Below are 143,771 nucleotides of genomic sequence, written 5' to 3' on the forward strand. Positions count from 1 at the left end.
CATGGCGGGTTTGATAAAATCTTGCTTTAGTTTTTAAACTGAGAATCTTAACTTACCACATGGAAGAGAGGAGCAAACCCCACACCTTTAGGTCATCTCCCATCTTCAAGGTCTTGCCCCATGAAAGAGGTCCACTGAAATCCTGAGATCTTCAAAACTCCTAGAACTAAGCTTTAAAACACCTGCAGACAGAAAGCTCAGAACCATAAAGGGCAATGCACAATACTTCTATATTGGTAACACAGCCAAACAAGATGTCCAAAATAACCCCAATATTTAGCACTTAGGAGATGCTAAGGGTTGCCTGTGGTCCAAGTGGTGACTGCAGGTTAATTGCAAAGCTTTAAACACAGCATGGGCAAGGTACTGGTATTTCATGGTGAGAAAGTTCCACCTCTAATTCTGGTTTATTTGTCCTGGCAATTTGCAGGATATAAAGAGCTACACTACTGCACATCATAGCCTTCTAGCAAAATAAAATAAAAAAAAAAAATCAAGTGAAGATTCCCTGTTTTCTTCTGTTTTCAGAAGCATGACAGAGGAAGATTAAATGTGTTGTGATATTGTGAGTGCTCAGGGTTACCTGTGGAGATGCATCAAGCTCCTTGGCTGCTCCCAACAATCTATTAAAGCTCAATCCATGATCCACAGAAATTTTAAGTGTATCACAATGTCCATGTAACACCAAAAAAAAAAAAAATTACAGAGATAAGATGAAGTAAACTACCTCCCATTTTTAATACTCAGTCTTCATATATATAATTAAACAACAGAACATCTGATCAATGTGTGGACAAGAATTCTGGTTTTGTGACTTTAATGTGTTCAAAGATGTAGTTGAGACATTAAAAAATATACTCAAGTTGACCACATGGATATCTCAACTTCCTGAAGAACATGGTAGCAAAGGTTTCACTTCTCAGCAGCTCTCCCCCCCAACACACACACCACCTTCCCCCACAAAATACTGCACAGATTGTTCCAGTTCTGCACATGTAACACAGCAGTAAAAAATGGGGACAAAAATCAGCCTCTCAAAAAAAAAAAAAAAAAAAAAACTAACCCAAAAAATCTTGTGTTACTTTCTGGAGTGCTCCAGAAATCACAGCCTGGTCTGAAGGCTTAGAATTCAGCTACTGTTTGGCAGTAGCTGCAAAAATCACACCCTGCACCTCATCCCCACCACCCTCAGCCACACCAGAATGCAGCCACCTGGCTCTCATTAAACCACTTAAAATGAATTAAATTTAACCCCCTCATTAACAGAACACTAATTGGACAAGCATGATGGCTTCATACACAGCCATAAAGATGAGCTACAAATCCCAGGTGTGGTCCTGCTGTCAGGAAGTACAACAGCCACCAAAAATTCCAGTTCAGGGTGAGGGTGACACATTGTGTTTGTTGCTGCATTTACATAAACAAAACCAAAAAGGTGAGAGGGCTTCGAGTGTTCTGGCACTGCCTCTAGTGATCAGTCCTGAAGACTTGGGGAAAAAAAGCAAAAGGAGAATTTAAGTCCTGAGATCTGTTTGAGCTACTCTTACTCTATAGTCCCAAAGATTTGGTTGTAGTAAGTCAAAACCAGTGATCACCAGTTTCTGAACCCTCCAGTGCAGCAAGAAAAGTCAAGTTTCTGGCACACTCAAGCACAGTGCTGAACTTTCTGAAGGTTTTCAAAATACGTCAGTGTTTTCAAAACTCAGATTATTCTTGCTTGGACTCTAACTCTAGCAGAGAGCACAATGGAAATGAGAAAAAAGACATTAACTACAGATGCAAACAGCACATGTAAATACACAGCAGACTGATGTATGAACATTGGAGGAAAAGAAATTGCACTTCAAAGCACTTTAAAGATGTACATTCTTGTATTTATGATGTGTAAGCAATGGAGAGAGGTCACAAACAGATTTGCTTTTGTACTGTTCTATGTGGGAAACTGCTTCTCTGGCTCAGAGTGAGCACAGCAAGAGCACTGTAGTCCAGAAGGCTGACAGATTGCTCAGCTTAGGCACAGCTTCAGGAAAATAATAGTCCTTTTTAAAAAGCCCTTGTTTTCAGACAGCTCTTGCAGCTTATTTCCCTTCAGTCGGTAAGAAAAGCTGACATTGTAGCTGTACCTAAAGCTCCCTCTCACTCCTCCTGCCCAGCCTCTCAGGACACAACCTTTGTGAGCAGCTGGGAGGATGTTTAGCCAGCTCTGCTTTGCCACAGCTAAGAGGGAACAAACCTGGCTCCAGATCACCCTGGTGAAAAACAAACTGAACAGCTTCTCCTGCAGGTTGGCAAATGATTTCTATCTACAGGAGGCACCCAGACACAGCACAATTCCAGTTCTAAGGGTATTTACACAGCACTACAGAGGCTGCAGAAAGGACAAAAGTGCAGATTCTAAGCACTGCTTTATAGAAGGGACATCAGCAAACAAGATGCTGACAGTTACCAGCATACAGCTCACCTAAATATTCCTACACATAATGATTTTCAGTCATTGAAAGTGATGGCACTGAAACCACAGCCAGAAATCCTCTGCATTCACAAGCTGCTCAACTTACTCACAAAACCTAAACCAGAGAGCTAGTCACAGTCCTGCAACCACATCTTACCCTGGGCTGACACCAAGCAGTGAATGTTTCAGTTGACATTTTGGATTATACAAAACCTATTTAAGAAAATGAGTTGTTCTTCCTTCTGCAAAGCCCTGTCTGCATGTGCCCACACATAGCTGCAGTTTTCCCACGTGCCTCTGCACATTCACCCACAAATTCTATGTTAGGCTCTCACAAAAAACCCTTCCCTTTCTTCCTGTTTCCAGACTAAATTAATACACCACAATCCTCGACAAGGCATTAATGTTTTTCTTGATAACTAAAACTCAAGACTACTGGTTTTTCAGAGAATTTATTCTCTTAGAAAATGACTTATTCCTCTATGAGGCTCAGCTTGGGAGTAATGCTGCCTACAGATGAGGAACTCCCAGCCTCCTCTTCCTCTCCAAATGGATGTCACCTTCTATTGCTTCCAGTTATAAATGAAGCCACACTGCAGCAGGATAAATAAGGACCTGATCTAGCACGATGAAATCCAGGAGGACACTTGCCTCCTTTTATTCCAGCCCTTCCTCTGAGCAGCAAAAGCTCAGCCTGAATGAGAACACAAATCACTGGAATCACTGATTTAATTCTTTTATAATCTCTCCAAACAAAGACTATCCTCTTAAAAAAAAAAAATTATTGTAGTCACAAAAAATTACTTCTGCATTGGTAAAGATTCTGCTTTGAGAACGAAAATTTCACTTCAATGCAACCAGCACTGATTCATTATGAAGCTTCAACAACCAGCTTATGTCTAACTTCTGGAGGCAACTGGCATAAGCTAACGTAAGTAAGGCATAAGCAAGCTAACACTGAAGAGCCCAACAGAAGAAATTCCCTTAGTGCTTCCAAAAATACTCTAACTGAATCCACAGATCAAAGAAAACCCTACCAGCCAGATTCAAGAGACTGAAGATGGATGAAATAAATCCTTAAAGAGACTATTAAGTTAGTTTCCAGTTCTCTGCAAGCCTTTTGGTCAAACCCTTGCACACTGCAATGAGGGTCAGGAGAGAAGCTCATGACATTATTGCAGTTGCAGGTGAAGCTTTGTAAGAGCACAACAAAACAGAATAGCACATCTTTAAAGCCTATTAGTTCTTTGAGGGGATGAAGTGTCACAACATCAAAAGCACACATAAAATAAAAAGGACATCAATTAATGATTTTTATTAAATTTCAGTGTTTCATAAAATAAATATGGTATATAATATCAAACAGTGAGAAATAAAGCACAAGCATGAAAAGCATGGTAACAAAAGTTACACTCATGACAGTGTTTAATACTTAGCGCTTTAGAAACCATAAAGCCTTTTAATTATTTACAAGCAGCAAAACTATCTAACATCATTTACAGAGTTGCAGCAGCCTAGTCAGGGAGTACTGGAAGGGGAAAGAAATAAAAATGAAATAGAAATGGAGAGACTGCAATGGAAGACCTTCACTCTGCTCTACCTAGTCAGCACTTTATCACGTACCCTATTTGCCCTTATGTACAGAACTCCTCACAACTTCCATTATTCTTAACATTTAATAATTACACTGCACTGGATTTTAGAGCTCAGGTCATCACTAGGATAGCGTAGTGCCTCTTGCACTTCAGATCCATATTCAAGTAACACTTCAAAATAAAAAGTAAACATTTACAAACCAAAGGTAGAAACCTAGAAGGTAGTAGTGTCACACCAGATGTAGCAGGTGTGGGTTAGCAGATGAAATTACAGCTACAGAAACCTCCTGGGAAGTTTAACCAGGGCTCAAAAACGGGGAATGGGAGTGTCAAAAAAAATGCACCCTGTTACCACAGCCAAAAATTTAATCTGCTGAAACATGACAACTTTTAAGGTTATAACTCAAGATTTAATATTTCAACATGAAAAGAGATCCAAGCCATTTGACTTTTGGGGGCTTCTGAAACAAATACAAATGTCTCTGTTTAAAAATTGCTTTTAAATGAGAAAAAAACAAAAGAAAACAAAACCTGAAACAACAAATTAATATATATTAATATATCACCCCAAAATAATAATAAAAAAACCCCATAACACACTCTTTGTTTTAGAGCATGCTGCTCATTCAGAATAAAGACAGGACAAAGAAAGGAGAACTACATTTCATGATGTAATAAAAACATTAAAATTTGTGATCAATTAAGTGCACCATTGTACAGGAGTAGCGTGCTCAGAGTGTAAATGTTCTACACCTACCAGAATCCACCTTTATTAAAGCAAACAAATCTTTAGGACACTACCTGAAACTGAAATCAGCATTAACTGTGCTCCAGTCAGCTTGCCTTAAAGTGTCAAGTCAGGCATATTGCAGCCAGTAGCACCTGGATGCCTCTTCATGATTGTATTCCAGATAGCTTTACATCTGTGAATGGTTTTTGTTTAAAAGGACTTGGCTTTTGCAATCCTCACAATGCTTATCCTAAACAGACTGCAAGTAAACTGGTCTGAGCAGCACAAGTTGGGGCTTTTGTCAGAAATCTGAGAGCTGGACTTACGTTGGCAGTAGATACAGTACAACAAGTCGATGTAATAAAGAGTTCCACAAAAAAGTCTGAAAGGAAGATTTCCCTAAAGACTGTTTAAAAAAAACAAAACAAAACCAAACCAAAACCAACCAAACCAAACCCACGACACTTCACCCCAGATCTGGTCAATCCTTCCACTGAAGTTTGGAGCTTGCCAACTGTTAAGAATGACAGGAAAAAGGAAGGGATGAGGTGGAGAGGAAACAGAACTAAATTATTCCCAATTTGTACCGATGAAAAGCTTCAAGTAAAAGGAAATCCACTTGTTAAAGATCTTGCTACATGCACAGTCCCTCATCAGTTGAAAGCCACAGTAGTCAGCATTGGGTGTAACAGCAGATTATCATTCATTAAAAAAAAAAACAAAAAAACAACACTGGCAATGTTCCTTCATTCTTAGTAGCTTGCATCCACGGTTTCTGTTTAGAAGCTTCTTAAAAAATGTTTATGGTTCTGCACATTTCAATCCAAACTGGAGGAAAATGGTAAACATGTCGTCTTCTGGTGCAATCCCATTCAGTAATCTTCTCCCTAAGAGCTCAGTGTCATTTACGAGTCTGAGTCTTCTTTGGCACTGCAGGTCGCTTGGCTTGCCACAAGTGGTTATGGATGGTGAGAGCATCCACACTGACAGACATGGTTTTGGCTGGAATCACATTAAACTGTTTTCTGTCCGAACTGTACTTATAAAGTTTGTCAATCATTTTCTTGGTGATGCTCTTTGGCCCTGTTCCAGTCAGCTTGTAGATTTCTTCAGTGTCGGGGTAGTAGCAATAAAGTGCTCTGAACTGGCAGCCAGCATCGCGGAACAAAATGATGTAGTGGTTGGCATCACATTTTTCTAGTTCCTGCATTGAAAAGAAACAAACACACACAGAGGATCATAGAACGGTTTGGTTGGGAGGGACCTTCAAGATCACCTAGTTCCAACACCCTGCCATGGGCAGGGACACCCCCCACGACATCAGGCTGCTCAAAGCCTCATCCAATCCATCCTTGGACACTTCCAGGGATGGGACATCTATAACCTCCCTGGGCAACCTGTTCCAGTGTCTCACCACCCTCACTGTAAAGGATTTCTTCTTCTTCTGATCTCCAGCCTAAATCAATCCTCTTCCACTAAAAAACAGATTGTTCATAATGGAAATTCCCAAGCTTTAAATTTTCACATACAGCTCAGTCAGCACTTAAAGTTTTCTGAAACACTGGATCAGCAACTAGGATTTTCAGTCCTATCAGTTGACCTCTTAGGATCATGGAGATTTGTTTCCCTACCTGGGGAAAAAAAAAAAAAAGGGGTGGGGGGGGTATGGGGGGTGTGTGGAAAATCAACCTTCATGAAGAGCTGGGAAAAAGAACTGAAACCTCCTAAGCATGGACATATGGTTGAATCCTGGTTGAATCCTCATCCCTAGAGGTGTTTAAAAGATGCAGAGATGTGATGCTGAGGGACATGATTTAGCACCAGACTTGGCAGAGCTAGAAAATGGTTGGACTTGATGATCTGAAAGGTATTTTCCAACCAAAACAATTCTATGATTCTATGTTTCCTGTAAGTCCACAGAGTCACAGGAAGTAAAAAGTTTTTGGTACTGGTACATGTTAGGAAATGGCATTTACTACAGAGCATCAGGGGGATTATGAAACAAGCATCATCTTATTGTGAGAGCATTAATAATTGTGTATTTCAGTGTTTACCTCTAATATCGAATTCTTATGTGGCTCATTCACTTTTCCAGCAAGACAGCAATGAGATATTGCATTGTGAATAATAGGTTTGTTTGATTTGCTGATGGGTTCCTTAAATAATTTTGGACCTAAGGAAGATAAAGTAGTAGAAATTATTTGCCCTGCATTCATGATTAAAAGCCCTCAAGTATTTTTCTACAGTAACTTATTTTTAGAGGTATTTAAGCAGAACAAAATACAACGTCACATCAGATACACCACAGCTTTTTATGACCTGCTATTCATACCAAATGCTCAACCAAGACAGTCACCTGTGTATTCTGCCACTGAAGCGATTGAAGATGCTGTTGAAGCATTCTCCCAGTCTCTTTCTGTGTTTCTGCTAGGATTTCTGCTCAGTATAGGTAAGGACTCCATTGATTCAACTCTGAAGAAGATGGATAATTAAAAAAAAAAATTATATGCCAAGATTTTGGGTTTTTTCCCTGCAGTCTTAAATAAATCCACCAGTTGCTGTCCCTGAACAAAACAGGCTATTGTGTCTTTTCCTCCCCCAAAGCAGTCAGATTCTCCCCACTAGATGATCAAAGCAAAATTCTATTATTCTTCTGGGAGAAAACAAAACAAAATTGCAAGTTTGTACAGAACATCCGAGTTGGCAGCCAGATAAAATAGAAGATGAATTCAGCAATTACTGTTGTGCCTTCATGCCAGTGAAGTAAAACAAACTCCACAGATTCCCAGCACCGTTTCATAACACAGTAAAAAGTCCAAATATCAACATTAATCCTCTCTCTACCTCTGAGACGGCGTGCCACCAGAGTGAACACTTTCAGGTTCAGTTGTTGCTGCTGAGGCCAAAGACAGACTGGAACCAGACTGAGCACTGCTCAAATTATCAGCTACAAAATAAAAGAGAGCATGTGAACACATTTTGTTAGAGCAGATTTGCAGACTCAGTGAAAGCAAACAAATCAAAACCCTTACGTGTGGAAGAGCACTTTGTCCCTGTATCACTGTAAGATTCTTCACGATGGACTGACTTTGGCCTAGGTTTTTTGGGCTTTGATTTGGGCTTTCCAAGCCCCTGCTCCTCCAAAATCTGCTGCTGTTTTTTCCTTAGGTATTCTTGCTTGATCAGTTCTCTTCGAGCCTTCTCTTCTTCTTTCCGTATCCGGTCCTCCTCAGCTTTGCGGCTGAAAAGCAGACACATTATATTTAACACATAATAAATGTCCTCACCTTAAAGATTAAAAAGGGATATTTTTTTCCATGTGTTATTACCGAGCTTCATCTCTTTTTTGCTCAACTTCAGCCTCCAACTGCTGCTTCCGAAGCCGAGCCTCCTCAGCTTTGCGCTGCTGTTTCAAGAGGAACGCTGCACGTTTTTTTGCGAGCTCATCTTCTGCTTTCTGTTCATCCTGCAGAATTCATGGGGACAGAGAGTTTTAAAAAAAAGTGAAAAAAAATTCATCTGAACATCACAAGATTGCTGAGGATTCTGGGAAGATTTTAGGAAACTAAACAATTCCTTTTGGAAATGTTTACATTTTGAGAATGGAGTTAAATCAGAGCTGCATTAAACTTTTTGTTGCTTAATAAAAATTTAAGTGACAGTTTTAGTGTTTCTTTAAGTCTGAGGAAAAAAAAGAAGTCTCATTTTTTTCTGATTTGGTTTTGAGTGTGCTTAATCATCACCAAACCACCTAGAACCACAAAGTCCAATGTCACTACCAGGATGGAAAGCACAAATAACCCCAGCACAACAATAACCTTTGAGTCAATCAATATTAATCATATTAAATAAAGCCAGAAGTCAAATTCAAAGAGATTGAGACTTTCTTGAAAGAAATTAAAGAAGTATTGTCATGACAACACACTCTAGGTATTTACAATAAATCACTGCTAAACACATTGCTAAGATACTCAATGTTCCCAGAGCAGTGCTGAACTTCACTAGAAGGAGTAAACATTATTTAAACCTATCCAACCCAACAATGTGAGAAACAGCAGGGTACTACAAACTTAACAGCTTAATAACCAGCCTTTCCCCAAGCCAGTCAGGTGCAAAATGAAAAAAAAATACATCAGTTTAGTACCTTTTCATCATACCTTCATAGGACAAAACCAAAAGCTGCAAGAAATCCACTCGTTTATTCCACTGAATCACCTGTCACCTGCATCTACAGCCATACAGATGAATTCTCCATTACAGTCCTTGACTTTTAAGCTGCTCAAGATCAGAAAAATTTGGGTGCAAAGGACACTAAGCTCCCTGACATGTTTTCAAATTTGCTCAGCGTGTTTTACGAGATACCTGTGCTCTGTCAGAAATATTTTTTTGTTCATTTGATACAGGTTCACAGAATGCTGCGATTCCAAAAATGCTAATTTCTTCCCTTGCATCCTGTGGCAATTTTACAACATGCTTCTATGTCTGCCCATTTCTCAGGGAAGGAAAAAATGAGGAAAGAGAAGAAAAGCAAAGTTAAGCCTGGTTACCAGTGAGGTTAGCAAGAACCAGGATTTCATACATTAAGTCAAAAAACTTACTTCTCCACAAGCAATTATTTTCCACCGCACCTTTAAAAAATCCTAATACTGCACCCAAAGTGTATCATGTTCCAGCTGAATACTGAAGACAAAAGCAATTCTAACTCTAGGTAAATGTTTAACAATAACCAAATACAGAAAAGCAATTTGTTTACCTTGAAGAAAAACCCCACACCAGATTTCTGATCGCTTTCACTAATTACATCTGTAGAGCTATCCTGGTTTTCAAGTTCTCCTTCATCAGGAGCTTTTAGTTCAGACAAGTCTACCTCAATGAGATTAGCCTTGCTTCTCAGTGGCTCATCCACTGGGACATTTTCTTTTCCTGAGCCATCAGAAGAATTCAACCCTGTTTCCTTGAAGCTGTCATTCACCTCATTGCTCATTTCAGAAATAATATTTGCATCTTTGGAGGTGGAAAGAGCGAGAGCCCGTTGATTGCTCTCATCATGAAGTCTATAGGTATCAAAGAAACACTTTTCTTGAGCAGCACTTCCATGATCAGGGCTATTTTCCAAACTGATGTCTGTTGGTGTCTTGGCCAAGCTGTTGGATGGAAATGGTCTTAAATGTGGTAAGGTTTCTAGAGTCTGTGTTGGGGTTTTAACACGTGCTGAGTTCTGTTGTCTGTCTTTAGTGACTTTCAGATCAGTTGGTCGTCCTGATCGAGAACTCCTTCCTTGACCAAATCGAGGTGGCTTCCGAAGACTGTTCATTCCAGTTGGAGACAGGGGCTCAACAAAATGAATCGATGGTTTTACCTTTTGGTCCTGAGAGTTACTTCTGGTTCCTGGTGTTGGCACTGTTGGAGATTTCATAAGCAGTTCTTGTTGCTGAGAAATCTTTAGTATAGCCTGCTGGAGTGTACTGATTGTTTCATTTAGTTTTTCAATGGAGAGATCACATTCGTTTATATCCACCTCAGACACATTGTCTTCTAGAAGGGCAACAGAAATAATTTTACTTTTTTCCAAGTCATGCATAGCAGCAGAGTCTTTTGGTTTATGCGGCTCAGCAAAAGCCAGGCTTTCTTGCATTTTCACTTTTGTTACTTCTTGCGAATCATTAAGCATTTCTTCTCTCTCCTCCTCTTTCACAAGAAACTCCTCAGATTTGGAACCTACAGAAACTTCATCTAAGTCTTCACCGTTGTGCCGAGAAAACTCTTTTGTGAAATGTTCTGGTTTAAGAGGCTGTGGAACATCAGGAGATTTCCCTTTTTTAACCACATGCAAGAAAGCTGCCTTGCCCAATTTTAGTCGCTGCCTCGCTGATAAGGCTTCCATCTTTTTCTTCTGAGCTTCTATTGCCCTTCGTTTCTCTTCCAACTGCATATGAAGCTGCACCAATTCTGAGGCTAGAAGATTAACGTTATCTTTGTTTTGCCTGTTGGGGCTTTGTTCTCGCTTTTGTTTCCACGTGGTCAGTGGTGCTGGGCAGCTCTCCGAGCCGTCTGGCGTGGTCTTTTGTGAACTACTTGTGCTGGACTTTGTTTCATAGCTATTAAGCCTCTGAAGCTTCCGTTCTGCAAAGTTGGTCATTCGAACGCTGCCACTCGTCACTGACACTCCGCTGATTTGAGAAGTTGTGCTCAAACAGGGGCTGGAGCGGCCGCTAGCGTCGTCCTTATCTTCATGCTCTTTTACCTTCATATCTTCTTGCAATTTTGCAGATTCCTCCTCACCAATGTATTTAGCAACTATAGGGTGGTCATCTATGACTACCAAGTCTTGATCAGCCTCATCTATGTCCAAGAGGTCTGAGTCAGAGTCCTGTCTCACCATAGTCCATGTAGTATCCGCAAGGTGTGAATTGAGACCTTTCACGTAACTGACATTGACTTTGCTTGCTATGTCATCATCTGATTTAGCAGCATGAAGAAAAAATCCTCCAGTGGGTAGCTCCTGAGTGGAAGGATCTAAACTGCTACTAGCCAAAGGTCTGGAAGCCTCTAAGCTTGCCTCCAGCAGTGCCACTGAATCTGCAGGACTAGGATCTGCAACAGGAGCGAAATCAGTACTGGAGATTGGGGTAAAAGTCCTATTGAGGTCATGATCACCATGACTGCTATTTGCTTTCTTACGGATCAAAGGCAAGTGTCCTTCATTTAATCTCTTTACTATAAAACTCCTTTGTTTCCCCTCCCCACATTCATCCTCTTTATTGATTATCTGTTTTTCCTTTGCTGGTTTTAGAACTGCAGGCATTAAAGGCTCCAAGTAAAAACTCTCTGGCTTGCTTTCTGAAGTCTCGCTATGTGTTTTTGGAGACCACGCAGTTGTAACAATGCTGGGCACCCTGGCTGAGGCATTCTGTGACTCAAGATCACCACGGTTTGGCCTGTCTTCAGATCTGATTATTGCAATAAGCTCCTCATCTTCATCCTCAATTTCGACATTGTTCAGCAAGCTCTTCCCGTTGGTTTTTGCTGAGGGAGGATGGGGTTGATTTTTTGGAGTTACATTAACAATGTTTGAAGCAAGACTGTCTTTGCTGATGGATCTGGCCAGACTAATGCTATCACCAGACCCAGGGTCCACATCAGTACTGGCAGAATGATGAAGAGCAAATGGTGTTGGCTGAGACAGAGGCCTAGAAAAGGTAAGAACAGTTTAGTGATGCTTCAGCACCAAAAAAAAAAAAAAAAAAAAAAATCACAATTTGTTGAACTAAGAAACATGATAAAGGCAGCTAGATTTTTTTTGTTCCATTGGAAAATGTATCTGGTATCAGAAGTGACCAGCAATACTAGGTAGCAACCTCACATATTTCAATTTCCAACAGTGCCTACTGAAAATAATTGAAATAATTGATTTTAGCATTGCAAATACTTTTCAATGATCTCTGAAAATGCACATTAGAAAACAAAACTAAGTGACTACCAGAGAGGTGTTAAATGCCCCTTCCCTGGCAACATTCTGGGTCAGGCTGGACAGCGATCTGACCAACCTCCCTTAACACAGAGGGGTTGGACTAGATGACCTTTAAAGGTCATTCTATGACTCTCATTCCATTCTAAGGAAGTGGTACTACATTGTCACAATGAAACTGTCACAGTATGCTTTCATGAAACAGTACTGCAGTACTGAAAAGCATTTCTGTTACCTGGGTTTCCTCTCTGGCCATGCAAGAACCGCACCTCGTGGCTGCCCATCAACACGGGTCAGAGAGTTAGAACGATGCCTATGACCTGAAAGATTTTAAATTGGCAACAGTTTAGGAATGGTCTTTAAGTAGTATTTTTGCTTTATTTAATAGCAAACATAATAAACTCTTTCACCAAGAGATGGCAGCAGCAAACAGATTTTCTGAAATACTAACCCAAGTCTGAAAAACAAATACAATCACATAAACACATCTGTGATTTTTTGATTTCCGAACATGAAACTCTTCAATTTGCCTTCCCCATCAGCCCCACAATCTTAAAAAAGAAAAAAAAAATGAAAGGAGAAAACAGTCCTCATTGCATGTTGTTAGAGCCTAAAAAGCTGGAATGTTGAAGCTCAGCTGATGAAAGAAAAGAAATGCTGAGCATCTTTGTGTAAGTACAAAACCTAGGTTACCAGTAATTAAAAATAAAAATGTTTAGGCACAATATGTCATGTACTAGAGTGCGTTTGTCATGCTTGGATGCCAATCTTACTTCCCAAGATTCCTAAGATTCGTAAGACATCTAACCTGTGGCTTTTTCCTTTCTTTTCACAGAATTGACTTAGTCTCAGTTTCTTTACTTGGGATTCTGAGAAAAAGCTCATTTGTGAGGGAAAAAATATTTTAAAAAATCCAGTAATTTTCTTTAAAGATCTTTAACATTTATTAATGCAAACAAAACTCAAGCTAAACATGCTTACTACTTGGCTGACTGCAGTTTAATTCCATTTTAGATCACTCACATACACAAACTTAGGGTTTTTTTTCATTACTGCATTGACATTGATGGCCATTGTCTGTGGAATGCAAATTCAAAGTTGACTTACCAGGGCTGTCTTCTCCCTGTAGAGATTTTTGTTGCTTTTGCCTCAAGGGGAGTAGTGGATGGGAAGGGCTGAAGGCAGGGCTTCCTCCTTTGCCACTAATTCAGAAAAGAAAAAATTCATTACTACAAGAGATTATACAGTGCCAGTTGTCCCTGTTCTCTTTAAAACACTAATGTATCATGGAAGAAGTTGCTTAAAGTGAAGAAAAAGTTTTCATATCTAACAAAACCAAAGTAAACCTGAAACCAAGATGCTTAAGTGTCCAAACACAGCAGATTTAAAGCGTACTTTATGTAAACAGTACATCAGAGAAAGTAAAGGCTGAAATAACCTATTGGTTGCCATCAAACTTAGGTCAGCTGAAAAACCTTGTAATTAACCTTCTAGTATCTTAGATTCTATTTAAGTTTGTTTTCTTATCATGTCTTACAGGATATGGCTTAGTCAAGATGAGCTACCGGAACATCACATTTCACATTTTTCCAAACTAGAAGCCAGACTAATGACTTCTGTCATGCAATGGTGACATTTACTGGAGGCATTTATTGGCATTTGCCAAACACATCAAACATAACAGAGCACTTCAGAACACAGTAAAGACTGACTGCACGCAACTCAAATTGACTCCATTTGCAGCAAAATCTGAGCATTTAGCAGCAGAAATCCCTAGGTTATCCAGTGAAGATTGAAGGCTATCAAACAGACTCACAGGTAGTCGGGCTCCTCAGGGTGCAGGTAGTATCTGCTGCACTCAGGGCCTGCCTGAGCTGAGGGCTGCACGTCTGCTGGAGCTGTACTAGCAGGGCTGGCCATGAAGCTTCGCTTGGTTGCGTTGGAAATAGGAACAGGGGGGCGACTGCTCTTCTGCTGCAGCACTGTTTTTACATTAACTGATTCATAACATTAACACAATTTGTATTAGCCATTGAAATAAACAGAACAGGAACTTTTCAGACTGCAGAATATCAAAATGAAAAATTTACAACACAACACCAAAATGAAACCCAAAGTAACTGTATTTAAAATATAGATTCATAGAATGTTTTGGGTTAGAACGGACCTGGGCATGGGCAGGGACACCTTCCACTAGACCAGGTAGTTCAAGGATTCAATTAACCTGGCCTTGAACAACTCCAGGGAAGGGGCATCCATGATGCCCCTGGGCAACCTGTCCCAGTGTCTCACCACCTTCACTGTAAAGAATTTCTTTCTAATATCCAGTCTAAATCTACTCTCCTCCGATATCTTACAGTCACCTCACAGAAAAGGAAGTTCTAATTAGTGAGTCTAGGGAAAAAAATTATCTATCTCATTCCAAATGTCAGAACTCAAGTATATCTAGGACAAACTTCCTTCCTTTTTTACAGCTTTCAAAGATCTCAGCAAGCAGAAAGTTTGACAAGAAATTCCAAAGGACACCATGTAACAGTTTCAATGCAATGCGTTTTAAAGGACATGCTAACATTTATCAAGAGTTAAAAACTTACCATCTTTTATTTCCTGAATATCTCTTGGCTGTACAAAGTCTGGTTTGACATTCTCAAACCACCAGAAGAGTTCCGCAATGAATACCATGACGTTAGGCTACAAGAGGGAGAAAGAAAAAAAAGCCCATCTCACAGTCACAAAACACTTAGGATTCAGCCCTCTTTTATTATCCTTCATTATGTTTCTTACCTTTAAAACCAAAGGAGCATATAACATGTCTTCCAACGTGAGGTAAAAGCATTTATTTAGGTATTCGTTTGAGAATTCTCTCAGCAGCTGAATGTTATAGAGGCTGTCTGCAATTGAAGTGACTTCCTTCAAACAAATATCTAGGAAAGTGAGAAAGGTGGCTAAGTTACAACACTATTGCAATGAATTAACTTCTCATCCACAACTAACAGAAAGACTTCAGGCAGGAGCTTCACAGACTGCTTATACACCATCATTTAATTCTTATCAGCTACTAATGGCATTTCTCTACCTGTTAAGTACCAGAGAGAAAGGAAAAGGAGAGGAACCCCCCCCACAAATAAAATGAGTATCAATTCTGCACTCATTGTAGAATCCAGACAGGATCCTGTGTATCACAGCAACAGAGGTAAGTAGGTTACAAATAATACACACAATGACAAAATACAAAAACAATTAAATCCAAACATCTTGATTTGCAAATACTAAAAGGTTACTCCTAAGATTCACACTGCTGGCTGCTTCAGAAACCATTCAGGAGCTCTGCAAGGTACAACAAATCTGAGAATTTAAAAAACAATACAAAATGTTGACCTGTAGAACTAAAATTCAACAAGGATATTGAATTATTAAAAAAAGACCAAATAAACCACAAAACATTTCCTGGAAAAGAGAACTCATGTTTGATATGCTGAAGAGTGACAACTGCTGAAGACTGGCAGAAGCTATTTTAAGATCTAGATTATAAAATGTCCAATTCTCTACTCCTACAGAACATAAGAACTGGCAGTGAACAGCAGTTAGACATGTCCTCCTTTGTTATGGTCTATTGAAACCAAGCTCAGTCACTTGAGCCACAAAAAGTCCTATCATCTAGACTTATAAAGGAAATTATTTTGTAGCTCTTAATATACAGAACAAAGCCTTCTAAAAATAAAGTCAAAGAGAAGTTACTTTTGAAATACACTGAGGCAGGTTCCATATTTGACCTGGCTAACTTGCTGTAGTTCACTACCTACTAGATGTGTCACACTTTCATTTGATAATCTCTTTCTAGTTCAGCTTCCAAAGATTGAAGAAGTTGCCTTTTTTTTTTTTTTAATTTTAATAGTAATCTTTATTACATACCATCTAGTTTCATGTGCTCTGGACAGTAATAGTGTATTACAGCCAGAAGAGCAGCACCATCACTACCATCCTTCATCAAATCTTCAAGCAAAGGAAAGTAAGGCAATTGCCTGCTTGAAAGATGGTCTCTTCGGTAACGCACCTGGCAAAAGAACACAAAGGTTCATGAGATGCTAACAGAAAGAGAAGAGAAGAGAAAAAAAAAGTCATTTTGTTAAGCAGTGAAAACTCTTTACGGTGGATCCTTTACAGCATTCTGCTCTAAGTCAAACCCAATTTACAAAGTCACGTTTTTCTCCCAATGGAAGCCAATTCTGAAGAACATAGTGCTCCTCTTTTAATCATTCTCCTCATATCTGGAAGCAACCCATGCTGCTAAATTCCTCGCTTTGTCCACCCATTTTAACTTGTTTCAAGCAATTTAAGTCAAAATCCTTCCACACAGATGCATGAATGCAGCAGATCCAAAGAAAGAGACATGGATAACTACATGAAAACACGTAAAGCTTGGGAGAAACAAACCAAACCAAAAGAACAGCCAAAAATAATCAGATGAGCTGGTGCTTTCTCATACGTTACCTACATCCACAGACTTGCCATCATGTCCACAGACAGCAAAGTTCCCTCAGAGAGATTCAGAACATTCTATATCTGCCAAGCCAGAACCCAACACTAATGGCGTGCAAAACAAAAAGACTTGGCCTTTTGCAAAAGTGGTCAGCAAGAGGAGCAACAGGCCTGGCACAGCAGCAGCAAGGCTCTCTTTGGCTGCACTACAGAGCAGTACCAAACTCTTCTGCAAACCCCTCCCCAGCCCTCATGTCATTTGGAGCATGGCTGAAGAGCAGCTAAAGCCAGACAACTATGGAACAAATCTTGGCATTTCTTTTTGCAGTCTTTGCAAGAGAATTTTAGTATTGATAGTTACTAGACACCCACACTGCCAGCTAGACTAGAAGGCTCTACCTATAGGTTGGAGCAGCAAAGCACAGGCAAGCAAGAGGGCAGTAAGGCACAGAGCCTAGCAGGAATACCTCTCAGTGCTGGAAAAAGGTTCCTTTTACCCTTTAGCAATTAATATCACCTAGCATTTAACAAAGTAACTCAATCAATGTGCTGGCCTAACATGCAGTTATACAGAGAATGTATTTAATCATCACCACTTGCCAGGAAACACACACTCACACACACTCTCATGGGTGTCAATTTAGGATGGCACAGGCTGAGGAAAAAAAATCTCTTCAAAGGAACAACGACCACTTTTAATCAGAGTAGTAAGAACCAGTTTCATTTATTTGTTTCATGCAAATATAAACACATTAAGTTTTCCTGGCAAAGGCAAGTAACTCTAAAAGCTACCTCTACAAGCTACCACTATTTCCCCCCCATCCTTTCACCAGGTGTACATTAATTTTATTTTTTTCCCCCCAGCCTGGAGCACTCCACAAATACGTAATGGAATGGGAATCATACTGTACCACACGAGCATATTCCACTGGTTCCAGCATGCAGTGCGATACAGCATGCATCAGATCAGGCTTACACAGAAAGAAACAGTGAGATATAGGATGGTGATTAAACAGGAAAATCAAAATCAAATGCGTTAGCAACATCCATTATGCACTGGGAATGTGGTCATTAAGTCTGATAAAGTAAGGATGCACACTGAGGTGAACTGGTTAGTTTAAAAGGTTCATCATTATCCACTTAGCTGAAGTAAGCATCTTAAAGACAAACTTCAGAAATTTCTTTTTAAAACTTTAATCCTTCCTGCATGAAAAGTTGCTACAAATATTTCCTTTCCAATAGGTCTAAGTGGAATTTAAACCAACTACACTCAATACTGAGAACTAAAATCTACAAGAATTCCTTGTTTATTTTAGCTTTGGTGAAGAAACACAGATTTATCGATGAAGTTCTAATGAATTTCACTCCTTATTTTTTGCTCAGCTGTTATTCTCTTAACCATTCAGTCTTTTATACTGAGAATTCTGAATTCATTCTTATATTCTAAGCTGAATTTTGTGGTTTCTTCACCCCCACCACATCCATGCATACAACTAATGACATTTGTATGCATTAAAGTGCAGAAATGGGTGCTACTGAAAGAGGTAACTCTTTATTAAAGAAAAAACAAAATCAGAAAGAAATACAGAAGTGACACAAGGTGACAACTACTATGGAAGCTAGCGAATCTGTCAGTAAACCAGTACAATCTAAATGTTATTTCCTGGTACCTAGTTTAAACCTCTCCTCTTTTAGCTTAAAACCATCACCCCTTGTGCTATCACAACAGGCCCTGCTAAAAAGACTCTTCACATCTTTCTTACAGGACCCTTTAAGTACTGAAAGGCTACAGTAAGGTCCTCCCACAGCTCAATGACATCCTGCAAGTCAATTCCATTCCTGTAGTTTCTTCTGCTCTCACCCAGTTATCTCTAAACAAAAGAGAAACTTACTCAACTTCCTGGAAAGGCTATCAAATGATTGCCTTAAACACAGATGTGATCTTGAAGCACACTAGAAGGTAAGTGCTAAGCACTAGGTCAGTACTTCATCACATACTGCTGCAGGTCACTAACTGAGGCTGGAAGACAAGGGCTCTGTTACAGAGCTCATTAGCCTGTAGGTCTCCACTTGAATTTTCTTTATTTCAGATATTTAAAGTTTTTGCTGCAGCTCATACGCTTGCTTCAAATGCATAAAAGATCATGAGGCAGAGGAATGGGACTGAGCTGTCTGTGAAAGGGCAGAAAGATTGAAGGTGACTGTCCCACCATGCTGCCTGTTCCAAGTGCACTGCTCTTTGGAATCTGCAGCTGGGACAACAGCTCTCATCTTCCCAGAGAGAAAATGAAAAAAGCCAAATCCAGCAAATGCAGGAGAAAGGGCATCAAGGCTAAGGAAATCAGAGGAACAAACTAAAAATCTCTACAAGTTGAAATAAAGCAGGAAACTCAGCTAAAAGAAAGCAGTCTTGAATACTAGAAATACAATTGTGGTGGGTTTTTTTATATATAGTGGAATTGATTTTCCATTTCACATCACCATAAAGAAATACTCTGTTCTGATGTGTAAGCTGTTATTACTCTCACTATGCCAGCTTCAGTCTCATGAATTCAGCATGCAGTTCCAGCCACCATCACAGCAGCTCCAGACTGGTTTGTTCAATCTTCTAACCTCATCTCAATGAATAACAGTGTTCTGGTTTTGACAGATTTACAAACCTGAAGCAGAGCAGGTGCAAGAGCATTATATAATGAACAACTGCAAACATCTGACTATCTTAACTATGGACTCAAAGATTAAGCAACCATTTAAACCAACCAGCTTTGATCTCACCTTAGTGCTGTGATCAGTTGCCTGCTTACAACAAAACCAGTAAACACAACCATTTCAGCTGTTAATTCTTTAGGGGTTCTTTTGCTGCTACTCCAGCTCCCTCCCTCCTGCACTGGGAAAACAATTTTGAAATGCTGTAAAGTGATTATGCTATATGCTGTACAGTATGCAAAAAATCACGTTATGAAAACTAAGCCTGATGACCCAAAAGGTTACACTGTGGTGGTTGGTTTGTTGTTTTTTTTGTTTTTTTTTTTCCCCTCAAGGACCATCTAAGAAGCATGGTAATGGAAGCAAACTCTGAAGAAACTGAAAAAGCCATGGGTTTGTGGATGACAACTGGTGTTAAGAGTAGTTCACTTACAGGTACTAATTTCCAATACCACTTGGAAGGAGACTGCTCAGGAAGCAAGGAAAGGAACGTAGGAATAGGAAAGGAACATCAGCAATGCAAGTTAAAAGCAGTAATACTTAAATGCACTTCAGCAATACACACTTTCATATTTTAGAGGGCTTGTAGCTAAGAAATTCAGCTTTATAAATATCAAAAGGAGACTCAAAAGTCAACACAGTCAAATAGTTAAAGTGATCCTTCAGACCACCCATTAACTTATAAATTAAACAGCTCTTTAGCCCCTTAGTGAAGGATATTATTTTGCATAAAGAGCACAGAAAAATAAATCTGTCACCAATATGGAAGTTAAACAATTGTGCTGTGTTCATATATCACACTTTTATCCCCTTTGCACCACAACGCCAATTGGAGGCAGGAATTTAAAGCTTCTTCACATCATAAATTAGGAGCTCAGAGAGCTGACAGACATTTTGTCTGAGAAAAATATGTTTTACATGCTCCAGAAATGAAAGTGTATTTATATTTTGCAGTGTTAGTGCATTGTGATATAAATTCAAGGGAAGAAGGTGGAAAAAACTACACACACACACATTTAACATCTGAATGCCAAGAGTATGCTTACTAGACAGAACCTGGATAAGCCTCTGAATATACATTAGACAATTAACCCATGCAAAATGAATATGCCCCAAGAGCTTTCAAAATATATAATATTTCAAAATATATAATATATATTTTGTGCTATGAAAGCAGAATCATATCTACCCACACACAATTGATACAAGTAATTTTAAGTTGAAACAAGTTACTCTAGTCCAACTGACACTCAAGGGAAAGTCAGAAGATACCAGTGGGCTTGAAAGATAAGGAAGGGCACTGATGGCAGACACAGAACAGACTGCATGCACAAAATCCTGGGAATTTTGATCACTGGCTGCCTTAAATGTCTCTGACAAAAAAAAACCACTGAGATGTTTGTATTTAAATCCATTAATCCATCAATACACAAAATTACAGCTGAAGATAAATTTGTTTTACCTTTTGGTGCCCTGGACTTTCCATTAGTTGCTGTTTTAATTTAATCTCTTTCTCTGTTATCTCTCTCATTTTAAGGTTCACCTAAAAGGGCATAGCATAGAAAAGGTATTAAAATACATCTGAATATATGTTTCCACAAATCAATTTTTCTTCTTTCTCCTCTCAACTTAGTGGTCAATCCATAAAACACAGAAATACCTAGAATAATGTGTTAAAACAGTTTTCCAGGCCAATTCTCTTACTAGCAGTAAATGTAATCACCACATGGAATCCTGGATTATCAAACTACACATTCTCTTTGGAACATGCCTGTTGTCAATCCAAAGGCTTTCGGTAACTTAACCTCTACCCTTTGAAAAACTTCAGTATTTCTGTTAAATTGTATGCAAGCTAATCAGAATTAAGTCTGTCCTGTTATTTAACATGAAAAAATGCTTCATCAAAAAAAAAAAAAAAACAATCTTCATAGCATCTTCTCTGAAAACATATAACTCAATTTCTACTGGATTCCTAATTTAGTGCTTAATTATCTTAACTTAAAAATTTCCCTTGAAAAGTGTACCAGCTTTATTACAGCGTCTCCAAGAAAGAAAAATTGCACTTCCCTCTTAGTTGGATTCTCTTTCCCAATGCACAGAGAAACCTCAAGAAGCCAAGCAAGAAGATGAAATTAGAATATGTTGCAATAACAAGGGAATCAAATACTATTAATAATAATCTGTGGTAGGATATTATATTCAACTACCACCGGATGTAAGGTAGCAAGTAACAAGCAGTTCTCTTCATCTTCATTTCATAGGGACAATCCTTTTGGCAGAGCCTGTTGTGACAGGACAAGGGGTGAATGACCATTTCAGACTAAAAGAGGGAGATTTATACTGAATAGAAGGAAGAATTTCATGCTAAGGGTGGTGAGACCCTGACCCTGTTGCCCCAGATAGGTGTTAGATGCCCCATCCCTGGAACCATTCCAGGTCAGGCTGGGGTTCTGAGCAACCTGCTCTAGTTGAAGATATCCCTGCTGACTACAGGGTGGGGTGTACTAAATGACCTTTAATGGTCTCTTCCAACCCAAACCACTCATCTGGAGCAGAAACAGAAATATACAGGTAAGGAGGATCAATGACACTCATCAAAACCTTTTTTTAAAAATCTGAAAAGACAGTAAGAAACAAGAATGGGTTTATCAAAAGAAATGTTACCTTGTTAATCCAGAAAACCATTGCATCCTCCAAATCATAGGGCAGTTCTTTCGAGGCACTGAACGTAGAGAAACGCTTGACACTAGCAACCACCTTCTCGATGCTGATCATTTCGACAGTGTAGGCCATCATAAGAGCATCAATCATTGCCATATGGGAACTCTAAAAGGGAAACAATGAGCACTGACAAATAAAATCCTGCAAGAAAATGAGTATCATCTATCCTAACTGTATTTAAAACGAAAAAATTCCTGAGGTTAGTGACCCAGAAATTAAAAGCCCTTCATTCCATTTAAATAGTGCTATTTTAAATAGTGTTAAATAAAAAGAAGATCATTAGGTGGATTTAATTAAGCTAACCATTTTGATTGGTGCAGATCCCAGATCAGATTCAGACACAGGTGTATCATCACTCTCCATGACGTAAATCCCTTTTCGAGACAGAGCCTGGATCACTGACTGGTGTCCCTGCAGAGCAGCCACCTGATCCCCCTTCAGAATGAGGCTACAGACACGGCAGTACAGCTCGCTGGACAGCAGCAGCTTGATCACGGGTGGTTTAATATGTTCTTGCTCATATTGATCTATGTAAAATGGGTCCTTCAGCTCCTCTGGGACATTATCTGAAACAACGAAGAACAGTTTCAACAAGCCACACCAGGAAGTGGCATCACTTCTAAACAAAATAAACATTTTGAGTGTAATTCAGAGCTGGTATATGAAAAAAAAAAAAAAAAACAAACAACAAAAATATCAGGCAGAAAAAATACTGAATGCAGTTCAATCTGCACCTTCACATGGAAAATGGATTTCAATAGGTCTTTGTGCTTTTATTTGAATTAAGTAAAGCATGTAGAATTGGGTCCCAATCTATACATCAGTAAAAACCTTATATATTACAGTAACCTTTCTCAAGATACTGGAATCCCTTTCAAGAAAGCACTTCAACATGGACAAGGCCCCACTATCCTCCACACATCTCTAGCTGTCCTTGAATAAGACCCAGTTTAATCAGAACAATACACTACCACATGTACCAGTTAGTGATTATTATTTTCATTTTACTTGGAATTAAAAATATTTTATGTAGACTACAGGCTAAACTGCTGTATCAGATGGACAAAGTTTACACACCTTCAAAATAAAACTTACAGCTACTTCAAGCAATGCCCCAAAACATCTGCACACAGTAACTAAATAACACAACACTCAGACACTAAGAGGGGCCAGCCAAACATTCTCAAACTGAAAAAGAAAACTAAGACACCCATTTCTTGGTTCTGAACTGCCAAAGCTCATGGAAAGATTGAAATAACCTGACAAAAATCTTGAGCATTTTACAAGCAGTTTGCAAACAATTGAGTCTCCAGTGAGCTGATGTCCACACTTTTGAAGACAAGAGCACTGAAGTATGTCAGCTTCTCAGCTTTTAAAGAAAAACTGAAACCTATGAAGCAAAACCACACCACTTGGACTTGGATTCAATGTGAAATTTAAACCAAGTCTAAAATTAACTTTCTTAGGAATGGTACCATTTCCACAAGCTGCATTATAATTTTACCAAAACAAACACAGAACATGAGTGTGGCAAGCAACATGCAAGTTAAAATTAACAACACAGAAGGCTTCAGCCCTGCACATACCTTTTTCCCCCACCAGTTCCCAGCCCTCAAGGGCTTCCACTTTTGCTATGAATCAGCTCAGCTTCCTAGCTAGCAGGAAAAAAAATACACCACCAACAGCTAATACTCTGATCACTCTGAACACAGATCTAAGACATTTTGAATCTATACATTGCTGAAGCACTGCCAGCATTATAGGTTCTAACACTACAACACAAAGCAAACATCAACAGATAACAAGAGTTGAAAGTGGAAGGAAATGCTGTTGCAAGCAATAGCTTCTTCTTATTATTGAAAAGTCATAAACCAAGTTAAAAACAGATAGATCCCCATACAAATACTTCTAACTCATATTCAGTAATCAGACTGGAAGCTATTGATCTTTCTAAGAGGGTGACAGTAATCAGGAAATCCTCAAGTGTATTGTCTTAATAGAAGCCTGACATTTCATGATTTTCAAACATAACATTCTGACTATCCAGTCACTCCAGAGATCTACCCCTGGAGCAACTTCAACAGTTCATTTTAAATACTTACATCTACAGTTAAAGGAATTGCTAATTTGGCAGCATATTTACTTTTCATTCAGCTAATTTCCAGAATAATTACATTTCCCCATTCAAAAAACCTCCTACCCATAGCCTGTCCTTGAGCTGCAAAATAAGGCACATGGTATTTGTACACTGCAGAGCACTTAATGTTCATGAAGAAGAGAAACTGAGATAAAATGTTATCAATTACATGAGGCAGAAATACAGAAGTGATAGCATTTCAATAAAAACACACAGTAAACCAGTGTTGTTAGCTACTCAGCCACACAGTACTGCCCCTGTTTCTCAAAATCCAACGATTTCTGGAGTTGTTAAAAATTAAGATCACTATTTTTCCTTTATACAACACTGAATGCTGTGATACGTGGACCACAGCCTGAAAATCAGAATCCCAACATGATGTGGTTCAGAAGGAACCTCTAGAGATCATCTAGTCCAACCCCCCTGCTAAAGCAGGGTCACCCAGAGCAGACTGCCCACGATCACTATGTTCAGGTAGGTTTGGAATCTCTCCAAAGGAGACTTCACAAGACTCTCACAGCAAAGAACTTTTTCCTCCTGTTCAGACGGAACCTCTTGGATTCCAGTTTATGCCCACTGCCCTTTGTCCTGTTGCTGGGCACCACTGAAAAGAGTCTGGCCCCATCCTCTTGCCCCCTGCCTCTAGATAGTGATAAGCATCGAGAAGATCTCCTCTCAGTCCCTTCCAACATGGATGGAAGAGACAAAACCTCCACTGGCATTACATAAATAGCATTTGTTAATGTGGGTGTCCTTTTATAGGGAAATAAAGAAATTCAAGTATTTCTAATCTTCTTAACATTAAGTCAACCTGATCTAAAAGTAAAGGCTATTGAAAGCTAATTCCATTTACTGGTCATTGCCATTTCCAGAAAGAGAACTAGAGTTTCCAGTTCTAAAGACTGGGGAACGATCCAAAAATCAAAATGTAAAGCAGCTCATAGAATTCAGCGTTTTTACCTTCATTATGAACTGCTACACCTTTGATATCAAAGACACTTTGCTTTTTACTAAAATTATTTGTTAAAGGAAATAATAGAACAGCAGCTCACACAAGATCCATGAAGTGGTACGTTTCTGGTAAGAGCATTAGCACCGCTCCAAATTTTAAAGGCCTTCTCCAAACAAAACAAAAAAGCAAATTCACCATGTCTGAAAGTACCAAGATGAGGGCTTTAGACTGAACATCTGCCCTCCTTCAGCTCCACAGACCCCTGCTGAGCTGGGTAACCGAGGTGACTGTCTGAAACCATGCTGTGAGCGAAGGCTGCACAAAGAGGCCTGAACTTCCTCCAGCTTATCAGCTGCCCAGATCACCCAGGACTGCTTCAGGTCCCTTCACCACACTGCAATTATTTTATAGACTGTTCCTACAGAGAAATCCAAAAGCATCCTCTTCAACTCTAACGCGCCACAGGGGACACAGCCTATTGAACTGGGATCTTTACACAAATCATAAAAAGAGACTATTGGAACATGATGCTCAGCTGCCTGTGTGACAGGGGCAGTAGGACCTCCCACATTAATTTTCACATAAACCGACAACATTTAAATGTTTTCAAAAGCCTCTTCCAGCAATAAATGGATCTAGTCCTTACTGCTGAGTTTCCATCTTACAGAAATCCATAAACTAAAATAAACTGATAAAGAAAGATTGTGTTCTGGCTACTGTTCTTTAGTTCGAACACCCAGTCAAAAGATCTGAAATCTTTTTCCTCCATACTGAAGCACCCTGTAACTTCATATTTCTGATCACCGGATAATTGCTTAGGGACTGAATGAATGAACTAGATATGGGGAGGATGGGAATTACTTCCAGTACCAGAGTTGTTAATTTTGTAAAATCATACGTTATTTTGGTTGGAAAATACCTCTAAGATCATACAGTCCAACCTTCAAGCCGACACCACCATGACCACTAAACCATGTCCCCAGGTGCCATGTCCATGCATTTCTTGAATGGCTCCAGGAATGGTGACTCTACCTCCCTGGGCAGCCTGACCACTCTTGCAGGAAAGAAATTTTCCTAATATCCAACCTAAACCTCCCCTGGCACAATTTCAGGCCATTTCCACTTGTTCAGTCACCTGATACTTGGGAGAAGAGACTGACCCCCACCTCACTCCAACTTCCTTTTAGGTAGTTGTAGGGAGCAATGAGGTCTCCCCTCATCCTCCTCTTCTCCATTTGAATACTACCACAAGAAGTTACTCATAAACAGTAATCCTCCAATGACTGCAACTTATTTCACTGTAATTTGCCCAGTTTTATTTTCTGCATCATTGTATACAACACTTAAGACAGCTAAATTCACCTGCCTGTGACAGAAAGGAACAGTTTTGTCATTAATTCGATGCTCTAACTAAAGGTCCACACAAATTTTAGGATATAAAAAGCACATCAAAGCTCAAGAGTGGTTAATATTAACTGCACTATTTAGTTCAAACCCATTTCATACTGAACACAATCTTACTGTTCATGTAGTGGGTACAAATAAATGAAAAACTGTAACACAAAGAGGATGAAACTGAAGTTGAGAAAGTTACAAATATCATAGTTGTAGATGTTCTGTACATAATGGAATTGTATCTCAAACAGAGGAACACAGCCTCCCTAGACAGTCATGGCCAAAAATGTGTTCTAATTGTGAGATATCTTCAATATTTAAAATTCATACCTGAAAGAGCAATGCAGAAAACCTCTCTTACCTTTTGTATTTCTGCTAATTATTCCCATCTGCAGTACAACACAACATGAAACACTTGCAGCACCCAGGTTTGCTTATCCTCCAAAGCCTCCTTAAGAATGCCCAAATTGCCACGTTGTCAAAAATCTCAGAAACAAGTTGCCAGTTTTAGAACAAGTAAACACCAGAGACAAACTAATACTAACGGGCTGACCACTGTGGATACACAAGCAGCCACTAGGATTATGGACAGCTTTTCTTCCCAGTTTCTATGGATGGGGCAAACTCCAAAGCCATCACACACTCTTTGCTTGCCTCACTATGGAATATGACAATGCTCTTTATAAATGTCTCCATTTTTCCAAGTTCCAGTTTCTATAGGCATCTTTTCTGACACTTTCCTTTCATGACCTATAACTGAACTTGAATATTAGAAAAATTCTGATCATTAAAACCTGGGTTTTTACACATTTATACTCTGGAATTCAGAAAAAAATGACATGAAAAATTAATTTCTAAGCAATGAGCTTCTAACCTATAGTTACAAAAATTTCTGCTCAAGCAATTTAACAAATCATACCAAAGCAAACCAAGAACAATGAAACCATATAATTTTTTTCTTTCACTCTCTCATAAAAAGGTCACATTGCATCCCAGGAATGGTGAGGGTTGGAAGGGACCTCTGGAGATCATCTAATCCAATGCCCCTGCTAAAGCAGGGTCACCCACAGAAGCTTGTCCAGGATCATGTCCAAGCAGGTTTGGAATGTCTCCAAAGAAGGAGACTCCACAATTTCTCTGAGCAGCATGGTCCAGTGCTCTGGCATCCTCACAGCAAAGAAGCTTTTCCTCATGTTCAGGTGGAACTTTCTACATTCAGATTGGGCTTGCTGTCCCTTGCCCTATAGCTGGGCATCATTGAAAAGGGACTGACTTCATCCTCTTGGCCCCCATTAATAAAGTCTCCAATAGCACCTAAATTCCAAAAGAAAGTCACTTTTATGTTACTATTGCACATTACTGTAAAGCTTGCAAGCACCTTCTGGTTTTCCTAATGTGCTTTCTGAGTTGTTACCCCAGGAAAATGCAGGCATCAACTTCAACACAAGCTGTACAGCTGCCAGATTTAGTCAAACTGAGGTGTTCAAAAGGCATAAAGCCTGAAATTTGCCAGTGTTCTTACAGTAACTTAAAAACAATGACACATACCCTGATAATTAGATGAGTTAAGGCATACATGACTAATTCAATCTGTCCTATCAAGACCTGTCGAAGAATTTGCCACAGTACACTCAGAGTTGACTGCATCTGCTTCACACATGGATTTATGTGAATTTCATACCACATTAGTTGTACACAGTTTATTATAGAGCAAAAATACTCACTTTTACTGTTTCCACAATTATAAAAAAAAAAGTAGCATTTTTTTTCCCCAAGTTTCAGCAGCAAAAACTCTTTAATTGCTTTCCACACTGGAGAGATACTTCCTCTACCAGCTATTTTAATGAGAGATGGACTCAAAGAAACTATCCTAATTTCTTAGGAACCCATTCTTTTGCTCTATTCCATCATATCAGTGAGTTCTGATCTCTCAAAACCATCCAGTGCCATGTATAAATCATTGTGTACAACACAGCTTACAGGATTACGAAAACAGCTTCACTTAACACCCAGAGAAACAATTACCACCAGCTTCTCCTCTCCTCACTGCAGGGTGGGGACCATCTCTTTATCACCTCACTTACAAAATCCTCTTCAAAGACTACTACCTGATTATGATTTGATAAAGAAAAATACAGCAATCTGAACAAATTTGACTTATCCCTTGAAGTGGAGAAGAGGATACACCCCAGATCTTATTTTACCTCCCGCAGCATGAAGAACTGGTTTCACTTGGAAAGAGAGCCAAAGCACAATAGTAAACAGAACGAAGCTTATTCAAACTCTGAGTAGCATTTCATTAGTATCAGTATCTGTTCACAGAACTGTTTAGCACTCTATGGTCTATAAGCTGCAGATCATGAGTGGAAGCCATGGGTTCTCAGCAACTACGACCACCTGCATCACAATAAAAACATTCTTTGCTGCTTCTCATTACATGACTGTATGTAACTTCTTAAGTGATCTATGAAATTACACATGACCATTTACATACAACAGGCAGAAAAAAAATCTAATAAGCTAAAGACTCTCTAGAGTTCTGGTGAGAGTGACCACACTCTCATTATCATATCTTTTGATCGAGCACAAAGCCACAAACCTGAATGAAACAGAAGAGACGAAATAATAACCATGTAACCCCTAGAAACTTCAGGCAAGTAATATTCAGTGTTTCATTAAACAAACAATTGTTTAACTATTGAATATTTGCAAAATGCAATAGCCTGCTTAAAAATATTTTTACTATGGACCCAAGAAGAAAGCTGACAAAGAGCAGAAGCAGGGAACTCAGGGATTTATGCAATTTAGCCCAGAAAACGTGCTCAAGTTGCTTATACTAACTGGTAACTGTTAAGAGTACTGTAAAACTTTAACAAGCATTAAATACTTCAAAGACCTAAAAAAGCCACAACTTGCACTTCCCCTACAATACACATTAGTCCTTGCCAAAGGTCTCAGGCTAATGTTGGCATTAAGTCTATGTAAAGGAAATTAAAGAAACCCTTTTACAGCTCCTTGCCCTAGTAAGTAAAATCCACCAAGGTTGTTTTGAAAAATCCAAGTTTTATAAAGTGTTTTAAAAGAAGCAACATTTGTCCTGGAAATGGTTGGACATGACCCACCTACTCACAACAGGTTGCAACACTGAAAAGCTTCCATATATGCCTTCCAGATCTAAAATGTAACTGTGATGATAGAAAACATTGTCATTTCTACAAAGAAAGTAATGCTGTGCTAACTAATCCTGCAGATAAATCATTTTTTTTCCATTGTCTATTTTCCCAAACTAAAAAGTCCTGGTTGTGTTCATTCTGACTGCTGCTTCTCAGGCCCGAGGGGTCAGTGGTGCTGAGGACCACCAGGTCTGCTTCCCTCTGCTCAGCTGGGTGCAGCGTGTGTCCCTGTTACTGCTTGGCAATCTGGTTCATTCTGCTGATGGTGAAAAAGAGATCTCTCCCACAGACAGCTTGCCAAGCCTCTCTAAACCTCCCACACTCACCTCTTGTGAACTGAAGTTCCACAAGCTCAGTGGCACTCTTGCTCCTTAGCCACTTAAATATCATGAGCTGTATTTTCACACTGCCAGTACAATTCCTTAAAGTGCACATTTGGTCCTAATCAAAGCTGGCTGATGAAAAAGATAATTCTGTTCCAATCAAATTCCATTTCCTCAAACTACTGTCTCAGCTAAACAGACTTCAAAGTCCCTTAAGTGTATAGAAGGTTTCCAGATGTTTGTGTACAGACATTCAGAGTGATCCATGTCCACACTCCCAGATTTATCTGGGGAGACTGATGACACCAAATGGGGAAACACCTTCCTTCACAATATCCTTCCCTTGTCTTCTGGAATTTGGACAGTCATAAGATCTTCCCCGGGAGTCCATCTGTGACAACCATGCAGCCAGCACTGACAGACCAGAGGAGCACTATGGGCTGCCAGAAACAAACCATTCAGCCCAGTTTCTATGCAAAAAGAGGGGCTGTTCCTCTAGCAGGATTCTGTTGAAAGGAGAAGGTAGCTGTGCTCATTGTTTGGCTACCAAGACTTTCTTTTCATGGGCAGAAGGGAAGAGAGGAAGAATGCATCCCCAAGTGAAACACAACCCAAACCAGGACTTCAACTCCGAAATTATGTCTCCTGCCTGCTCTCAGTAATTTGTCCTTGAGAAAAAAAAAAAAATAGGATGAAAACCTTTCTGCTGAGATGTGGAGAAATCAAATACCCTGTAGCAGAAAACAGAAAACAGTTTCAGGTAAAACCTGCAGTGATGAATGACTTCTAGTAACAGTCTGCACCAGAATGCTTTTGAGTATTCCCACACTTCTGCATGAGCTTAACTGCACTCAGATGAAAATGAAATCTGGGATATGCACCAGCAGTCAAAAGATTAAGGCACAAAATTATGTCAATTGATATATGTCAATCCCAAATCTAACATCTCTAAAAAACATTCTCTACTGAGCTACTCCAAGGTAGTTACGGAAACACTATCAGACCAGGATTACTTCCAAACAGAAGACATTGTTTTAATATTATAAATTTAGAAGCTGTAGTTGTTTTCCCACCAAATCAGAACTAAGTCTAAAATGACAAAAAAACCTCCCAAAACTTTCATCTGCTGAGTGAGATCTTATATGACAAATTCAGATCCGCTTGGTAGCTGCCCAAGAACCACCTGAATAACATCCACTATCTTAACACAAAAAGAAAACCCTGAGAGACAGGGAGTAATGTATTAAGTTCAAATATTATTCAAAATGCTAATGACAGGGGAAACCTTTCTAAGCCCATCTCTCTATGAATTAAAGAGGCTTATACATTTCTAAGTACTTTGCAATGCTATTCCAGGAGTAATGGTTACTACATGACAACGCCTTGCAGAAGCCATTTTAAAAAAAAATTCAAACTAAATTTCCACAAACCATGGGTTCTGCAATCACACACACAAAACCCTTACTCATTGAGGCGAATCAACAACATAAGACCCAAAACCCCAGCAAAAATATTTCTTCCTAGTGTTCATGGCATTTAACTTCTGTTCAATGTAATCTGAACAAACCCACATGGAAGAAAAATTGGCAAATGCTGCTACAGCCTTTGCTGCACTAGAGATCACATCATTGACATGATGAAAGGTGGGTTTCTGATTTGTTTTTAGTCAAAGGAATACCAAATACTTTTTCAACATAAGAGTGTGTTGTCAAGCGTTAATTCATTAACTGGTCTAAGATGCAGAGACAGAGCCTTGAGTTCTGGACCCCTAGAAGACACTACACCAAGGAACATGAGGCCTTAAAGCTTCCTCTGCAGTGTAGGAGCTGTGCCAGTCAGCTCTCATTTATGATGAGCTTTCTTCTGAAACAAACTTGTAATATAAATAGTGTGTTGCCATGTCTGGAATAGCCATTTTATCTCTGATCACTAAAAAGCCTTCCAGCAACTGAAAAATATTTACATGAGGAAACATCTGTTCCGTTCTTCAAGCTATTGATGTCTTACCAACACCTGCCCAAAATTCCCACTTTTTAAAATGGCATAAATAGCAGTGTTTAGGCTCTTGTTGCTTGCAGTGGAATAACTTCACTAATATTAAACATTATAAAACCATGTTTTCTATTTTTACCACAATCATTAAGATTATAACACTGAGATGGAAATACTCAAAAAAAAAGGAACCCAGAAAAGTAATTGATAAAAATACTCCAACAAGGATTAATATTTAAGTGCAGGAATGGACTGCTTTTCTCCAGCCTTGTCACAAAGTAAGCTAGTGCTAATCCATTAAGCATATTATGAGTTTGGAGAATTAGACTTAGATTAACAGGGCTACCTCATTTTCCAAAACAAGATTCTGTATATGCTTCTATTATATGTTTTATTCTGGATAAACAAAACCCACAGGGATTCCATATTTCTTCACTTAAACTCAAGATGTATCTAGCAACAATAATTCAGATTAGACACACAGATCTAGTTCAACACCAAGAAGGAAATTCCAGCACAAATGAAACTCCAAGAATCTTTACTTCTCCACATCTGACATGACAACATAAGGGAAAGGTGAACTCCTCTACCATCTACAACTTGCTGTTTAGTATCACCAAACACAGACAAACTCTATTCACTCAATCAATATTTCAAATGTCACTGATGAGAAATGGACTTCTTTTTCGTTCAGTTTGAAACCAAAACCACAATCTGACCAAAACCCAAACTCCTAACTGAGCATACATATAGAACCAAGGCCCTAACACCCGTTGGCTGAGATGACTAGACAAGGAAGCACACTACAGCTTTAACGGCCTGCAGGATCTCTAGGCCTGCAAGCAGACACATGGTTCTGTGGAAGAAAGTCTTCTTGGCTAAAATGAGGATTTAAACATTTTGAGGCGTGCATTCTTCACAGGCAGAGGCTGTGAGAATCACCATGAGGTTTGCTGATTCAGGGCATCTCATATAGTTCCTTTATTCCTCTTGAAGGTACCAGGAAATATATAAAATCACAAGACAACGGGCTGTCACATTACCTATATTTAAAACAAAGCTGAATTTAATTACTTCTGGAATGGCAAAAGGAGACAGAAAACCCAAGAACAAACCCAAGAATGATCTCCTGATAAACGTGATCTTACCTATTCCGTAGGCTTTAGCACAGATCCATTGTAGATTAGCAGCTATTTTTGCTCTGGCTGAATCATAGAGCTCCAAAGGGACAATCTCAACAGCACTATCTGTCAGGGCATCCATTTTTCTTCTGGTACTATCTCCACCCGCACAAACATCAACATCCACCATCTAAAACAAAAACAAAAGGCAGTAGACTTTTACACAAGCAGTCGCTCCATTGCATTTGTAAAGCCAACGCGTTACAGCAGGCACGATACGGAGGGCTGAACACCACAGGCCTGACATCCTTCAGGATTTGCATCAGAAGGGCTCATTTAGCAATTTACAATCCATTCGTAAATCAAAAGACATCCGAGCTGGGAGCGAGCATCCCTGCATTTGCAAGAGGCGGATCTGCTCGCAGAAAAAGCCCTTTGCCGAGGCCACAAGCTGGGTTTACCGAGAGAATAAAGGAGCAGCCCCATCACCTTCCCGGCTGCAATAAAGAAAGGCTGGGGCGCTCCCCCTCCACCCTCCCACCGCTCCCTCCGCCGCGCAGCCCCCGCACCGCCGTCCCCCCACCCCCCGTCAGATGAACAATGCGAGCAGGTAGCGAGGCCCCCCGCCCGCAGCGACCCGCCCCTGCGGGGCCGCTCCGGGGGCAGGGGTAGGCCCCGGGGGGCAGCACCTGCGGCTCCTTCCCTCGCCTGGCCCGGGAGAAGCAGCAGAGGTTTCTCGCCCGCACCCCCATTCCCGCACCGCCGGCCCCGCCGGGGAGGCGGGAAGCTAGAGGAGGGTCGGGGGGGAACGGCTGCTCCCCCTCCCCGCCGCGGCCCTGCCCGCATCCCCGCCCCCACCCGGGAGGAGGAGGAGAGGGAGGAGGAGGAGGAGGGAGAGGGGCGCAGCCCACCCGGCGCCAGGAGGCTGCTTGACTCACGGGAGCCGCCGGGCCCCCACCGCCGCTTCCCCCTCACACCCGCCCGCCGCGGCCTACAGGCCCCGCCGCCTCACCTTTCCGCGCTACCGCTGCCTCATCCCCAGGGCGGGAAAGGGAGGAGGGGGGAGGTGGGCACCACCGCCGCGGCCGGAGCCCCTGCAGCGCGCCGAGAGGCGGGGAAGGAAGGGGAAAGCTCGGCGGGCCGAGGCCGGCGCCGGTACGGGAAGGCGGGAGGGGACGGCGGGAAGGAGCTGCCGCCGCCGTCGGGCCGCGGCTGCCGCTGCCAACGCTCGGGAGCGCGCGCGCGCGCGCGCATGCGCCCGCCCCGCGCTCGCGTGCCCGCTCTTCTCTCCCCGCTCCCCTCACCCCTCCCGCTTCTCCACTCCCGGCCGGGGCGGCGCGCGCGCGCGCTCGGCGGGAAAAGAGGCGGGGCCCGGCTCCCGTGCGCGCCGCTCCAGGCCCGGGTGAGCGGCAGTCAACTGCGCAGGCGCGCGGGGCACGGCCGCCTGCGGCCCTCGCTAGGCAACGGTTACCATGGCAACCGGGACCGCTCCCTTCATGGCCTGCTGCCCCCCGGGCTACCCCGGGTCTGAGCAGGGTGCGGACCCGGAGATCTGATTGCTCGGCCCCAATGGAGGGCCCGGTACGTATGAGAACCTGGTGGGCCCTCGCATCCTCAGTGACCCGCCAGGCCCCGCAGCCCTGTGGAGGTTTCCCTCTGTGATAGTGGGAGGACACCGTGCTGTGGCCTCCTGGCCCTGGTTTGTGAGCAGCGGGGTCTGTCGCGGCCGCTGTGCTCGGTGACAGAGCAGGAGCATTGGGTTACAGGTGTGTGAACGAGGGAGGCTTGAGCTGCTGCCTGCTCCCTGTGTCACAGCCGCTCTGTTAAGCAGGGCCTGACGCTCACAACCTGCAGTGTGGGAGACACGAGGGGTTTGTATACAGTTAGGAACCAGCTCACAGGCCCAGCTGTGGGATGGGGGCTTTGCCGTGGCTGTGTGAAGCAGAGCTGCACCATTCCCAGCCCATTGTTCCCTTCCTCAGCCTTACTCTTTCGGTAGAGGTGTCACAATATGTTGTCATCCTCACCTGGGCTTCCATTTAACACAGAGAAGCAGAGAAATGCCCAAGGAACTTTGTCAATTGATTGTAAACCACTACCTTTAGGTACACAATAAAGTCCGTTGTAGTAAAATCAGACATTTTCTTAATCAAGTGAAGGCTTGAGATCTCTCTGCTGCCAGCTACACTCAACAAAACATTGGCTGATAGTGATACTTTTCAGGTTATTACAAATAATTGCCCCCAAGACTTGATGTGCATCTGCTTGTGATCAAAGGATGTCAAAGACGGTTTTCTGGCAGAATCTGGCTTATGCATCTTCTGTGTTTCTTTGCAAAGAGAATTTCTTCACCTGGTTTATGTCGTGATCCACTGATAACAGCAAAAAAATATCTGACAAGTATAACATGCTGACTGTTGTTCTTTGCTGGGTGCACTTAGACTGTGAAAGTCACCCTAAGGCTGTTCTGCTGGATGCAGTTATTGTCCAGAAGCTGGGTCCTGCTGCCCACACTGAGAGCCTTGGGCTCATCCCACCCTCTGCTGCACACTCGTTTTGTGATCAGAACTAGATCCTGCAGATTAACTCTCTTGACAAGTGACTTTCAGGGCTCATCTGAAAAGTGAAGCTGCATGATTAAGCAGGCAGAGGCTCGAGCCTTTAATGCCTGTGCTGGATAGATGAATTACCTTAATATCCAGCTACTGAAAATGGTGATCATAAGTTTAGCTGCAAAACAGTGACAGCAGACTACCTATTTTTCTTTGTGATCATTCTCATAAACTATTTTTTGCTGTGTGGAACAGGTGGATTACATAAATGTTTCACAATTATTAAAGATTCATTTGGGTCTGTCTTAAGATTCAACAGCGACTTCCCTCTGTCTTTTCAAATGCTGCTTCGTGTCATCAGGAACTAGGATCCAGTGTTCAAAGGTTACTCCAGCCTCCATCATCACTCTTCCAGGCATTGCCAGGTTGTAGGCAATTAAAGCAGACGTCCTTAGCAAACAACTTCCTACTTGGTTTATAATCTGCATTTGAAGAGCTGAGTTTTCAAGTTTTCCAGGCTGTCTCTTTGTGACGTTATCATTATAACAAGCTGCTCTTGTTTCTAGATTAAGCATTAAGGCTCAATCCAAATCCCCTTAAACTCAAGAAGAATGTTTTCGTTTATGTGCTGAGTTGGGCATTAAAGGAACTGCAGAAACAGAATGGCCCTTTGACATCTAGAACAGGTGACCTGCATGCAAGGGTAAAGGTGCAATGGGGAGAAAACTGACCTACTTCTTCCTCTGATATATTTTTGCTACAGATAAAGAATGGATCCAGTTATTAAATGTTTCAGAATCACTTAGGAATAAAATAGGCTCTAAAGGGTGGCAGTCCAGCCCTACAAAGCCAAGCCAGTATAACCTGGACCCCTGGAACTCTGAATTTAAAAAAAAAAAAAAAAAGGAAAAGAAAATTAACATTGTGGGTTAAAAGCATGGGGAGAAGTGTAGTGGTAAGGGTTTTACAGGCTTCTGCTGCACGTAGAATCCTGACCTTAGCCTTGCCTCTTGCTCTGCCCCTCCCACACACCCAGCACTGTCCTCCAGATCTGTGTTTGTGCTTTGCTGTCCGATGTGAAATGTGCTGCCACTTCTTCCTCTAAGGTTATACCCTGAAACTCTGCTACTTTGAGCATTTGTGAGTCCTTAAGAGGAAGCTGAAACTGATGTTTTGGGAAACTTTGTAGGTGATGATGAAGTGGTTTATCAAGAGCTCAGCACCATCCCACACCAGCGTCTGCAAAATGATCCTGGAGATACAAAGGCTGCATTTGAAATGGGAGGATCTAAGTATGTTTGCTTTTTCCATAAAACAAATGACTCTTCCCCTATTCAGCAGCAGCAAATTCATCTTTAATTTGCCTACCACTCTGCTCCACTACTAAACACGCTGCAAGGCTTTTCTTCTGGAAAACATTAACACATTGCTTTTTTATTTGAAATAATTTCCCTATTAGTCTCTTGGATTCCTTAGCCATTTGGAGTGGGTGTACATATGAACCGACAAACACTGCACAACTTGTTTTCCAGCAGAACTCTGAGGTTAATTACTAGGAGGCAAAATCTCTGAGAAATCACTGCATTCAAACACGACACCTATGACACGTGCAAAGCTAAACCCACAGCTTCTTTTCTGCCCTGCTGGAAGAACACCTGAGATTTTGGGTTCTTCCACCAGGTTTCATTTACCAGTATGGGAGATTACATCTACAGTAAGAACATCAATCCCTTGTCATCCCAAGGACACCAGAGCTAAATTCATGTTGTAAAAACCCCACAATGTATAGTCTGTAGAAACATAAATGTTTTGTGCACTGGGTGGAAATACCTCCTGAATATGTACATGGAGAAAGCAGGAGCTGGCCTGTCAGTGGCTCTCATTCCAGCTAGTAAAGTCATTAGGGAATTGAGATTCTCCTTCAGCATTACAAACTGCACCTTAAGATGATGGAAAACATGTATCTACCAGAGCCTGGCCATGCTTCACTGTCTCACTGTAGCTATTTATGGAGGGGGAGGACTCCATGCAATGTCTGTTCCCATCACATAATGCTCTTAGTGCTAAAATCAGCAAAACCAGCAGGACAAGGAGCTAGGACTTGGGAATTTTTGTGTGCTGGATAGCCTGATTCCTGCTTTCTTTACCATCCTCCATTAGGACTCACCACACTTTCTGATGTGATGATTTCCCATCTTCCACCCCTTTTCTTCCTTTCCCCAGGAGAATATTTATTATCAGAAGAGTGCCCTCCACCTGCTCCTCCCACTGTGCCCACAATCAGGTATGGTTTACCATAGCCAGTCCCACAGTGTAAACACCAGTCCCACAGCATAAACACCATAAGGTGGGTTTGCTCCAGGCAGCATCACCACAGAGCAAACGAGAAGAAACCACCCTGCTCTGGTGCATGCTGCACTCCTCTTCCCTCCGGCTGCTTTTTAATCCTCATCCTTTGGGATCAAGCTGCCCGCTGCCAGCACTGCTCGTTAGCATTGATGGAGGAGTGCCTGCTAATCCACCTCACCAGCATGGAAAGCTGGCTAGCTCTATCTGGGAAGAGGTTTTTTGCCCTCAGTCTTGCTCAACAGCTCATGCTTGTGCTCTCAGGTGCAATGAAAAGAGGAAAGCCTGAGAGAACTGGGTTGTTCAGACTTGAGAAGAGGAGGCTTAGCGGGAGACCTTATTCCCATGTACCAGTAGATAAAGGGTGGCTACCAGGAGGATGGAGACTCCCTTTTTACAAGGAGTAACATGGAGAAGACAAGGGGTGACGAGTACAAGTTACTCCTGGGGACATTCTGATTGGACTTCAGAAGAAACTTTTTCACCATGAGAACAGTTGGACATTGGATCATCTGCCAAGGGAAGCTGGGGATTCCCCTACATAGGACAGTTTTAAGACTCAACTTGACAGGTGCTGAGCCATCTCATTCCAATTACACTATTGCCCAGAAAGGTTGGGCCAGATGATCGTTGAGGTCCCTTCCAACCTAAAATTCTGTGAAATGAATCAACAGGAATTTTTTCTTGTTATCCTTACAAAATTTCCATGATGGTCAGAAGTGCTGAGGATGGGCCCAAGCAAGCAGCTTGTGTGCACTTCCAGCCCAGCAGCATGCCTGCAGCCCTCTCCTTACAGCTCTATTTTCAGCTCTGGACTAATTTTGAACATGGCTGTATCTGCTTCCCGCTGCTTAGTCCTGCAGGGCCTCGTTTGCCCTGGTGCTGAGCACTTAATATCCCCTGGGCTGGGATCAACTTAGAGCCTGGGCGCTTCTGGAGGTCACTGTGTGGGGATGATGCTGGCACCAGCACCGTGGGCTATCTGGGAGGAGGAGAAGTCTGTCTCCTCTATGCTGGCAGGCTTTAGCATCCCCCAGCACATGCTTCAGAGTTCAATAAAAGTTACTTCTTACTAGAAATTCATTAAGGAAAGAGAGATGTGGTCAAAAAGACATTTAACATTCTGCCTGAGTGAATGGAGCTGGGGCACTGAAACGTGAAGGGGGAGTGGTGGCCTCCTCATTTAGTGACTGCTCTGACAGCTCCAAATGTCTTTTTCTCTCTTGAACTAAACAGTTTCCTGTGACAGTTCATCATGTAGCCAGCCTTCAGGAGGAGAGAGCAGAATATTATTCTTAGTAATAGAGCAGTCACTTCAGTGTGATTACCAGCACACCACAGGCACAGTTTCTGTGGCATAATGTCCTTGTCAGTCATTACCTCTACCAGTTCTGCAACTCCTGAGGAATATGCAGCACCATGGCCTTCTGCATCAGGAACTGCACACAACAAGCTGTGTTTTCCATGTAAATGAAGCAAATAAATCAAGTACAGGTAGCAGACCTCAGTTTCACTCAATGTTTTTTACCTTATTCTAAAGGCAAGGTGTGTGCAGCTCAGCTCTAATGCTGATGAGCACAACGAATTATTCAGACTGAATTCTCTTCTCCTTGCTTAAAACGTTTGCTGTGGATAAACGATGCCAGGGGAGGTTCCACTTCACACCCCCTGCCTGCCGTTGGGTTTCTCCTGGGCATGCTCCAAGGCTGCTCCTGCCCCTCCAACCCCAGGAATCAAACTGCTCCAGGGGCAAACGAACCTAGCAGGGAGGACCAGCAGGTCTGCCCCTTGCAGAGAGAGGCTTCCCCTCCAGGCTGGTGTGCATAGGGTGAGGACAATCCCCATCACATTTACAGTAATGCTTCTATTCAGCACTTATCTCCAAAGTGCTGTACAAACATTAATTAATGACTCTCTTATTGCCAGGGGGAAGAGCTGGCAGAGGGAGGGGTGACAGCTCACCCTGCCTGGCTGGCTTGCTGGAAGCTAACCTTCCTATGCCAGCTGCAAGGAGCTGGAAGATCACTCTCCAGGCTTGTGGTTATTTGCAGCAATTACAGCTCTGGAGGTGCTGCCGGTGGGTTTTAAGTACCTCCATTAATAATAGGAAGAGTTTAGTGAGATATTTTTATCTGTAAGTTTATTTATTTTTAAAGTCCCTGGGCTATGTTTAGGAGGTTGACAGGTCAATAGCATTCACAGCCCAGCAGGCTTTCCAGAGAGAGTTTCAATACCAAGAGGTTTGTTTCCAGCACGCCTACCCTATGCCTTGTCCTTCCTTGAGCATCCCCAACCAGGGAGACCCCAAAGATGTGCTGGGCAAGTGCTGAAAGGTTTTTGAGCATTGGTACTATCTAATTAATGCACAAATTATATTTTTCTACATTTCCATGGACTTTTATATTCATTAAACCCTTTTTAGCAGCCACATTTGGGTAGTGTTCAGACAGAAATCGATTTTGATGGGAACTGTGGATTTGCTTTACCCAGATGATTTCTTTTTAAAAGGCACTTTTTTCCTAAGGACATTTTGGAAAGCCAGACTGTGTTCACCATAAATGCACAACTACACAAAGAGAGACTGACTTACCTCCATCTTTTCCACCACTATTTAAACATCATTAGAGAGCAATGAATAATTGAGAGGCAGAAGAAACAAAAAAGAATAAACATCTAATTGAATCCTAAAACACCACACCTGCCCCCTGCTCCTGGCTGTGCTCTGCAAGGTGCAATAGCCAAAAGCAAGACTGAACACATCCAGCATTTTCATCCCAGTAAAAGCTGTTGGGTTTGTAGCCAAAGGAGTACAAAGCCTTGACACCCCAATAACCAGTGGAATGGCTCATAACCCTCCTCTCTCTCCATGAGCTGGTGTGGGGTTTGGCTCAAAACCAACATCCTGAACCACTGCTAAGTGTTACCTTTGGGAATTCCCAGCAGGCTCCAACCAACCTTTTCCAAACCCATGTTACAACATCATTGTTTCACTGAAATCTTTCACATTCATTACATGGAGGGAGGCGTTTGCGTGGGAACAAAACTGGGGCCGCCTTGTTCCAGGTCCCCCAGGGGATGCACAAAGGCAGAAGCTGCCTGCTGGGTCCTGGAAAATCAGCTGTTCCATCCTAGAGGCAGGAGGGGTGTACCTGAGGCAGGCATTTCCCTTTCCCTGTGGCAGGCTCGTATGATGGTCTCAAGATACTGGGGGTATTTTGGGCAAAGAGGGGGATTTTAAAGTTTTCCCCTCCATAAGTATAAAGCACACAGCCCTGGGCTGGAGGCACACCACCACAAGATGCTCCAAGTGATTTGATGTGCAAAACTTAATTCCAGAGACCTTCTAGAGCAGAAACTGCCTCAAAAGCAAATTAAAGCTCCTCTAATTCCACCTCTTTGGGGTTTGGCAGGGGTGGGCAGTGGCTTCCTACTGCATTTCAACTCATTTCCATTCAGTATTTTTAGCTCCTGCCCTTCTGGTGGGACACAGCTCCTGGTCCACCTCACTGCCAGCTGCCTGCCACAGCTGAGCCCTTCCTTGGTAGCCCTGTCCTCTCTTGCCCTGCCTCTAGAAAGATGCCAAAACAAACCCTGCCTTCCTCACCTCCTTGGGTTGTGGCCAGCTTGCACATGCTGTGCTTGATAGCTCTTAAATCCTCAGCCAGAGAAATATGTTAATGTACAAATTAGTCAGGGTAACTGAAACACCTCAGTCCTGCTTGGCCAGGTCCTACTTGCAGCAAGAACTGGATGATTGTAAAACCAAGCAAGAAAGCAAACCACACCAGTGCCTCCAAACCACTGGCAGGCAAACTGCCTAATGGACCTCAGAGCAAATGTCTCAGACAGAGAGGAGCAGGCAGGGGCCAGCCCAGTCTCCATGCGCCTGGCAGGGATGCCAGTGCCTTTGGGCACATGTCCTGTGCCTCTGTGCTGCAGGGCTTGGCACACAGGGGCTGCCTACACACCCTGAGGTGCCCAGAGCTGATTATCTCCTATTACCCCTTCCAAAAGATGGGCATGCACCAAGGTTGGCCAAGGCAGCCTGTGGCTCTGCATGAGAAGGATGTGGCCCTGAACCAGGATGGGTCAGAACAAGGCTGTGACACCCCAAGCAGCACCCAGGGCTGAAAGGGCTTTTAAGAGTCCCATGTTGCTGTGACAGGGTGACCTGACTGTCCCAGCTGAAGCGGGCACAGTGCTGGTGACTCAGGCCATCAGGAACAGCTGCTGCCCACACGTGTGGAGCTAGCTGACCCTGGTTCCCCCCACACAGACTTGTACCACCCAGATCCCCATGCATGCTGAGGCTGGTGCCTGCCCAGCACCACTCTGCTCTGGGCTCCCCTCACTCCCGGGGCACAGAGCTGGCACAGAGCAGCCCATACGACCCATGGGGCTGGCAGGAGCACACAGAGAAGAGGATGCTGCAGAGATCCTTGGGGCTGGGACGTTGGGTGCTGCTGGGAGAGACGCACGGACGCTATAAGACCACCAGCAGAAACCCCCCGCCCCCGACGGGTAAATCCCCGACACCTCTGACTTACCGGCGACAGCCGGCGACATCCTCGGAGCTTCGGGGGTCGCCGGGAGCTAGGGGCAGCAGTCCGTGACATGTGAGCCCATGACACGTCCCGGGGGCTCAGCGCCGGGGGGTTCGGTCCTCTCTGCTGCCCAGGAAGGGCCGGGGAGAGCGAGGCAGCGCTGCCCTCCCCAGCATCACCGGCGTCGCCACGGCAACTGCCGGGTGAGTCACGCTGCTTTGAGTGACATCAGAGGTGCGGAGGAGGGGGCCGGGGGCTGGAGGGGCTGAAGGCGATGCCAGGAGCGGATATTCCCAGTTTGGTTTTGCTGGTTAAAGCCGGAAGGTTTTGTTCAGGGAAAAATTCCATATCTATCCCCACCCGGGCAGCATCTCCCCAGGGAGAATGTTGCAGGAGATGGATGGAATCAGGATGGGAGGAGATGCTGGAGCTCCTCCATGGGTTAGCTATCCCCTCTGCCTGTGGACACAGACTGGAGCAGAGAAGGATGGACACTGCAGGCAGACAAGACCCCATACCCCTGTGCTGCCCTTGGGCCCCAGAACTGTTCAAAACAACCAGAGTCACTAAACCAGTTCAGAAAGCACCTGCCCAAGCTGGCTTTGCCTTCATGCCAGCACACAAACAAGGGGAGGTCACTTTCAGGAGGACAGATTTGGGTCTTTGTCTTCAGCCACGATGCTCCTGCAAATCACACCTAAGGACCCTGCCTGCACCAGGGAGGCACTCGCAGCTCTCCAGCAGAGTCCCACAGGAGCTGGAAAGGGACCTCGCTTGGAAACCAGGCAAGGAGAGGAAAGCAGCATTAACTGGGCACATGCACAGCAGGGTTAGGAATCACTACAGAAAAATGCTCCGTATCTGGACATATTTCAGAGCATTTTGATAGCACACTGGCTCATGGTTATGCTGTTCAGGGTTTCCTTTCACACCCTCACAGCCAGCAGTGCTGGTGCTCCAGCCCCTCCCTCTCACAGCCCCATCAAATCGAGCCTGATGAGACAGAATGGAATATTTTTAGTAGGATGAGAGTTCTGCACGAGGCTCCATGCTTAGCAAGAGTAGTGTCAGGTCAGGCAGTGATGCAGCAGCTCCACCAGCTCCAAGAGATAAACTTTTGTCAGCCCTCTGAAGGAGCCGCCCCAGGAGCATTACTCACCTGCCCCCTGATCCAGACACCCTCTGGGCGGCTCTCCTGACACGAGGCTGGGATCAGGAAACCCAGCACTTGGGGCTTTTATTTTTAGCCTAGCAAACTATAAATACAGCCCACGGTAACCCATAAAAATCTTGGCCCAGCGAGTGACAGCACCGGGGAAGCCCACGGCAGGCAGAGCTGCCAGGCCAGCATAGCACCACCACCCGGCGGTGGGAAAGGCACCATCCTGCTTACAGACACCTGTGCTGAATGAAAAATATGAGGCCCTTCCAATCACTTAACAGGCACGATGCTCCTGCAAGAGCACGGAGAGGGTGGGCAGGAGGATGGAGCTGCTGCCACCTCCTGCCTCTGCTGGCAGGAGGGAAAAGAGGAGAGATGGGGAAGGCTCACTCAGGGGCCAGAGTGCAGGTTTCACAGAGAACTGTGCATTTTTTCTTTTCTAGGTGAGTGTTCAGGTGTGGGAGCAGGGGGAAGGCTCCTGTCTGGGAGGCAGGCAGGCATACAGGGGGAAATGCAGAGAGCACCCTGTGATTCATCACACGCAGCCTGGCAACAAGCTCCTGTGCAGGGAAAACACAGATGGAAGAGGGCTGCTGCAATGCCGAGCCAACAGCACGGAAATAGCTGGCTGGTGTCCTTTTAAGGATGTTTTAGAAGGGTCTGAACTATTTTCCTTTCCTTGCATGCTTCATGGAGGAGCTGCATGGGGAGCGACAAGTCCAGCAGCTTGCACCTCCTGGCTCACTCCAGCTGGGACCACAGAGCAAAAAAAAAAACCAAAAACCAAACCAACAACCCCCAAAAAAAAACAACCAAAAAAACCCCCAACAAACCAGCAAAACCCCAAAAAAAACAACAAAACCCCCGAAAATTAATCCCATGTGCCAAGAAACCCAGAGAGGTATCCCAACCCCACCCCAGTCTTCATACAACAGGAAGGGGTTGAGGCAGATGCATGGATGGAGGTGCCAGCGTGTTCAGCACAGCACCATGGGCTGGACTATTCCAAGGCCTGCCCTGCACAGCAGCAGCAAGGAGGAGCTAAATAAATAATTCAACCAAACCCTGGGCACATGGAGCTGCCCTGGGTACAAGACTCCCGGGCACAGATTCCCAGCAGAGCAACCATTCCTCAGAGGACAAATAGAGGTTTGCTTCCACATGAATGTGGTTTATGCCCAAGCTTACAGCTCATAAAAGCCAAGCAACCACATCATGCATAAGCACTACGAGTCTTCCATGAATAATTTCTTTCAGGAGCTGCTCACACCTGCACAGCACCAAGTACCCAGAGAAGCCCTCACCAAGAATTAAGCACAAAGCCTCTGCTTGTGCTGTGCACGCAGAGCCCTGGTGTGGAACCAGCTCAACCAGCTCCATGCTCCATGCATGCTGCTTCCCGGAGTGGGAGAGCTCATTATGCAACTGCTGATGGCATCGCTAATGAAACCTGTTTGAGCTGCCACCCTCCCCTATGACAGCACATGGGGAAGCAACAGGACTGCATCCTGGGCTGCAGAATCTGTGCAGGACCCCAAGAGATGGAGTTTGCATCCTCCCATCTTCTGCATCAATCACACGCAGCCAATCACCCAGAAAAGGGCAGGCAGCAGCCACGCTGCTGGAGCCCAGCACCCGGAGTCATGGTGACTTCCCAGGCTGTAAACTCCAGCCTTATAGCTGGGGAGCAGTTCCTTAGCTAGCCCTCTGATTTACACCCCTGGGGCTGAGCAAGCTAGTCACCTCTCCAGGTTTATTTTGGTCTGGTGTGATCTGGTCCAGCACATCTCGAGTTACTGATGTCCCCCTCCCCCAGCTTCACCAGTGACCGGATTCCTGGTGACACTGGATACACAGGGCTTGGGCACTGCTGGCCCTTCTCAGGTCACGCTCACTGGCAGTCCTAGCATCACTGTTCACATGTGTATGTTGCAGACCTGACCCATTTCCAGGACCAAACCATGGAAGCAGTGAATCCAGCTCATGGTGCAAGTCTGCATTTGAAGCAAAAGCTTTTGAGCAGTAAGAGAAAAGAATTTGCTCCATTAATTCTGCCCCAAACCTGCTTCCCCTAGAGCAAACCATCTCCAGCAGCTTTCAGAGCTGCTGCTTCCTTTGGCCAATTCCTCTCTCATAGTAAAATCACCACTAAAACAAAACAGCATGATGAAGCCTGGAGCAAATGTTGGGATTGACACATGGGGACTGCAGTCCTGATCTGGGAGCAGCAAGCTGCCAAGGGGGCAGGAGCTCCCAGGGGCAGCATCTGTTTCTGCTGGAACCCACTGCAGGCAGACACTTTTGAGGAGCCAGCCAGGATAACTACAAAGTTCTACTCCCCATGGATTAGAGTGAGGAGTGAACATCAATTCACAGGAGAAGGGTGAGGGTGGAAGGAGAAAGCCTGACCATGGCACAGCTTGCTGGAAGAGACTCTAATAAGGCAGCTGGTGAGAGACTGTGGAAGATGCTTTTGACACCCCATCTGTGTTATTAGCAACGTCTCACCTTGTCAACACCAAGTTGCATTTTACAGCAAAGTGCAACCCATACTTACCCTCCCCACCCTTTGTAGCATGGACTTGGGCTTCGCTGGAGATGGCTTTTGGGCTGAGGCAGCTGCAGGCTTCTCTCCTTATCGCTGCTGGAGAACACCAACAACACATTGCTGTGCTGAAAGCTCTTCTCATCTCAAGAGCTGACAAACACTATGCCAATTACACCCCATCTTGTCACTCAGATAGCACCACTTTTTAATTTTTAAGGTGTGGATTTCTGCTCAGACCTGCTGTACCAGTTTGGGTACAGAAGCACCATTATCTCATGCTACACCACAAGCTGCTTTATGGTTGGTTTTCTGTTGGTGGGGTTTGGTTTTGGGGTTTTTTTGGTTGTTTTAATTTTAAATTAATGGACAGCTGGACCTTTAAACTGTCCTGCAGCCTCATCTGTGCATTAAAGGAAATGCAAGTTAGGGCCTATCTGGCACCAAGAGAAACCTGCATTTAACAGCACCACATTTACAAACCTGCACTCAACAACAAGCGTTCAGATGTCTCATGCACTAATCCTCCATCATTCACAGGATACAATGAACATGACTCTGAACTCCTCACCAGTTGCTGCAAGATGTGCTAAATAAACAGGCTGCTGGCAGGTGCCATGAACGTTCTGTGAAAATGCTAATAACCCCACCCCAGCTCTGGAGAAATAACCTCACACACACTCTTCATCAGTTGCCTCCAAGGCAACCACACACACACAGGCAAGGCTTGGAGGTACTTCCCAGCCTATTACCAAGTGGCCAGCAGCAGCATGGGCACCACAGAAGGCAGAAGGGCAGGTTTTGTCACCTGCAAGTCACTGCATCCCACCACAGCACCAGCTGCCATCTGCTCAAGCTGTTTTCCTTAATGAGGGTTCCCCTATTGTGGAAGAAAAGGCTTCCAATTAATCAGTCAAGATAAATCCCTCTTAAAGGGCATCAGCATATCCCAGGGGATCACCCAATATTGTCTCACACAGCCCTTGTTTGCCCTGGAAAACAGAGGACTAACTTCCAGGTGCAAATCCAGCTTTTGAACCAGAGATTTGCTGCACAAATTCTGTTACAGGTTTCTTGAGCAGCTTATTCCTGAGAAACCATTCTAGCAGTCTTGCAGACAGATGGAACATTGTATGATGGGGATGCATAAACCTTTGCTGCTCCTGAAAAAGAACATTGCAGAACACCTTGTAATAAATCCAAACCCCCTTTATTTTTAAGATATATTATAAATTTACAACACACATAACATCAGTGTCTTCAGTGTGTGTGAGCAGGTTTCAAGCCTCAGCATTCATTCTAGTCTCCTCTGTGGGTATGACTTCTCCATGTGCTAAATCCTAGAATTGTTAGGGTTGAAAGGGACCTCAAGGCTCATCCAGTTCCAACCCCCCCTGCCATGGGCAGGGACACCTCCCTAAATGGTGTCAGCCAGAACAGGTCTGGCTTTGCTATGACCTCCAGAACTCCCAGGAGCATTTCAGCAGACCACAGCGACTGCTCAGAAGGGTAACGACTCAGCAGTGTTGCATTTTGCCTGGTGCAAGAGCAAAGCCTCTTGGCTTTCCCACTTGGGGAGAGGTCAATGACCCACATGAGCATGTCCAGAATGAACCCTGAATTCCACAGGCTCTAGTTAAGCTTGGTAAAAGTAATGTTAACATCTCAGAAACAGCTGTGCATGCCACATGTCGGTGTCCGTGCTGTAGAAACAAAAAAAATCATCCTAAGCTGTACCTAATGATTTTATACAGGTGAAATGGAAAAAAAAAGTCATGTTAAGTCAGTACCTTGCAATATAGTTTTACTGGTGCTGCCTCGTGGGGAAGTGCTGGATAGCAAATCACATTCGTGTACAGCTCATTATACAACGGTAAAAATATGCAAATTAAAAATTCTCTACAGGCCTCTGTTACCTGCTGCAACAAAGACACTTGGGTTTGGGGGGCTTAGGTTAAAACGTGATCCAATTTCTTCCCTCTCCCCAGAGCATGATATAAAACTATACCCAAATTCAGTAAGAATTGAATGCATTTACATTTATGGCAGTTCACATGCTGCAAACAGGAGCTGCGTTGAAGGTCTTCAAATGTAGGGCAAGAGGTCCTTAAAAAAACCCCAACCCCTCTTGCTAACACCTAGATGTCAGGATGCAGGTGAGAACAACTACCATGAAAGCACATTCACATAGACACAACAGACACTGCTTGCTGTCTCCTCTGCAGGGACACTGGGGGTTGCCACCTTGGCCACGCTCACTGACCATCCTACCTCTAACAGTGGCCACCACAAACCCTTCAGACAAATCATTGGCCCAGAGGGGAGGACACAGTCAGTGGTTTGCTTTATGCCTTGAAGCACAAGGACTTATGGTCAGATGAGAACACCCAGCTGTGAGTGCCACTCTTCTGCTGGTTAATACAAATGTTATTTATTAAAAGTAGAAAAAAGAGAGCATTTGCTTTGGGTGAAACACTCACCAAATCCTGTGCATGTGGCTTCTGCAGCGTTGCCACTGAAGCAGAGATCAGTGGCACCCTCTGTGTCTCTTCCACAGGTGACACCTGCTGACAGTGTCACTGTACATTCGTTTGGTGCAATGCTGAAACAACTTCCAAAGTGTATTAAAAGATCCTCAACCCATGAATCACAAGGCCTAAAAAACCCCAAATCAATCATAACAGTCCTACCTAAAAAAGGATTTCAATAACCACCAAAGTGTTTCTTGGATATGAAGATCAATCTTCAAAAAGCAAGTTTGGTTCCAGGAGAGCAAGGAAAGAAATGGGGGTCAAGGCTTTGGGACACGTCTGCAACAGAGGCTGCGAGCAGCCGAAGAGAAGCAATTAGCTGGAGGTGTCAGAGCTCTTGAGGAGTGAACCTTGCACCATCCCAGAGGAGCAGGAGTGCACTGATGAGTGCTTTGGAAACCATGCGAGTTAATTTCCCAGCTGCACGGAGAACAGAAGCGTCCTTGGAGCGGCCTGAAGATCAATGATGTGTGAAGCAATCTTGTGTGACCGCGTCCAGCCAGTGCTGCAGCAGCCTCGGAGGAAGACTCATGGCACTGCTCGCAGGGAGAGAGAGAGAACGGCAGGTTCTTTGGACTGGACCAGAGACTAGAGGTGTATGAGGAGTTAGGCTAGCTCAGGCTCACAGGTCAGGACAATCAAGGTCCAAGCTGTCAAGCAGCCACTGGCATTTTTCCCAAATACATCCCTTGGAACACATCCCCCTACAGAGAGAGTGTAAATAGGAAGCCCTGAGAACAAACTCCCATGTAGTACATTTCTATTAAAAACATCAGCGTTTGGATGACAAAATTATAAGTTATCCATTTAAATAAATAGCTAGCTAGCTTTCAAGAGTCATCTGATATCAAAAGGTAGAAGATTGTCTGTATCAGCTGATGGAGCAAAGAGCCAGAACTGTAAGAAGTAGATATTGTAATAGCCACCTACCACCCTTCCTATTCAATTTCACAGGCTTCCAAATGTTCTCTTGCCCACATTATGAGACACTTAAGCACAATATCTTTGCCAGATACAACTTCAACACCAGAGATGCAAGCACAGGACCTGAGCCTGTATAGCCTTGCTCCTGGAAGTAGCTCTTCCTCACAAAAAAAAAAAAAACTTTGTTGTAACCAAATTCTTTTATTCCCACTTGGTTAGTGACCTCTCAGTGGCTTACAGACCAGACCCACCAGTCCTCTTCACCCTCCAGCTGCAAAGCAGGACCCCAAGCAAAGCTCTGACCACACACTCTCCTGTGCCTGGAGACCCACCTGCACCTTCTGACTCAATAGCAGCCATTTGTCAGGTGCCCTGCAGGTTTTGTGGGATAATGATTGCTTTTGCAAGCACCATGCACCCCTCCCTGCTGACTGTGATGAAGGAGCAATACACTCTGGTGTGATGGGGACACACAGCTTCCTGCTCTGCCAGGAACCACCACTCAGGTCTTGACCAATTCCTTGAGCATTTGTTTAACCTCAAGGGTAGTTTTGCTTGTTTTAAACCAACTCCTGTGCCTTGCTGCAAATATCACACCTCTTAATTTGTGGTCTCTTTCAGCTACCAGCCACTTGGAACTCAAGTTCTCTAAAGAAGCAGGACTATGTTAAAGCCACTCCAAGCCAGACTGTTAGCCAGCTCAGGAAGAACACATTCTCCAACACTTCAGTTGTGTAAGTGCTGAGCTCTGGAAAAGCAAAATCCAGAAATAACTACAAATTCTCAAGCCTTCAAGCATTTTAAAGATGCAGTATTCCTTTATCCCTAAAGTCTCTCACTGCTGCTGCTGCCACATTAGTTTCTCTGGGTGAACCTGACCATTCTTACCTTCTTTTAATCCTATCAGCATGATTTTTTTTTTTTTTTTTTTTTTTTTTTACTGATGGTTTTGTCCTCACTTTACAAAAGGTTCAGTGGCACTGATTCTGCTCTGGCACACCAAGGGAGACAGCTCTGATGATCTCTTATCACCCTGATCAAACTGATACTGCTCAGGTCATTAGCAGGTCCTGACAGTATCAAAACTCTGATCCTTTTGCTTTGGGGTTGATGAAGAGAGACACAAGAAGCAGAACCTCTGACACTGAAAGTGCACAACTCTGCTTCTCCAAAGCAAGTCAGACTCCACATATCAGGAGTGTGCCCAGCTTCAGCCCTCTATGAGCTGGGCAGATGTTTCAAGTTCATCATCCACACTACCCTGGCAGCAGCAGCAGACTGCCCTGGAGCCTCCTGTGTCAGTACAGGTGAGCTGGGTGGCTCACTCTTGCCACATGGCCAGGCCCAGAATCACAGAATTGTCTTGTTGGAAGGGACCTTTCCAATCACCAAGTCCAGGCACTAACCCAGCACTGTCAGGTTACCACTAACCCCTGTCTCTCAGCACCACATGTAGAGAGCTTTTCAATCCCTCTAAGGATGGGGACTCCATCACTGCCCTGAGCAGCCTGTTCCAGGCCTTACCAACCCTTTAGAAGAAAAGCATTTTTCCTAACATCCAGCCTAAACCTCCCCTGGCACACCTTGAAGCCATTTTCCCACCAAACCAAATACCAAACTTTTAGATGACTCTAAAGCTGACAGATGATGCTCACCTGGTCTGTCTGGAAGCTCTACAGTCACTTCAGAGTCTGATCATGAAATCAAAAGCAGCATTTTAATAAGCCTTTATGCTCTGCAAAGACCAAGGCTGCTACCAGATTATCTGTTTGTTACATCTCAACCTGTCCTTATTCATTCAGAAGCCAGAAAATCCCCAAACTACAGGGTAGTTTTTCCCCAGCTTTGCTTTCTAAAAACACCCATTGAAAGCAATATTTACAAGAATCATGCTTGGTAGAAGACATGAGCTTCTACAAATAAAGAGCTTCAAGTACTAGTGTTTCTGGTATTACTACAGGCAAAAAGCTTCAGGGATTAAGGAAAAAAAACAGAAAAAAAAAAAGGGGGACAAAATAATCAAAACCTTTCACAACACAGCAAAATTCAGTCATAACTCTTCATGAGTTGTGATGAACTCATAGGGCTGCAGGACTTTGAACAGCTAGAGGAGGAGGTTATAATTTAAGGTCATGTGTCAAATTTGGTCTTAGGAAGAGTCCAGCAAAATGGTTTTACTGTCCAATTTGAACAGCAGAAACTCCTCTATAAAGCTTGGAGTTTCTAAATGCACAAGTAAATATTTCAGCAGTCATGGACTGTAAAAGCTGAATGTGGAATTACAAATAATAATAAAAAATAAATAACCATCATCATCCTGGGATAGTAAGAGGAGATAAAATCTCATGTTGTTTTGATCTTCCCCACCCTTCATATTAATTATGTGAAATTGGCAACTTCAGTGCTTCAACTACATAACAGCACAGGTGAGATGCCAAGTTCAGGTCAAAACTTGTTGTAGGGTTTCAGGTTCAATCTTGTTGCATTTTTGTTTAAAAATCCCAACTGCACAACCCCACACACAGCACAAGGTGAGCTGCAGAGCTATTTGGGAGCTCTCTGACAGGACACCTTCGTGCTATTTTAAGAACAGGGTCTCCATCTGGTTACTCTGCATTTTGGAGAGGCAGGTCTTGCCTAGCCTGCCTTTCAAACAACAACAACAAAAAAAAGGGCTGTGAAGCACAAGACATGACAGGGATCATGAGAGGTATGAACTGTGTTTCAAAAATTTGAAAAAGAAATCCCATTTTTGGTCAGCCTGTTAAAAAGGCAACACCTGCTGAGCTCAATGGGCCTGAACAATCCTCACTATCAATACAGACTGGAGGATGAGGTGCTAGAAAGCAGCCCTGTGGAAAAGGATTTGGGGATGCTGATGGATGAGAAGCTGGACATGAGCAGGCAGTGTGAGCTTGCAGCCCAGAAGGCAAATCACATCCTGGGCTGCATCACAAGATGTGTTGCCAGCAGATCCAGAGAGGTGATTCTACCACTTTACTCTGCTCTAGTGAGACCTCACCTGGAGTACTGTGTACACGTCTAGAGCCCTCAACATAGGAAGAACATAGAGCTGATGGAGAGGGTCCAGAGGAGGGCCATGAAAATGATCAGGGGGCTGTAGCACCTCTGCTCCGAGGACAGGCTGAAGGAGCTGGGGGTGTTCAGCCTGGAGAAGAGGCTCTGGGGAGACCTAACAGCAGCCTTCCAGTACCTGAAAAGGGCTACAGGAAGAATGGGGAAGAGTCTTTTTACAAAGGCCTGTAGTGACAGGACCAGGGGCAATGGATTCAACCTAGAGAAGAGCAGATTTAGACTGGATATCAGGAAGAAGTTCTTTACTGTGAGTGTGGTGGAACACTGGATCAGGTTGTCCAGGGAGGTGGTTGATGCCCCTTCCTTGGAGATATTCAAGGTGAGGCTCGACAAGGCCAGGGGCAACCTGATCTGGTTGGGGATGTCCCTGCTGACTGCAGGGAGGTCAGACTGGATGACCTTTGGATGTCCCTTCCAGCCTGGACCATTCTATAATTCAATCATAAAAACTAGCTGGATACTCAGTGAGTTCTGTTCTTAAAAGCTCCCAACTCCTTGAAATCCATCCAACTTGGAATTTCAGGTCATTCTGACCAAATAGGAGAGACACAACCTGACATTCTTGGTGTTTCCATGGTAAAAATAAGCACTGAGAAAAACCACTTTTAATCTCAAAGGAAATAAAAACTTGAAGCGTGCTTCTAAATGTGCTGAACAAGATAAAAACCTAAGTGGGTTCTGCTGCTTTACAGATCACCAAGGAAAACCCCATGCACATTAGCTACTTTTTTGGCAAACAAAGTCAAAAAACCCCCTCAAATGTCCCCTTCCAAAGCTGTGCACAGAAAAATGGAAAGCACTCCACCACGTGAACCTATCCCTCCTTGCACTAGGATATGGCAGAGTGTAAACTTGTGAACTGCAGCCTGCTCAAGAATCCAAGTCCTGGTGAAGTGAGCTGTGTTGTGAAGGAGATACTGCATCTTTAAGGTGGCTGCCAGAGTCTCCTCCAAGTACCACCAGTGTGGGACTGCACCAGCACTAACACAGAAAAATAAATAGGAAAAAGTAATGCTATTTATTAAAAGAATCCCACCTCTGGATTATCCTGTTTAAATTATACTGCAAGATGAACAAAGTTTGGCTAGAAATGTGCCTGCCCTCCCAATATTTGGACTTTAAAAAAAACCCCAAAATAACCCACCAAACCATTTTCTAAGAATCAATTTTAAAAAGCATTTCATAGTTTGATATAGCCATAAATTAATACTGTATGGAGATGATTAATATCCTGTGCTAGTGGTCAGTGACCTCTTGTAAACACTAGCCAGATGCTAGCAAAACTGGGTAGAAAACTACTGTCACAGGCTTTTGTAACAAGCATGGTCATATTTCTTTCCAACAATCAGATTCCTAGTTGTTTGCACAAAATCTTTTCCTACTTTTTATTATTATTATTATTATTATTTTTGGATGTACTTTATTTTAAACCTAATACCTGAAAACAGAAGCAAGTCTTCAAACCTCTTCCACTAACACTAAAGCCACAAGGCAACTCACTTCAGTTGGCCATAACTACATTAAGCTCTTGTGAGAGAGACCCTTTCCAATGGCATCTCCTCCCCTCCCCCTTCCATCTGCCCCCCTCTCCAAGCAATCCATGCTCCCCTCCCCATGAGGGGAAGGTGAAGTGAGGGACAGCAGGAAGTGGCACAGTGGACTGGCATCGCCCTCTACGTGCGGTTCAGCGTCTGGAAGATTCGAGAGATCTGGAGCATGACAGGCCCAGTTTCTGGATCATTCATCCACTGAGTGCTGTTCAAGGGGTTTTCAAGCATATCTTCAAAGGCTGCCAAAAAAAAAAATTGCAAAACTCAGTTAGTACTCTGGTCAGCAAAAGGCTTCGAATGTTTGGGATGCTTCGACAAGAGGACAGACAGAAATGAGCTACAGCTCAAAGGCCATGGGCAAGCATGACCCAAAACTGGTGGGAATGAACATTTGCCATTTGCTCTCCACAGTCTGGGATGCTACAGGATGGTTTTCCCTCTCCATCCCACAGTAATCAACTCACTGCAGACAGAGGCTGATGAAATCCTCAGCCTGGATTACATCCCATCTCCCAAAACCTCAAGGACATGGGTTTGAGGAGCTAAGGCCTCAGCAAATGTCTGGATGTGGTAGCAGGGATCATGCTATGGAGGAACTCCTCTGTTTATGAAAGTCCATCTTACAACTGGGTCATTCTCTGCCAGTACTCCTATTGGAAGGACTCTTCAACTCCACTCCTCTGACTGAAGATCTTCCACACCCCAGACTACTTATTGCACCCTGGTACTTCTTCCTCTCTGGTACTTCAGCAAAACAGTTCATGGAAAGCAATGTCACCCCCTTGGCTCTGGCACCTTTGCTTTCCCTTGCTGCAATTTGGCTGTCTTGTGGCAACTCTCTCAGAAAACCTCTGAAGAAAACAACTAAGCCAGCGAAATGAGCAGCAGATGTCAAAGGCCACTCAAGAATGAACAGCAGAGCCAGCAGGCAGTGGATCCTCAGAGCTTTATCTTTTCAGAGGCCCCTGGAGCCAGAAAGGAAGGGCATGGACCTGATGGAGCAGGTCCAAAGGACCATGAAAACTATCAGGGGGCTGAAACACCTCTCCTATGAGGACAGGCTAAGGGAGCTGGGGTTGTTCAGCCTGGAGAAGAGAAAGCCCTGGGGAGACCTAATAGTGGCCTTCCAGTATCTGAAGGGGGTGACAAGAAGGCTGCAGAGGGACTGTTTTCAAAGGCCTGCAGTGATAGGACAAAGGGCAATGGTTTGAAATTACAGAAGAGTAGATTTAGATTGGATGTTAGGAACAAGTTCTGCACCATGAGGGTGGTGGAACACTGGAACAGGTTGCCTAGGGACATAGTGAAGGCCCCATCCCTGAAGATACTCAAGGCCACATTCCAAAAGGCTCTGAGCAACCTGATGAAATGCAAGGTGTTCCTGCTCACTGCAGGAGGGTTGAACTAAATGACTTCTGGAGGCCCCTTCCAACCCAAACCATTCTACAATTCTATGATCTTCCCTATGTGCATCATGTGCTTTCTCCTTCCTGGTGTACAGAGAGTAAAGGATGTCAGGGAGACAGTCAGATCTATCACATGCAGCACACCTTGTGCCTGTGCAGAACAATCACCTCCATTTCTGAACAGTGACAGCAACCCAAATATTTAGGAGATTTCTTTTCTTTCTACACACAGTTGTCTTTGCAATAAGCTTTGTTGTTTAGTTTGGTTTCTTTTTTAATGTGTTAGTTTTCACTCTTCTACTTAACTGAAAGAACCAGACAGCTACTGCAAGAGTTAAGCTGCAAATCTGGCAGAAGAATGGTCCAGGCAATAATTTATAAGCCTTATGACAGACACTGAGCTGGGCTACTGGCCATTTGGAGCAATCCTTACAGAACAGGACAAAAAAAGCAGTTGCACATCTGACCTATGCAGAAGTCACTAAAATGTCAGTTGTAAGAGTCTGGCAGACTGGCACCAAAGTCATGGCCTTAATTTTCCCCAGAGTGTTAGTGTACAAAGCTCCAAAGTGACATTGGTGGGAGCTGCAAGTCCCCAGCACCTCTGAAAGGCTCATCATGAACACCTTGCTCAAGGTCATGCAGCATGCCTACAGAGAAGCCCAGAACACAGAACAGTTCTCACCTTTCACCACTTAGTATTATTTTACACAGACTCAAAAGCTTAGAACTAGAGATTTATCCACAGTATCCAGTTAAATCCATACATTCACTATTCAGATCTGTGACATAAGCAATTTGCAGATGTATCATTAGGAGTACATTGTCTGATGCTCATCCAAGCTTTACAAGCACATATAACAGCACTTCATTTTCTATTTATATTCTGAGCTGCAGTGTGGAACCCTCGTTGGAAATGAGGAGACCATTTGTTCAGAAATCAGAGTGGGAAGGTTCTGCACCTGAAGGATTTAAAAGCTTGCAAACTCTAGCTGCTTTTAAAGTTGTACTTTCAAAAGCTCTCTCGAAAGAGTTGCACATACATCCTTTAGTTAAAAGCATTGCCTCCAAGTTTGAAGCCAAAGACTGCAAATGCAGAACTCTATGCACTTCAGAGTTAATGCCATTCATTCTTCTGCATTGTCCTCCACAGCACCAGAGAGAGCAATTCATCAGAGGTTTGTGCTTCACTGTCAGGGTCTGTGGGTACTTGCTGTGCTTTCAGACTGTACCACCAAGCTGAAACACAAGCAAGGGCATATGTGTTCTCACACATAATCTCAGCTTTGATAGCAAGGCTTTAGCTCAGACTTCTTGTTTGGTTACTCTTGAGATACACAGTAAGCTCTACAACAGGAGACAGCCTTGTTTTTCCTGGGAAATAATCAGGGTTCTAGACAGACATTCCTGATTTTTCTCCTCGTAGCCAAAGGGAGCACACAAAAGGTCTCCTAAATCCACAACAGCATTGCAGCCAGCAGCTATTAAAGTTCTGAGTTCAGCAAGTGTAATCCAGTAGCCTGGGGAATTAGCATCATTTCTGGGACAGCCCCAAGTTCTGTCCTGGGTTTAGCTGAGTTGCAGTACGAAGCAAACAATACAGCTGCTGAAAGGGAGAGAAAGGGAGAGCTGCACCTACCCCACAAAGCATGTTGCCATCATCCAGTCTCTACTCTTACTTGCTAGCAACAACACAGACAGTGTTTACACAGCAGGAACCCCAGCAGGACTTACCTAGTAGAGTTTTAGGGTTGGTTAACCCTAACTGTACCACTGGGTTTTCTAAGATGGCTTGGAAGAGAGGGCTGTTGGTGTCAATGCCCTTATCTAAGTCCTCTGGAGAAGGCTTTCTGTCTCCCAGCAGCCATTCACACTGAAAGAGATGACCAGGCACAATACATTGCATGATTGGTTCCATTAGAATCAGTGCCTCCAAAGTTTTGACAGATGTGGCATGTTAAAAACCACTCTTTCCTGTCACAGTTAAAGACCAAGCTCTCCATTCTTCACACTTGGCTGCTGTTCACTTCTGTGCTACTCCCACACGACTTTTATTTCCACAGGAACAGCAGCAGTGCCTGGCATGGTAGTAAAGTTATACCAGCTTTGGATGTTTCAAAGCTCAGGGAAGAGGGGTGCTATCCCACGCATGTCCTGCCTCAAAGCAACCTCACCAACATGCTTACAACGTGGCAGCCTGAAATAACACCCAGCACAATATCCTCTCTAACAGCAGCCAGCACTGGACGCTTGAGAGAAGATTCCTCAGCTATCAGCTGTGTCAACATAAATTTCCCTGAACATATCCACTAGCAGGGGCCTAATCAGTCTTTGAAAACCTTCATATTCTTGTAAGTCCATGAACTGTGGAATGCGTTGCTGCAGAACGGTCACTTACACTCTGCACGGCTTGAGTTTTTTGCTTGATCATTTATTCCTGTGCTTTATTCAGTTAGCAATTATTGGGTACACATTCTCCTCTCTCATGATAGCACAATCTCTCTTCAGACTCTGGAGAGGGAGCTTCTCAGAAGGTTTTGAAGATCCACATAGTCTACCTCAACCAGATCAGCCTCAACCTCAGGCACACAAAGTTCCTCTATGAAGCCTACACTCCTTGTATTCTGGTTGTGTATTGAATTTGAAAGAGGCACAGGATATGTACTGCTCATTTCACCTCCAGTAACAGCTGGGCTTTATGACAGACCAAACATCCACCACTTCAACCATGAGAAGAATCAGCTGAACAGAGTAAGAGGGCAGTAAGGAAGTGACGCTGTACTCACGGCCGCGTTTTGCTGGTTGTTGTTTACTCTGAGTGCATCTACCACTTCTTTTTCATCAAATCCCATCTCCATCAGGGCAATGACAGCCTAAAACAGATTGGCACAGCTTGATCAATGTAATATTTGAAACAGAGATGAGAACAGCCACATCCTTTCACCTTCTGTGGGGTAAAAGACCCCATTGTTTCCACCCGTAGATCTCTCAGTAATCTTATCCACAAAGTTTTCCATTACTGTGTATCAAAAGTGCCTTTTTTATGGGACAGAAACCTTTAAGGGTAGTTCTTATCCTCAAACACTGAAAATAAGGCAAGGAGTAAGCACACCTGGGGTAGAAAGGAGAAGAGCAGGACAGAAACGCCTGAATTTAGACCTTCTCTCAGGTCACAAAGCTTTTGTTCACCTCCCACCAATAGCTCAAGCTTCACATGCACTTGTTCCATTCACTCAATTAAATTTCACTTCCCAGATTTATTATATTGCTGGTGAGCGTTATGCATTTAGACAAGCATGCCTAGATATTGTTTTGAGAATGTTTAATCATTTAGAAATTGTACCCAGGTCATCAAATACGTTTTCAGCTTTTAACCCACATCTCAAGAAACGGCCTGTTGTGAAAAACTAAGTGCCAGATTCTAAAGAGCACCTCCTGGTGACTTTACAGTGTGTTAACAGCACTGAATTTCCCTTCAGCTAATGCTGCATTCTGAAGAAAAACCTGCTAACCCTTGCATTTGCTGCTAGACTAAAATCTGCTGGTGATACTTTTCTTTGCCCTCTAAAAATAAAAAATGCCCTTCTGTCCTTTTCTACAGCAAAACGACCTACTCCTGTTCTGCAGCCTTTCCTTCCTAGACAGCAGTGATGAAATGCAATGCCAGGAGTCTGGCAGCTCACTTCAGTCCCATCAGTGAATTTTCAGGAGCAGAAATAACAGTGTCAGTAGTTTAGATCCTGTGATCTGAGACAGCAATGCCTTCATTACCTAATATCCCTTTCAGCAGCCTGAATGGAAACAGCCCCTGAAGACTTCCACTAAAATACTTTCAAGCCAGCATAATATACACCTACCCAGGTGTCCCATTTAAGTTATGAACTAGAGAGTTATTTGGATTCCACGGTGCCCACACTGTCCCTTCCAACCCTCACAGTTATCTAATGAGATAAACACTACTTACTCGTGGGTCTGGTCGAAACTCTCTTTTCCTCCGGATCTTCTTGAATATTTCTGTCAGCTCATCCTTGGCCTCTTCCCCACCTGCCTCTGCACTAGGCCCTGCAGTTGCTTCAGCAGAAGATGCACCAGCTTCATCTGTGGCTTCTGATGGAGCCTGACCTGGAAGTGGAGCATCCACTGCAGGGTCATCTGCGTGTTCTATCAACCACTCCATGGCTTGCGTCACTGACATGCTGAAAAACAAATCAAAGCACAGGGATGAGCAGCACTCCAGATGTATAGTAGCATCCCACATGCATTTGCCTCTCCATTTATTCCCATGGTGTACTAACTTCCAGATTAATTAGTGTCTGGAAAGTCATAAATCAAAGTTTTGGAGCAGAACTCCGAGCACCTTAATTCTCTGCGCATTCAGACGTGGGAAGACAGAAGAATGAAGTCCAACTTGGACAGCTGCAACCCAGATTTTAAAAGGCATTTCTGAAGGAGTCACCTTATTCTACACATCATCTGCTGTGCTTCACAACAGAGTGACACCAGCTATTTGCAACTGTTGACAGAACTGCAAACCAAGCATGTTCCAAATTTACATGGAACCACATCTCGGCTGCAAGCTGCTTCCTTTCTTCTTAGGGAGATCTCTCAGACACCTGAGATCTGGAATACCATTAACTACACAAGAAAGAGGATGAAAAACATTGTATGTGCACAATACACATTCTAGTGTTCCAGTGGGAGGTGTCCCTGCCCATGACAGGGGGGTTGGAACTAGATGATCCTTGTGGTCCCTTCCAACCCTGGCTGATTCTAGGATTCTATAATATTCCCAGAGCAAGGGCAGAATTGAACACATGGAATTGTATTGGACAGGTACCATTCTGCTCTTCTTCCACTCTGGCTTAAGAAGGAATCTGTTCCTTCAAATGAGAGGCCAGCCCAGGGGAACAGAACATCAGGATTGTAACACAGTCACTTGCTATGCAGTTAAGTGCTCAAGGTAAGGGATCCTGAGCAGTGGAGAAAGCAAACATAACAAGAAGGCAGCTGAACACGTAATTTCATGTGAGATATGGGAATCATAGAATAGAATCATAGAGAGGAAAGCCTTTGCCTGTTTGGCTTTTTGGTTACAACAAAAAATGGAGGACTTCAGAGAAGTCTGAGCCATGAGGGAGAGATATTGGAAAAGAGGGACTGGAATGCGTTGTAGATTCTCCATCATTAGAGATATTTGAGAATGGTGTAACAAATCCCTCTCAGGAGGGAGGCTGCACAGCTGATTCTCCTTAGGGCATGAGAAGCAGAACATTAGCTCCTATCTCCCTACAGTTGCTGTCTGGACTTCACAATATTCTTGAGATGTTTTCAAAAGATCAGCATGAGGTATTTTTTTGTAACTGAAAGACCATTGTGGATGGGCTTGGTTTGGTCTTTTCTCTGCAAAATCTGAATTCTAAAATAGAAGAAAATGTGAGTTTCATAGCTGGGAACAGTGTCAGACTGGCAGCTTTGTGAACTGCAGACCAGCTCTTCTCTCCAGATCAAGCTGAGCACCACTTCCCCCTTCCCTGTGCTATCCCCACCTGCGCATTGCCTGAGGCAGCACTGTTCTTTTTAGTTACTGCTTTCTCCAGCCTAGATTTAGATGACCCACATAAGGAGACTTTAGAGGAAAAAAAAATGCAATTTTTCATTTTAACCATCTCAAGTACTTCACAGGCAGTGTGCTGAGTACACTTACTGATTTAATCGAAGGGCTTTGACAGCTCTGCTTTCTGGAAACCCCATTTCTGTAAGCTGTCGCAGAGCTATCTCATCCACTCTGTCTTCCTCATCCTCATCCAGCATGGCTACACATACACAAACAAAACAATGTTCAGATTGACTTCAAGCTAAAAATAAACCCCTCTCTCAATGGAATGGCATGTGTTAAGTTCAAACTCCATTCTTCTCTTCCATCCCTTCTTTTGTTTCTGCCCCAAATTTGCTATCTCATCATTCAATTTGCTGCAGTCAGCTTGGTCTGGCTTAGATGGATTCTTCCAGGACAAAGACTTTGGCCAGATGTGTTCAAGATCTCAAATAAAAGACAGCTAACTCTCACAGGACCATGGTATTCCACATAAATATACAGGAGACTCACTGAAGATCTATTTATCTGGCAGTAGCAGATCTCAAGGGTGAGCATTTCCCACAAACTGAATCAACAGCTTCACTTTCTCCTCGTTTTGCTATCTCCTTGTGTATTGTTAACTACTCATCCCTGAAGTGCAAGTCAAAGTTTGCCAGCTTTTTTCACTACTATTTCCTGCATAAATGGAACTTCTCATCCATCCCAAAGGTACCTCAGAAATTCACCACTTAAATACAATCCATTTCCACAAGGTGAAATCTTTGCCACAAAGTTGGCAGTAGCTTTGCTATTACACCAAGGTCTGGACTCCACTCTGTGAGCCAATTCTTCTGCTATGGAAGCAAAAAAGTTCCCAGGACTGAACTAGTAACTATTAAAGGTAAGTTCATACCATTTGCCTTCTTAAATAGTTCAACTGCATCTGGGTTCAGCGCTAGCAATTTCTGTGCAACTTCTATGAGAGACACTAAGATCTTCCGGAGCTCCGTCTGGAACTGCAAGAAAGGAAACTGTCAAAACATTTAGACAGGAAGTTACCAGACATCACTGAAGTTTAATTTACCTATTGTTAGGATCTCAGCAGCAGTCTGGCCCTCAGGACAGCACGTTGCTTTATTAGGGCTCTATTATCACTGCCTAGTCTCTCAAGAAGCACTGGGCCTTTCCTGTGAAGTGCTACATGGAGCTACTGGACAGAGAAGTCTTTATTTCTCCCACAGCCTGCTGCCCAGTAGCACCACCACATGTGCAGTGCTCAGGAACACAGAAACAGGCTCACCACCTTGTCCAGGTGTTGCAAAACCACAGTTACAGTAGCTTCATACTGGTGCTCCTTGCTTCTGTGAACCAAGGAGCCTTCCTGGTCTGCTACCTGCTCTCTAGTGATCTAAACTTGAGCAAGACAGATGAAAGACATTTTCTAAACTGAAGCATCACAACTTCCTTTCAGCTGGACATCTGATTTTAAATATGTTGTGCTCAGTAGGTCATGATGGCCAGTAAACAACTTAAATGCCAACTGTCCCCTTCAGGTTACTAGGGCACACTGACAACATGTGATATGTCAGCAGACTGGTTGCTTCATACCCCTTGTAGCACTAAGGGCAAAACAGTCCCCATGCTGCTGAAGATAAAGAAGCATTAGAGACTCTATCAGCATTCAACAACTGAGGTTAAAATTTATGCTTAGTTTCTCTTTTAAAAATCATGGAAGAGAAACCCCCCCACACACTGCAAACACCTGAACCATTCAGACTGAAGAAAGACATCTCCCTAACTTCACACCTGCCAGACCTTGAGCATGTTTACTGAGGCTCTCCCAAGGACAAAGGAAACATTTAAAATCATAACTTAGTGTTTCATTATCACTAAATAGCATGACCAGTGTCTCAATCTTTAGCTATCTACTGTAGTATACATCCAAATTTCTCTTCTAAAAGAAAGAATCACATTTGTATGCAAGAGAAAAGGTCACACAACAGGTCCTTGGATGTTAGGGTGAGAGTTTAAATCAAGTGCAATACTTACATCCCTCATGTTGTGATGGGCCACAGTGCGATCCACGTTGCGAGAGGGCAGGTTTGCAGTTGCTTTGAGGATGGCATCCTTATCAGGAGCTTTCTGCTCTTGTTTCCTCTGAAGGATAGGAAATATGATCAGGTTTCATAACCCATTATCCACAGAACAGAGAACACAGCAGAGCTAAGAGCAGTTCCTTATCCTTCACCAAGGCATCAAGCAGTGCTCTGTAACTCGCAGCTAAGAGAAACAGCAGTCTAGCAATACAAGGGCTTAACAGCACCAGAAAGAATCATTCTGCACTTAGAGAGCAAAACTGGACCTGCCTCACTTTCAACCCTTATTTCCTATTTCTCTTCCCTAAACACACAGGGAAATTCCAGCATAAAGAGGGGAAGTGATGAATCAAACATGGCAGAGAACAGAAGTCTCAGTGCCCAGGACCATGCTCTGCTCATAGCTTGCTCTCTTCCAACCCACAGATTTTTGAGATCTGCCAACACTGTGCCCAGACCAGCACTCAACTGCTCAACACTGGGAGTGCTTCATCACTTGCAGGTATCATGCAGAGATAGATGGTGCCTTGGATTTTCAGTACATGCTCATAGTCCAGGAGAAAACATAGCAGGGGACAACTAGAAACATTTTGCAGCCTTGTAAGTTATGCTTTACAGTGACATTCTGCAGAGCAAGACCATACTGAAGGGAGAGACATACACCAATACCTACAGGAAGCAAGAAGAAACAAAGCTGTGCAAGGATGAAGTAGAGACATCTAGAAATTCACAATGTCAGGCACAAGCATTGCTCAGAGTGTTGATGTGATAACATCAACTGCAGTATCACTCATGCATAAGCACATCCTGAGAGCATCGCTGACCTTCGGTAACAATTCCATTCCACTAAAATAAAGAACAGTCAAGGGCTAACACTTCAGCTCTAGACACCTGGTCAGAGGGTGACAAGCCACAGACGAAGACAGAAGACAGCCTGACAGCAAATCAACACACTTCTGTTGGGTTTTCAGTCTGAGATAAAGCAAGGCACTTTGAACTATGCTTATACAGTTATTTTGTTCAAAAATCAAATCCATAACCACTTCCACAGGCTGTGCCTGCATGTCTCAGCCTAAGTCTAATCTTAAGTTAAAAAAGGGAAAAATCAGCTTCCTTAAAGTTTGGAAGAAGTATAAAAGAGCTTCCCTAGAATTTAACAGGCAGCATTTGCCTCTACAGACAAGAGTACACCACAGCAATCCTTCTGCAGCTCATTAGTAAAGCAGTGAATGAAGTCCAGAGGTCTGATCAAACTCACTTTCTCCTCTGCTGACACATCTGCCATTTTGGGGAGCGGAGGTGGCGCACGCTTCTTGATCAAGAGCAAGACATCTGGAAATAGAATGATACTGAAATGCATCAGAAAGCAGTGTGAGAAGAGCTCTTCTAAGATACTTCATAAATTAACTTTTTCCTGGAGATGAATTTTGTATTAATTCCACTGGAGCATCAGACCTTTTACACACTTCAAAGCCTGTATGGCTCTATACACTCCCCTTAGCTGTTTGCTGCTCTTTAGTGCACAGCGAATTCCAAATGTGGTCCATTATCAGTTGGACCTAGGAAAAAGAATTAGTTGGACCTAAAGAAAATCTTCACTTTGAGGGTGCTGGACTGCTCAGAGAGGTTGTGGAGTCTCCTCTGGAGACTTTCAAAAGCTGCCTGGACATTGCAATCCTGGGCAACCTGCTCTGGGTGCCCCTGAATTAGCAAGGGGGCTGGACTGGGTGACCTCCAGAAAAGCAAGGCAAGCACCAAGCTTTCAGTGTCACACTAAAGCTCATCTTTGTGTGTGAATGGCAGAAGAGTGACTCAGTCTAGAGCAAAGCTGCATCACTGGTAGCCCAGTAGGGCAAGTATCAAAGGCAAACAAGCCTCCAGTCTCAGATATCCCACAACTCTTGGCACAAGTTTCACTTGAGCTTGTCAGACTTCCACTGACAAGGCACCCTTTTCCTGGAGATGAAGTGATGCTTTACAAGTTTCTAGCACCTCAGTTACCACCACCTACATTCTAAGGGCGGAGAGATGCAGATACACAGCTTGGAGCCCCAAAGGGGCCTGTGCAGCATCTGCAGCCCTTCAGCCAGATCCAGCCTGACACAGGGTTTCAGTCCGTTGCATTAAGCAGCTAAAAAGCAAACGAAGCGTGCTCTGCACAACAAGTTTCCTTGGCTTGGCTCAGCACATAACAGCCAAGAGCAACAGCTGGTGCAGGCTGTTAACCCTCATTTGTCCAGCTGATCACAAGGCAGGAGGATCCATGTGCTGACTCTTGGCTGCCCTGCGCAGTCAGCCGGTGGCCATCAGCTGCTGGCTGTGATCTCGTCCTCCTGACAGGCAAGGCTCAGGAGAGGCAGAGCACATTGCAGGGGGAAAGGGAGTGAAGAGGCTTTCCCCTGGTAGCTTGTGAGGAGCACACAGTTAATACTGCTGAGCTGCTGCAAGCTGCAATTCAAACCTCAGCAGGAGCCAGCACCTCGCCTAGAAATAACACAGCACCTTCAGCTCTAAAGGTGAGAGGTGACACTGCCTTGGAACAGACACCAAACCCTCCTGGTCATGGCAGCCACTCTCCAGCCTGCAGGAACTCAGGCAAAAACCCAGGAGCTCTGCTCCTGCCAAGTTTCTGGTTCAGGTAATATTTCAGTCTACAGCAGTCCTGCTTCTCTCCCTTTCTGCACCACTGCCCTTTATCTCTGGAAGGGACCACTAGCTTAAGCTGTCTGGTGAAAACTGACTCCAGCTCTCTTCTTTAAATCATCTTTTGTTTCACATGATCCTTTACACCTTTAAAGTTCAGGAGCAAATACATACCTCTCACACTCTACTGCAGTCAATGATACTACAGCACGGTGCGTTCTGCCCTACACTTGCAGAGGACAGAGTAAGATCTAAACTGCAGACACTCAGGTACACCTCAGCAACCACCCTTCTGCTTGACCTGCAGACCTCAAGAAACCCTCCAAAAGCACTGGCTTGTCTGTCTGAGAATACCAGCTATGACAACTACTTCTGAATTGTTTTGAAAGATAAATACTGGCCTGGAATTAAAAACAAAAATCCTTTAAAAGACAAAAAAAATCTCTTAAACTTACTGATTTAAACACTCCTAATTCCTTTTCAACTCTTAAAGGGAAGAGTAAAGAAAAGCCAACTGCTCAAGATGCTCTCTCTAGGGAAGAAAAAAAACCTTTTTTTTTATCTCCTTTTTTTGCCACTTTATTAGCTTCCTATATCAAAGCAGAAAGCAGATATTAGAAAGATTACTGTTTGGAACTTGCCAACTAGTTAAACACAATCTCCTGTTTCCAAGCTGATAGGATATAACCCCCTCAGGCAGCCTTACCTCTGTCTTGAATGTTTTCCTCCAACACTGTTTTTGTGTCTGTCAGCACCTTCTCAGAAGTAGCATGGATCAACTTATGATGTGTCACAGTTTTTGGATCCTCCAAGCTCCCAGGTACACACTGCAGAAGATAATAAATATTGGAAGATCAGAAGAGAGAAACAAGCTCACTGCATGAATCACTGTGCTCTGCACTGAAGATCCTCCACATACAAACTGTGTCATCATTTACAGGCTTCTTAATAGCTTCAAGTAACCACACAACATGCCAGAGGCCAGTGCACAGAATGTGTTTTATTAAAGTAACTGCAGCTTGATTTATGCTGTAACAACACAGACTGTGGTAGGTTTCTACCTGCACATCCAAGCTCCTAGCAGGAAAAAAGGATTTTACACTTCCTTCCTCACAGAATGCTAGGGGTTGGAAAGGACCTCCAGAGACTGAGTCCAACCCCCCTGCAAAGCAGGACCACTTAGGGCAGGTCACATAGGAACCAGGGGGGTTTTGAAGATCTCCAGAGAAGGAGACCTCACAGCCTCCCTAGACAACCTGCTCCAGTGCTCTGCCATCCTCATAGTAAAAAATATATATCTGATGTTGAGATGGAATTTTCTGTGATTGAGTTTACACCCATTGCACCCTGTCCTATCATTGGGTATGGCTGAAAAGAGACTGGCTCCATTCTGCTGACAGCTACCCTTCAGGTATTTGTAGACATTGATAAAGTCCCCTCTCAGCCTTCTCTTCTCCAGGCTACACAGCCTCAGGTCTCTCACTCTTTCCTCCTAAGAGAGATGCTCCAGTCCCTTTACCATCCTCAATGCTGTTAAATGGATTGCTACCTTTAAGTTCCAGAATCACAGAATCAACCAGGTTGGAAGAGACCTCCAAAATTATCAAGTCCAACCAATCACCCAACACTAACTAATCAACTAGCCCATAGCACTAAGTGCCTCATCCAGTCCCTTCCTAAACACCTCCAGGGACGTTGTCCCCACCACCTCCCCAGGCAGCCCCCAAGTTCCAACTAATTATGGTCTAAAAAAAACTTTAAACAGCCAGTTTCAAAGACCTAACATTACAGCACAATTACCCCAAGTGGGGATTTGCACTCTCTCACTACAGGACATCTGACTCTGAGTGTTGGTCCTATATTCAGGCCCAGAGATTCAAAGCAAAGCAAGAATGCCCTAGGAGCCACAGCTATGTGAACTCTGCAACAGATCCCTTGAGAAGTCTGAGGGTAGCAATTAACATCATTAGAATGCAAACCTACAGAGAGCACACAGTGTTTTTACAGGTTGAAACAATGCAGTGTGTTTCTTATTTGTAACTGGTGTCAAAATAGGAGAGAGACTGCTTCATCTACTAATTATTATTTACAGACACTGGCAGACTAAACAAGCGACAGCCAGCAGTGATTTTGGTTTATGTGACCTTAAACTGAGAATGAAACTACAATTTCTGCACCTTCTTTCAGGCTGAAATCAGATTTAGTATCTGAAGAGGACCAGATCAGAGGATCTTCAATACCTGAAGGGGCCCTAAAGGAAGGCTAGGGAGGGACTGTTTAGAAGTGCTTCTGGTGATAGGATGAGGGCCAATGGCTTGAAGCTAGAGCATGGCAGATTTAGGGTTGGACATTAGAAGGAAGTTCTTCCAGCATTTCATTACCCTCATTGTGAACAGGTTGCTCAGAGAGGTGGTAGAGGCCTGTGATGGTTTGAAACTGTCTTTTTAATTTTTTCCTTGCAAAGTTCAGAACAGAGAAAGTGAAAGAATGTAAATAAGTCACTATTGGGTGTAAGAAAGCAAAATAACGATTGTTCTAAACACTTCCATTGGATAGATAGAAATGTTTAAGAACTATTACCCAAAACAAAGTAGGCACTCTGCACATTCTGCGTTCGGCAGTGGGGGCAGTTGCTGGGCTGTCTGGCTGCTGTTTCTTCTTCTCTTCTGGCTGAAGATAACACACTGACCTTGGCAGCTAAGTTAACAACTTTCTGCTTAACTAACTCTGCTTCTCTGTCCAGGGGGGTCTGGGGGGAAGCTCCTGGGAGAGAGAGAGGCCCCTTTGGGAGGGTCCCCTTTGGGGGGAAGCAAAGGGAGATCGGTTGTGCTTTTCTGTTGATTGTATATATTTGTGAATGTCGTGAATTTTGTATATTTGTACATATTCATTGCATTTCATCGTAGATTTTAGACTCTGCTTGTAAATACAGCTTTCATTTGCTTCCAGACTGGGCTAGCCTGGTTACTTGTTGGTGGGGGGGGAATTTCAGCTCACACTGACACAAGGCCCCATCCCTGGAGACATTCAGGGTCAAAGTTGACAGGGCCCTGAGCAACCTGATCTAGTTGGAGGTATCCCTGCTCACTGTAGGTGCATTGGACAAGATGACCTTTGAGAGTCCCTTCCAACCTAATGCATTCTGTGATTTGGCTGCTGGAGTCCTAACCTAGGTCCCTGCTAGAAAGCACTGAACAAAACCTCTGTGCACAGCGTTTCTTCCTCAGCCATAAATAATCAGCATACAGTAGATTTTTTTCATGTATGAATGCTGTGCTCAATTCCTTATTGCAATTCTAAACTGTGTGTCAATTAACTGACTGGGAAATCAAGTTCAAATCCTGAAAAAGAATGTGCACACACAAGCCTTGAACTGACTCATCTTCACACCAGAGTGGCTCCCAGATCCACAGGGACAGATTTCAAGACCATTACATCAGTGCATCTAGAGGCTTTTAACTCGTTTGAGTGGAAAAAGAAAGCAGAGTGGCTGCAATTGCAGAAAGGCAAAATTAAAAATAACAACCAACCCACCCCACAAAATTGATGCTGCTGCTCTCACCACAAAGCAAGACACTTAATGCTGACCTCACCTGCTCTGCTCACAAAAAAACAGCTTTTAATGACACCTCTTTCAGCACAAGTTCCTACCAAGCCACTTCTAGCATGTCTGCAGAACACTGTGTTCACCTTTCACATAGCAGAGCCATTTCCAGAAACCTCCCTGAAATCACTGCTTCAATTGATGTAGCATTTACTCTTGTTCCTCATAACATCTGTCACCAGCCTGCTCCAAAGGAAACCTTTCAGTCCATCACCTTTTCTGTTGTGGCTCAACTGATGGAAAATTCAGCTGCCTGCTCTTTATCCAAACACAGCAGGCTCGTTTTCATCACTGATCTTCAATTCCTCATCTGACCTTCTGTACAGTTCTGATGCCCCAATGATCATAGAATGGTTTGGGTTGGAAAGCACCTTAAAGATCATCTAGTTCCAACCTTCCACTAGCTCAGGTTACTCAAAGCTCTATCCAACATAGCCTTGAACACCTTCAGGGAAGGGCATCCACAACCTGCCTGGGCAACCTGTTCCAGTGTCTCACCACCCTTAAAGAATTTCTTCCTAATCTCCAGTTTAAATCTCTCCTCTTCCAGCTCAAATCCATTTCCTCTCATCCTATGATAACAAGCCTTTGCAAAAGTCCCTTCCCAGCTCAATAAGATTGAGGGGAGAACGCTAGAGTCCTGCTTTGTCTAACAGTAGCCTCTTTACTAATCCTTCATCACATTAACCGCTGAACAAAAGCCAAAGAACACATTAAAGCCTTGAAGCAGCTGGGAGCACCTCCTGAAATTGATCTGATTAGTTACCCAAAATGCATGAGAGTACATCAGTGGAACAGCTTCCCTCTGAACAAGCTCAAAGTATTCCTGTTATAGATCTTGGGAGTCAGAGCCCAAGAGCAAGAACTTGGAAATGGGAGCTGGGAGGTGTATGTTTGGGATGGGACATGACACAGACCTATTATCCACTTTTTCCCTAGTACATATTAATTGGGAGTGGGGGGAGAGAGGGAGGAGGTGTGTGCAATCATAATACTAATAGGTAAAAGTGACAAAATGGAAGCTGGTGTTTTAAAAAGCTCTGTGGACACCTCATCTTACTTCCTGCTCCTCTAACCAGTTTATCAGCAGCTGCCTAGAACAATAATGTATATATGGACAGTATCCAGAGCAAAGAGGTTGCTTAGTGAAATAATGAGTTTATCATAACATGCCCTGGAAATAGAAAGACCACCTCAACAGTCCACATCTCTGCTACCTCTCAACAGCCCAGGAACCACCACCACTAATCATCCAGCTCTCACTGTGGAGTCATGAGAACCATAGCTGCCAAAATACAGCAATTTTTGTAGTGAATACAAGGCTCTAAATTGAAACCATCTTTCTGCTCAGAGAGAGCACAGCACTGGTAAGCTACAGGAAGAGCAGTGAAGGGAGGAGGACTCCCTGCACGGTGCAGAGGAAGCGTGGGTCACACAAGTGAAAGAAAGCAGAGAAATGAAGGTGCACCTCAAAGCTGAGAGCTCAGGGTGCACCTCAAAGGCCCAGGGCATGACTGGGGTTACCAAGCACTGCTCCCCAGCAATCAGAGGCACAGCATGCTGCGAAGAGAAGCTCTCCCACTCTCATCTTTCTGTACAAAGGGACTGTAAGGAGAGGATCTGCTCTTTCATCGTTTTGCTTCCAGCATAAATATTTGCATTTCTTTATAATGCTGGAGCTCAAGCAGGCTGCTTTGCCAGGCAGGTGAGAAACCTTTGTTCACAGGTGCCTGAGCAACTGCTGCAATTGTAAGCCCTGGTGATGCCAAATGCTGTTTGCAAAACCTGCAAACCACAAGGCTTTCTGTTTGGTTGGGTTTTGTTTAATAAGAAAAAGCATTTTTTTTGTTTGCTTTTATTAACACAAACATTTGAAAATAGCATTGGCACTCCCTACTACTAAGCCTGGGTGGTTTAAACCATCTGTATCCCTCACAAAGTACCCAAAACATGCCCAGGGCCATGAACCTACCTTATCTCTGTACTCTGAGAGCTAGCATCTTGCATTTCAGTTCCACAGATACTCCTTATCATCCCTTAAAACCCAGGTGAGTATCACTGAGGCAGTAAGAAAAAGGTGAACAGATGCACAGAAGCTACAAAATCTTGTCTCACACTGCCAGGAAAATCACAGGTAGAGCTTACAGACACATCCAGCCCATATTTGTGCACCCCAAGTGCATGACCACAATCTCCATCAGTATTTCAGAAATAAGGTTTGGCCTCAGCAAGGAACAATTAGAGCATCAGAACCAGGCCTGCCCACAGCACTACTGTACCTGGGCTGCCAATGCTGGGCACAAAGATTATGGATCATAAAAATATTTAAGTTAAGCTTGAGTTTCTGTGGTTGAGCCAAGCTTTCTCAATTCTGGCCCTGAAAGAAAAGTTGCTTTTTAAGGAAACCACAGGAAAGCTCAGGGCCTGCTCCTGCTGAGACACTGGGGCCTTGCCCAGGGAGAAGAGACTGTTCCAAGAGAACACTTGATGGTGAAACTTGAGATAAAAAATGACTAGGAAGAGAAACAACATCAATTATTTGTTCACAGGGTACACAGAGGGCATTATTGAAGACAACAGTTGAGCAACATATAATCACTACTAAATTGTTAGAGGTCAAGAAACAAAACCACTGGAAGGGTTTGGGGATTTTTTTTGCTTTATCTGTAACAAAAAGAACCCCAAACCCATAAAATTCAGACAAGACATCCAGAGTGATACCTCAGAGGTCATCATGCATTTGAATTTTACAGAGAGAAAAGTGGCCCCCTTCCTCCTTCAAATCTCTTGCAAATATTATCTTTCTCTGCTTCCTGAAAGAATGATTTCAGAGGCTTTAGGGAACATAATAATCAGCATCTTACAAGAGATGGCTGCATAAATTATCTCAAGGTACTACCAAGATTCATTGCAACACACTCATGATCAGAAGTCATGATTCTTCCACTTCTATTTTTCCCCTCCATAAAACTATACATTATCCATAATGGTTATGCAAATCCACACCATTAGCACCAAGCAGCAGTGAGAATGAAATCAAGCATCAAGCCAAGTTATCAATTGTCTGCTGCCCTGACTTGCACTGCATTGCAAGCCTCTATTCAATTAAGCTTCCTGATAATTAAAGGCCTCTCAGCTCTGCACACATCCATGTAATCAGTACCCCACCCTCCTTCAGGAGTCTTTGCACCAGTCTGCTGCTTAACCATCCAGCTGCACTGGAGAGGGACAAGTGTGGAGCACTCAACTTCTTCCATGAATTAAACAGTTGCACCTCACAGGTTTCAGCAAGGCACCTCCGTTTTCCCCTCAAAAAGGCTCACACCTGTCTCAGACAAAGCAACCCCAAGTGTAGCCCTTCTCATCCCTAAATCAAAAGGCACTTACAAAGACCACAGGACAAAAAAAAAAGAGCATCTGCTGTGACCTGTGGTTTCCAGGGGTTCCCTTTGAAAGCACAGAACCAGAAGGCCTGAAGTTGAGAGCACCTGGGCTGCTGGACACCCTTCACAAAGTACTCATTCAGAAAATAAAACCTTTTGCCCTTCAAATGGGGGCTAAGTAATTACATGCTACAGATGTGTTCTCCTATTGTAGCTGTATTCTATAAAAAAACCAAACACAGAGACACACAAAAAAACCCAAAGCAAAACAAACCCAACCCAAATCCTTTGCAAGACTTGGAAGACACAGGGGAAAAGGACCCTTATGAAATCTGATTTAGTAAATTGAGCTTCCAGAGGTGGGGATAGAGGGCCTTGCTTTTGCCACAAAGAAGTTGCACCTCTGAGTGTATCTGTCAGCAAAAAATTCAGCAGGTTCTGACTCAAGCTGCCAGAGTTGTGTTGGGTACAAAATGACACTTTAGGACAGTACTGGTCATGGGGCACAACCTTACATGCTGTTGTTGTCAATCATGTTTCTGCTTTAAAGCAAAACAATGTCATAGCAGATCTTCAAAATTCATTCCAGTAGTTTTGAATCCACTGGTTTTAACATTTAACACCCATGAACACACCAGTGGTAACTGAGCAGGTGAGCACAAAGAGCCTGTGTTTCCCTGCTGGACTTCTACAGCCTATGCCTAGGCATTTTTAGGTATTTTCTGTTCCAGTCAGTGATCAGCAATTTACTCTTTGGACATGTCCATTAAGACCTTACTACTTGGAGCACAAGGGAGAGCATTAGACCAGCCTTTTATCTCCCCACTAAATATCCCACCAGCTGCTGTGCCAACACAGGGTAAGGCTGTACTAAGTCTTTCAAAAAAAAAGGGAAGTTCTCCTCCACAGTTGCAACTTTCTTTGTTCTTAAATAGAAACAAGACACACACCAGGCTATATTTTTTGAGAAGAAATCACCCAAAGCCTGTTCGCCAGTATCTTGCAACCCACGGTCACCAGTCATAAAGTGCATGCAGGAGCCGGTGATCGTTGACGCCGCCACGAAACACGCACCAAAATTCTGTAATTAAAGGCTACAAAGTAATTTGCCCCACAACTCTTTTTCAACACACACACACAGAGAAAATCTCGAAACCGGCATTTTCTTCCTACAGGGAACAGCTTTAAGTCATTCAGAGGGTTGGCAAACACGGCAAACCAGGAAACCAGAACATAAACCACTTGTTTACTTATGTTTTTAGAGCGTTGGGGAAAAAAAAAATCTGTTTTCTTCACACAGAGATTCGCCTGCCCTTCCCTCTGACCATGATTTTCAGTCCCAGCCCAGAACACGCCGCCTATCAACGAAAGAGCAGAGATTTCGGCGCTATCTGTGCCTCGCACCCGCTCCCTCCCAGCAAGACTCAGCACTCCCGAGGGTTTGCTGAGGACACTGAGCAGCCCCAGGGGACGGAACATCTCTCCTTACGTGCTTCAGGCATCGCTCCTTCAGCTTCTCCACCGTAGTGTCCTCGGGGACCTCCTCCAGCCACTCCGCACCCTCCATGGTGCACACATGGAGCCTCAGCACCTTCCCCGCGAAGATCTTCTCCTCTTGCACGAACATCGCCCCGGGCCCCGCCGCCTCCGGTCCTCGCTCTGCCCAGGCGACGCCTCACCAGGCCCCGGGCACCCCGCGCTACCGCCCGCCCATGAAGGTGACCCTGCCAGGCCCGAGGGGCGCGGCGAACCCGGCCGGGCCGCGCTGGAAGATGGGGAGTTCGGTGGGCCCTGGCTGCGCAGCCCCACCCTGGCCACCCTGCCCCGGCCCCGCCGCTGCTGCTGCTTCTGCTGTCACCGCCGCGGCCCGGCGGTCCCTCCGAGGGGACGGGGGCGCTCCCGCCGCGGCCGGAACCGGAACAGCGCGGTGTCGCGGTGCATGCTGGGAAATGTAGTTTTAACGAGGCTTCGCCGGAAGTGGAGGCCGCGGTGGCCCTGGTTAGGGATGGAACCCACGGCCGCTGGGTACGCAGGGAAGTTCATTCACGCTCATTCACGTTCATTAACAGTTCGGCGGCGGGCGCGGCCGTGCTATCTGAAAAAGTGTACAATTATTCAAATGTGGTTTCCCAGTGCATTGTGGGATCGCCAGCTCCCTCCGCAGCGGAGCACGGTGGGAAGCGCAGTCCTGCCCCTCTATCCCCCCTCCCCCTTGTCATGTTGGGAGCTGTAGTCTAGGGCCATGAAGGCGTCTCCCGCTGCCGGCTCTCGCAGCCCTGGGCCAGCGCCTACCCCACGGGCACCCACCCGCGGGGCGCTGGGAGGCTCGGCCGGAGCCTACCCTCCGCGTCCGAGACGGCCTGGACGGTTGGATGGAATTTGCGTCCCCCCTGTCGCCATTAGAGGGGGACCGCGAGCTGTCTGCGAACCGCGGAGCCGCGTCGTGGCTCACGGGTTGGAGACAGTAGCCCCGGGCTCGGCCGGGGTGTGAGTTTCTGGGGACAGAAAGAGGCTGAAGCCGCCGTCGGGGTCGTACCGAGCGGGGCAGGCACGGAAGACCGGCGAAGCAGACGAGGAGTGCTGCACCGGGGTCCGGCCTGTGCCGGGGGCCTGCTGGTCTGTCCAGACCTGCCAATGTGAGCCCCGGGCCGGCCTGAGTCCTAAGCGAGCTGCCCTTCTTGCATCCTGTCCAGGTGTCCGTGGGTGCTGCAGGCTGCGGCAATTTGTTTCCTAGGGCGAGTGTGATATTTCAGTCTAATCCATAGTTAACCAGCGAGGATGGTGAGACGCTGGTCCAGGCTGCCTAGAGAGGCGCTAGGTGCCCCGTCCCTGAAACCATTCCAGGTCAGGTTGGACAGGGCTCTGAGCAACCTGCTCCAGTTGCAGCTGAGTGCAGTGGGGTTGGACTAGGTGAGCTTTAAAGGTTCCAACCCAAACCATTTGGTGATTCTATGAATCTATGATTATAACCCTGGCCACATGCTTTCTAGATACTCAACATGCTTTGGCTTGTTTTCCCTTCCCAGATTATTGCCTGCAGCCCGACAGGCTGTAGTGGTATTTTGTGTTAAATACACTGTTGAGCTTGAGATGAAAGGAAAAAAAGGCACTGCAGCTATAGCTGCTGGATTTTTTATGTTTATATTAAATGGAACTGTACTTGTCTAGAAAATATGAGGAGTATGTCAGCGTTTCATCTCTGAGAGTGAGCACTGTAATATTCATGCTACACAGTCTGGAGCTGGTTGAACGGCAGCTAAGGCTCTCTGGAATAAATAAATCCAGGCAGAATTAGCAGACCCAGAGACAGTAAAGGCAATAAAGTATTACGTGAGAAGGAGCTGAGAGCTCTGGAGAGCTAAAATTCAATCCCATCAAAACGCAGATTTAGTTTTGGATTGGCCTAAGCATTAGGTAGTGCTGGAACCCCAACCCAGGATTGTATTTCTAGGGGGTCTTTACACTTAGACTGTGCTGCACCAGCAACTTGCAGGGGTCAAAAGGGAGATTTTCTCTCCTATTTTCCAAGATGTGGAGGAATCCCCTCCATTTCTGTAGCCATTACTGTTGTGCTGGGCTCAGACACCAGCTCCTGGAACTCGTGAGAGGGAGCAAATCCCCTCCAGCAGCAAATTCCCAGCTGCAGCTCCCTTTGGGGACAGCCTGGATGAGTTTCCCTTTTCCCAAAGCATGACTCTGAAGCTCTGGGGTGCCTACTGGGACTGACAGGAGGGGAAGGTATGGGTCCTGAGGGCAGCAATGGTATGACCAGCTGCCTGCCACATCCTGGGTGCCAAAGCCATCCTGCATGGGCCCAGGCTCTGGCACAGTGCTGGCTGCCCTGTCCAGGGAGAATCACTCTTTTCTCCTGATTACCAACATTATTTGCTCACTGCAACTTTTCCTGCTTCACAAGGGGTGCTGCAAGTGTGGATGCCAACTCAGGGAGGTCACTTTTGGTTGACCCCAGGAGCTGTTCTCTCTGCAAGGGAAATCAACAATAATGTTTTGCTGGGAGGTATTTTAAGGCAGCAAAGGAACATTGTCTGATTTCACAGCAGGCTAGATTCAGTTGTGAGCTCTTTGTATGGGGAGGATGCAAGGATGTTACACAGCCATAAAGGGGACTCTTAGCAGTTGCTCCTGTGAGTAGAAGCAATATTTGGAGATGGATCTGGAGCTGAGACAACAACAACAAAAAAAAAAAAAAAAAAAAAAAAAAAAAAAAAAAAAAAAAGGGGGGGGGAGATTTTTGCTTTCTGGCTGTATCTTGTGTCAAAACAGTGCTTGCCTAACACAAGTGGAATAGTTTATTTTCATGCTTTGAATGCAGCTCCTGTGTGCTTGATAAAATGTACCCATAAAATTGCAAATACAAGGCAATTTGACTACTGATGGCTAATGCATCATAACTGCTAAGGAAATGGGAGCATTTAAAAACACCCCATTTAAACGCTGGGCCACTACCCTCCCTTACTTGCACTATAGCAGAATAAATAAACAATATGTGTGTATTATGTTAATATTGTCCAGAGCCAAAAGAATGAGTGCACAATGTGGTGTTACTTGCTTTTTATGACCGATCCATTATGCCCAGAGACCAATGTGGGAATGAGAAAAGGGGGGTCTGGGGGGGTGCAGGGTGGAATCAACAGCTCTTTCCCTTTGAGAAATGGTTCCTCTTGTTTTATGTCTGCAGGTGAATTATTTTCCATGATTGCATCTAGCAGCAGGCTTCTCCTGTGTTACTGAGCGTGATACAAGTCCCAGGGAAGACAAAACTCTGTTCATTTGAGGATTGCAGGTGCTGGCCTGGGGGCTGCCCAGTGTTACAGAGGGGAGCAGACCAAGGAAGGGGGGACAGAGCCCACCCACAGTCAGACACCTCATGTTTGGGCTCGCTGCACTGTGCTTAGGGAGGGTGATTCCTCCAAGAACCAAAAAGGAAGGGTGTGGGACCAGGCACTGCTGCCTAGGGTTTCCTTTGGTGCAAACTGAATAGTTCTGGGACTGCTCCACTGTCTGCTAATTGTTTGTGGCCACTGAGGACTCCTTAGCACACACAAGGTGCTGACTGTGCCTCTCCCAGGCTAATTTCTTCTGCTGCAAAGACTTCAAGGAGCTCACTCCAGACCTCCATGACTGGGGGACTGGGGACATCCAGCTCAGGGAAATCCACACCAGCAAGCCCCTAATCTCTTTTAAATTCTCTGAGAGTGGGAGGAATAAAAGAGAGTGAAAATTATACACACACACACACACCCCCCCCAGCTTTTCCTGGGCAATCTGAGAATTTATTGAGACAACTCCTGTGGGATGCTCCATCATGTCAGCCAAGACTTGTGTATTGACTCTTTTCCTACCACTGCTGAGGGAAGAAATATGATAGCAGGAGGGATAATGAAGCAGACATGTTTTCTTCAAATCAGACTGATTCTCTCTTAAGGCGGGATAAAAGGCTAAAGAACTTTCCCTTTGTGATATTTTTCTCAGTAATGTGTTTTGACAATTTAATTTAGAAGTCATAGAGTAGCGAAGACAAAGTCACCCGGTGGGTGGACATCGGAGAGTTCAGTTGCCTTTGTGATGAATTGGTGATAGTACAGAGATGACAAAACAACACAGGGGGACAAGAGGGAGGCTGGCAGCACTGTCTGCAACATGCACAGGATAAATGGAACACTACACTTCATCCAGGCTCTTCAACAGTCCCAGGCATCCCCATATAATTTATGAATCGCAATTAGCATTTTATTACAGCTTGAGCTGCGCACCTATCGCTCAGGTTCAGCTTCTGCAAGAGCTGCAGAGTGAAGTTTTCTGAAGTTTAAAGTACCCAGTTATTGAAATTAAAGCAATAAATATGCTCAGGAGCTTGCTTTCCTGTTTTTAAGCTAAGAGTGTGGATTTCTTGCAGAGGCTTCTTGGAGTGGGGCGGGGGGGTGTGCTGCCTCACGTGTCTCCCCTCACCGAAGCTCCAGCAGCAGACACGTGGATCCTGCTTGTGTTTGGCAGCCTGGGCCAGCAGTGCCATGGGACCTGGCGCAGGATCATCTGCAGAGCAGCCAAGGGAAGCACCAGGATCTGACTGCACCCAACAGCACCAGCATGGTTGTGTTTACACCCGAGCTGGTGCCTCACTGTGCCATGCAGGAGGCCCTGCTCTCACCCAGTCTCTCAGCCGTCTGTGTACAGCTCTGAAGTCCCACAGGAGTTTTGTCCTGATGCATCAAGGCCAGCGGGTCCCAGGTTTATTTCTCTGAGACATGGAATTTTCTGCCTCTTGCCTTCTGCCCCTTAGCAACTTCCCCAGTCAGAGGGTTGAGGAGCACTCACTTCTGCTCCCCACCCCATCCCAACTGGGGAAGGAGCTCCCTTCTGCATCCCCTTCCCTGCAAACCAAGGATTGTCTTGAAAAAGAGCATCTTGACTTGGAAACTGGAAAAACTTCTCAGGCTGTCATTTCCAGCACTGCTTCAGGACTCACAGCACCCTGGGGAAGAGGGTGCCCAAACAGGGCCACTTCATTTCCCCCTGCAGCACTCAGCACCTCTTTGCCCCATCCAGCACCACCTGCAGCAGCTGTGGCTGGTACCCAGTGCAGACAGAGGCAGATCTGTTGTACAATTTAGCTCTGGAATCACTCTGAAAGGCCCCTGACTGTGCTCCAAACGACTCTGTGGGTTGTTATAAATATACAAAGCTTTTTGTGGGGATATTCATGAAATTCTATCACCGCTTACCCTGGCTGGTAATGGCCTTGTTTATGTATGGGCTCTATACCTGGCTTTGCAGCCTCTCCAAACACAATTCTATTAGGGTGTTTAACTGCTCTATCAGTGTAGTGCTGAGCGCTCTCTGCTCACCAGCACAGCTTCTTAATGGCCAGGGAAGGTATTAGGCACTGCAGTTTGTGAGCATTCAAAAGAAAGTTCAAATCTCACAATGTTTTTATTTTAAAATTCATGGAATTTCTAAGTACCAACTTCCAAGCCATGACCAAACAGTCATTTCTTCCTTAAACAGCCTTTATTTTCCCCTCCTGCCCCCCCAACCTGTTAACTTGCTCTCCTCAGCTTGGCAGGACCCACAGCTGTCAGATGCCAGCAACTCCTGCTCTCCACCAGCTCTTTCCTCCCCAAAATCAGACACAGGGTGGCTCTGCCCACACTGACCGGGGGGCATCACTATGGGGAAACGGGAGGGGGCACTTTGGGGGTTTGTAGGTGTCATGGGAGAGATGACCACTGGGAGTGCTGGGCTGAGCAGCAGCCAAGGAAGACAAGATAAAGGTAAAAAGAGAATTGGGAATCAGGGGGGTATTTAAAAGGATGTGACTGTACCTGTGTGAGAAGAGCAGCAGAACAAGGCTGCTGGTGAGGGTTGCAGTGGTGGAAATAATCCTTTGGGTCTTTCCTTATCATCAGTGTTTTGCTTTTTGCTACCACACGGATCCAGTTCACAGATTTCTGTCCTTAAGCAAGAAGAAAACCTTTAGAGTTCCTATTTGAAGTCCCACTTCCCACAGAGGCAGGCAGAGAACGACGACTCCCCACCCGCTGCCACCACCTCCATCAGGTACTGCTTTACCCACGACCATCACTGCTGCATCGAGGGTGGCAGGAGGCAGCTGGGGAGGGTTTTCCTTCTCCCTTCCTCCTCTTTCCAGCTGATTGAGAGCATTTTCCACTTTCCTCGTACGTTTTGGCAGAATGTCACAATTTAATTGTTGGAAACAAGAACAGGAAATATTAGCAGCACAATAGGATTTTAATTTAGCTCCAGGATAGAAATGGGGCTCTAGCAGAGTGTGCCAGGCTCTGGGATTGCCTGAGAGTGTGAGGAGCCTGGAGTTTGCCTAATAGTTTCCACAACTGGGGTAAATTCTGTAGGGATGTGAGGGACTTAATTGGGCTCAGGCTTAAACATCCTCGTAATGCGAGGCACACTGCCTGCTCTGAGCATTATTATTAAACAGCCCATTTCACTTTTTAATGATCATCTTGGATCACCCTAACAGTGATCAGCAAATAATCCTGGACAAATAAACATCTGTCTTCAGTGCTTCCCCAGCTGGAGCTGCTACAGAGCTCTGCTCCCAGTCAGGGTAGGGGAAGACAGCTGTGTCCCCAGCCCCACAGGAGCCCCATGTGCCTCTCCCCTGCCCAACACCTTTCACTGGGTTGGGGGCTTGGAGGTCAGGGTTGGTCCTCATCACCGTGTACCCCTTGGTGTCTGCCCCAAACACTGCAGGTGTGTCGCCGCCCGCCTTGACATTGAGGTAAAATATGGGGCATCACTAAATTATTCAGTTGGTGAGAGGGGCTCTCAGGATGGTGTGTTGCTCTTCTGCAGTGTAATTAATAGTCTTTAGATTAAATATGAAATCATTCCCAGCCATTAATAATTCAGCCGCAGCGTGGCGATCTTCAGAGCGCGGCAGCACTTCATATTCTTCTCAAGTACCTTGCCTGAAACGCTTTGGGGGAAGCCTGCTGCCCTTTCATCCATCTCAATTACAACTGCTGGCTGCTCAGTTCCTTCTCCAGCATCGTCCTGAGAAGGTGTAAAACACTTCCTAAGCTGGTGCTGGACAGTACGTCCTGGAAATGAGAGGTGTGTGCTCTGCATCAACAGTCATCTGCTGGAGAGCAGAGGGGCAGACCCCAAGGTGGCTGTGCTTGAGCTCTGGCAGGTGCTGTAAGAGGTTTTGGGTTGGATTTAGCTTCCTTGCAGCTTCCACCATCCTTCCACCATGGCCCTGAGAGAGGTCTGAGTGTACCACCAGTACTTAGCAATGTGACAGAGGGAGATGGAAGGACGGAGAAAAGCTTCCCATGGCCAAGGAGCCTTCACTGCTGCCCTACCATGGCTTTGCTAAAGTGCTGGTGACCTCAGCCATGCCCAACCCACCAGCACTAGTCCTAGCTCCACAGCACAATAATCCAGTCCCTGTGATTTCCAGAAAACAGGAGCTGACCCCCCTCTCCTCCCTTTCTTCCAGCCCCCAGGCCCCACGGCTGTGCTTTTTATGAGCAGGACAGAGATGACAGTTTTTGCTAATGCTGACAACTACCATAATTTAGCTTTATGCCAGTACTAAAACTGGAGAAAAAATTCATGTCCTGGGACATCTGTGACACAGTTGTGGCTGACAGCGAATTTATGTGCAGCCCCAGTGGCTCCCAGCAAGAAAAGCATCCTGGCACATATGGAGAGGGGTAGCAGCTCCCAAACTGGCTCCAAACTTGTCAGTGAAATGCATGAAATCAGCCACCCCACTGCAGTTCCCCATGGGGACAAAGCTCCACTTCCCCTTAGCCCAGTGATCAGTGGGGAAGGGGAGGGAAGAGCCCCATGCACACCTTTCTGTGATGCTGGTGGGCTCCCTCTGGTGTGCTGGACCAGGCTGTGCCGGTGCAGGGTTATGAGGATGCCCTGGGGAGAGCAGGGATGTTCAAAAGCAGGGAAAGCAGGGAAAAGCAGTGGCCTGGACAGAGGCTTAGAATCATAGAATCATTCCTGTTGGAAAAGACCTCTAAGATCATCAAGTTCAATCATTGACCTAACACCACCGTGGCCACTAAACCATGTCTCAAAGTGCCATGTCCACAGGTTTCTTGAACATCTCCAGGAATGATGACTCCACCACCTCCCTGAGCAGCCTGTTCCAATGCCTCACCACTCTTGCAGGAAACAAATCTTTCTTAATATCCAACTTACACCTCCCCTGCACAACGTGAGGCCACTTCCTCTCATTCTATCACCTGATAGTAGGGAGAAGAGGCCGACCCCCACCTCACTAAATCCCCACACAGCCCAGGTCCTGCTTCCTCATGTTCAATCACAGCTTGGCTGCAAAAGGCCACCCATAGCAGGAGGAACATTTTGGAGCTCTGGAGCCCTGAGGTGCCAGGCTGGGGCTGTGCCAGCTGCTGGTGATGCCCCTGGAGGGACCCTGCCTTTTGCCAAGATCTATAATTCCCATTTCCAAACAGCAAACAAATGTTAGGCAGCTGCTGCAGGAAAACCTGAAAGCAAAGCCAGGTTCCCTGGGGGTACCAGCAGTGGTTGGGGTGAGGAAGGGTAAGGGGCAGGATGAGGCCAGCCCTGGTGCTGGGCAGGGAATTGTAGCTCTGAGCTTGGAGGGGTGAAAGCAGCAGCTCCAGGGGTCATGGTGAGTCTGAAGGTCCTGGCAAAGCTGGACACTAAATGTCACATCTCCCAAGGAGCCCTGAATAACAGCGTGGCTGCTGTAACCTTTATGGAGCCCTCCTGGTTCAGCGTCAGCTGTTACTGTAGCATAAACTTGTTTGCACACCTGGCTGTGTTTTAAAGAGCTTTAATCCCTTTGTGCCTCTCTGCAGCTTCCTCTGATGACTAAATGACTTGTCAGCTGTTGAAGGCTGAAGGCTGCTGGCTTCAGCTTGTGCCCCTCATGCTGATCTTGTCCTACCATCAGCATCTTGTGGGACATAGAGGGGGCTTGGCCAAAAGTGCATTCACGCTGCATTCTGTGGGCTGGGAGGATGTAGGGTGGTGGGGTGAAGGGGCAGTGCAAGGCTAGAGACACTGTAGGGGGTCAAACAACCTCCAGTAGAACCAGCTGGAGTCAGGCACCCCCCTAGGTCCCTCTGCCAAATACTGGGATCCCCACATCCTACTGGGACAGCAGCCAGGATAAAGGGATAAAGGCAAAGAGTGGATGATGCTGGGGTGGATGCATCCCCAAATTACCCCAAAGCTGCTACCTGGGGGAGCTGGAGATGATGAGACCTCAGCATCCTCCTGGCATCCTCCCAGCCTTGGCAGGTTGGTGGTGGTACCTGACTGGAGATTCTTGGGCACAAACACAGGCAGGGATTACCAAGACCTGTTTCAGCCTGGGGACCACGTTAGTGCCAGCCCTCCTGTGTGGTGCAGAGGGATGGAAAACCAGGACCATAAGGGAGCAGGGTAATGAATATGGAAACCTTCTTTTCTGGTATTGCACACTCATAAATGAATCCACTTTATAGAGCCATAGCAGAGAGGAAATGACTATTCGGAACCTGATTTATCTGCTCAAATGCTTTGTAGTACTTCAGATTAATAAAAATATTTAATAAAGAATCAAGCTGCTTTATCTGTAATGCAAAGAGAATCACATCCCCTGTATTTTTATTACTGAAAAATTGGAAGTGGGAAGAAATAATGATATAAGCTACTGTATAAATGACAAAAATACCCATTCTAGTTATATGCATTGCTGTACAATCTTTTCCTATCCTATAAACATAATATATTCTTATGCCTATTTCAACTGATTCAGTAGTCATATGCTGCATTGTGCAGTTTAATACCATCCCATCCTCAACAGCTCTGGCAAGTGATTAAATAAGAAATAAATTTTGCTGTCATTGCATTTAAAATCAAATCAAGGATCATTTGTTACCCCAAACGAACCAGTTATCCTTCTCTGCTCGTAAGTAGGCTGCTGTTTGCTGAAGCATTTAGAAATGTATATATAGTAAACTCTTTGCATAATGGCTTGTACTGTAATATGATCTTTATGAGCCTGCCGCTCCGGAGACACTCGGAAGAACCAATAAACACCACATTGCTTTTTTAATTTAAAGTTATAGGTATGAGGCATTTCAGCTGCTCCTTCTATTCATCTGAGCCTCGCTGGCCGTGCTGCAGAGCTGCGACCAAAATTCCTCATCCCATCGGTGCCTCCCAGACCTGGTGTAAATGTAACAGGTTGGACCAGACGCTCTTTGAGGTCCCTTCCAACCTGGCATCCTGTGATTCTCTGTTCACACCATGATAAACCCACCCAGTGCTGCCCTACCACCCAACCCTGCCTGCCCTCCTGAGCTAAACCTACCCAGTGCTGCCCTACCACCCAACCCTGCCTGCCCTCCTGAGCTAAACCTACCCAGTGCTGCCCTACCACCCAACCCTGCCTGCCCTCCTGAGCTAAACCTACCCAGTGCTGCCCTACCACCCAACCCTGCCTGCCCTCCTGAGCTAAACCTACCCAGTGCTGCCCTACCACCCAACCCTGCCTGCCCTCCTGAGCTAAACCTACCCAGTGCTGCCCTACCACCCAACCCTGCCTGCCCTCCTGAGCTAAACCTACCCAGTGCTGCCCTACCACCCAACCCTGCCTGACCTTCTGAACTAAACCTACCCAGTGCTGCCCTACCACCCAACCCTGCCTGACCTTCTGAACTAAACCTACCCAGTGCTGCCCTACCACCCAACCCTGCCTGCCCTCCTGAGCTAAACCTACCCAGTGCTGCCCTACCACCCAACCCTGCCTGCCCTCCTGAGCTAAACCTACCCAGTGCTGCCCTACCACCCAACCCTGCCTGCCCTCCTGAGCTAAACCTACCCAGTGCTGCCCTACCACCCAACCCTGCCTGACCTCCTGAGCTAAACCTACCCAGTGCTGCCCTACCACCCAACCCTGCCTGACCTTCTGAACTAAACCTACCCAGTGCTGCCCTACCACCCAACCCTGCCTGACCTCCTGAGCTAAACCTACCCAGTGCTGCCCTACCACCCAACCCTGCCTGACCTCCTGAGCTAAACCTACCCAGTGCTGCCCTACCACCCAACCCTGCCTGCCCTCCTGAGCTAAACCTACCCAGTGCTGCCCTACCACCCAACCCTGCCTGACCTCCTGAGCTAAACCTACCCAGTGCTGCCCTACCACCCAACCCTGCCTGACCTCCTGAACTAAACCTACCCAGTGCTGCCCTACCACCCAACCCTGCCTGCCCTCCTGAGCTAAACCTACCCAGTGCTGCCCTACCACCCAACCCTGCCTGACCTTCTGAACTAAACCTACCCAGTGCTGCCCTACCACCCAACCCTGCCTGACCTTCTGAGCTAAACCTACCCAGTACTGCCCTACCACCCAACCCTGCCTGACCTCCTGAACTAAACCTACCCAGTGCTGCCCTACCACCCAACCCTGCCTGACCTCCTGAGCTAAACCTACCCAGTGCTGCCCTACCACCCAACCCTGCCTGACCTCCTGAGCTAAACCTACCCAGTGCTGCCCTACCACCCAACCCTGCCTGACCTCCTGAACATTTGGGCTCGTCTTAGTTGGAAAAGACCTCTAAGATCATCAAGTCCAACCATCACCCCAACACTACCATGACCACAAAACCACATCCCTGAAGTGCCACATCTATGTGTCTTTTGAACACCTCCAGGGATGGGGACTCCACCACCTCCCTGGGCAGCCTGTTCCAATGCCTGATTACTCTTTCACTAAAGACATTTTCCCCAATATCCAACCTAAACCTCCCCTGGTGCAACTTGAAACCATTACCTCTTGTTCTATCAACTTGAAACCGTTACCCCTTGTTCTATCAACTTGAAACCAGTACCCCTTGTTCTATTAACTTGAAACCATTACCTCTTGTTCTATCAAACTTGAAATCATTACCTCTTGTTCTATCAAACTTGAAACCATTACCTCTTGTTCTATCACTTGGTACTTGAGAGCAAAGACCAAAACCCAGCTTGCTCCAACCTCCTTTCAGGTAGTTGTAGAGAGCAATAAGGTCTCCCCTCAGCCTTCTCTTCTCCACTGCCTCCCTCCAGGAAGAAACCCAGCAGCCATCCACCTGGGGATGCACTCAGGAGGGAGAGACAAACTGTCCCATTCTCCCAGTACATTAAATTTAATGTCACTCCCTTGTTAATGGCCCCTTGTGTTATAATGTGTAATATAAACTTACAAATTAATTGCAATCCCTTCCAAAGCTTCTTTAACTGCTGCTGAAATGAGACCTGGCTATAACCATCATTTTTAAAGTCCATGCTCAATGGAAGGTTGCATCTGACCGAATTTCCTTTCCTGGCTCAACATTTCAACTTCTCTCCCTCCCTGAGAGTTGCTATTTTTCGACCACCTACTTACCATTGTTGGGATTTACTGGAGAGCAGCTGATGTTACTTACGGTCCTCCTCCCTGATGGATGAACCTGCAAAACTTCCTACCTTGTGCTCCAGGTGGGAGAAAAGCCTGTGGCAGGAATCCCTTTTCTTAGGAAGAAAAAGAAAGAAAAAGCATTTTCATTAAAAAAAAACCCAACCCAACCATTGTAAGAAAAAAGAGGTTTCCTGGGGTGCTCCACTCTGGCTCCCATCAACCCTGGGTCTGTCACAGATACCCCCCATGCCCCCCTCCATCCCAAATCCAGTGGGTGAATTATTTGTTGCAAATTATTTGCTCAGCTTTAATTATCAAGTTTCGGCACCCATTAGTCAAACCGGTTAATTTTATTACAGAGAAAACAACAAATCACAAGGCTGACAATAATGAGGATGAACAGGCATTTAATTATCCTTGTTCTAGACAGAACAATTATTAATTTTAAATTGAAAAAAAATAAAAAAAAAACTAATTTGAAAAGTTTGGAGTCTGGAGAATTATCGTGGGGAGCGGAATATTGCTGCGGGAGATCTATGGTCAGCTCTTCCATTAATCCCAGTAAATCAAGCAAATCAATTCCTTCACCAGCTTCTTGCCTGCCCTTTGGAAGCTGCAGGAATAAAACTAATCAACTTTGGGGCTGGGTTCTTTGTTAAATGTCTGGTGGCCCCAGAACAAGGCTGAGCTGGGGTTCGTCTCCCAGCGCTTGTGCTGGACCTGGAGACGTGTGCAGCCCTGCTCTGCAATATCATTTTGTCCTAAATCAGGGCTGCTGGCCAGCTGGCTGAGGGAGCCTCAAAAGCCACCCACAGGTGCCTTTTGGGGTTAAGAAATCACTGCTCACCCTGAGCATTTTGCCTCCAGGTGAGGATGAGCAAGCTTTGATGTCCACAGAATCCCGGCATGGTAGGGGTTGGAAGGAACCTCTGGAGATCACCCAGTCCAACCTCCCTTGCTAAAGCATGGAGAATCAGAGTGTTAGGGGTTGGAAGGGACCTCTGGAGATCATCCAGTCCAACCTCCCTTGCTAAAGCATGGAGAATCAGAGTGTTAGGGGTTGGAAGGAACCTCTGGAGATCATCCAGTCCAACCTCCCTTGCTAAAGCATGGAGAATCAGAGTGTTAGGGGTTGGAAGGGACCTCTGGAGATCACCCAGTCCAACCTCCCTTGCTAAAGCATGGAGAATCACAGAGTGTTAGGGGTTGGAAGGGACCTCTGGAGATCACCCAGTCCAACCTCCCTTGCTAAAGCATGGAGAATCACAGAGTGTTAGGGGTTGGAAGGGACCTCTGGAGATCACCCAGTCCAACCTCCCTTGCTAAAGCATGGAGAATCACAGAGTGTTAGGGGTTGGAAGGGACCTCTGGAGATCATCCAGTCCAACCTCCCTTGCTAAAGCATGGAGAATCACAGAGTGTTAGGGGTTGGAAGGGACCTCTGGAGATCATCCAGTCCAACCTCCCTTGCTAAAGCATGGAGAATCACAGAGTGTTAGGGGTTGGAAGGGACCTCTGGAGATCACCCAGTCCAACCTCCCTTGCTAAAGCATGGAGAATCAGAGTGTTAGGGGTTGGAAGGAACCTCTGGAGATCATCCAGTCCAACCTCCCTTGCTAAAGCATGGAGAATCAGAGTGTTAGGGGTTGGAAGGGACCTCTGGAGATCATCCAGTCCAACCTCCCTTGCTAAAGCATGGAGAATCACAGAGTGTTAGGGGTTGGAAGGGACCTCTGGAGATCACCCAGTCCAACCTCCCTTGCTAAAGCATGGAGAATCACAGAGTGTTAGGGGTTGGAAGGGACCTCTGGAGATCACCCAGTCCAACCTCCCTTGCTAAAGCATGGAGAATCACAGAGTGTTAGGGGTTGGAAGGGACCTCTGGAGATCATCCAGTCCAACCTCCCTTGCTAAAGCATGGAGAATCACAGAGTGTTAGGGGTTGGAAGGGACCTCTGGAGATCATCCCAGTCCAACCTCCCTTGCTAAAGCATGGAGAATCACAGAGTGTTAGGGGTTGGAAGGGACCTCTGGAGATCACCCAGTCCAACCTCCCTTGCTAAAGCATGGAGAATCAGAGTGTTAGGGGTTGGAAGGGACCTCTGGAGATCATCCAGTCCAATCTCCCTTGCTAAAGCATGGAGAATCAGAGTGTTAGGGGTTGGAAGGGACCTCTGGAGATCACCCAGTCCAACCTCCCTTGCTAAAGCATGGAGAATCAGAGTGTTAGGGGTTGGAAGGGACCTCTGGAGATCACCCAGTCCAACCTCCCTTGCTAAAGCATGGAGAATCACAGAGTGTTAGGGGTTGGAAGGGACCTCTGGAGATCACCCAGTCCAACCTCCCTTGCTAAAGCATGGAGAATCACAGAGTGTTAGGGGTTGGAAGGGACCTCTGGAGATCACCCAGTCCAACCTCCCTTGCTAAAGCATGGAGAATCACAGAGTGTTAGGGGTTGGAAGGGACCTCTGGAGATCACCCAGTCCAACCTCCCTTGCTAAAGCATGGAGAATCACAGAGTGTTAGGGGTTGGAAGGGACCTCTGGAGATCATCCAGTCCAACCTCCCTTGCTAAAGCATGGAGAATCACAGAGTGTTAGGGGTTGGAAGGGACCTCTGGAGATCATCCAGTCCAACCTCCCTTGCTAAAGCATGGAGAATCACAGAGTGTTAGGGGTTGGAAGGGACCTCTGGACATCATCCAGTCCAACCTCCCTTGCTAAAGCATGGAGAATCACAGAGTGTTAGGGGTTGGAAGGGACCTCTGGACATCATCCACTTCAACTCCCCATGCAGGGTCACCCACAGCAGGTTGCCCACTACCACAATGTCTGGGAGGGTTTGGAATCTCTCCAGAGAAGGAGATTCCACAGCCTCTCTGGGCAGCCTGCTCCAGGGCTCCAGCACCCTCACACCAAAGATATTTTTTCCCCCTGTTCAGATGGAACATTCTAGGTTCCAGTTTGTATCCATTATCCCTAGTCCTGTCACTGGGTACCACTGAAAAGGTTCTGGCCCCATCCTCTTGCCCCCCACCCTTTAGATCTTGCTGAGCGTTGAGAAGATCTCCTCTGGGACTGCTCTTCTCCAGGTTAAACAGTCCCAGGGCTTTCAGCCTTTCCTTCTCAAAGAGTTACTCCAGGTCCCTCAGCACCTTTGTTACCTCTGCTGAATTCTCTCCAGTATTTCCCAGTCTCTCTTGAACTGGAGAGCCCAGAACTGCACCCAGTACTCCAGATGTGGCCTCACTAGGGCAGAGTAGTATGGAAGGAGAGCCTCCCTCAAACTGCTGGTTGACCTAGGGACATCTCTAGGTACCATGTTCCTAGGTGAGGATGAGGAAGGTGTGATGTACCCAGACAGGACAGAAGCAGAGGGCTGGCACTTGCACTCACCAGGACACAGCATGGAAGATCCCCAAGGACCTATGGACAATGCCATTCCCTTCCCTCAAGTCCTGCCCTGAGCAGCTCAGCGTTGAGGCAACCTAATAACAAAAGAAGAGTGAAAACCCAGTGCCCAATGGAAAAAAAGAAGTCAGGGAAAAAGAATCTGGAAGAAACAAAATGAAATCTCATCCTTTATCCCCAGTGGTCAGTGGCACAGATAACATTTTTCAAAGAGTAATTGCAGTCAATTGTACTTCCCCCCCAGTGCCCGTCAGCTCATCTTAGCTGATGTGATAAATGTTGGCTTTTAAGCAAGAATGGATTGATTATTAATAGCTTAGATACCAGTTACAGGAACTGCAATAAAACTAGATTTTAATTTCCCTCTCTATTAAGGGATCTCATGTTTCATTCAACACAGAGAGAAAATAGGGGGTTTTGCAAGGATCCTGGATTTACCACCACTATAAAGATCATTGATGCACCATGCTGGGTCATCTTGGTCTGGTTTTCCAACAAAAGGCAGCCTGAGGGGTGGTCAAGTTACTCCTGTGGCTGGCTTGGCCCTCACTGATGGGAAGGAGCTGGGAGGGGATGTTCTGACCAGCATTAAAGCATCACTTTTAAACCTCCAGGGCTACAGGTGAGTAGGGGAAGATTGCTGTTGGGGTGGAGAGGATGCAGCACCTTAAGGTGCCCTGTGCCCATCACCTGTCCCCACCCCAGAGCAGCACTGGTGGCCTTGAACTTCCCTGGCACTGGTGAGCAGAGGGTTTCTTAGAATCACAGAATGGTTTGTGTTGGAAGGGACCTTTAAAGGTCATCTACTCCAACTCCCCTGCACTGAGCAGGGACACCTGCAACTAGAGCAGGTTACTCAGAGCCCCATCAAGTCTGACCTTGAATGTCTCCAGGGATGGGGCCTTCACCACCTCCCAGGGCAACCTGTTCCACTGTTCCACCACCCCCATAGTAAAGAACCTCCTAGTGTCCAACCTAAATCTGTCCTGCTCTAGTTTAAAACCATTGTTCTTTGTCCTACCGCTCAATGCCTTTGTAAAAAGTCCCTCTCCAGCTCTCCTGTTGTCCCCTTCAGGTCTGCTCTAAGGCTGCTCTAAGTTCTCCCTGGAGCCTTCTCTTCTCCAGGCTGAACAGCCCCAACTTTCTCAGCCTGTCTTCCCAGCAGAGGTGCTCCAGCCCTCTAATAATTTCTGTGGCCCTCCTCTGGACCCACTCCAACAGATCCAAAGCCACCTTCTGTTGAGGGCCCCAGAGCTTGACAGAGTACTCTAGGTGAGGTCTCACCTGAGCAGAATCCCCTCTCTTGATCTGCTGGCCACACTTCTTTTGAAGCAGCCCAGGATGCTCTGACATCTTTGATGGCAGCAGAACCTGACACTGGCTCCTGCTCTGCTCCCACCTCCCTCCCATGCACTCCTGCTCACCATTAAACCAAAAATCCCTGCAGAAATTCACTTCATCAGGGCAGGGATCTTTCAGCTGTGATTTGTGTCTGAATCAGGAGAAAAAGCATAAAAGCTGCCTCGACTGAAGAACATAGTTGTGCATTTTAATCTCTTATAACTTACTTTTATGATGTAATTCTGAATTATGTTATTGCATTTGTATTTAGAGAGCACACCAGATGGTGCATGCAGTAACACTTTAAATTAGGGTTTCCCAAATACACATTAAATTTAGATTTAATAAGACAGTTATCACATGGGAATTAAATACCAATTGATTATTTGTAAAACATCAGAGCTCAGCAGAGTGTGCAGCTCCACTGTCAGCTTGCACTGCAGCTGATGCAGGGGAAACACACCTGGAGGGAGCAACTGGGGGTCCTACTGGGCACTGAGAGCCACTGCCAGCTTGTTGGTCTCTTTGGCACCCTTTTTGGCAGCAGAGGATGGACATGAAGGGAGGTACTCTGTAAGTGCCCAACGTGCTGGCTGTCCCAGGTGTCACAGAATCATAGTCATAGAATTGTTTCAGTTGGAAAAGACCTCTCAGATCATCAAGCCAAACCAGCTACCTGACACCACCGTGGTCATTAAACCATGCCCTGAAGTGTCATGTCTACATGGGTTTTGATCAGCTCCAGGGATGGTGCCATGTCTACATGTGTCACCCAAGCTGAAGCAGTGATTTCTAGAGAGGAACCATGGTGTGGCTGATGGCCATTCCAGACCAGCATTGCCTCTGTGCATAGCAGCTGAGGGAACTGGAGTTGTCTAGCCTGGAGAAAAGCAGGCTGAGGACAGACCTTCTGGCTCCCTACAACTCCCTGAAAGGAGACTGCATCAAGGTGGGTGTTGGTTTCTTCTCCCTAGTAACAAGTGATAGGACGAGAGGAAATGGCATCAAGTTGCACCAGTGGAGGTTTAGGTTGGATAGGAGAAGAAATTTTCTTCCCTGACAAGGTTCTCAACCACTAGAACAGGCTCCCCAGGAAGATGGTTGAATCCCCATCCCTGGGTGTGTTTAAAAGGCAGAGATGTGGTGCTCAGGAATATGGTTTAGCTCCAGACTTGTTAGAGTTAGGTAATGGTTGGACTTGATGATCTTAAAGGTCTTTTCCAAACAAGAAAACTCTATGATTCTACATAAAATCATGCTCCTGAAGACACCTCCAGCCACTGAAACCTGCTCACATTCCCTTCAGCCATGCCCATTGCAGCTGGGCAGAGAGGTGCCAATGCAAATGGCCTTGTCCCCTGCAGAGGGTCCTGGTGTCCAGGGGGTCCCTGGGTTCCCTAGAAGACAGAGACAGTTGGGATTATTCAGTCTGAGAAGAGAAGGCTTCAAGGAGACCTTTTAGCAGCCTTCCAGGATTTGAAGTGGTCTACAGGAAACCTGGTGAGGGACTTTGTAAAAAGTCATGGAGTGCCAGGGTGAGAGGTAATGGCTTCAGAATGAAAGAAGCTGAATTTAGATTAGACACTAGGAAGAAAATCTTTCCCATGATGGTGGTGAGGCACTGGAACAGGTTGCCCAGAGAAGTGTTCAAGGCCAGCTTGGACAGGGCCTTGAGCAACCTGGTCTGGTGGAAGGTGTCCCTGCCCATGGCAGGGGGCTTGAAACTGGATGATCTTTAAGGTCATTCCAACCATGCTATGATTCTATGACATGGGGCAGCTCTGCCCAGGTGTGCCCTAGCTCCATGCTGGGCAGTGGTCACAGCTCACTTACTGTCCAAGTGACTCCATTCCCTGAAAATATTTAAGATCCTTTATTTTGTATTATTATTATTATTATTATTCAGAACTGCAATATGCTGCTCATATACTCTGGGTAATTTACTTTTCTAATCAAATTGATTTCCATTCAAATGAATTCTCCTGTCCCTCTCTCTCTTCCAGTAATGTTATTTTAAGCACAAGCTGTGTCTTGGTACAAATGTCTAATCAAATAGGGAGATGCAGAGGGCATTGTGGCACTTGATGGTGAATCAAATAGAAGTGAAATTATAGAAGCTTTTAGGTGCAGTAATTTATGTGTTGGAACTTCTGGTTGGGCCCCATGAGTGAGATTACAAAGCCCTCCTGGATTTATCCCTCGTCTTGCTTTGTGGCTTGGCATTTCTTCCTCTTCTTTATCCCTTATTGTCCTTGCAATGAATTAGATCTAATTCCTCTCCCAGGGGGAGCAGAGCCCCAAGGGGATGAGAGCTGGGTGAGGGCTGCTGGCTCCATGAGACCCAACCCAAACCCAGCAAGGATGGGACCCCACCACTGAGGATTTTGGGACCCATCCTGCTGTCATTATCCCCACCACAGTCCCAAAATGAAGAGCCTGCCTCACTTAGCCAGCCTCCTGCAGCACATCCCTCTGTTAGCTACTTGAGGAGCAGCTGCACGTTAATTATGGGCATGCTGGTGGCAGCTTCCCTGCAGAAACATGCTAATTGCCACCACACTGCTGTCACCATCACTGGCTGTCACCATCCTAGCACAGCCCTGAAGATGTATGTGGCCACCACACTTGCACTCCAACCTATCCCTGCCACCCCTCACCTTCCCTTCACCACTAGAATCACAGAGTGATAAGGGTAGAAGGGACCTCCAGAGATCATCTAGTCCAACCCCCTCCTAACACAGGGTATCCTAGATCAGGTTGCACAGGAATGTGTCCAGGCAAGTTTAGAAAGTCTCCAGAGAAGGAGACTCCACAACCTCTCTGGGCAGCCTGTTCCAGTGCTTGGACACCCTCACAGGAAAGAAGTTTCTCCCAAGTGAAACCTCCTCAGATCAATTTTGTGCCCATTACCCCTCGTTCTGTTACTGGGCACCACTGAAAAGAGTGCAGCTCCATCCTCTTGACCTCCACCCTTTAGCTCTTGCTGAACATTGATCAGATCCCCTCTCAGGCTGCTCTTCTGCAGGCTAACCACCCCCAGGTCTCTCAACCTTTCCTCCTCACAGATATACTCCAGGCCCTTCAGTATCTTTGTACCCTCCACTGGACTCTGTCCACTAGTTTGCTGTTTCTCTTGAACTGGGGAGCCCCGAACTGGACACAATACTCCAGGGCAGAGAAAGAGAGGGGGGAGAACCTCCCTCCACATGCTGGCCACACTCTTCTGAATGCACCATTGGCTTTCTTGGCAATGAGAGCATGTTGCTGGCTCATGGTTAATTTGTTGTCCACCAGCACTCCCAGGTCCTTCTCCACAAAGCTGCTGGTCTTGTTCCTATAACTCTTCAGCTGCCCTGCCCCAGCCCTGCATGGCCCCCACCCTCAGCCCCACTGGCAGGGGCTGATTTATGTGCTGGTGACAACCTCCACTCAGCGCCGGCCGCCCCTGGCAGCGCCGCAGAGCGCGGCAGGCACGGCAGTGTGCGTGGGGAACGCTGCAGTTCCTACCCTTCAGCCTTTATTTGTATTTTCTGTCCTGCAGGATATATCTCAGCCATTGCCTGAGCTGGAGAGCCCCTGCACACTCCATTAGGAAATGGCTGGGTGCAAAAGATGCCCATAAATAAGAGAAGCTGTGAAGTGCTCCTCAGCCGCTGGTGCCGGGAGCGCTCGCAGCCCTGATTTACAGCCTCTGCTGGATGGGCCTTTCTGACATCCATCTCACGCTTCAGTCACATCTACAGAGCTCAGCAGAGGGAGCAGCAACACCCCCAGCACCCATGGGTGTGCACCCACCCTGATACCTCTCCTGTGCCACCCTTACCGGCAGGAAGGCAGGGAGCTGGGAGTGATCCAGCTGTACCTGGTGTCTTGGCTGTGCCCAGGTGCAGTGCTCTCTCCTCTTTACCACAGGGCTGGGAGTAGGGACAGTCCTGGGCTCACACAGGAGCTGGGTGTTGGTGGAGCAGTGTGGTGCTGGGATACTGCAGCCCCTGGTGTCTGCTGGCCACCCACTGGCATCTGCAAAGACAGAGGCCAATGCCTTTGGCAATGGCCAACACCTTCTGAAAGGGCCAACAGCTTCTGCCAAAGACCGACAGCTTCTGCAATGACCAACAACTTCTGCAATGGCCAGTGGCTCCTGCAAGGGCTGATGTCTTCTGCAAGAGCCCTCTGCAATGGCCAACACCTTTTGCACCAGCCAACATGGGTATGTCTGTGTTGGGCTGTGCCACTCCCTTGTCCTCCTGGATGCGGTCCTGGCAAGCTGTCTTCCAGAACCTCCCATTTCCCCCTATCCACAACTCACAATTTGTGACCTCTGCAGGCACCCAGGATCAAGTTCCAGGCCCTTTCAGCTTGGCTGTGTTTGTTTGCAGCCAGGCAGCCTCACCTCCTCTGCCATGGTGGGTGACGAGCTCCTCTCACCATCCTGCGGTGGTCTGTCATCAGGAGCCAGCACAGAGCAGTGGTGGAAAAGAGAAACTATACGGAAAAAAACCCCAAACCCAGGAGAAATCTGCAGCCCAGTGGTGTCTGCAGCAAGTGGAACAGCTCTCCCTCAACTTGGGCTTTTTTCTTTTTTTCTGGAGAAGGAGAGAGCTGCTGGGCACTGCAAGACACACAGATAGATTTTGCCCCTGGACACACAGGGTAGTGAGATATCCCTGCTGTCCTCAAGCTGGTAGTCCCCAACCCCGCCACCCACATAGCTATGTCCTTGGGGGCCCATGGTGGGAAGAGTCTGTACCCATGTTGGGGAAAATCTGCACCCATACTGAAGACAACCTCTACCCAGGTCAGCCTTGCAACACCCTGGGGGCCAAACCCATTGAGGATGGACCCAAAGAACCAAAGGCAGAGTCTGAGCAGGTGCAAGCTTTGGCATCTCTCTCTCTGGAGTAGATGCCAAGGAGATGAAGACAGGTCAAGCCTTTAAACCCCAGAAATCCCAAGAAATCAGTTCCCAGGAAATCAGTATCAACAACTAATCCAACAGATCCAAAATAGCATCAACAAACACTCACTCTTTAATATCCTGGGGAGGAGCACCCATGGGTGCAGCCATCACCCCGTGCCCCAACCTCCTGCTGTCCTCCTGCCAAAAATCACAGCCCCACACCAAGCAGAGGGAGATGGGTTCTTTTATAACATAGCAATAAAAAACAGTAACATTAATGAGAAGATGAAACCTTTCCCCACCCACCCCATGACCCCTCCACCCCTCTCCCCTCAGCTGCCGCAGTGCCAGGCGCCGCTAGCAGCCTCAGCCCCGTCCCTTCCTCCTCCTCCTCCCCCTGCACAGTTTTCTCTCTGCACATTTTCTACAGCAACGTCGTTTACTTGCATAAATAACTCATTTATCTTTTCAGACTCTCTGCAGATCATAATATACCCAACTCTGACAATACCACACACAACCAAAGACCTAATTTTAGAGATGGTGTTTAGAAGTAATCAGTTTGAAATATTGGAGCTCTCAGATGATGGGGCTTTGGTTTGTTGGGGGTTTTTTTGGGGTTGGTTTTTTTTTGGTGGGTTTTGTTTTGTTGTTTGTTGTTTTGTTTTCTTTTTTTTTTTCCTGAAAGCCTGACGTTTGCAAGAAAGCTGCTCATAAGGAGAATTCTGATTACAACAACTCATTTAGAATAAATCAGTTTGAAATGGTTTATGTAATGTGGCGGGGATGTGCTGCACATGAGCATCCAAGTTTCTGTGTTTTTCCTTTCAGTGAGATGAGATTAAATGAAACCTCAAATACAAGTGGGTCCAGGCACTTGGTTTGGAATTTTTTTTCTTCTTCTTTTTTTTTTTTTCCTTTTGCTAAGCAGAGGAAATGCAGCTTCTCAGCAACTTTATGGTCAATTGGGTTAGGGAAAAAAAAAAGAAAATGACAGGCAAAAATTATAGAAAGCAGAATCAGCACCCTCACAGCTCAGCCTGCCACCCTCAGCCCTCCTGTCCAGCTTGGAGAGGTCCCTTGCATCCTGCTCCACCTGCTTGCAAGAACATCCATCCTGGGCTCTGCTGGGGCCTTTGTAACCATTTCCCCCACTTCCCCATACCAAAGACATTAACCCCTCAACAACTCCCTCCCTGGGCAGAGCTGGAACAAGAGCTCTAAAAGCAGGGCTCAGATTCTGGTGCTCTCCTATAGCCTCAGCACTTGAGCATCTTCCCTGTCCATGCCAGAACCTCACCCCTCAGCAGCAGGGATGTTGGCTACATGCACATCTCCCAGAGCATCCTCATCCTGGGAAGTCAATTTACAAAAGTAATAAGAAATAAAGTCAGTGTGGAGGGAAGGAGAATGTGAGGAAAGAAAGCCCAAAGATGCCCAAGCCAGTTCTGGTGAGATGAGGGAGAACCAAGGGGATGGAACTCTCAAAACCCTTAAATTAGGGCAAGCCCATTCAGTTCATAGAATCATAGAATGGCTTGAGTTGGAAGGGACCCTAAAGATCACTGAGTTCCAACTCCCCTGCCATGGGCAAGGACACCTCCCACTAGCCCAGGTTGCTCAAAGCCTCACCCAGCCCAGTCTTAAACACTCCAGGGATGAGGCATCCACAACTTCTCTGGGCAACCCACTGCAGTCAACCAAGGTTGGGATTTGTTTCAGACCTCAAAGTGAATCCTGGCCCCTTGGGGCAGCACAGGGATGGGGGAGGGAACCCCTCCAGTACCTCTCCGCACCCACTTGTGGTTAACAACATCCAGAGCCTGCAAAGAACAAAAGCAGAGCAAAGAGAAATGCTGAATTGTAATTTACTTTATTATTTTGTAAATGTGAATTTTACAAAGCGTTTTACAATTAATGATCACATTGGGTTTGGTTTGCTCTTTTTTTTTTAATTATTATTATTATTTTTTGTTCTTTATTTATTTTAAATGGATTTTTTTCATCATATGAAAACAGCTATGAGCATAGTTCCAGCTCGGGGGTCTCTTCACCTCTTCTCTTGTTTTATTTGTTGTTTTGGTTTGGTTTTGTTGATTTGTTTTTTTTTTTTTTTTAGTTACTGATATATCGTGTCAGCCATGGCTACAAAATAACAGTCTTAACTATACAGAGTAAGAGCACATAAATACTAGTGAATAATGCACAATAAAAAAAAAAGGGGGGGGGGGGAAGGAAAGAAAAAAAAAGGGAAAAACAAACAAAAAAAAAGAAGCAGCTAGCATCTTTCGTGGCTGAGACAGTTGAGGAACATAATTCAGTGGTACTGTGAGATTTCCTTACAGCACAGAAAATATTTTTAACAGTCATGAATTACAGTACTACTTAATACCCTATGAAGACGCTTTAAAAACAACCTTGTACTTTTTTAGTCCTTTTTTGTTGTTGTTGTTGTATTTTTTCCCCAAACATTCTGTCCAAAGGATTAATGCTCTATTTGCATCAAGTGCCATCCAAATGTTCAAGTCAAAAATATTTATACATTTATATTCAGTTGATTTTTATTTATTATTTATCTCTTTTTTTTTGTTTTCTTTTTTTTTCCTTTTTTTCTTTTTTTTAATTTTTTACTTTCATCTGCTAAAAATAGTATTGCAAGTTTTGGCTTTTTATCTCGACATAAAAATTTCATAATTTCGTGTGCAAAACGCTTAACAGTGGAAGAAACTTATCGGAGGGGTTGAGGGGTTTCCAATGTGAGTGCGTTAGACGTCAGCTCCCCCCGGGGCGAGCGGGGCTGGGGAGCTCCCCGCTCGCCTCCCTCCCGCCCCGGCGCGCTCGGGGCTCGCTTGCTCACAGCATGATTCAGACAGCAGGAACACTTGGAACAGCAGTTGAAGCCCGAGAGATGGCTAAGGACTGGCAATGTAGCGGGGAGGGGGTGTGGGAGGGGTGGATTTAGTGCTGGGGAGCCGGCCGGGGCTCGTCCCCGTTGCTCTCTGGTCCTTCTCTGCTCGCTGCAAGATAGTTCCAGGAAAAGCAGTGATTAGAGGCAACCCCCAGGAGCCAAGGGCTGAGGGGAGGTGGCACACCATGGTTAGGATGCTCTCTGCTCCTTCAAACACCAGTTAAGCTGTGGGCAATTCCAGTTTTGGGAGGCTGGGTGGGGGTTGAATCCCTTGCCCAGCCAGAGGAGGGGAGCCCCCAGTGTGTGCCACCCAGAGCCAAGGTCCCCAGCACCAGCCCCGGGGGAATCTCTAGGGTGAAACCACAGTCAGAAGACCTAAACCATCAAGGTGGTAATAAAGGACCCACTCCCCATCTTCTACCAGCACCATCCCTCCTTCCAGAGCCCCCTCCACACCAGTGTCACTACCACCAAAACAGCATGGAAACATCACCAGCCTGTAGGACACCGGGGTGGAGGGGCGGGGGGGGGATCGCCACGACCCTTGGCCAAAGCTGGAGCCGCAGGACGCCGGGAGCAGGGAGCAGCTGAAGGTCATGCAGCCCTTCTGCAAAGCAGCAGCTCTCGGGGCGGGGGGGTGTGAGGGAGGTGTTCGTTAATTGGCGCTAATGAGGAGAGGGGCTGGCTTCTAGACTATATGGCAGCTGCAGGTAACTTGTATGCTTACGCTCTGCTTTCTTTAAAGGTGCTTGGAATAACTTTAGATATATAATATACAGGTAATATTGCTAATAGTCAAGCATAAGAATAAAGGTGCAGACATACCATAAATACTGATGCTTTGATTTTACACTATCAGACCTAGATGAATGCAGTTTTCCTATTCACATTTATAAAGCAGCCCCCCAAAAAAACCTCTAGAATTCAAAACAGTGTCGTAAACAAAGAGGAGGAAGGAGTCGGTTATGATCTGATCTTCTTAATCTGTTTTCCTTGGAGAGAGGGAAAAAAAAAACCCACAACAAAAAAACAATGATCAAAAAATTCTAAGGCACTCAGGAAAGCCGCATACAATCGATGGACTGCTCTGTTCTCACCTTACATTCAGTATTTGAAAGGGGTTACTTGGTGGTGGTTTTTTTTGTTTGTTTGTTTTGTTGGTTTTGTTTGTTTGTTTTGTTTTTCTTTTTATCATCTGAAGAATACAATCATTACCATATAACATTTTTCAAACACATCATTAATCCTCCACACACAGGAAACATTAGTGCAAAATGCTTGCCCTCATCTACCAGATAAGGAAAAAACCCAACGCCTTTCACATTGTAGAAGTTTGCCTTCCTAATAATAACAATAATAATAGTAACAATAATTAATAAAACAAACTCAAATAAAAATAATTTTTTTCAAAAAGGAAAGAAAAAAAAGGAAGAGGGAAAAAAAAGGAAAAGAAAAAAACCCCAAAAATATACAGGAAGTTGTGCTAGGTATAAAAATATATATTTTCACTGTGCAACTTGACTCTCTTCAGACTCTCTGTCCTAAGCCATTCAAGTACTTCAACTGCTGCCCTCCTGGGGTCTGTCTGGGCATGGGTTTGGTCCAGAATTAACACCTACAGCCCACCAAGAACCCTGGCTGGAAGGCTCAACCTGCTCACCAAACCCCAGCAAGTGCCAGAAAAGAGGAAGAACCCTTTGCAGTATTTTATGTATATATAGAGAGATATATCACACAGACACACACAGAAGGGATGACTTCTGCTCTCTGACGCCCAGATCTGCTCCCTGCTTGCCTCAAGTCTTTTGGCAAATGCAAACTTTTGGGAAGGTGATGGGGAATCAGGAGGGTCCTCAACCAATTCTACCCCCTGAGCCCCACCAGCCTGACCAAGCCACCTAACAGCTGGTCCCCCAGCAGCCAGGGATGCCCCCAGGGCCACGGAACTGGCCTGATCCATCTCCTTGGGGCTGGCTGGGGAAGAAGCCCACCCAAAGCTCAGCCCTGTGGTCCCTGGTACCCTCCTTGCTCACATTTGTCCTCCAGCCACATACCCCTAGCACCCGGGTAAGCACAGGCAGGCATCACTGTGCAGAGGGAACCTCCTCCCGTGACACTGCTGAGCAGGGGATGAGCTGCAGCAGCTCCAGGCTTCAGCAAAAGCAGGAGTTTTGTTTGCTGACATGGGTAAAGTGCAAATAGACCTCCCAGACCTGCTCGTCCCCACACCCCAAAGCATCACATACCCCTGTGCCGGTTCATTGTGCCATCACCACAGCGCCCCTGACACCAGGGCACCCAAGCTGGGTGTCACAGTCTGCCCAGGCTAAGCTCTGCCAAACCCCCAGAGCTGGGCAGAAACCACCCTGCCAGTGAGTTCTTTTGTCCCAGAGCAGTGGAACAGGCTCAGTGCTGGAACAGCTTTGTTATTAGGATGCAAAAAACTGCTTCAAGTATCTAAGAAAACCAAAACCAAATGGCCAAAAGTTGGGTTCTCCTCTCCCTGCTCCCCCTTTTCCCAATGGAAACACAAAGAAGGAAGAAAACCCTGAGCAAAGCGCTGTCTGGATTCTGGAATCAAAGACAAGAAGACAAGAAGAGCACAGCCACAGGAGCCTTCCAAAGTGACTCCTGGTGCACTTTGCACTTGTTTGTAGTCCCAAGTGTGTTAAAGAACAAGCTGCAAACACGGTTAAAGCAGGTCCTTTAGTCACAGTCAAAATCGTAATTAAAAAAAAAAAAAAGGCAAAAAAAAGCCACACTTGGCTTCCACATCACTGTCCCCATCCCTTGGGGACACCCCAGCCTCAGCATCCCCATGGGTGCCCAGCATCCTCCTGCCCAGGGCAAAGCTGCAGCAAGTGGGGATGGACAGTGACTGTGCCCAGTGACACCCAGATCTGCAGCCAGGATTTGGGTCACTTTGGGGGATTTCTGAGGCAGAGCTGACACAGGCAGGAGGGCAAGAGCAGGGGCTGAGCTGGTACCCGAGGCTCCAGGGGAACCTGCAGGTCCCATCCCATTGCCTGCACCATCAAACTGAGCCCAGCTGGGGCCACCACCACAGCATGGGGACATCAGCTGTCAACCCCACAAATAACTCAAGTTTGGGCTTTTCTCCAGAAGGGCTTGCCTAGAGGATGAGCAAGAGCTGAAATGCTTCCTCTTCCCCCAAACCTCTACCCATAAGGGCACAAAGCTGTTTATTTTTTTTCTTTTAAAACTTTTTTTTTTTCATCAGACTCACTCCTAATGATTAAAAAGTGAGAGTCTGGCTGGCTTAGGAGGAAGGGAGGGGGCAGCAGGCAAGCCCACACCAGTACCCCGCTCCACCTCCAGTGTGGATGCTGCTGGGAGCTGACACTAAGAGCCCCTGGCTCTATGCCCCTCAGAGCAAGAACATCTTCAAAGCCCTTTGCAGGAGGCTGAGAGCAGGCTACTACCCCCACCCCATCCCAGGAGGTTCCCCAGGACCCTGTCCACCTGCCTGCATGCCCAGGTGCAGTGGGGTGACACAAGAAGCAGGTGAGGTGAAGGTGCAAGCAAGAGAAGCAAATGAAAAAGAGTCACTGGGAGGGAGAGAGAAACCAAACCCAAAACCCAGTGGTATTGGGAAAAAAACCCACAACAACCACACCACCAGCCAGGGTTTCCACCTGCATCCCACACAGTCGCAGAATCACAGAATGGTTTGGGTTGGAAGGAGATCATCTAATTCCAACCCCCCTGCCATGGGCAGGGACACCTCCTACTCGACCAGCTTCCTCCAGGCCCCATTCAACATGGCTTTGAACACTTCCATGCTTGGAGCCTCTCCAATAAGGTGAAGTCCTCCTGACACATGCAAGCCTGAACTCCTACAGAACCATCCCTGCTCCTGGCAGCTGGATAAAACTCCCCAAGACGCCAGCACTGAGTCCCAACCAGCAGCTGGGCACCACAGCACCCTGCCCCACAGCACCCACAGCAAGGGGCTCCCTCCGACACCAGAAGCCTTTAACAATTTCCCCCACCCTGTCCCACTTGGCTAGAGGCCTTCTGCTCGAGGCAAACATCACCAGTCACAGCACCTGTACCCTAACACACCTTTGCTTTCCTGTTAAGCGACGGTAAAACTTTCTTTAGAGGACAAGGTTCACGATGGCTTTACTTCTGAGCTGAGTAATGGATGGGGTGGTGATGACAGGGGGTGGTGGCTAGCTTTTCTCCTCCCCTTCTTAAAATAACCCCCCCCCCAAAAAAAAAGCCCCCAAACCCCAAAAAACAACTAACCACAAACCAAAAAAAAAAAAAAAAAAAAAGGGGGAGAGAAAAAAAGGAGGAAAAAAAAAAGGGGGGGAAAAAGAAAAAAAAAAGGGGAAAAAAAAAGGAAGAAAAAGAGGAAAAAAAAGCTACAATCTTATAGACTAACCTCAGGAATATCAAAAAAGGAGCCCAATATTTGTTTTTTTGTTTTTTGTTTTTTTTTTTTTAAGTAGGTCGCCACAGACCTAATTGTTTACAGTATAACGAATGCGATTATTTTTCCTTCATAAATTTTAAATACAAGCAGAATAAAAATCACATTTTTCTCAGGCAACAGTAGCAGTTCAGTAGGTAAGTGGCTTGATCACATTATTAATTTTTTTTTTGTTGTTTTTGTTTTTGTTTTGTATTAGTAACGCATGCAAGCAGCTTTTAGTATTACAGATCCCTTATAGGTCAACGCTCAAGGTTTTGCTCTCTTTATAAAGTCCCTCCAAAAGTACCATCTTGTCTTCTCACGGGAGTTTCGGGCCGGCTGGAGGAGCCTGAACCTTGTTCAAAAGGTTGTGGAGTGCTTTGGGTATCTGATGCCAGAGCATCTGTGGCGGCTGCCTCCTGTATCACAGAGCCAGCCCCTTCAGCATCCTCGCTCTGTTCGAAGGACTGGTTGGATCCATTGCTCAGCTCTACGTTCACTGTGTTAGTTCTCAAGGCTACTATAGTTCCTGAATCGCTCCTCCTTTCTGCATAGATTCGCTGCTCAAAGACCTGAGCAGTGTTGGGCTGGAATTCAGGATCCAGGGGGACACTGTTTGTGGTGGAGCCCATGACCGTGCGGTACATCTCCATCCCTTCTGGCAGCATGGATTTAATCTTCGGCAGCCAGCGCTTGCGGACCCGGCGGGCGTTGGTGCACATATCGGCTGCTATAACATTCATCTCGCTTTCCTTAAAGCTCGGGGCAAAATTCTGACAATACACTGCAAAGACAGGGGACACACAGAGCTGAGGAGTCAGAGAAAGCAACACAGAGGTGGCTGCATGATAGCAGCCCCTGCCCTGTCCTACAAACCTGCTGCAAGGGCTTAGCGCAGGGTGCCGTGGGGTGGAGGTCCACCCACGGGCCAGAGCTCTCACAAGGAGAGGCTTACAGACAAGGATTCCTCAGCTTGAAACGGACACAGCCAAGAAAGGATATAACCAGAAGGCACAGGGAAAGGGGCTGGAGAAGGAACACTCACTCCCCAGGACCTAGCAAGCCCCAGAGGTACCAGGGACTGCAGGACCCAGCCTCCAGCTAGCAAGCAGCACCCATGGTAACAGCAAGTTAGGATGACCAAAAGCAGAGATGGACATAGAAAAAGTCAACACAAACACCTCAACAGTAGATCTATTAATGGCTCTTAAAAGCATGGTGGTGCAGGCAGAGCTGTAGGACTGGGAAATGTCAGGAACAAAGGACCATCCTCTGCCTGTCCCACACCTCGTACCAGCCACCGCAGGGCTAACCAGTGCTGCACAGACCTCCAGCCTGACCAGGGTTCCACCACCAGCATATCCACTGGCCCATACCCTGCAGCAGCACAGCAATACCTCAGCTGCAGCCTTGCTCCTCCACAGGGGCCAGGCACCTGATGTTATGAAGCAATGTCCAAGGAACTGTCAAGGTGAATAATTATAAACTAAAGCTTGTGCACAAGGGTAAAATTTGGGCAGTAAGAAGCCTTTTTTTGTCCTGATACACGACAGCATGTGGTAGGCACTACTTCTGATGGTGTTTGCAAGCCTCAGCAAGGACCAAAGCTGGAAGGCTCAGAGCCAAGGCTCTGCAGGGTGAAGTTGTCTCAGGAGAGCACCTCACAAAAGCTACAGGCAAGCACCACCAGCACAGCCTAGTGAATTTTGTCTTTCTGTGCTGAGCAGCTGCTGCCTTATCCTTTCTCTCCACGTTCTACAGATCTCAGAGGGTGGCTGGAGGGCCCCCGGAGTTCAGCAGCGCAGCAACAATTCGAGAGAGGAAAGATTTATCTGCCAAATCTTAAAAGTAAAATAAAAGAATTAAAAAAAAATAAATAAACCCACAACCAAACTGCTTGGAGTTTCATTTTCCACTGCAATAATATTTACATAAAGATTTACTACCAGGATCCAGTGAGGGGGAGAGAACACGTTGCTCTCCACTGTATATCAAGCCCATGATAAACAGGCTTTGCTGCACTAAGCCATCGGGGTTTTCCTGCACCACCCAGGTCCTCACTCACCAGCAGGCACCTTCTATCCCACAGCCCACTCCTTGTATCTGGCACAGCCTTGGGCTTGGATAAATCCGAATGAGAGCTGGAGCCCATGGGACAAAAGCCAACACATAGGGGACAGCCTGCCTCAGTGGCACCAAGCTCTGAATGTTGCCAAAACCATCATTCCAATTTCCTTCTTAGAGCATCAATCAGTAAAATAACTCACTGCTTTAAAAAACAGCAAAACAGCCAAGCAGCAATAATGCTTTATCCTAAGATACTGTCGAAAGCCATCAAAAATTAAGTTCAGCTCCCCCAAATGAAGGAAGCTAAGAAATAAACTGATTTTCCTATAACCTAATTTCACCATGCTTAGCTCCCATTATTAGGCAATAGAGAAGGCCTTCCCTGCTTAGGTTTTGGTCTGCTCTCAGCATGCTGTGCCAACTGAGCAGCAGTAAATCTCTCTCCTTACATTTGACTGCATTAAGAACCCTGCTGTCCAGGGGCTTCCTGCTGGGGTCGCTCGTCGAGGACCGGATTCCAGTTCCACAGCTGTTGGCAAGTGTGTTCCTGCAAGAAAGGCAAAGGAAGATCCTTACACCAGGGACTCCAGGGGATGGCCACCACCTTCACCTCTTCCCTGTAGGTTCACAATCATAATTTTAAGGTGAGGAATTGGAGAATCTTGTGCTCAGGTTCAAGCACCATAAGGAAAAGCACAGAGACCAGTGCAGCACACAGAGAGGATCAAGCACTCGTGCCACAGTATCTGTCAGCGTGGTCAAAACACCAGAAACCTGAAAAATCAACCAAATCCCTTGGGAGAGCAGAGAAAGCAGGAGGACATACCGATCAAAGAAGGTGGCCAGGAGACGTCTCAGGAGGACCTTGTGTTTGACACCAGCACATAAGTGGCAATTCATCAGCTGCCCCCGGGTGATGTAAACCCCTGAGCCTGGAAGGGTTGGAGAGGGAGAACTCAAGATTAAATCCTTGTCTCACCAACAGCATCACCCCTGAGCCACGGATAAGCTCTTGCTCCTGTGCTGTGGGTCACAACCCTGGGGTGACAGGGGAGGTGTGACACGAGAGGCCACGTGCTCTACATGTGCTGCTAGGAAAGCCCAAGAAGGACAGCAGAGCTTTGGCAAAGCCCAGCAGGGATAGTCACTGCATCCCCTCAGGGTCTTGGTGAGTCCCATGTTACAATAATTCCTAATTTCATCTGTAGAGAAAGGAATTCTATGGAAATGAAAGGAAAGGAGTCTATTTTTTCTTGCACAGACACAGACACAAAGCTTTATTCTGTGATTTTATATGTACAGGACAGATTATTTATTCCCTCTGAAGGAAGAAAACCCCAAATCCATTTGGCCTGTTCTGATATGAAAGATTGCAGAGCATATAACTAGACAGAGAGGGGGAAAAAAAAAAACAAACCATCTAGCACAGAGAAAGTACCAGTTACACCAGAGATCTAACTGTTTCCACAAACCCCAGCCCATCACCTCTTGATACCTCTGGTGAGCAGGGAATTTTCCTGCTAATGCACAGCAGCTGCTGACTTTGAAACACCCTGCCTTGAAGGATGTTCTCCAGAAGCAAAAGGAGCCCCTGCCAAAGCAGCTTTACAGATCCAGGGGTTTGGCAGCACTTTACAGCAGGTTTCTTATCAAACTCTTTTCCTTTGCACATAGCTCACACAGACCCAACTGCTCCTGCCTCAGCATCAGCTTGCAGGGAGAGGTTTATCCTATTTTCCAAGCATACTGTTATATGAGAGGGTTTGGTATTTGCTTTTAATTAAGACTAAATAATAGGTCGTATCTGGATCCAGAAGACACTCTGTTCTCAAGATATAAAAACATCTACTGGAGAAATAAAATTAACCTCCTGGATTTCCAGGAAAGCCTACAGATGACTGTCCCTGATCTTCCAGATGAAAGCCGAGCAGCCCACATGAGTGGATGGTACCAGGGCAGGCACTCAGCACCATCCAGAGCCTGAGCTTCTGCCTGCACCTTCCCTGCCACCATAGGCAGCCCAGGCCTGGCCCAGAAAATAACGAGCATCGTTCCAGAGCTGAGTGGTCCTGCTTCTCATCATGCACCTTCCATGGACTCTCTTCAACACACAGTAATTACCTGTCAGAGTACTACAAGGTCTACAAGGCTGGCTGAAAACCTTCTTGGGGTCTTCTCTCAGACCCTCAGCTGCTGAAGTCTGCAGAATCAACCATGGCATGAAAAATCAGAGACAAAAGGAAAACGCTCCAAATGGAGAGATGAGGAAAACTTTTCCTGCAGGACCTTCCTGCACACTCCAGTGTCAAACCCCACCCTGGTCTCAGATTTGAGACAGGGATGAGCTCTCTTCAGCAGTGGTATTTGAAGAGAGAAACCATCAGAGGGAATGTCAGACGCTACCAAGGATAACTTCACTTTAATAAATCAAAAATAACCAAGGCAGTCACTATCAGTTAGTGATATTAATCTACTTTTCTTTTTTTTTTTTGTTTCCAGATTGAAAAATGTAAATCAAGCAGAGCTGCCTCAAGCCAATTTGCAACTCTCACTGTGAAAATAACCCACACCACTTGATGGTTTTAAGACGTCTCACATAAAATGTAAATGGGAATAAAATGAATATTCCAGATAGAAAATAAATACTTGTGGTTGTTTGCTGTGCTGCAGCCTGCCTGTTTCACCCCTGCCTTCCATCAGAGACTCATCTTCCATCAGATGGACACCTTTCTGGGAACCCCTTGAAATTCACATTCCTTCTACAGACTGAAAATAAGATCACTCTGCTCATCAAAAGATAAATGACCAGAACGAAAGGATCACAGAAACACAGAATTGTTTTGCTTGGAAAAGACATCTAACATCAAGTCCAACCATCAACCTAACACCACCTTAGCCACTAAACCATGTCCCACAGAGCCATTTCCACAGGTTTTTTGAACACCTCCAGGGATGGTGACTCCACCACCTCCCTGGGCAGCCTATTCCAATGCCTAACCACTCTCACTGCAAGGAAATGTTTCCTAATATCCAATCTAAACCTCCGCTGGCATGATTCAGGCCACTTCCTCTTGTTTTATCACCTGGTATTAGGGAGAAAGGACTGACCCCCACCTCACTACAACCTCCTGGCCTTTTTGGACCTAGGGCTTTACAGGTACCAATTAAACCTCTTGCCTGGGCAGCAGGTATAGGCTGTGGTGCAAAGATCCCTTCAGTTAAACAAAGCTCTGCCCATGGGAAAAAAACTTCCCAACAGTGTGGGCTACAAGCTGAGAGGACCACTGCAGCAAAGTGAGGCTTATAAAAGCAGAATGTAATTATTTCAACTGGAATTTGACCTGAATATCCCAGTCCAACATCCATCTTCCGAGCAGTGCTTGGGGTACCCAACTGCAGACTGGCACAGCCACTGGATTTCAAACTTTACCCAACTCTACACTACCACTGTCATTAAAAGCTAACCAGCATCAACCTCCACCTTGAGCTGGCCATAAATCCTTTATAGAGAAAGTAGTGAATTCTCCCAATATTGTAAATTCCTCCCCAAATGAAAATAAAAAATTGAAGAGAGAGGACCCCACCTGATTCCTTCTCTGCCTTCCTGCTGCAGTGTTTGACTATTCCATCACACCCCCGCCCAATTTCTAAGGGATTTTTGCAGGGTTTTCAAAGCTCGTTCACTGACACAAATTTTATCTCCATTGCTTTGTATATCTTTTAATGTGCAAGGGTTTGTGTTTTTGGTTTTGTTTTTGCTGGGTATTTTTTTTTTTTTTTTTTTTTTTAGCTCTGTGCATCTAAATCAAAACGCACTCGCGATGCAGCCCACACCGCTCAGGAAGAACACAAGCTGGAGAATTCAATTAAAATGCTAAATTAACTCAATTGAATAAATCCTGTTAATGACACATTTTTCTATCAGCAAATTAAAAGGAAACTTAGAACTTTTAAACAGATGATTGGTGCCAAGTAATCCAGAAAGACGCAGCAAGGGCACAGAAGATGCACGACTCCGGGGCTAGCAAGATGAAGAAGACGTTCCAGGAAGGAAACCACCAATGATCCCCTGGCAATCCCAAGCAAAGAAAGGTTCCCCCCCCACCTTGTTACCTGCAACAAGCTCAAGTTTTTCTCCAGGATCTCCCTCTGAGTAGAGTTTTGGGTGGCAACGGTATCCAATTTGACTGATAAGACTGGCTGGCAGAGCAACTAGATCCCGTCGGATGAGGACGCAGGAGCGGTTCTCCAGGGGGATCTGCTCTGGCTTCTCTTGAGCAACTTAAAAATTAAAAGGGAAAACATTAAAAGAGTTGATTATGCAGGCACAATGTTAACAGAAGGTCAGACTGGGCCTTTTCCATGTAGCTCTCAGAAATATTCCTCCCTCCAGAAGTACAACAACTCACCAGGGCCATCAGCCATAGGGCAGATGCCACCAGAAAGCATGGGAAGATCCCTCGGTCTCCCCCCATCCTTTACCACAGCAGCCTCGTGTGCATGTTCAGGTTCTGTGAGAGGGATTCTGAGAATTTAATTATGCTTTAACTTTTCCTAAGCTAATCATTCATGAAAATGGGCAACTCTGCACAGCTGGCATCCTTCTGCAAGCATAGCACATGGAGCTGGCTTTCCCAAACGCTCCCAGAATGGCGGGTTACTTCACGTGAGGTTTCTAAACCATGCAAGGAACTGCCCAAGTTTGACAAATACCTGCATCAACACCAGAATTACTTCTCTTGATGTTTTTTTTTTTTCCCTGCTGAAGTTAAAAGCCAGACTCTGCAGATATCTGCTGCATGGAGAAAAGATCACTGTAGCCTATCCTGAGTTTGGCACCCACCTCCTGCAAGCTCCAATCCACCCTCCAAAGCACCTTCTCTTACTTTGACTTTTGTGGGCTAACATTTCCTCCCAATAAGAAGAGAGACCTCAGCTAACAAGCCAAAACTCATATTAAGCTGCAGCTTCAAATCCAAATCACTGGGTTTTGCCAGGACTCAGCTGTGACTTGCCCCAATGGACTCCCTCCAGAGCTCACCACTGCCCATTAACAGCCTCTAACACTGAAAAGCTGAAGGACTGAGGTGTCCCACCAGCAGTGTGCATGCCTGGGTCTTGTGGGCATGCAGAGGATTAGCTTTCTGAAGCACATTTACAGCACAAGTCTCCAGGCTTGCTTAAAATGACAATTTTAGACAGCACAAGAGGGCTGACAGGGGTGTGCTTCAACTCCAGCTGCACTGGGACGTGCTGGGAGCAGTTGCAGTTCTGAATTGCAAGCCCAGCTCTACAATGATCCAGCTTTTCTCCCCAAAGTGTTTGCTAATGTGGCAAGTGCAGCAGATGAATTCCACCCCAGCTCCACGCTCCAGTGTCTGCGAACAGAAAGAAGAAACCACCCCAGCAATCAGCACTTCACAACTCAAAATGTCTCTGACTCCAGAAGTATCTTTTCCTGCAATTATTTCAGTATTCTGGGGGCCACTTTTCCTCTCTCTCCAGATAAAATAACAAGTTTTGCAGACTTGTTGCTGCAGTAACCAGAGGGTGATGGCTGCAGCACAAAGGCAGCAGTGTTCTAAGTGGGACATGCCCCGCGACGCTGGGCTGGGCTGCGGCATCCTATCGCAGGCGCGGGGCTGGAGCATCCCCACCCTCACCGCTCCCTCCTTCCCTAAAATGCTGGAATACCAGGAGGATGCCCCTTGCTCCTGGAGCCACAGCACAGCACAGCAGTTCCCTTCCACGATTAAGGACCAAACAGTGGCAGAACGATTGCTATGATGTCTTTTAACTCCTCCTGCCACCACAGCTCGACTGTCTGTGCAAAGCGGCATGGCCTTGCAGCGCTGGCGTGCAGTCCCATGGATATACAGAAGTGTCACCAACTGCAATTATTTCCCTGCTTAATAGTGCTCCTGAGCAACCACTGAATCACAGAATGGCAGGGATTGAGAGGAACCTCTGGAGATCATCTAGTCCAACCCCACTGCCAAAGCAGGTTCACTTAGGGCAGGTCACACAGGAACACGTCCAGGTGGGTTTTGAAAGTTTCCAGAGACGGAGGCTCCACAACCTCTATGGGAAGCCTGTTCCAGTTCTCTGTCACTTTCAAAGAAAAGACTTTTTCCTCAGGTTGAGGTAGAACTTCCTATGTTTCAGTTTGTGTCCATGGCTCCTTATCCTACCACTGAGCATCCAGGCACCCTCTCCTTGGAGACAGGAGTCATTGTCTGCTCAGACAGAGGAAGTATCTCAAGGCACTGCTGTATTTCTGATGTTTTCAAAGAGTGATAAATAGAATATACCACATTAATCATAGTCACAGGATGCACAGGATGTTATCAGTTGGAAGGGACCTTTAAAGGACATCTAGTCTAACCCACCTGCAGTCAGCAGAGATATCTGCAACCAGAGCAGGATGCTCAGAGCTCCAAACAACCCGACCTGGAATATTTCCAGGGACGAGGCATCTACCACCTCTCTGGGAAACCTGGGCCAATGTCTCACCACCCTCAGTGCAAAAAATGTTTTATATCGAAGTATAAATCTTCCTCTTTTAGTTTAAAACCATCACCCCTTGCCCTTTTACAGCAGGCCCTGCTGAAAAGATTGTCCCCATCTTTCTCACAAGTCCCAAATAAATACCAGTATTTTCCAGATTAAACAAACCAAAAGCAGAGGGTCTCTGGGTATGGGGGAATCAACAGCCAGGGAGGACCTATTCTGCTGTCCTTCATGGGCTCTTTGGCTCTTGCATACCCACCAAGCAGGCTACAGCACAAGAACCACAGCAAAATAAATGCAAACCTCAAGGGAAGAGGAAGCAGAAGGAATGGACACCACAGTCAGCTCCCACACAGAGTCCTCTGCAGTTCCCACACAGGTAGAACAAAAAAGTCAGACCATAAACACACCACATGTGTGCTGTCATCCTGCTGGTAAATCCCAGATACCAGAGGAGGACATCCAAGATTCTCAATAGCAGCAACAAAAGATGGGTGAATGACTGTTTATGCAAAACACAATTTGGGAACAGCTTCTTGTGCTAAATGCACATCCCTGAGCCACCAGGACAGGTCATGCCCATGCATGGGGCTCTTGTTAATTGCAGGTGGCTCCTCAGGGTTGTAACTAATGACTTAGGTCAGGAGCTCCCACAATGTTCATCAGCACCTAAACCCAGCAGATGCTAAGCTGCTGAAGGGAAGTTGGACAGACTGATACAGATTCTCAGAAAGCTTCTTAGAGGCCTCCAGTTATTTTTAAAGTGATATAAAGGCTGCAGGTCTCCAGGGAAAGCAGCTGCAATCAATATCCCAAACAAGACAGAGTTCAGAGCAGAAGGAGGTCCTCACAGATCGTGACCCAGAAATGGGAACAGAAGAGAACTCAGCCTGGCCTGGCCACCAGCCATGCCCTCCCTCCTGCCTGCTTCTTCACCAAGCCTGGTGTCATTGATGAAATTAAACAGCTTTAAATTAACAGTTGGACTCAAGGATCTAAGAGGTCTTTTCCAATCTAAATGATTCTATGATTCTACCTACAACATCCAACTGGCAAACACAGGCTGAGCCTACCTGCTCTTCCACCTTCTACAGACATACATTCAACAAAAAAACCCCAATTTTGGAGCCAAAGAGATGCTAAGGTAGCAATAATGAGGCAGGCAAGAGAAAGATCAGCACAAGCACTGTGTTCCTGGAGAAATGCTGAAGGATTTGGTGTCAAACTTGTTTCCTGAAAGAAAATGCAGCTCTTCAGGCAGACAAGGCTGCTGTGCTGGTCGGTGACAACCCTGCCTGGAAGAAATTCTTTGCTGCTGTTGAAGGCATTTCACTTTCTACACACAGAGCCATCGAGAAGTTTACATTTCTTCCTGTGAAATCAAATACTTCATAAACCAAACTAAAATTCAAGCTAAGAAATCCAAACGTAACTCAAGCCACCATTCTGTTTGGGTTACATCTTGTCCTGTTGGCTCACTGTCTATAATCTCTTACTAAACACGAGCATCAATCTTTTTTCTTTTTTTTTTTTTTTGGGGGGGGGGAGGGGGGGTGGGAGTGAGGGAGTACTTTTATTTCCATGAAAGCATTAAGCACAAATTCAATGATACTAAACAAAACCTACCCAACGACTCAGGCCTTTCAGTGGCACCTCAGTTCAGCAGATAGCCATCGGTTATGTAAAGAAGCAGGATACAAGAGACACTCTGGTCCCATGTTTGCAAAGAAAGCCAGTCTGTTTGGCCTTTATGCTCTGGAGAACAGGATAGTACTTGCTTCTAATTAATTTGGATCTTCAGAGGGACACAGCAGCTCCTTCCCTTTGAGTGAAAGGAGTGAACAATGTGATTTATTGTTTAACGCAGTTTTGTTCTCCAGCAAGAAAGGAGCCCACCAGCTAGTGGAGAGGGGCAGGAAATCATTACAGAGGAAGTGATGAGAGCTGCCAGCCAAACACTGGGAGATTTTAGTTATTCATAGAATCACAGAATCATAAAATGGTTTGTGTTGGAAGGGACTTTAAAGCTCACCTAGTTCCAAACCCCTGACTACGGGCAGGGCCACCTCCCACCAGTCCAGATTCACCAAAGCCTTCTCCAACCCAGCCTTGAACACCCCCAGGGAGAGGGCAGATGTAAGATTTCATCTCAAACCCACATGGATGCTGCAGCTGGCAACAAGTGGTCCAGAATGGGAAATATTCTGGGTTTTCTAGCTGGAGAAGTAGCCTCAAAGCTGGAGTCCACACTTGGAGGAAAGATGGAATTATCAGTGCTCCCCAGCATGTGCCCTCCTTGTCTCAAAAATGAACTGTCTCAGAGGTCCATTACGCCACCTTCTTCCTGAGCCCACAATGTTTTTTGTGACACCAGGATAGTTCCACATCCCACCCAAGGTGCCTAAGAGCAGAGATGCTGAGCCCACACCACCCCCATTGACCCTTATCAGTGACGGGTGACAAGCTGCTCAGGCAAGTGCCCAGGGTCTGGCAGCACTGGGAATTGCTGGCCACACATTCAGCTCCAGTATTCACTTTTCTTCCTGACAATTCAAACACCAGGCTTCCAAATTATTCATAAAACCCCAAATCCCACCAGTCTGGGGTCTCCTCTTGACCATTTGCTGCATATGAACTTCAACATATTCCTGTGGGTAAGAAACAGCTATTTCTGTTTCAGGAATGGGATTCTGAGATACAGAAAAATCCAAATGATGGATCCTTACTCAAGAGTTATCATCTACAGATCCCTGACACGAAACCACAAGCCACCAGCTCTGGTCCACCACAACAGATACAAAACTACCTCCACCTGCTCCACCACAAGGGGTAATGGATATAAACTACAGAGATACAGAAAATCCAAATGATGGATCCTTACTCGAGAGTTAACATCTACAGATCTCCAACATGAAACCACAAGCCACCAGCCCTGGACCACCACAACAGCTACAAAAGCACCTCCACAAGGGGTAATGAATATAAACTACAGCACAGGAGGTTCCACCTCAACATGAGGAGAAACTTCTTCACTGTGAGGGTCACAGAGCACTGGAACAGGCTGCCCAGAGAGGTGGTGGAATCTCCATCTCTGGAGACTTTCAAGACCCATCTGGATGTATTCCTGTGCGACCTATGCTGGATTCTATGGTCCTGCTCTGGCAGGGGGGTTGGACTGGATGATCTTCAGAGGTCCCTTCCAACCCCTAACATCCTATGACCACATAGGCAAACAGGTGGATAATTCTCCTTTCTCCCCAGGGTGAGAAGTTTCTTTTCAAAGAAAGAAGTTTCTTTACAAACATTTTTATCCCATTAGCCTATTTTCCACTGGCAGTGGGACTGTCCCCAAAAATAGCATCCCCTGCCGTGGCCCCGGCATCACCGAGCGTCTGCTGCCTACGTAAACCTGTGCCACAGAGGCCAGAGGCACGCAGGACTGGCCAGATACGTGATACAGCCCCAACTGGGATAGTTTATGTTTTACAAAGAGCACATTTATAACCACGAACTGGAATGGGGGAGATTTGATTTGTGACCTATTTATAGAGGGAGGTAATCTGGAATTAGTATAGGAAAAATATTCCTGGTTTATAAATACTCCTATCTCGCCCTCGCTTCAGATCTCAGCCAGGAGTGAAACATCTGCCAGCCTAAAATTAAACATCTGTGTTGCACGGTGAGGAAATCAGGACTGGAGGTTTTAATGCCAAAAAAGGGCAGAGGCTGCAGGCCCCTGGTGTGGGGCTGTGCCTTCCCTCAGCTGCTCAGCACCAGTGGTCCCCATGTTGGGATGGATGATGCTGGTGCTGGCTGGCTCCCATCGACACACAGTGGCACTTCCAGCAGTGGGGCTGTTTGAAACCCTCAGCAAAAAGCCAAAGGAATCCTGTTGAATTTGGGCCATGAGGATGCTGGGGGGACTGAAGCATCCCTGATGAGGAGAGGCTGAGAGACCTGGGGCTGGTCAGCCTGGAGGAGAGATCTGATAAATGTTCAGCAAGAGCTAATGGGTGGAGGGCAAGAGGATGGAGCCAGACTCTTTTTAGTGGTGCCCAGTGGCAGGACAAGGGAAAATTGGGCACAGACTGGAACCCAGGAGGTTTCAGTTTAACATGAAGAAAAACTGCTTTGCTGTGAGGGTGATGAAGCCCTGGAGCAGGCTGTCCAGAGAGGTTGTGGAGTTATCTTCTCTGGAGAGATTCCAAACCTGCCTGGACATTATGATGCTGGGCATGCTGCTGTGGGTGACCCTACTTTAGCAGGAGGGTTGGACTGGATGATGATCTCCAGAGGTCCCTTCCAACCCCTACCATTCTATGCTTCTATGAATAAACAGCGAAGCCTCTCCTGACCCCTTTCTTTCCCCGAACCCACCAGCTCTTCGCTTGTGAGCAACCCCCTGTGCACAGCCCAGCCTCAGCCCAGTCACCACACAGCCCCACAGATCACATCAGCAGCCCTGCAGTCAGAGGCAGCCACTTTGCTCCAGCTGCAATTACTTGGCATCGGGAGCTGTGATTTCCACCGCTGCAGAGCATCCTCCCCGGCCTTGGTCCGGGATGCTGCTGGAGCAGCTCATTACAGATTCTGGGTTGTTTCTTGCCCTCTTTCCTTACTGTCAGGAATCAGAGGCCAGGAGAGAAAACTATTCTCTCAGCTAATTACCACAACTATTCTATAATGGCTATTTTAGATGAATTTTTAATGAAGTGTGCTCTTGTCAGTTCGGGATTTCATAACTTTCAAGTCCAGCCTTTGCATTCCAGCCATTTGCCGCAGCAAGATTCCTCCTCTCCCCTGCAAACCGGCGCAGCAGGAGCTGGGGAGGAGGATGGACCCTCACACAACTTCACTTGTGCCTGTCAAAATTCAATTATCTGCATCTGCTGAGCAGCGAGAGCTGACTGACAGCGTGGTTACAGCGCAGAAAAGCGCCGAGCATCTGCAAGTCCTGCAGAAACCCACTTCAGAGCAGGCCCACGGCGCTGTAATTAACCAGGATAAAAATACTTGGCTTTTGTTTAATGCTTTCTGGAGTTGTGCGTTCCTCAGATCAGATGCTAAAAAACCTCATTAAGCCTCACTCGTGTCCTCAAGGCCCACACGTTCTCCACAGCCAGACCTACTTACAGAACAAGAAGCCATTTTGCTGTGATGCTCCCAGCTTGCCCCTGCAACAGGTGGGCATGGGAATGGTGACACTGTGGCTACTGAAAGTGGCCAGAGGCTGGTGGGAGCTAAGCCACCTTTTCCTACATCCCTCTGCAAGCTACCACTCTTTGTCTACCAACATCTAAATCACAGAATCACAGAATGTTAAGGGCTGGAAGGGACCTTGAGAGAGCATCCAGTCTAACGCCCCTGCCAGAGCAGGATCGCCTACACCAGATCACACAGGAACTCATCCAGGTGGGTCCTGAATATCTCCAGAGAGGGAGACTCCACAACCCCCCTGGGCAGCCTGTTCCAGTGCTCTGTCACCCTCACTGTGAAATAATTCTTTCCTGTGTTTCCATGGAACTTCCTATGCCTCAACTTCCACCCACTGCCCCTTGTCCTGTCATTGGACATCACTGAGACCATCTCATCAGCCCTCTGGTTAAAACTGGGCTTCTCCTTTCGTTTCTCTGCAGGTTCAACACCTGTCCTGGTTGATCACACCAGCATCACCATTGCAGGAGGTATGTCACTTAACAGGACCTTCCCCTTGCTTCCTCTACCATCACCAAACCCTTGGCCAAGGTGATGACATGCTTCTCTTCTCTCTGATCCCAGCTTTTGACATTCAGTGTGGCTCTGACTATAAAAAAGGTGAACAAAAATCAATTAAAAAAAACACCCCCCAGGTCAAGAGAAGGCTTTGTGACTCTGTGGGGTTGGTGGAGTCCTGTCAACCTTCCTCTGCCCCATGCAGCCCTGGCCTTCGGGGTGATGGCTCAAGGTGCATGATGCTCAAGGCAAGGAATGCTCAAGGGAAGCAAACGTCAGCCACTAGCACCCCAACACACATCACTGGCATTAACTCAGTCAAGGCTTCAGCAGGGGAATGAAAAAGCAAAGAAAAAGGAGGAAAAAAAAAAAAAGCCCCAAACCTCTCTGAAATTCAGGGCTTCATCTGCGGTGCTCTTCTTTGGCCCTGTTTTTGTTTTTCCAAACGGGGCTCCTGGAAACCTTGGCAATCACTATTTTAAAGGGCTCCCCCCTCCCCCAGGCCTTTGTAAGGCTGTCAGGGTCTACATGCCAGGAGCAGGATTAGCTGGCTTCTCTCTTCCATCTTATGGTTTTATTATTCTGCACCTTTTGAGGGTACAGTTTATCCCAAGTAATTAAAACACAGTTAGCTGTACAAGTCCAAACCATAATGGAATAGCTTAGGTTTTATTTTTTATAATCTCTTTTTGTGTGCCCTCTTTTCCAGGAAGCCTGATACTATAGCTGGCTTATTTAAAACAGGAAACTCCCTGGAAACGTGCTTGTGCAAAAGAGATATTTTAGCAGAACTGTGGGATAGTGGAGCCTTACAGCAGGGCCAAGCAGCACTGTGCTGCTCCTGACCTCCCCTCCACTCCGTACAGCCCCTGCCTCAGCATCATGACATGGTTCAAGTCTTCCCCCTACAGAAACCAAGCAGGAAAACTTTCCTGTGCAATGCCCAGCTCAGGGCTGGATGGCTGCAGCACCTCCTGAAAGCTGCTGCATTTTCACCTTTCCAACTGGGCTGACTCCTGCACTGCAAGAATTGGGTACAGCTAAGTAGCTGCTGCTTGCCCCACCTCGGGCTGCTCCTGCCCTCACCTTCTGGATTTATTTCATTCTGCTACTGCACGAACTAGCCCTGTGATGGTGAAGGAAAACACCATGTCCAAGGATAAAATCCCACTGCTCTGAGGAACAGTACTGAAGCAAATCCACATCATTCACTGCCAGCTCTGCAGCAGGGAAGCACAAAGCTAAATAAAACCAAACCCAGCGTGAGGGAAACCAGCCTGAGTTCTGTTCAGGCTGACCCTGACAGCAGCCAGAGCACAGGGCCCTGTTCCTGCCAGCCAGGTGGCCATGGAGGAGACCCCAGCCTTGTCCCCATCCCTTGATCCCACTCCTCCTTGCCCATCTGGTACCAGCCGCTGGGAGTTGAAGCATGGCAGAGAGCAGACAGGCTTTTGAGGCTCATTTTCTATGACTGCCTTGTCCACTTGCCTCAGCAAATGCTTCTAATATTAAAATAGTAACACTGCAAGGAGTGTGCCTCCCCCTTCTGCACATGGCTTGGTGAAAATGCCTGGAAAATATTGCTGCTGCTTGCTACCTAGCAGGGGGACACAGCAAGGGGACACTGGGCTCCTGCTCTTTGGGATGGGATGGGATGGGATGGAAGAGCATGTGGGGATGAGCCCATTCTCAAAACCAGGGAAAGCCTGGCTTTAGGTAAAGAACTGGTAGGGTTTGTCAAATCTTTTCCCTTGCTGAAGAATAAAATCAAAAAACCTTTGAGGGAAGCACACCAGCTCTCCAGCAAAACCCAGCTAAATATTTGCAATGTTGGGCCAGCAATTTCAGTGCAGAACCACGGCAGGGAAAGCAGCTCCAGGAGAGATGATGCTCCCTGATGGGAAGATGTCCCTCTCTGGGGAGTGTCTGGGGATCAAAGCTGCTGCCACAAACACCTACAGCTCTGACAGGGAGGCCACTGTGCTGAGGTCAAGCTTCTGCATGGGATGCTGCGAGCTGCATCTGTGCAGGCTGCAAAAGCATCCATGGTACAGCATGCTGCAGGCTGCCTCTGTGCAGGATGTGGGCATGCCAACAACCCAGTCAGGCATCTCCCCCTCTGGTCCTGAGCCCCTGGCTCTGTACCCATCCCTGCCCTGCTCCTCAACAGGGTCTGAACCCTGCAGGGTGCCTGAGGAAGCCCTCCCCTGCATTGGAAGCAAGACAGAAGGGGTCTTAACGCCAGGTTCAGCTGGCAGCTCCCAGCCAAGCACCACCAAAGAGAAGCTACCTCCTCTGTCTAAGGCACGCCCAGAGACTCATATCACACAGAGGTAAAGTAGTACCAAGAGGCCTCCAAATTGCCCTGCCCTTTGTGACAGCAATGTGCTGGGCAAGGATGGTGAAGGAAAGGAGGGTCCCTTCAGGCAGTGGGGACTGAAGTCCTTCTTTTCTTCTTTTTTCAGAAATTCCTAATTACTGTGTATAAAAATGATTTATTTGATATTTTTCTGCCCTCCTCCAAATCTGTACGTTCAGCAGTTTCTAAAAAATGTTACTCTAAAAGGTCAGGACAGAGGAACGTGCCTTCACCTTGCTGGAGACTCACTCCCAGAGACTGACCACCTAATTCCCTGCAGGCTGGCAAGAGGTGACAATTCTCCTCCCATCTCTCTCAGATGACCTGTGGCAGGTGAGCTCAGCCATTGCCATGGGACAGCATCACCACAGCATGGCTCCTGTCACCACCTGGCTACTTGTTGACAGCCTCAGCCAAAAAAGCTCAGGGTCATGGCAGATAATGCAGCATCTCTCATCTAAAGAGCCTCTCCACTGGGGGGACAGCCCAGGAGTGATGGCACAGGGGACCTTTTCACACCATACCCCTGCACCAGCACTGAGCCCACCACGTGCACCATCTCCTGCTCCATGCTGTGTGAATAAACAAACGAAGCCCCTGAAGACAGAAGCCTGAAGAACAAACCCGAAGCCACCTGTGCTGGCTGAAGGACCAAGAAAGCATTGAAGGAGAGCAGAAAACCCAAAGAGAGAGTGTCCATTACCAGAGTAGCCTCCCGAGGACTTGATGTACATCTGGCCATACTGCTCCTCCACCATGGTGTCGTACGCCTCGTCATCCTCCTCATCCTCCTCATTGTGGTAGGAGGTGGGGCTGTCAGTGGTGGGAATGCTGCTGGCACCGGGGCTCGTCCGCTCCCCCTGTGAGTACTGGACCTGCTGGACATTGGGGATGAGGGTGGCCAGGTTGGGCATCCCATAGTAGGAGACGCGGGAGAGCTTCAGGGCACTGGCGTTGGGGCCACCGCCACCTGTCCCCTCCCGAGCACCAGGCTCCAGGGGTCTCTTGCCGGGCAGGCCGGGCAGGGCAGCTGCCTGCAGCTCGAGGTTCTCGTGTTTGACGCGCGTGAGGAGCGGGATGGGCATGGAGGGGGACATGACGTAGGGCGCCGAGGCCGACTGCAGCTGGTTGCAGGGACTCTGCGGCTCCGAGCTGGGATCCTCGATCATGGTGGTCTGAGAGTCACAGTGGGGAGAGCTGACCTTGAACATCAAGTCCGTCCCTTTCTCCACGATGTGCTGGATCTGCAGGAAGCCTGCCGTGTACATCACCACCAGCTGCTCGCTTGCTGCCATGGTCAGCTTCCCCGTGTAGCAGAAGGAGAGGATCTGCTGGAAGCAAGCTGGGGGCACGGTACCCGGCAGCTCGAAGGCATTTTTGCTGTTCCCACTGAACAAGTCTCGGAAGTAGAGGCTGCTGGCGGCCAGGACCGCCCGGTGAGCCTTGAAGGCTTGGCCCTTCACCACGATGGAGACATCGCAGTACAGCCCCAGCAGCCGCTGCTCATTCAGGCAGCCCAGAACAGTGTTCCCAAAGTTGGGAATCTCTATGTGCAACATCTGCGACATGGCTCAGGATCGGCTGGAGCTCCTCAGACATTCAATGCAGGAATATCCAAAGTAGGACACATCTGAAAAAAAACAGAGAAGGCAGGGAGAGAGGCACAGCATTTTTAGACAGTTCACCAAAGCAGGAGAGAGGCAGAGGAACCCTACCTCACCCAAACATCAAAGGCTCAAAGCTCAGCTCCAAGAGCTGATGCGGAAAAGCCAGCACTTATAGAAATCACTTATCAATGTTTTCCAACATCATTAGAAATTATAGTGGTGGATGGCACAGGATATTCCCACAAATGCAAGTATTTTCCTCAAGTTGTGGTCTGTTCAAACAGGCACTGCTGATTTATTCCCCTGGGTTTTTTTTTTTACTTTCTGCAGGAAAATCGGCAGGGTAATGGGAAAGGAGTGAGCAGTAAAGCAAACGTGAGGCAGTCAGACAGACCTTGGGTAGCATTATATAAGAAACACAACAAGCAGCAGCTATGTTGAAACTACAGAAAAGGTATTTATAAAACAACGTTGCCATTCTCCCTGAAATAAATACAGGATCTTGCCGGAGCCACAGCTCCCAGGAAAAACCACTTCGAAAAGCAATCTTCCCATTTGCACCAGCAAGAGGGAGCATTTCAACAGTTAAACCCCTTCTCAACAGATTTATCCTCCAACAAAACGAGGCTTATCTCCAAATTAAGCCAGATATTTGAACCCAAATAAAACAAACCGACATGCTGCAGCCAGCCCCCTACCAAGTTGTCCTCTCGTTTTTCTCCCCTAAATCCCAAATGGGGCAGGGGGAGGCTCAGCCCAGCCCCTCCGGCAGCCAAGCCCCCAGCCCATCGCCCTCAGGGTCCCTCTAAGCAACAAGCTCACACAAAACAGGCTCGAAGCGGCGGCTCCGGCTTTGCATCCCGCGGCGGGCAGCTGTACCTTTTGGCCACGGGGAGAATTCCTCCTCTGCCGGAGTGGCTAACGCCTGGCGTTGGAGGGGAGCTCGCACATAAACAGCGAGCAACAGCGGAGCAGGAGCCTTAGTGCAGCCCTGCACTCAAACTCCAGCAAAGCAAATCACTGCGGATTCACCGACACCAGCCAGAGCCCAAACACCACCCCCTGGTCCCCCCCGCCCCGAGCTCCATGCAAAGGGCCAGGAGACTGAAAATCCTCTTTGCCTTCAATGCTAGTGAAGAAAAACTATGGTTAACTAGTGCTGGAAGCTTATAAGAACAATACAAAAAATTGGGGGGGGGGAGAGGGAGAGGAAAAAAAGCAAAAAAAGAAGAAAAAAAGAAAAAAAGAGCAGGAAAAAAGAGGAAAAAAGAAGGGAAAAAAGGAAAAAAAAGGAAAAAAAGAGGGGGAAAAAAAAGAAGTTTATCTGAGAAAGGCTTTAAAAAAAAAATATCTGGAAAGAAAATAGTAACCCACAAAGAGCTGCTCTGTTCCCATTGCTGGGGAAAAAAAAAAAAAAGAAAAAAAAAAGGAGTCCTATCTGCAAGGCCACGGGGTAACAGGAAGAAAAGGGAACACACTCAGAGCCAATTTAATTGTATCTGCATGGTTAAAAAAAATTCTTCCGAGCGAGGAAGTTCCCGGTCCCTCGCCTGGCTGGGAGCAAACCTACCTTCAGCAGCAGCCACTGGCCCAGGGGCTCCGTGTGCCCCTGCCTCGCATCGCCTCAGCCACCACGCTATAGGCAGTGACCAGGATGGCTCAGGGGAGGGTAAAAAAAAAATAATAAAATCTATAGTATCAAAGCCTGGGGTTTGTATCTGCTGTAGCTCAAGCTTTTACCAAGTCAAATCTCCCCGGCAGCGCACAGCATCTAAATGAATAGGCCGGATGCAGATTAACATTCAGGCTGCTCTCTGCAATGAATAGAGCCCTTTGATTAGGGACCTGAAGTAAATGCCAGTTTCAAACCCAAGCTTTAAAAACAGAGAAATATCAGTGCCAGAGGAATGCTCTCAGTGTTGGTACAAGACAGACTTTTGATGAGTCACTGCAATGCAAACAAAGATGGCAGAAATACTGTACTGTATGCTGATGAAATGCTTAGTGGTGCCACGGCAACTGAGACAGGTTTTAAATTTATAGTGCAGTTTTGCATATGAATTACGCTGTAAACTGCCTCCCCTGCCATCTAGTACATCCAGAGTGTCAAAGCATTTAAACTATTCCAAACAGTCTGCAGAGCTGGCACTGCTGCTGGTTAACTCCTGCGGCCAGCAGAAGGAGTGGCGAACGTCCCCCAGCATCCCCCCGGTATTCCCCTGCATCCCCTCAGCATCCTCCAGGATTCCCCCAGCAACCCACCTACCCCAGCAACCCTCCAGCATTCCCTCAGCATCCTGTCTGCCTCAGCATCCCCCCAGTATCCCACCTGCCCCAACATTCCCTCAGCATCCCGTCTAGCCTAGCATCTCCCCAGTATCCCCCCAGCATTCTGCTTGCCCCAGCATCCCTCCAGCATCTCTCCAGCATCCCACCGACCCATTCCAGAAGCTCCCCAAAACCAGCCACTGAAAGGGACAGCTTTGGGAATGCCCAAATCTGCCCCAAATAAAGGTGATCCTTGGGTAGCCACAGTCCCAATTCCCACCCCACCTCCCCCCCGAGTCCCGTCCCCCCCATTATACAAAAAAAGCCTTTCAAAGGCAGGAAAAATGTTTACCCCTTGGGGAAAGCTTCTTTCAGTCTGTGGCTGAATCCACTAAAAGCAAATCCATTTGCTTAAGTAATGAAATCCTAGTCACATTGTCTCCTGGATTCGGATTTTAAATTACCTTCGCGTTTATTGAGCATGTTTGGTGCTTTTTTCTGGGAAAGAGGGTGGGGCCTCACTTTCCTCACTTCTCTCTCACCCAGAGCGATTTTATTTCTGCTGTTGCTCTCGGATTTGTTTCAATTGCTCTGCTCGAATGGTCACACACAGTTAAAATTTAAGAGATTAGAGGTGAAGCCATCCTTAAGAGCAGGACAGCTGTAGGGGCTTGGTGATGCTCCAGCATGACCCCTCCCTGCCCATGGTGACTCCGCTTCCACCATCCACAGAGATATTTGGTGCATTAGGTTCAACTCCTCAGCAGAGAGCTGCTGCCGCTCTCGTGCGCCCAGGAGCTGGCTGCCTTCCCCTGCTCTTCCAGCAAACGGCACTAACACGTCTGCTCTGCATCCCACAGGACCTGCAGCCTCCCAGTGCCTGGCAGAGCCATGATGCTCCCAACTGAGGACCTCCAGGACCTCCCTGCATTGGGAGTGCTCAATAGGTTCATCCGAACCCAGTGTCAGGGCAATGGGTTCTCTGCCTTGTCTTGGTAAGGAGGCTAAGACACCAAGGGGGGACCAAAGTGACAGCCTGCAAGGAGGTCAGAGGTGACACTGGAATGCAGGAAGTTCCACCTCAACATGAGGAAAAACTTCTTTACTGTAAGGGTGATGGAGAACTGGAGAAAGCTGCCCAGAGAGGTTGTGGAGTCTCCGCTGGAGACTTTCAAGACCCATCTGGACGTGTTTCTGTTGACCTGCCCTAGATGATGTTGCTTTGGCAGGGGGGGTTGAACTCAATGATCCAGTGGTCCTGTCCAATGCCTACCATTCTATGTTTCCATGACATCACCAAGCCCAAGACCTCTTCCAGCCATGACACTGCCAATCTCCATTGCAGAAGGAAAGAAACCTGCCCCGGCAAACACAAATCCACCCTGGGTCTGTGAAAATTACTGGAAAATAACAGAAACAAAACTTCGTGCCCCAGGCACCTGAAGAAAGCACCATCCATGGTGATGGAAGACCATGGGCAGAGAGGATCTCTTCCTCTCCTATTCCAGCAAGAGCTCAAGGAAAGACCAGGGAGGTACTGAATGGGACCTCCTTGGGCATGTTCACATCTCCCTCAGAGCAATACAGCGAGGCAGGATGCATGTGACCAGCCAAGGACAGCTTGGTAGTGCAGAAGAAACCAACTTTAAAAAGACATAAATTATTCATATTGCTTAGAATCTGCTCTATAAACAAGCCAGGCGTGCCAGGAGGAACCCATGTCTCTCTCTAAAAACACCCAAATCGTGCCAATTTGGATTATGGTTAAGCTGGTGAGAAGCACCAGAGTGCCCCAGCGCAGCAAATTATTGGCAGATTTCACATAAAACCTCCCTTGGAACATCAGAATTTGAACCAAGATGCTCCACACAATTGATCAATCCCTCTTGAGGTACATCTTCCCCAGGACTGCAGCCTGGCTTGACCACCCCAAAGTATCCCACCCCAAAAGTCCATCATTCCAGATCCTGGTGGCATTTTCTCCAATTTCATCACATTTCAGAGCTGCTGGTCAGAGCAGCCAAGAGAATGGGTGAGCCAGTGGCACTCAGCAATGGTCCAAACCTTTCATAAGGTGGCCCTGAAACGTGCTCACAAGAAACAGAGACAACAGCAGCTGGGTTTGGTCTGGAAAGAGTGTTGAGGAATGCAACCAAAGCTGAACTAGAGACCTGCAAAAGTCCAAACCACTGCCATATACCATAGACCAGACCTGCTGGATTTTTGTTTCTTCCTCCCTGCTTTGCCCCTGTCCTTTTATGACCAGAATATAGAAAAAACTCCAACCCAAAACCATCAGCAAGACAAAACTTCCAAAAAAAAAAAAAAAAAAAAAAGGTGAAAACAGAAACAAAAGGTGCCAGTTTTGAAAGCCAAGGACAATCTACTCACTATCCTTGAAAGACTGGACTCAATGATCTTCAAAGCCTTTTCCAACCTAAATGATTCTACAAAAGCCAAGAAGAATCTCCTCACAACCCCTGAAAGGTTGTGATCTTAAAAGTCTTTTCCAACCTAGATGACTCCACAAAAGCCAAGCAGAACCTGCTCACCATCCACAAAAGGCTGGACTTGATTTTAAAGGTCTTTTCCAACCTAAGTAATTCTACAAAAGCCAAGAAGAACCTGCTCACCACCCCTGAAAGACTGAACTCAACGATCTTAAAAGTCGTTTTCCAACCATCCAACCAAATCATCCTACAAAAGCCAATCAGAACCTGCTTACCACCAGACCTCACAGCCCCTAAAACCAGCAGTAACAAAATATTCCTGTGACTGGATAGTGAATGCAACGATGCTTTGTGTCTAACTTCAAACCCCCCTTAACTAATAGCTCCAAGCCACTTTTGACTGGTTTGAAATGGTTTCCCATCTGACATGGGAAGAGCTGTGCTGCAGGAAAATAACCTTAGTAACTTACAGATAGAAACTGTAGTTTACAAGCTCATCTCCCAAGCTAAGCTGTGCTCTGGGGTGCAGGAGGAGCCCCACAGCACCATCACCACCCAAAACCATTCAGTTCCCTTTTGCTGTTGACAGATCATCAGATGGGCACCACCAAATAAGAAAAGTTGGAGAAAACTGGATCAAAGCCAGCCAGCCACCCCCCCTAGCTCCACCCTGATTATTTAAGATATGTGAGCATTCAAGCAAAACATCATTTTGCTTTCTAATGGCAGCTTCTTTCCCCAGCTCTTGGATATATCTGGACAATTTGTAGATGTCTGTGTGATTTTTGTAAAGTCATAGCCTGTGTCACAAGAGGTTCATTAAAAATGCAGCCGTTATTCGATCCAACTTCCAGGAGAGTTTGAGAATTCTCAGCTTCTGCATTTATATCTTTAGGGGGTAAAAAAACTCAACATTTTGCTCTTTTCTAAACTATTCTCCAGCTCTGAGTCCTGAAAGCAACCTGGTTAAGTTGGGGTGAGGCAACAATAAAGGGAGGGGGGGGAAAAATCAACCTGGAATAAGATTCTGGAATCAGAGCTCCCCCAGGAGTAATCAGAAATAATTAGATAATGTATTTAAATTGTCTTTTTCCTTAGCCAACATACAAAGAGATTCAGAGTCTTCACCACCCCCTCCCCAAAACCCCAAAGATTCCAACCCCAAGTCCAACATTTCCTGCAGGAAGGTGGGCAGCAGCTGGGGAGGGACAAAGGCAAAGGGACCCTCTGCGGGTGGGAGACAAAGTGGCCAAGGGCTGTCACCCCCCAACTCCCTCAGTCAAAGACCCTCAAAAGAAAAGAGCTGAAAAGTCCTGCCCTTGAAGGCCCCAAAGGGTCAAAGGAAACTTCTCTTTCTTCTGTAAATGAGGAGAGAGGGGGAAAATCCCACCCTTGGATTTGAAGCTGGATGTCACCCAGCCGGACAGCAGGTCCCCAAAGCCACCCCCCATCCCAGTGTTGTCCCCAGTCCCCTCTCCCCCCCCCCAACCAGGCAGTCCCCCCACTCAGCTCTTGTTACAGGGCTTGTTGCTGGGTTTATATTCCCCTTTTAAATGAAAAGGAAATGCACTTTTTACATAAGCCCAAAGGAAAATACGCAACAGCTAACTGCAAAAGTCGGTGGTGAAGCACCACGGAGCTGCCAAAACGCCTTTGAAAAGAGAATTAGTTAACTAAAGTCAAATAAAATGCACTTCAGGTCTAGGCTGAGCAAACCCCCTTCCCCCCCCACCTCTCCCCCTCTCCATGCACTGCAGCAACAGAAGCAAAAAAGAAAACCCTCTGCACTCCCCAAAACCAAGTCTTCCCTTTGCCTGTGTTGGGGTTTGGGGTGAGAAATCCTGGGAAGGGGAAAGGAGAAGGATTGGGGCACAAATGTGCCCTCCGGTGGGAGCCTGCAGAGCTCAGCACCCATCTTTGGCTGGGGGAAGAAAACAAGGTTAAGTTTGGTAATCAAATGACAGGCAGAGCAAGACTCCTCTCCTCTTCTGCAGCATTTGCTCCTGCAGCTCCAAAGTATTTATTTTTGAAATGCTGCAAGTGGCAAGCAGCGAGCAGAGCTGAGGCTCCCTATTTTTAGTGTAGCAGCCAGTGGCAATGGGCGAGAGCAGATTATTTCTGCCTTATTAAGGGAGCAGAAACTGAATTTGCAAATATTACCAAGTAACACCCAGGCAGCAGACATGCGGCACCCAGCTACGGCTGCTTTAGAATCCCAAAAGTTGGCACAGAAAGTAAAGACCACGAGCAGGGAATGGCGTGGGGAAAAGATGGAAAAGTGAATTAAATTCATGCTGATGATGCAGCCCAGCCAGCATGGACACAGCACTGCCAGAGCAGCCTCGGGATAGGGTGCTGGGGGGTGGGGGGGCTCTCCCTGAGGACCCCAGCACAGCTCCAGGAGTGCTCCCTGTAGACCCTGGCACAGTTCCAGGAGCTCTCCCTGAGGACCCCAGTATGACCCCAGCACAGCCCCAGCACCCCCAGCAGCATCCCAGGCTCTGTCCTGCTGCAAGGTGAGTCACCAGCAGCCTGTGCACAACTCACCACTCGAGGTCACCCACCCGGCAGGCTGCTGCCTCCCAAAGTGCAGCCCTTCAGCCAAGGCAAAGCATGTTAGTGCCATTATTTTTTAATTACCTTCCCCCCACACACACTTTATCTTATCGCTAATTTTAAAAGCTCTCAAAACCAAGGAGAAGCAAAACCAGAAAATGCAACATTTTAGTAGGATGTTGGTTTGGTTTGTTTTTTTTTCAGATTGCTGCAAGGAAAAGGGAGAGAGACACGGATTAAAAAAAAAAATAAAACCAACATAAAAAGATACAGTTACCCTGCAGAATGTCATGTTTTGCAATCTGCCACAAACTCCACACCCCAACTAAGTTCCATCCACCGACAGCACACAGCACCCCAGCACCCTGCCTGCTGCAGAGCGTTGCACTGCCTGCATCCCATCGCAAACATTAATTCGCATCCGTAACACATCAAAAAGACAAGTGCCATGCTGAATTGTATTCTCCTCGCTCCTAGTACACAACAGCAGAGCTAGCAATATATAACATGCATGACTCAGTTCTACCATCCTGCCACTACAGAAGAAAAAAAAAAAAAGCCTTAAAATAAAGTAAATATCTGAAAAGGTCAATTAAAAAAAGCTTACAAAAGATCAGACGCCGCTTCTTGCTAGAGCTCATTACCTAGTATGGTGGAGCTGCCTGTGTGTGTTTTTTTCTTGTGCAAGTTAGTCTGTGAGTCAGCATTAACACACATGAGAACATCAGGAATCCTGCCTAGTTCTGATGCAATGGAGGTTGTAAAAAAAAAAAAAAAAAAAGAAGAAGAAGAAGAAGAAATCGCGCTCGGTTTGGACAGCAGCCTGTAATTCAATTGCCTTTACTTTTCAATTACTGCATAGCCTACCCTGACCAACCTGCAGAGGGGAAGGAAACTTTGCTTACATCTCTGTCTTCAAATTAATGACTTTTACTTTTGGCTACAGCTTAGTCTCCCTGCTTTAAATAAAAAAAAAAAAGAAGAAAAAAAAAATTAAAACAGGATAATAGACTTAACCCTTCGAGGGCAGCGCAGCTCTCACAGCACTCAGGATCGCTGTGGTTTTGTAGGAATTTCAGCCCTGGAAAAACATCAGTGCCAAAAAAGTTCTGGCGGAGGAAGACATTTGTACATTAAACTTTTAATACTCTATAAAGTGAAGCTACGATTGCAGCTGAGCTTGAGCCTTAATGGAAATAGAAGCTTGCAGAAAAGGCAAGTTACAGACTGCAGGAATTTAACTCCGTGCTCCCAGGTTTAGATATGCAAATACAAGATGGCACAGAATGGTTTTCAGATCTGAGGTTTCTGGCCATTGAGCAAAAAAACCCTGAGAAAACTAACATCTGAGACATGAGGTAGGGTCATCTCCACCCGGTGCTCCCTTTCTCCCCTGATGGGGGCAAAGCAGAAGAGCTGCAGTTCTCACACACTGCATTTACTGCTTGTACTTCAGCAAACAATTCTCCTTCTCCCTCCCTCCTGGGGGGGAAACTCACTGCAGACACAGCTCCCACCCTCAGGAGCACAGCACCAGGGCAGGAAGGTTCAAGAGACTCAGCACTGACTTACTTCTGCCTTCCCTGCTTTTGCAGCAAAACCCTTCAGCGTTTCAACAGATTTTGCCCAAAGCTTCAGAATATGACTATTTCTGAACCCTAACACACCCCCAAACACCACTGCAGCCCAGAATATTATAAATGTGATATTGAAATATAGATGATATATGGCAAATACAGAGATTTATATAAACATATGGTCAGGCATGTATTCAGAGCCAACACTGATATCTTACATGTTTTGTGCTCCTGTGCCACAGTTGAGCAGCCAATGTTCCTGGAGAGCCCTGCTGATGCACAGCTCTACCTAAAGCACCTACATTGCTTAAATTTGGGTGTTTTACAGAGATCCAAGCGTCATGCAGCAGAGGAGGGTCAGAGCTTGGAGTTAAAAAAGTCCTCCCAATGTTCACACCATGCTGCAGGCACTCAGCTGACCCCACACCAACAAAACACTGACTCATCAAAAACCCACCCTGGTATAGCCAATGCATATAGGTTAATAATCCAGTGGATCCCAAGTATATTCTAAATCCCAGTTGAGTTTGCTGGTTGTCTCCATGAGTAGAGACAAGCACTATAAAATGATTATTTTATTTTTTTTAAACACCCAAGTATAAATAGTTATTTATGTTCATTAACCAACAAGGAAACCCCTAATATTAGCAGCTTCCCTCACACACAAGGCTCTGTCTCAAACCAGTATGAGCCTGGTGGGATGTTTTTCTTCTTAAGCATGTGGGATACTTGAATACAGATGAATTGAGTTTTAAAGGGAAAAAAAAAATCCCAAGCAGCAACTTCTGGGCCAAGTTCTTGTGTGCCAAACTTTTCAACTGCCACAGCACAGCTCGACAGTGTTTCAAAAGAATTTAAGCACTGTTTTGAATACTGCTGACAATCTTCCTCATCAAAATTTGTAATTTAAATACCTCAAATCTGAAAAGCACGCTCCCTGGGGCATGCTTCATTCTCCCTCCCTGCCGCCCACCCTCCCCAAACCCCATTTGGCATAAAAAAAAAAAATCCCTTGCTTTCCATAGCTGCCTGGTTCTTTCCCACCTCCTGCATCCCCTTGCTGCAGCCTGCAGGGACCTCGGGGCTCCAGCAGAAGTTTGTTCTTCAGATTATCCATGGATGGAATCTCTGTACAGGCTGCAGTGCCCCAAACCCCATGTTAGCTTCCTCTTTTAGGACTACAGGACTACTTCAGAGAGAAAACTCTTTACCAGTTTAGAGATAAACTTGTTCTAACTGGGCTGCCCAGTTGCCTGTGGTGAGAAAGGGTTAATGCGAGGAGCCCCAGCCCTCTGCTATCCACTAGATAAGATGTTCCTTCAAATGCCTTTGGATGTGTCAATAAGCCCCCAGAATAATTCTCTGTCAATAAGTCTCATTGGCGAGGAGAGCAGCAAAATGAACGTGGTGGGCTCTGTGTGATGTTGGAAGCTCCATTTTGGCAGGAACGTGTTTAAGATTCCCTCCCAGCGCTGCAAAGCACCTTGAAAGGTCGCCGAGCTCTCTCCTGTTCTCAGATCCATCTACAACGCCGCAGCAGACGGAAGGGATTGACCTAGAGCAGAACTGAAAGAGTCTCTGTGAAATAATCCATCCCCATCCTTCGCCAGCCGCAGCCTCTTTTGTCATGGGCAAAGCTTGGAAATCACAACCCACCTCCTGCAGGGGCTGGAGCCGGGTGAAATCCCGGCCCCGCTCTCCCGGGATGTAACCCAACACGGCGTGGAGAGAGCTGCAGAGCCGCCCGGATGGCACGCCACATAAAACACCTCCATATTAAAGGGTGTGCAAAGCCTGTGCCCATTACCCAACTCATTAAAGACAGTGCTACTTTGTAACATACTCCGATCGTTAATATTCATAGCTTGCTTCATTTGCATCTCATGCCATAAATAGTTGAAGCAGAGGTAAAACACAAAGCGCTCTACTTGCATTTCTAATTATGCCTAAAATCAAATGTAAATCACAACAACACAGCCAAGACACAGAAAATATTAAATTTGCTGTTTCTCAGTTAAAAATCTTTATAGAGAAAAAAAACCCGAAAAACAAAACCCAAAACAACACCCCCAAACCACACACACACACAAACCCAATTATGTTTCAAAAGCAAAATCAAAGAGGTTTAGGGGGGTGTGTAGTGGGGATGGCACTTTAAAAGGGTAGGTCACACGTCCAAGCCCAGCCCTGGCCATGCAACTGCAAGCCCTTGGGTCAGCTCCAGCCCCAGCTCGTCTCCCCAGCCCCTCAAACCCTGCATTTCCCACTGCAGCAGCTCATTTAACCTTGGTCTCTGAAGAAACAACAGGAGCCTGTTCCTCCGGGGCAGCTGGGAAAGCTGATCTCCAGGAGAGGAGGTGAATTTGAAGAATCAGCTTGAATGTGAACTTCTGCTACAGTGTTGGGCTGGCTGGAGGTTGGTGCTTGGGCATCACCAGCCAACACGGGAGGGAAAGAGGCTGCAGGGCTGTAAGCTGCTAAATCCCAAGATTTCATTTGAAAAGAGGGATCTTTGGGGTGCTTGTACATAGCAGCTCCACATCCAGAGGGAAACATGTGACTTCTGCTCACAACATGCCAAAACTGTGCTGCACAGGGTGTTTTGCTCTGCTCTGCTTTTGCCTGAAGCAGGGAAGAGCCCTCAGAGCTGGGAGGAACCCCATGGTGCTCCTGTGCTCTTTGTGGCACTCACCACTGGCACCAGTCCCATGGAAAAGGCTCAAGGTCCCATTCAATTGCCAGTGATGCCATCCAATGGCAAGGCTTGGAATTATGAAGCCCAGTCCCTTTCAGACACATCCCAGACATTACCCCTTAGAGAAAATTTCCCTGCTTCCTCCAGAAAGGGCACTGGGGAACTTAGTAGTGTGGTTAATGAATGGCTCATGGGACCACGATTCTCAGCCACTGTTATCCTGAGGGTCAGTTCCCACCACAATTCCCAAGTTAACAACTCCCAAAGAAAAGCAAGGTCCCAGTGTGGCACAGGAGAGGAGCTCAGGGAGGGACAGAGAGATGTACAACCAGATGAACCATATTCCCCCCACTTCTCAGAGGCATTACAAGACTTAGTGTCTGTAAAGCAACTCAACATCCTTTAATGCAAAGTGTTACTATTACACAGCTGCCAATAGCATAAGTAATTTCGCTTTCATAAGCTGCTTCTGCATCAAGGACTGGGGTCCTCTTGATTTTATGGAAATCCATCACCACCACTCTGTAAAAATGCATATTTTAAGTGCAAGAGCACTGACAGGGGCACAGTGTGAGCCTGTACCTGCAAGATGCATTCCTTGTGTCATGACCCACAGGACCTGCTGCAACCCCAACCCAACCCTGGCCCTGCTGCTATGCTCCTGCCCTTTCTCATACTCAGATGCCACCCCCTGCACACCATATCAATGCAACATGCTACTGCTGCTCCCAGGAAACTCAAACCCTTCCTCTACTTCATCCACCTCCCTGTTCCGGCTCCTCTTCTTCAGCCACCCCCCTGCTCCTCTTCATCTTCCTGCTCCTTCTCTGTGTCCATCTCCTGGCTCCTTCTCTTCATCCATCTCCCCATTCCTCCTCTTCGTCTCCCAAGAAGCTGCTTGCAATGGTTCTCAACAAAATAAAGTTCTACAGATGCATGCCCAAAGATTTAATTCAATTAACCAAATTTTTCAAAAGTAGGAATTTTGGGAAGCCATCATGGCCTTTGCCCAGCAGAGGAATGTGGAGCCAGGCAGCCTGTGCAGCCAGCATCCTTTCCCACTTACCTTTCCTTTACTGCTGGGACTCCAGCTGCATAAACTCACTATGTCTTAATGAAAGGCTTTTGTGGCTGTCCTCAGGGGAAAATACATTTTTAAGTCACTTGAGCTGAGCCTGGTTTTGAAGAAAGAGCCAGCTAAATATCACCAAAGGGAGCTGGGCACCCAGTGCTCGCCCTGGCTGGGAGCACGGCTCCAAGCCATCACCTCTCCATTATTACAATTTTCCTGTCTTACAAAAGGCTTAAAGAGACTTCAGAAAATGAAAGGCTGAAAGCAAAAAAAAAAAAAAAAAAAAAAGAAAGAAAAACAACCACCAAACAAACATTTATCATTGCCATGTTCTGCTCCTGCTCATACGCCAGGTTTCCAAGCTCCCCAAATCCCATCAGTGAGCAGGTCCAGGGATTTACATAAGGGTCCCCCTGTGTCCCCTCATGCTGTTGTCCTCCCCTGGTGCTACAGTTCATCCTGTTCCTCTTCCAGACTTGTGTCCAGCTCAACCACAATATTGCATCAGTTCTGTTGAAGAGTTAAAGAGTCTTTTCTGCAATATGGACTTCCAAAGCAGTCCAGAGTCACTATTCAGTTTAACCCCACAAGGTGAGCACTTCCTCCGTCCCCCCAGCCCGCGCCGAGGGAGAAGCAAAAGCAAGCTGCTCGCAGCCTGCAAAGCTTTTTTGCTCTTCGTATGTACCCTGGCATCTTGCCCAGACCTATTTTTAAGCCCATTTACTAGAAATCCCACAAATTAAAGGAAATACGGATAATGTTGTAAGAATCCTTTGGGCCAAATAAAAGCTACACATAATTTTCCTTGTGCATCAGAGTAAGATCCTTAACCACAAAAACCAGATTTCCCCAAAGCTCTTTTGCAACAGCGAGAGAATCTTGTTTTGTAAAAAGTTGCTTTGATTCACTCCTGGATTACAGGGAGCATGGCAGACACTGCTGCCTCCCGGCCAAACTGGGAGAAGGGATTGCTGTTATGAAACAGAAAGGTGTTAGGAGAACACAATTCAATTAAACATCTCTAGCTCGGGATGGTGACTGTTAATGACAGCAAAGCATGCAGCAAGTGCTTGTGGAGAGCTGCTGTAGGATGGTTACTGAGGGTTTTTTCTCTGCAGAAGACACTGATGTGTGGTTTTATTTTTGAGCTTCTTTCAAATTGTGTGTTCATGGTGCTCACTGAGGGCTAACGTGCTTGAAAAGCCTCCTCTGGTGCACCAACATCCTGGACAAACTCCAGCTTGGAGCATCCCAACCCCACCTCATCCCAGCTCTGAGAAAACTCTTGTAATTCTAGGTTTGGCAGCCCAGCCACTGCAGACATCACCAGACTCGTTTCACTTGTCCACATACCAAAACCAGACCTGCTCCAGGCTGGACAGTCAGCACAGACCCACTCCTCCATCTCCAGCTGCCATCCCTAACTGCATTCCAATGCCACAGCAGGGCTGGGGGTGCTCCACACAGTATCCCACTTGCACCCCCAGGATGGGGAGAGGACAATGCCAACACAAGCTGTGCATCATGCCTGCTGCTATGGCAGGTCTCCACAGCATCTCAGGGGTTTTATGCAAAACAGTGACCTGACACCAATCCAAACCCAAGCCTATGCCCTGTATCTCTATTTGTATGGTTCTTGTGGGGTGTCTCATGGGGTGAGCATAAGGGAGGGGCAATGCAGGAAACACCTGATTGATCCTCTGCACAAAGCTCACTCCCTGCTCTGGAAACCTCCATCCTGGGTGAGGGGTGCTGGTGGCTGGAGGCAGAACCCCCCCAGTGGGTGTCATCCCCTTATTTCTCATGGACACCCTACAGCAAATGGACAGCCTGGATAAGAGAAGGCACCAGGGAAACCTCAGAGCAGCCTTCCAGTACATAAAGAGGGCTACAAGAAAGCCTTTTTACAAGAGCTTGTAGTGACAGGATGAGGGGCAATGGCTTTGAGGGAAGAAATTCTTTATAGTGAGGGTGGTGAGACATTGAAACAAGTTGCCCAGGGAAGCTGTAGAAGTCCCTTCTCTGGAGTGTTCAAGACCAGGTTGGACAGGGCCTTGAGCAGCCTGGTCTAGTGGAAGATGTCCCTTTCCATGGCGTGGGTGTTGGAACAAGATGGTCTTTAAAGTCCCTTCCAACCCAAACCATTCTATGATTCTATGAGTGGCACCCTTTACCTCCTCACAGAGCCCTGGCTGGAAGGTGGCAGCTCTCCTCCCCATTACACCCCTTGTCCACAGTGGAAATAAAGAGCATCCAGCTGCAGCATCTCCTGCAGTGGGGTGGCTGGGCAGGAAGGCAGGAGCCTGAGTTTTACACAGCACCCACAAGTTTAACTATGCAAAGACTCCACTGCGTTAAATAAACTCCAGTAACAGCTCCTGTATTTTGGATTTAAAAAAAAGTAACTAGGATCCAGATACACATTTCAATAAAAAAAGCAGAGATAGCCCCAGAACATGATGGTAAAAGGGACAATTAGTGCTTAGTCCTTGAGGGGAGGGGATGAGGAGAAGGCTTCATTTCCAACAGCGATAAAGCAAAGCGAAGCAATCATCATTAAACCCGACTCTCCCTTCACTCTTGTTCATCCCCAGCAGTCACTTAAAATGCCTTCCTCACAAACATTTCAGCTTCCTTTTAAAAAGAAAAATAATTATGCAGGGGAATAACCACTTCTGCTCGACAAAGGCAGAGATCCGAGCGGTTAAACACGCAAATTCGGGAGCTTTTCCAAGATTTATATGTTTTGCATGGAAAGCAAATGTGTTGGGTTGGTTGTTTTTTTTTTTTTTTCCCTGCCTAGGAAAATATTTAAGTGCTAAGTTTACGAAGCCAAGTCCATTTATTCCCAGTTTATGTTGCTGCTCGGATGGAATCTAATTAGTGATTTCACCAGCAGCATGGGGATGCGGCGTTGGCCGATGAGAGTCCCCTGACCTGTGGCTGTGCCAGCATGGAGCCCCAGTGACTCTGGACCACAACTGGGTTTTCTCTGCCCCAAAACTGGGTTTTCTCTGCCCCCCCAAACTGGGTTTTCTCTACAGCATAGGATGCTGGGACCAGCTGGAGGATGACAGCGCAGGACATCTTTCCCCAGATCATCCTGAGGGTGGATGGTGCATCCCCGGAGAGAGTCATTGAGGTTTCCACTCAGATCCCCCAGCCACAGTTCATTGCCATCACACTTCCTGACACACTAAATGTCTCCTTACAGTGATGCTCTTGGAAACATCAACACCTCTTGAGGAGCACTTTCCCATGCCTCTGCCTTCGTTACTGAACTGCTGGCTGCACAGATCAAACTCCTCTTTGCACACTCTGCTCGGAGCAGCTTCCACCTTCACCCTGCCCTGTCCATGAGCCGAGGCATTGGTGGGCAGCAGCTGGGATGCAGTGAATGAGACCAGGGACAGGCAGCTCTCCCCACTGTATCAGTGAGACTCATGATGTGACTGCTGTGGTATGGAGCAGCAGGACTCAATGCATGAACATTACTGAACATCAACCAACCCCATACCTTGACCCAGGCTGTTCTCCCCTGGACCGTTCACTGAATCCCAGCATGGGGTTGGAAGAGACCTCTGGAGATCATCTAGTCCAGCCCCACTGCTAAAGCAGGGTCACCCACAGCAGGTTGCTCAGGATCACAATGTCCAGGTGGGTTTGGAATCTCTCCAGAGAAGAAGACTCCACAGCCTCTCTGGGCAGCCAGCTCCAGGGTTCTGGCACCCTCAAAGTGCAAGAAATTCATCTCCCTTCCTTTTTTATTGCCTGCCAGTGTGGTTCCCCCTGCTCTGGGAAGGTGAGGAACATGCAGAGTGAGAGAAAGGGGCATCATTAGAGCTGGGCGTGGGTCACTGCTTGCCCCAAATCAGGGAACCCAGAGAATAAACCTTAGTCCTTCACCACAGGCCAACATAGGAGCAGCTGTGGAAAAAAGCCCCAATGGGGCTGGGCACCATGTGCCTGTAAGAACAGTGTGACCCCAGAGGGCAGCCCCAGTGCAGCACTGGCAACGCAGGACAGGAGCAGGGAAAAAACAAAGGAATGTGGCCCACAAGGGCTTGCCATGCTGAGAAGGTGCTTCCACATCAGAGGTGGGACCTACTACCTGATGGGCTCCCTGTCCTTGGAGCAGCAACCTTCTCCTCTCCATATAACACCCCTGCAAAGACATTCCCACAAATTGGGAAGGAAGAACATCCCAGTTCACCCAGGGAACTCTTTGCCTGGGAATTACTTCTTGTTCCTGAGAGGGGCTTGTCCTGGCCTGCCCTAGAGCAACATCCATCCTTCATCAATAAAAAGATAATTAAACTCTGAGATCTGCTCAGCCCAGAGTCTCAACCACTCACTCAGTCACCTGAAGACTTTTTTTACCCCAGACTTAAGGTCTCTCAGCTTTTTTGTGTGTTTGTTTTGCAGCAAAACAGCAAGTGATTTTTGCCTCTGTTCTCCCATTTCTTTGTGTCTATTTGAAAATCTTTCTGGCCAGTTAAACCAGAATCATCCCCGTTGCGAAAGCCAGGAAATGTGCTGCAACGCTCTGTAACTCTTGCAGGGCAATTAGCCAGAACCTCACACAAATAAGCTTTTTTTTTTTTTTTTTTTTTTTTGCCCCACTCTTCTAACCACTAAGTATTAACCCATTTTCTTTGGAAACAGCATCTGCTGAAACAACTTCCTAACCTAGGAGCAGGCGTGGAAAAGAGAAGAGCTGCTGCAAGTCTCTCTAGACTCCGGTAAACAAAATTTTCAGGCAGTGTTGTTCCACTCAGAAGGTACTGACTGGCCACAGCTGAGCACAGGGCTCCTTACACAGACCCTCAGCCCACAGTATTTATTACTTGGTCAGGAAAACTGATAAGGTTAAAGCTTTCCCTGCAGCACTGATACACTTAAAGAGGCTGCTTCCCTTGAGGAGCCCACAGCAGAGGTGATAGTGGAACAGTCTGGGGCTCTCAGGAGGGAATTTCATAGAATCATTGAATTGTCAGAGCTGGAAGGTACCTCAGGGATTATCTAGTTCCAAACACCCCTGCCATGGGCAGGGACACCTCACACTAGATCAGGTTGCTCAGAGCCACATCCAGCCTGGCCTTAAAAACTTCCAGGGATGAGGTTTCTACCACCTCCATGGGCAACCCGTGCCAGTGTCTCACCACCCTCAGGGTGAGGAACTTCTTCCTAACATCCAGTCTGAATCTACCCACTTCTAGTTTTGCTCTGTAAATTTGCACCCTTGCAGTTAGCTATTGTGGGGTCTAAGATGCTTGGAGCTATAGGAGCTACATCCTATAGCTGCAGGGATAAATCACAGCCCAGGACAACTCCTGGGTAATCATTGGTAAGAATAAAGGAACCGCTGGGCAGCAAAGCAACCGTTTTCCATTTCCTACCCTTGCATTTACATGGCTTTTCTTCCTGGGAAGATGTCAACATACAGCAACAATGAAGGTTCATGATTTGCCCTAAGAAAGAGTTATCACACCTGGATAGCCTGAGGCACAGCACCACAACATAACCCTCCCCACCTGAGCCAGCGAGCCAGCACCTGCAGGCAGCAGGACAACCACCACATTTGGTGCTTTTTCCTTATTTCAGATTAAAATAGCAGCTCCACTTTCTGTGCTCTTTGTTATAACTCAGTCCCTGCCTTCTTCTCTGCCTCTGCTTTCTGCCTCATCCTGAAAAAAAAACCCAATAAAATAACATAAAATAAAATAAAAAGTTTCCTTTTGGGAAACACAGCAGTAATAATGCTGCTACCATCTGTTGCTAAGTCCAAGGACCTGCACAGGGAAGAAAGAGGCTTGCAGAGCTGAAAGGGAGTCAAGTGCTTGCTGGGGTTTTATTGAGAAATGAAATCCAGCTTTAAACACAGTAAATCGGAGACTATTCTGAATCACCTCTTGAATTTTTTAATGCCACTCTTGGGAGCACTGAAGGTAAATATGTTAATTTGACTTCAATCACGGTGCAAGGGAGGGAAAAAAAAAAAAAGAAAAAGAAAAAGCATGCTGTATTAGTTTAGGGTACCAAGTCTTAAAACTATTCATGCATTTCTGCATATTTTATACTCAGCAAATAAAGTTCCAAGGTTCTATAAGGAGGCTGTGAAATTATTCTGAGTAAGCAATAATGAGGTGTGCATTATATAAGGCTGATACTAATGGTAATCTATTATTAAAGTTTAAGAGTTTGAGCAGCTAACATTTCAAAATGATCCTACAGCAGGTTTGGGGTTTGAGGAAGAAAAAGTAGCACCTGGAGGAGGGAGGTTGGTGAGACAGCAGGTTCAGATGTGGTGCATGGGCTAACAGGCTCTGACTGAGCCACACCCCACTGTTCTTCCAATCATAGAATTACAGAATGGTTTGAGTTGGAAGGGATCTTAAAGCTCATCCAGTTCCAACCCCCCTGCCATGGGTGGGGACACCTCCCACCAGCCCAGGTTGCTCATCCAACCTGGCCTTGAACACCTCCAGGGAGGGGGCATCCACAACTTCCCTGGGCAACCTGTTCCACTGTCTCACCACCTTCATTGTAAAGAATTTCTTCCTAACCTCCAGCCTAAATCTTCTCTCTTCCAGCCTAGAAGCCCTGGTAAAAAGTCCCTCCCCAGCTTTCTTGTAAGCCCTCTTCAGATACTGGAAGGCTGCGTCACAGAACTGTTGAGGTTAGAAGAGACCTTTGAGATCATCAGGTCTAACTGCTCACCTAGAACTCACAATCCCACCACTACTGCTAAGCCACTGCCACTACACCACATCCCTCAGCACCACATCCACACATCTCCCACACCTCTGGAGATGGTTCACCCTTCCATGGCATGTCACCACCACTGAGGCCAGCAGCCTCAGCCAGCCGTGCAGGCACGGTCAGCAGGCATGGCAGGGTCATGTTCCCAGCAGGCTGAGCTCTCTGGCTGATGTTTCAGTGTAACAGATCCCCCCAAACACGTTAGGTGTTAAAAAATTAACAGGGTTTCAGGTTTGCCCATGTCAGTGATCCCCAGGGGATCCTGAGTCTTGATTGCTGCTGTGATACCCCACTTAGGACAGAAACATGACCAGTAAAACCCAACGTGCTTCTCCTACCTGTGCCTACACTCCTGCCAAACACCTCCAGGACCTGCCAATCACCCCCAGTGTCACAAAATCCCCATCAGATACACAGACAATGCCAGTACTCAAATGCACCAAGGGTAGAGTGCAGCATCACATCCTTGCAATGGTCACCAAGCTTAAGCCAAACTCTGCTGGGAGCTGGTGTGAGCCAGATCTGCTCTAATCCACTCCACTCCCAGCCCCTCTCCTTCTTGTGGCTAGATGATTTCCAGAGACCCAGGCTGGAAAAGGAGTCCCATGGTCAAATCTCAGCATGGGGCTGGGGACCAGCTACTCACTCTGATGGGGAATTGGGACCCATCCCAGCATGCGGTGTGGATTTTAAGGACATATCATTATGTAGTGGAACAGCACCTCTCAGCACTGCCTGGAGAGAAACAAACAGCCAGAAAAACCCCAGTTTGGCTCATTTTCCCCCTTCCCACATCTTTTGGTGAGAATCAAAAGGAGTCTCTGGGGGCTGTAAATCTGGATCTGACAAAGCCATGCAGAAAGACACACAGTAGCAAAGGACCAGGTGCTGCAGCAATGCTGGCTGCCCCCAAGCTTAACCTGGGTCACAGCTCCATCTTGAAGGACTCACCGACCATGAACACGTGCTGGGCACCTGGGGGTCTGACCACATCACCTGACCCTTGGAGGAAAACCCCCAACTTGGCTTGTGTGAAATGCAAAATTCAATTTTAGCTGCACTTCAGAGCATATTGCTAGTGTGCAGCCAAGTTCCTTTTTCTTTATTTCAAATGAAATTTTTCACTAAGTTTAGATCCCAAAGGCAAAGTTCTGCCCAAACCAAAGGGTAATGAAGCATTACAATTTCAGGAGAAACAAACACAGTCTTGAGATCTTTCTGCACTGAAAATCATCTTAAATAGTGAGGAGCTCTTTGCTCTGTGGGCTGCATGAGGCGCTGGGAAGCAAACCAAAGCAGAAAGGATGGGGGGGGCACAGAGCAAGTCAGTGTTTTTGGCCTTGTTCTATCTGCCCATTCCCTGCTGTATCACCACCTACCTGGGCTGAAGGAGTTAAGAACTCTCCTGGGACAGTGTAACAGGAGCCGGGAGTTAGTCATCTAGGCATGTCCGGATCGGTATGAACCAGGAGCTGGCTATGAATGAAGTTGCCTTGGAGATGCAGCCAAAACCAATGACCAGATATTAACTTTTCACAACAGGCTGCCAAGGGAGGCAGAACATGTGAAACCAGCAGGACAACAGCTCCCAGCAGAGGTGGGAGTGTCCAGATACAGCAGGAGACACCTCCGAGCCCCCCTGGAGAAGTAAAACCCAGCACGGCCCCTGCTCAGGAGGCAGCAGAAACTTCCCCTTGCAAAGCCAAGTGGGCCAAGGACTAGCAACAAAACCTTGGTCTTGGACCTTACAGGGTGGATAGCTGGATGCAAGATGCTGTCTTTCCTTGGTCTAATTATAAAGGTGATATCAAAGATACCAGTAGCCAGCTCCTCACTTCTTTCTGGAACCAGCTTCATAAGCAGAAAAAACAGCTATGGGCACCTTGCACAACGCAACCAAAATGAGATGTCATTAAATGAAAACATGAACAGGTACTTCAAAGGCTGGTCTGCTGAAGGATCACATGTCAGCAAACATCCCCCTGCCTAACCTCAGCAC

The 143,771-nt window shown here is 46.1% G+C and overlaps 3 protein-coding genes across 4 annotated transcripts; all 3 read right to left on the bottom strand.

The window, feature by feature from the left end:
- Nucleotides 1–5,678: 5,678 nt before the first annotated feature.
- Nucleotides 5,679–42,758, bottom strand: CAMSAP1 (calmodulin regulated spectrin associated protein 1). Its single transcript, XM_054393333.1, has 19 exons — nt 42,690–42,758; nt 33,272–33,434; nt 22,455–22,717; nt 22,095–22,256; nt 20,893–20,973; nt 19,864–19,896; nt 16,158–16,299; nt 15,030–15,169; nt 14,840–14,936; nt 14,062–14,242; nt 13,353–13,447; nt 12,481–12,565; nt 9,531–11,967; nt 8,107–8,243; nt 7,810–8,018; nt 7,622–7,724; nt 7,134–7,249; nt 6,832–6,950; nt 5,679–5,981 (listed from the first exon to the last, which is right to left on the bottom strand). Exons 1-19 carry the CDS (start codon nt 42,756–42,758, stop codon nt 5,679–5,681), a joined length of 4,935 nt encoding a protein of 1,644 aa, XP_054249308.1.
- Nucleotides 42,759–54,575: 11,817 nt separating this feature from the next.
- Nucleotides 54,576–74,852, bottom strand: UBAC1 (UBA domain containing 1). 2 transcript variants are annotated; one of them, XM_054393455.1, is made up of 10 exons: nt 74,691–74,852; nt 66,921–67,041; nt 64,830–64,903; nt 63,525–63,632; nt 62,389–62,491; nt 61,605–61,713; nt 59,865–60,096; nt 58,687–58,773; nt 57,635–57,773; nt 54,576–54,733 (listed from the first exon to the last, which is right to left on the bottom strand). In XM_054393455.1, exons 1-10 carry the CDS (start codon nt 74,826–74,828, stop codon nt 54,618–54,620), a joined length of 1,227 nt encoding a protein of 408 aa, XP_054249430.1. In that variant the 5' UTR covers nt 74,829–74,852; the 3' UTR covers nt 54,576–54,617. The 2 variants fall into 2 exon arrangements, with proteins under 2 accessions (XP_054249430.1, XP_054249428.1); XM_054393453.1 differs by having other exon boundaries at nt 62,389–62,506.
- A 29,569-nt stretch (nt 74,853–104,421) lies between these two features.
- On the bottom strand, nt 104,422–122,353 carry NACC2 (NACC family member 2). Its single transcript, XM_054393546.1, has 5 exons — nt 121,489–122,353; nt 110,318–110,485; nt 107,031–107,136; nt 106,654–106,751; nt 104,422–104,921 (listed from the first exon to the last, which is right to left on the bottom strand). Exons 1-5 carry the CDS (start codon nt 122,351–122,353, stop codon nt 104,422–104,424), a joined length of 1,737 nt encoding a protein of 578 aa, XP_054249521.1.
- Nucleotides 122,354–143,771: the final 21,418 nt, after the last annotated feature.

Source organism: Indicator indicator, chromosome 28 (assembly GCF_027791375.1).
Source record: "Indicator indicator isolate 239-I01 chromosome 28, UM_Iind_1.1, whole genome shotgun sequence".
Lineage (NCBI taxonomy): Eukaryota > Metazoa > Chordata > Aves > Piciformes > Indicatoridae > Indicator > Indicator indicator.

Bases quoted from the DNA above. Each gene is read 5' to 3' on its own strand.
- CAMSAP1 (XM_054393333.1), bottom strand. From the start codon at position 42,758: ATGTCACGGACTGCTGCCCCTAGCTCCCGGCGACCCCCGAAGCTCCGA. The intron at 14,243-14,839 runs GTAAGTTTTTAA...GTTATGAATCAG, and splicing joins TATTCAGGAAATAAAAGATG to TTAATGTAAAAACAGTGCTG. The intron at 7,250-7,621 runs GTAGAGAGAGGA...CATCTTCTTCAG, and splicing joins GGTGGCACGCCGTCTCAGAG to AGTTGAATCAATGGAGTCCT.
- UBAC1 (XM_054393453.1), bottom strand. From the start codon at position 74,828: ATGTTCGTGCAAGAGGAGAAGATCTTCGCGGGGAAGGTGCTGAGGCTC. The intron at 58,774-59,864 runs GTAAGTAGTGTT...AATCTGTTTTAG, and splicing joins AGTTTCGACCAGACCCACGA to GCTGTCATTGCCCTGATGGA. The intron at 57,774-58,686 runs GTGAGTACAGCG...CATCTCTTTCAG, and splicing joins ACAACCAGCAAAACGCGGCC to TGTGAATGGCTGCTGGGAGA.
- NACC2 (XM_054393546.1), bottom strand. From the start codon at position 122,353: ATGTCGCAGATGTTGCACATAGAGATTCCCAACTTTGGGAACACTGTT. The intron at 110,486-121,488 runs GTAATGGACACT...TTAATTTTTAAG, and splicing joins GTCCTCGGGAGGCTACTCTG to TTGCTCAAGAGAAGCCAGAG. The intron at 107,137-110,317 runs GTAACAAGGTGG...CAACCCTTCCAG, and splicing joins AAAACTTGAGCTTGTTGCAG to GCTCAGGGGTTTACATCACC.